This window comes from Neophocaena asiaeorientalis, unplaced genomic scaffold, assembly GCF_003031525.2.
Source record: "Neophocaena asiaeorientalis asiaeorientalis breed wild unplaced genomic scaffold, Neophocaena_asiaeorientalis_V1.1 scaffold960, whole genome shotgun sequence".
Lineage (NCBI taxonomy): Eukaryota > Metazoa > Chordata > Mammalia > Artiodactyla > Phocoenidae > Neophocaena > Neophocaena asiaeorientalis.
In genome coordinates this window covers 160-139,125 of record NW_020173498.1, presented here as the reverse complement: position 1 = coordinate 139,125, position 138,966 = coordinate 160, and the positions used below count along the sequence as shown (strand labels likewise).

The 138,966-nt window shown below is 40.6% G+C and overlaps 3 protein-coding genes and 1 long non-coding RNA gene across 6 annotated transcripts; 2 read left to right on the top strand and 2 right to left on the bottom strand.

The window, feature by feature from the left end:
- Positions 1-13,153: 13,153 nt before the first annotated feature.
- Positions 13,154-55,888, bottom strand: MAK (male germ cell associated kinase). Of its 3 annotated transcripts, XM_024747554.1 has the most exons (14): positions 55,302-55,888; positions 49,672-49,726; positions 48,525-48,646; positions 46,227-46,306; positions 43,500-43,632; positions 38,615-38,786; positions 37,456-37,623; positions 33,263-33,574; positions 29,390-29,562; positions 27,270-27,418; positions 22,209-22,340; positions 20,467-20,541; positions 17,743-17,862; positions 13,154-13,559 (listed from the first exon to the last, which is right to left on the bottom strand). In XM_024747554.1, the coding sequence occupies exons 1-14, from the start codon at positions 55,400-55,402 to the stop codon at positions 13,405-13,407; spliced, it is 1,947 nt and encodes a 648-aa protein (XP_024603322.1). In that variant the 5' UTR covers positions 55,403-55,888; the 3' UTR covers positions 13,154-13,404. The 3 variants fall into 3 exon arrangements, with proteins under 3 accessions (XP_024603322.1, XP_024603323.1, XP_024603324.1); XM_024747555.1 differs by lacking the exon at positions 20,467-20,541; XM_024747556.1 differs by lacking the exons at positions 17,743-17,862; positions 20,467-20,541.
- Positions 55,889-74,528: 18,640 nt separating this feature from the next.
- Positions 74,529-130,298, top strand: SYCP2L (synaptonemal complex protein 2 like). Its single transcript, XM_024747562.1, has 21 exons — positions 74,529-74,548; positions 74,592-74,753; positions 76,734-76,836; positions 93,992-94,129; positions 94,218-94,337; positions 97,203-97,307; positions 97,715-97,739; positions 102,172-102,257; positions 102,368-102,456; positions 104,189-104,223; positions 105,350-105,492; positions 109,410-109,462; positions 110,220-110,265; positions 112,347-112,439; positions 112,539-112,599; positions 120,030-120,172; positions 121,748-121,841; positions 122,320-122,417; positions 123,280-123,337; positions 123,434-123,515; positions 130,133-130,298. Exons 1-21 carry the CDS (start codon positions 74,529-74,531, stop codon positions 130,296-130,298), a joined length of 1,920 nt encoding a protein of 639 aa, XP_024603330.1.
- Positions 76,833-86,929, bottom strand: GCM2 (GCM transcription factor 2). The gene is made up of 4 exons (XM_024747553.1): positions 86,840-86,929; positions 82,528-83,025; positions 81,767-81,892; positions 76,833-80,762 (listed from the first exon to the last, which is right to left on the bottom strand). Exons 1-4 carry the CDS (start codon positions 86,927-86,929, stop codon positions 79,821-79,823), a joined length of 1,656 nt encoding a protein of 551 aa, XP_024603321.1. The 3' UTR covers positions 76,833-79,820.
- A 654-nt stretch (positions 130,299-130,952) lies between the features above and the next one.
- Positions 130,953-134,721, top strand: LOC112401356 (uncharacterized). The gene is made up of 4 exons (XR_003003570.1): positions 130,953-131,080; positions 133,120-133,249; positions 134,336-134,409; positions 134,563-134,721. It is a non-coding gene; the product is annotated as an uncharacterized LOC112401356 (long non-coding RNA).
- The last annotated feature ends 4,245 nt before the right edge of the window (positions 134,722-138,966 follow it).

Here is a 138,966-nt window from a genome sequence, read left to right as displayed (position 1 = left end):
GCAACCACAAGTCTGTTATCTGTGTCTGTGAGTCTGTTTCATAGATAAGTTCATTTGTGTCATATTTTAGATTCCACATAAAAGTGGTATCATATTTGTCTTTCTCTTTCTGACTTACTTCATTTAGTATGACAGTCTAGGTCCATCCATGTTGCTGCAAATGGCCGCCTTTCATTCTTTTTTATGGCTGAGTAGTATTCCATTGTAAATATGTACCACATGTTCTTTATCCATTTATCTGTTAATGGACATTTAGATTGTTTCTATGTCTTGGCTATTGTAAATAGTGCTGCAGTGAACATTGGGGTGCATGTATTTTTTGAATTGCAGTTTTTTCCAGATATATGCCCAGGAGTGGGATTGTAGGATCCTATGGCAACTCTACTTTTAGTTTTTTGAGGAACCTCCATACTGTTTTTCACAGTGACTGCACCAATTTACATTCCCGCAACAGTGTAGCAGAGTTCCCTTTTCTCCACACCCTCTCCAGCATTTGTTGTTTGTAGACTTTTTAATGATGGCCATTCTGACCTGTGTGAGGTGATACCTCATTATAGTTTCGACTTGTAGTTCTGTAATAATTAGCGATGGTGAGCATCCTTTTCATGTGCCTATTGGCATCTGTATGTCTTCTTTGGAGAAATGTCTATTTAGGTCTTCTGCACATTTTTCGATTGGGTTTGTTTTTTTATTATTGAGTTGTATGAGCTGTTTGTATATTTTGGAAATGAACAGGGCCCCTTCTTAAAGCGTAATGCCCATAGCTCTACACAGATGGGGTGTGACCAGGATACTGGATTCTAGACCGCACATTTCTGTTAGTACAACCAGAATCAAAATAAGATTTTTGGACAGCCCCATCACAGCAGTGACTCATTAAGCTTTTGGTCCACTGACACCCCAGTTCTTTTTCTCACATGCTGCTGTTAATAATAACTACTCATAGATAAGAAAGGGTTGATGCTTGATGTCACATACTTGCAGGTATTTTTTTTTTTTTTTTTTTTTTTTTGCGGTATGCGGGCCTCTCACTGTTGTGGTCTCTCCCGTTGCGGAGCACAGGCTCCGGACGCTCAGGCTCAGCGGCCATGGCTCACGGGCCCAGCCACTCCGTGGCACATGGGATCTTCCCGGACCGGGGCACGGACCCATGTCCCCTGCATCGGCAAGCAGACTCTTAACCACTGCGCCACCAGGGAAGCCCGAGGCCCTGGATTTTCTTCTGTAATGAAGTGTTTCCTAAGGACACCAGTTTGGGCCACCTTCAGTTCTAGTGTTGGGGTGCTAGCCTTAGACTCTGAATGACAACGATTCCCTGGAGGCGGGACTCAGTTCAGGTCCAAGGTAGACCCCTGTGTGACTGATCCTGTGGTTACCTCTGAGACTTCTAAGGCTGCCTACAGTTCCAAGGGGCGGGGATGGGATGGGGTGTCTTCATTGCCCAGCAGCCTTGACAGTGTCCTTGCTAAGAACCCCTTCCTCTCCCCGGCCAAGTTTCCCAAGTACTTACTGTCCTAAGATTGTGCTGGGTCCCAGAAGGAAAAGAAAAACAAACCATGGCTTGCCATCATGGAGTCTAGTGGAGAACACTGACATCTAGACAAACAAAGGCAACATAGAAATACATGGCTAATGGAGGTAGGTAGACATTACCCCAGGGGCACAAAAAAGTGGTCAGTTCTCTTCAGGGAGTCTAGGAGGGCTTCACAGAGGAGATGGTGGTTGAGCTGAGCCTTGAAGGATGAGGAATTCATAAACAAGGACAGACAAATGTTGCAGGTAGAGGGAAGGTATGTGCAGTGCCTCTGAGGCATGACACTGCCTGGCACAGTTGGGTACCTACAAGTTGGTGCGAATAGCATAGAGCAGGTGAGGTTGGCAACAACAGGAGATGAGACTGAGAGGCAAGGTCGAATCTAGATGACCTTGACATCCCCAGCTAAAGGTTTGAATGTAATCCATTTTCCCCCTCATTTTTGTTGTATTTTTTTCATCATTTTCGTTGGTTTTTGTTTCATAAAGATTTGTGGAAGCTCTCTGTATATAATGGGCACAGGTCCTTTATTACATATTACATTTTCTCCCAACCTATTGTGTCTTTTAACTTTGTTTATAGTTTCTGTACGTCTTTACATAGATCTATTACTTCATTGCTTTACAAAGTTCTTTCTTATTCCAAATTATAAAAATACTCACCTTGGGCTTCCCTGTGGCGCAGTGGTTGAGAGTCTGCCTGCCAATGCAGGGGACACAGGTTTGTGCCCTGGTCCGGGAAGATCCCACATGCCGCGGAGCGGCTGGGCCCATGAGCCATGGCCGCTGAGCCTGTACGTCCGGAGCTTGTGCTCCGCAGCGGGGGAGACCACAGCAGTGAGAGGCCCGCGTACCGCAAAAAAAAAAAAAACAAAACGACAACAAAAACAAAAAAATACCTAGTTCACAAGGTCGTTTAAAATTGAGATAAAATATGCTTGTGATAAAGAATGCATGTAAGACAGAAGGGTATACAGCAAAATTGTTTCCTTCTGACCCCAGACCCTTAGTCTCTCAACTTAAGAGGTAGCTATTATTTATTTATTGTCCCAGAAGCTTTCTGTGAGTATAAAACATAGAAATGTATCCTTTTTTGGTTACTGTTAAGACAAGTGAGGGCACAGAATTAACACTGAGTTACACTTTGCTACACTGTATCACACTTAACACCTTTTCTTTATCTGGACGTGGAGACTACCTCATTCTTTTTAGTGGCATTTTAATTATATGATGTGGCTGTCTAGTTTACCATTCCCCTACTGACAGAAAGATACCTTGTTTCAAGCTTTTCGCTATTAAAAAAATGCTGTACCAAGGAACATCACTAAGTCCCGGTGCACATGTGCAAATGAATCTTTAGGTTACATCCGTAAAAGCTGAGTCAAAGCAGATGAGGATTTAAAATTTTAATTGTCCGCAAAAAGAGTTGTACGGATTTACACTCCCACCGATAGCGGTTGAGAGATTTTGTTTCCTCATCTTTACTTAACATTGCGTATTATCAGACTTTTTATCTTTGACACATTAAGCTAGGGATCTGTAAACTTTTTCTGTAAATGGCCAGATAGTAAACATTTTAGGCTTTGTGGGCCATACTGTCTCTCTCCAGCTATTCAGTTTTGCCTTGTAATGCAAAAGCCACCATAAACAGTACATAAACAGGTGAGCATGGCTACCTTCCAACAAAGGTGTATTTATGGACCCTGAAATTTGAATTTCATATCGTTTTCACATAGTACAAAATAATAATCTTATTTTGATATTCTTTTCGACCATGTTTATTTTGATTTTATTTTTTTATAAAAAATTCTTAGCTTGCCAGCTGCACAAAAACAGACAGTGAACTGAATTTGGTTCACTGACCATGGTTCCAACCCCTGATCGAAGCCATTGTTTTATATCCTTAGTTTGACTTATTAAGCATCTTTTCATGTATTTATTGACCAGTGATGTATATTTTTTCTGTAAACTGCCCTTTTTTGTTTTTCTAATTGGTCTGTGACTCTATAATCAGTGTAGATTGTACTATGTTTTGATATTTGGGTAAGGCAAGTCTGTCATTGTTACTTTTCTGATTTTTCTTTACATACTTTTCCAGATAAATCTAGACTTAGCCTTTCAGCTTTAAATTTTACTAGGGGTTTTGATTATGATTGCATTGAATTATAGATAAATTTAGGAAGATTTGGGAGCTTTAAAACATTTACTCTTTAAAAAGTGTTTTTGAAATGTTGATTTACAATGTTGTATTAGTTTCAGGTGTACAACAGAGTGATTCAGTTATACATGTATATATATATATATATATTCTCTTTTAGATTTTTACAGGTTATTACAAGATATTGAGTATATAGTTCCCTGTGCTATGCAGTAGGTCCTTGTTGGTTATCTGTTTTATATATAATAGTGTTTATATTTTAATCCCAAACTCCTGATTTATCCCTCCACCCCCCTTTCCCCTTTGGTAACTGTAAGTTTGTTTTCTGTGTCTGTGACTCTGTTTCTATTTTCTAAATAAGTTCATCTGTATAATTTTTTTTAGATTCCACATATAAGCAATATCGTATGATATTTGTCTTCGACTCACTTCACTTGGTATAATCTCTAGGTCCATTCCTGTTGCTGCAAATGGTATTATTTCATTCTTTTTTATGGCTGAGTAGTATTCCATCGTGTATATATACCATATCTTTATCCATTGATCTGTCAATGGACACTTAGGTTGCTTCCATGTCTTGACTATTATAAATAGTGCTGCTGTGAACATTGGGATGCATGTATCTTTTCGAATTACAGTTTTCTCCAGATATATGTCCGAGAGAGGGAGCATTGGATGATATGGTAGTTCTATTTTTAGTTTTTTAAGGAAACTCCATACTGTTCTCCATAGTGGCTGCACCAATGTACATTCCCACCAACAGTGTAGGAGAGTTCCCTTTTCTCCACGCCCTCTCCAGCATTTAATTTTTGTAGACTTTTAAATGATGGCCATTCTGAGTGGTGTGTGGTGATACCTCATTGTAGTTTTGATTTGCATTTCTGTAATAATTAACGAGGATGAGCATTTTTTCATGTACCTTTTGGCCATCTGCATGTCTGTGGAGAAATGTCTATTTAGATCTTGTGCGCAATTTTTGATTGGGTTGTTTGTTTTTTTTTATTTTGAGCTATCTCATCTTTACTTAACATTGCGTATTATCAGACTTTTTATCTTTGACACATTAAGCTAGGGATCTGTAAACTTTTTCTGTAAATGGCCAGATAGTAAACATTTTAGGCTTTGTGGGCCATACTGTCTCTCTCCAGCTATTCAGTTTTGCCTTGTAATGCAAAAGCCACCATAAACAGTACATAAACAGGTGAGCATGGCTACCTTCCAACAAAGGTGTATTTATGGACCCTGAAATTTGAATTTCATATCGTTTTCACATAGTACAAAATAATAATCTTATTTTGATATTCTTTTCGACCATGTTTATTTTGATTTTATTTTTTTATAAAAAATTCTTAGCTTGCCAGCTGCACAAAAACAGACAGTGAACTGAATTTGGTTCACTGACCATGGTTCCAACCCCTGATCGAAGCCATTGTTTTATATCCTTAGTTTGACTTATTAAGCATCTTTTCATGTATTTATTGACCAGTGATGTATATTTTTTCTGTAAACTGCCCTTTTTTGTTTTTCTAATTGGTCTGTGACTCTATAATCAGTGTAGATTGTACTATGTTTTGATATTTGGGTAAGGCAAGTCTGTCATTGTTACTTTTCTGATTTTTCTTTACATACTTTTCCAGATAAATCTAGACTTAGCCTTTCAGCTTTAAATTTTACTAGGGGTTTTGATTATGATTGCATTGAATTATAGATAAATTTAGGAAGATTTGGGAGCTTTAAAACATTTACTCTTTAAAAAGTGTTTTTGAAATGTTGATTTACAATGTTGTATTAGTTTCAGGTGTACAACAGAGTGATTCAGTTATACATGTATATATATATATATATATTCTCTTTTAGATTTTTACAGGTTATTACAAGATATTGAGTATATAGTTCCCTGTGCTATGCAGTAGGTCCTTGTTGGTTATCTGTTTTATATATAATAGTGTTTATATTTTAATCCCAAACTCCTGATTTATCCCTCCACCCCCCTTTCCCCTTTGGTAACTGTAAGTTTGTTTTCTGTGTCTGTGACTCTGTTTCTATTTTCTAAATAAGTTCATCTGTATAATTTTTTTTAGATTCCACATATAAGCAATATCGTATGATATTTGTCTTCGACTCACTTCACTTGGTATAATCTCTAGGTCCATTCCTGTTGCTGCAAATGGTATTATTTCATTCTTTTTTATGGCTGAGTAGTATTCCATCGTGTATATATACCATATCTTTATCCATTGATCTGTCAATGGACACTTAGGTTGCTTCCATGTCTTGACTATTATAAATAGTGCTGCTGTGAACATTGGGATGCATGTATCTTTTCGAATTACAGTTTTCTCCAGATATATGTCCGAGAGAGGGAGCATTGGATGATATGGTAGTTCTATTTTTAGTTTTTTAAGGAAACTCCATACTGTTCTCCATAGTGGCTGCACCAATGTACATTCCCACCAACAGTGTAGGAGAGTTCCCTTTTCTCCACGCCCTCTCCAGCATTTAATTTTTGTAGACTTTTAAATGATGGCCATTCTGAGTGGTGTGTGGTGATACCTCATTGTAGTTTTGATTTGCATTTCTGTAATAATTAACGAGGATGAGCATTTTTTCATGTACCTTTTGGCCATCTGCATGTCTGTGGAGAAATGTCTATTTAGATCTTGTGCGCAATTTTTGATTGGGTTGTTTGTTTTTTTTTATTTTGAGCTATATGAGCCGTTTGTATATAAAATATTTACTCTTCAGTCCAGGACATTGTATGTCCCTTCATTTAATTCAGTTTTTCTTTTTTTAATGTCTTAAAACATTTTAGAATTTTATTCACTTAGTTCTTTGCATTTCTATTAAGATTATTGCATGATATTTTATGGTTTTGTTATTATTATGCATGGAACTTCTTCATATATATTTTCTAATTAGGTATTAATCTGAGCAATGAATTTCTGATATTAATGTATATGTTTCAGTCGACTCAAGCACATTGCTTGCCTTAGATTTTTGTCAACTACCCTTTATCTAGTGCTATGGCTTTATGTTGATATTTGCTATCACTGATGATTCCTAGAGACACTAGACAAAGTAATAAAATAAGAGAAATAAATGAGGTATAAAGTAATAGTGGAAAAGGAAAGAAATCAAAGATTTTAAATAGCTAATATAATTGTCTATCTAGAAAAGCCAAGACAAGCAACTAAAATCCTATTATAACTAATGAGGAAGTTCTATAAAGCTGCAAGAAACAAGATCAGCACCAAAACCCAATAGCTATCAGCAGCCATCATCAGTTCTCTTCCATACTATTGCTAATACCCAAGTCCAAGCCTCACTGTCTTTTAATCTTCTAACAGGACTCCCTGTTTTCATGCTCTGGCCCAACAATTAATTCTTTACCCAGCAGGCAGAGGCATATATCAAGTATAATTAGACTCCTAGTCTTAAAATTAAGTCATCTCTCACTACATTTATATCCCTTCTTTAGTCTCTATAACATCCTGGGTTTTTTTTTCTTTTTTCTTAATAGCACTTATAATAATTGGCAAATATACAGGGTTTTGTGTGTGTGTGTTTATTTAATGTCTGCGGAATGTATGTTCTATGAGATTGGAGGAAATGACGTTTTCTTTTCTACCATATATACTACACTTAGTACATAGTGGTTACTTAGTAAATATTTGCTGAATGGATAGATTGATCAAATCTATTTCTTAAAAATAGACTTTATTTTGTGGAACAGTTTTAAGAGACAGTACAGAGAGTTCCCACACACCTTACACCCAGTTTCCCCTATTAGTAACATCTTACATTAATTAACATGATACATTTGTTACAACTAATGAATCAATACTGATACATTATCACTAACTAAAGTCCATACTTCATACAGTTTTTCTTATTTTTTAACTAATATCCTTTTTCTATTTCAGGATTTTATCCAGGATACCATATTACATTTAGTTGTCATGTCTTCTTAGGCTCCTCTTGGCTGTGACTCTTTATTAGACTTTTTTTGTTTTTGGTGACTGAGTTTTGAGGAGTACTGATCAGGTATTTTGTAGAATGCACTTCCATTGGAATTTGTCTAGTGTTTTCCTCATGGTTAGACTGGGATTATCGGTTTTTAGGAGGAAGACCACAGGGGTGAAGTGTCATTTTCATCACGTCATATTAAAGTTACATATACGAACATGATATTACTGTTGATGTTGACCTTGATCATCTGGCTGAGGTAGTGTTCCTCAGGCTTCTCCATTGTGAAGCTATTCCTTTTTTCCCCCTTCCCCATACTGTACTCTTTAAAAGGAAGTCACTGTGCATATCCCACACTTAAGAAATGGGGAGTTGTGCTCTGCCTCCTTGAGGGCAGAGTATCTACATAAATTATTTGGAATTCTGCTGCATGGAAGATGCCTCTTCTTCCCTGTCTATCCATCCAACCATCCACTCCTTCACTATGGAATCATGTATATATATTTCCTGGTTTGGGTTATAATCCAATACTTCTCCATTAATTTTCTTGCTCAAATTGTTGCAGTTTTGACCATGGGGGACTCTTTCAGTTGGCCCATGGGTTCTTCGACATAGCCAATCAGTGTAGGCTTTTTTTTTTTCCCTTGTTTTTTGTTTTTATAGAACTTCCCTACTTTCTGGCACTGTAAGAGGCTCCAGGCTCATCTTGTATATTTCATGCTCCAATACTAGAATCAGCCATTTCTCCAAGTAGCCCTGGTTTCTTTTATTGGACAGTGATACTAGAAACCGAGACCTGGTGCTGGATAATGTTTGTTGCTACTAGGACATTATTTTATACTTTTCATTCCTTTTCACTTTTTAAAGTTGTTATTCCTTTTTCTAGTTTCTTAAGCTAAATGCTCAAATTCACCATGTCTTCAGTGTTTTTGTTTTTCTCATAAATGGAACAAGTGTATAATTTTTTTTCTTTGAGATCTGTTTTGACTGAGTTTTATAGGTTTTAATACAGAGGTCTGTCACTGTCCATTCCTAAAGGATGTTTATTTCATTTTAGATTTTCCCTTTTGACTTTGTAGTGGTTAGAACAATGTTATTGAATTTTATTTTATTTTAATTAATTTATTTATTTTTGTGGTACACGGGCCTCTCACTGTTGTGGCCTCTCCCGTTGAGGAGCACAGGCTCCGGACACGCAGGCTCAGCGGCCATGGCCCACGGGCCCAGCCGCTCCGCAGCATGTGGGATCTTCCCAGACCAGGGCATGAACCTGTGTCCCCTACATCGGCAGGCGGACTCTCAACCACTGCAGGGAAGCCCTGTTTTTGAATTTTTAAGTGGATGATTTTGGAGGCATACTTTTTTATTCTACTTTTATTAAACTGTGGAAAGAAGTTGTAGCTTACATATTTCAACATTTGAGAATTTGAGATTTTCTTTTTGGCCTAACATAAGGTCAATTTTTTGTGCATGTTGCATGTATAGTATTTTGCCTTATTGGTCAAAGTTCTATATAATATGTATGGTGGGTAAATTTTGTTTACTGTGTTACTCATGTACTTATTTTAAGGCCTCTAGATCTGTTTTCTAAGAAAAACCTCCCACTCTGTGGTTATGTCAATTTCTTCTTGTATTTGTGGTTAATCTTTGCTTCACATATTTATGTTGTTTTAACATTTGATTTTGAAAAATTTTAAATTTAGAGAAAAGTTTGTCTTTCTCTCTCTCTCTCTCCCTCTCTCTCCCTCTCTCTCCCTCTCTCTCTCTCTCTCTATATATATATACACACACACATGAACATAGATGCAGAAATCCTCAACAAGATACTAGCAAATCCAATCCAACAATGTATACAGAGAATTACATAATATGATCAAGTGGGATTTATTCTAGGTATACAAAGCTGGTTCAGCATTTGAAAATCAATCACTATAGTCCATCACATCAACAAGCTAAAGAAAAAAAATTGTATGATCAGTGATTATCAGTAGATGCACAAAAAGTGTTTGACAGAATCTAACACCATTCATAATAAAAACTCTCAGCAAAATAGGGAGGAATGTCTTCAACTTGATAAAGAAAATCTATTAAAAAAACCCAAAAACCCTACAGCTAACATCTTTCTTAATGGGGAGAAACTAGATGTTTTCCTGCTAAGATCAGGAACAAGGCAAGGATGTTCACTCCCACCACTTCTGTTCAGGATTGTACTGGAAGTCCTGGCTAGTTCAATAAGAAAGAAAAGGAGATAAAAAGCGCGCTGATTGGGAATGAAGAATAAAACTGGTTTTGTTTGCGGATGACATGATTGTCTATGTAGAAAATTTCAAAGAATCAACAAAGAAACTCCTGGATTTAATAAGCGATTATAACAGGAATTAGGATACAACTTTAATATAGAAAAGTCATTTGCTTTCTTATTTACAATCAATGAACAATTCAAATTTGAAATTAAAAATTGCATTAGCACTAAAATAAACAGGTATAAATCCAACAAATATGTGTAAGATCTATATGAGGAAAATGACAAGACACTGATGAAAGAAGTCCAAGAAGATGTAAAAAGATAGAGCGATAGTCCTTGTACATGGGTGGGAAGACCCAGGAGTGTCAAGATGTCAGTTCTTCCCAACTTGATCTGTATTTTTGCTTGTTCACTGCAATCCGAGTCAAAAATCCCAGTTATTTTGTGGATATTGACAAACTGATTCTAGAGTTTATATGGAGCAGTAAAAGACCCAGAATAGCCAACACAATATTGAAGGAGAGAAACAAAGTTGAGGGACTGACTTAGGTGACTTCTATAAAGCTATAGTAATCAAGACAGTGTGGTATTGGTGAGAGAATAGACACAGAGATCAGTGGAACAGAATAGGGAGCCCAGAAATAGATGCACACAAATACAGTCAACTGATCTTTGACAAATTAGCAAAGGCAGTTCAGTGGAGAAAAGTCTTTTCAACAAACGACGCTGGACAATAGACATCAACATGAAGAAGAATCTGTAACAGATGATATACCTTTCAGAAAAATGGACTCAAAATGGATCATAGATCTAAATGTAAAATGCAAAACTGTAATAACCCTAGAATATAGGAGAAAATCATAGGTGACCTTGGGTTTGGTGATGGCTTTTTAGATACAACCCTAGAAGCATGATCCACGAAATAAAAAATTGGTAAGCTGGACTTCATTTAAATTAAAAACTTTTCCTCTGCAGAAGACCTTAAGAGAATGAAAAGACAAGTCACGGACTGGAGGTAAGATTTGCAAAAGACAACCTGATAAAGGTCTGTTATTCAAAATATACAAGGAACTGTTTAAATTCAACAATAAGAAAACAAACTAATTTAAAAATGGGCAAAAGATCCGAATAGACAGCAAGGAGATATACAGATGGCAGATAAGCATGTGAATAGATGCTTCACATCCTATGTCATTAGGGAATTGCAAATTAAGACAACAAGATACTACTACACACTAGAACAGCCAAAATCCAAAACACTGACAACACCAAATGCTGGTGAGAATGTGGAGCAACAGGAACTCTCATCACTGCTGGTGGGAATGAGAAATGGCGCAGGCACTTTGGAAGGCAGTGTGGTGCTTTCTTACAAAACATACTCCTACCATACGATCCAGCAGTTAATCAAGTGAAGTGAAAACCGACGTCCACACAAAAACATGTACATGAATGTTTATAGCAGCTTTATTCATAATTGCCCATACTTGGAAACAACCAAAATGTCCTTCAGTTGGTGAATGGATAATTAAACTAGGATAAATATAGGCAATGGAATACTCTTCAGTGATAAACAGAAATGAGCTATCAAGCCAAGAAAAGACAGGGAGGAATTTTAAATGCACATTACTAAGTGAAAGAAGCCAAACTGAAAAGGCTGTATACTTCGTAATTCCAACTACATGACATTGTGGAAAAGGAAAAACTATGGAGATAATAAAAAAAAAAAGATCAATGGTTGCCAGAGGTTTGCAGGGAGGGAGGGAGGGATGAATGGGTAGAGCACAGAGGATCTTTAGGGCAGTGAAACTATTTTGTATGATACTGTATTGGTGGATACACGTCTTTATACATGTTGTCAAAACCCACAGAATGTACAACACAGAGCGTGAACCCTAATGTAATCTATGGCCTTTAATTAATAACGATGAATCAATACTGGTTCATCAGTTGTGACAAATGTACCACACTAATGCAAGATATTTATCATAGGGAAAATTGAGGAGCGGGGAGATTATGGAGTATGTGGAAACTCTGTACTTTCCAATCAGATTTTCCGTAAACTTAAAACTGCTAAGAAAAAAAAAAAAGTTGACTAATTAACAAAAAAAGGCCTCAGAGTATAAGTATAAAGTTTAACAATGTAAGGAAAACACACTAGTTAACCATATTAATTTTAATATCTATTTGGAGTTTAAAAGTTTCCCAGCAACACAAAAGAATATTTTTGCTTTGAGACATTAATTAAAACTGTACAAATATATATATAACCATTATCACTAACATAAATTACTCTTTAGATTTTAACATTTTTCAAGAAGGTGAGCTGAATCTTCTGTACAAAAATACCATGTTCTTACTATGCCTTTGTATAATGTCCACAAGATGATACCAATTACATTAGCGTTTGTTACAAAGTCATAAAATACATAAAAAATAAGCAGTTTGATAACATTATTCTTTAAAAAGAATATCTAGTTCATAAAATGACAGGCTTGAATAGAGTAGTCCTAAGTTCAAAATGTCTATTTTAACTACCAATTTAGAAATAAAACTAAGAAAACATGTAGTAAGTGAAATCACTGCGATAGCAACTGAATGCATTTGCTCTTCAGAGCAAGTGTGAAGGTCAGAGCTGAGTCTGATCTGTCTGCAGCAGCAGCAAGTTTGCTTTGGGGAACGAGCTGGCCTGCTTCATCTCTGTGCCTCGTGGGAATGTGGAAACAAATGTACTTTGAAAGTTGATGAACACACTTGATGTGAAGATGACAGAACCTTGACTTGGTTAATTTGGAAGGCATCAAGCCATTGGGTTTGGTAGTCACCACGAATTCATAGCAGTTGTATAGATCAAAACCGAGCAATCGACTCTTTCTTCACTAAAATCAGGTGATGTGATTTTGACATCTCTATGTTAAAGAAATACTTATTTCTAAGAAAGATGTCCTGCTTTAGATTAGAATTATCATTTTTTCCATAATTCCAAAGTAGAAAAATGATAAATTACCATCTTTCTGCCATTGCCAAAATGGTAGAGTAGAACCTTGGCCAAATAAGAACCGTAACTGACAGTCCACAGACATCTATGTAATTGCTATAAAAGCCAAAACAAAACAAACCTCTGAGGCTAAACAATGAAATATTAAATAGTTTGGGCAAATATAAAACACTCTAAACACTTATTTCTGGAGGCATTTTTTTTAAAAAAGCTTCTTATTGTACTTAGTATCTATTTGTATATCAAATACTTGACACTTTGGCAAATAGTTTATTCAATACTTAGCAAAGTCCTACCCATATATCAGCACTGTGGGCAATGATGCTCAGAAAATGCATTTCATTTCTAGGAAAGAAAGAAAATAGGAGATGAGTTTTGCTCTTCAGAGTACCCACTATTACATATTTCTTCCAGAACTCAGTAGAAGTAGACATCTGTAGACATTTCCCGGGGTCAGGGGACTTGCACAGACTCTGGAGCGATGCTGTGGGACTTCACACCAGACTCCTATCGGTGGCCTCCGTACTTGGCCACCCAGTCTGTCCTCCCGTGCACGGAGGAGACTGGCTGTGCGCGGTTCACAATATTTAGATTCTTGGCTGTAGGATTATAAGTAGGTCCTGAAAACTGCCCCTGACCAGTTTTTGTGTTCCAGGGATATTCTGAAAGAAAGCAGAATCAGAAATTAGAATTTTATTCAGATGATTATTAAATTCAAAATAAAGCAGTTCATTTTATGGGGGAAAATCTGAATTTATCTTTTTAAAAAAAAATTATTTTTGGCTGTGTTGGGTCTTCATTGCTGCATGCGGGCTTTCTCTCTAGTTGCGGCGAGCAGGGGCTGCTCTTCGTTGCAGTGCCCGGGCTTCTCACTGCGGTGGCTTCTCTTGTGCGGAGCATGGGCTCTAGGCGTGCGGGCTTCAGTAGTGGCGGCGCATGGGCTCAGTAGCTGTGGCTCACGGGCTCTAGAGCGCAGGCTCAGTAGTTGTGGCGCACGGGCTTAGTCGCTCCACGGCATGTGGGATCTTCCCAGACCAGGGCTCGAACCCATGTCCCCTGCGTTGGCAGGAGGATTCTTAACCACTGCGCCACCAGGGAAGTCCTAAAATCTGAATTTGTCTTTAAAAGATTAATTCGGTGCTCTCTAAGTTTTTTTTAAATTATATATATAAGCCAAAAATTCTATTGTAGTATTATGCTGACACCAGTTAGCGTTTTCAGCAGCTTAAGCGCCATAATTTCTGGTTTATAGTTCTGACACTGCTACTGTTTCTTATTTGGGCTCACTGAAGTGCCCATCATATTTTGATAGGCAATGCCAACTTGGATGACCAAGAACAACTCCTTGGTTTAAGTTCAATGGGCAGTACCCACAGTGTCAGTGACTGTTTAAAATCACACTGTGGTTATATCTAAATAATATCTGAACACAGTATCACTACAGAAAATGTATTCAGAATTGTGAATCCTGTAAAGCTCTGGCTTCATGGAGCCACACAGGTGGGGTCACATAGCAGGTTTCTCTTTAAACATGAAAATGTGGTTTTTGGAGTCAAGAAACTTCATGTTTTATTGGGAAATCGATGGATGATAACAGAATCCCTTTGAAAAGTGAGCCATTCTTAGGATCCCAAACCTTTCATCGCAAGGTTTGTTTTATTCATACATATATTGGCTGATGAAAATTTTGTGAAAATTTTAATGTGTTAGACATTTGTTACCTGAACAATTTATAAGCTCAGATTGCTTGAACGTGTCAAATGACAAAGCAGTAAATCATTTCAGAGAAAACTTTAATATCCTCAGTCCCTCCTTCACCCCTTCCTCACTTCAAGCTGGGAGCTAGGTGTCAGAGCTATTCTCTCTGATGTTCTGTCTTTCTGTTTGGGATTTAAATATCTTTTCACACTATGTGGTAGCTGTCATTCTTGGATTATACTCTGTAGGCGTCAACTTTGAAATGACTCTCTAACCATTCTGTGCACCTAACACTAGCTATACTATATTTATTGGCATGGTTTTCCCAGTTTTTTCTTCTATTTTTACTGTAGAATTGGAAGTATAGGAGGAACTTATGGGAACACGTGGGTCCTGATGTGTTGCTAATCTCAGCTTAAAGGGGACAAAGCCTTACATGAGGAGCTGCCCTGGTGCCAGTCACCCCAACTGCTTTGTGGTTCAGTTGGGACAAGGAGGCCAAGAGTTCTTCCTTGGTTTGACGGGTCATTTCATCCCACTCTTACTGGGTTTAAAGTTCTCAAAGCCAATAAAAAAGCTCCTTAAGAAAGACAGGGACAGTGTCTAGAAGGGCCAGTTAAGTGCACCATATTTTCTAGGAATAGCCCTTTAGTCATAACCCACTGGAATATAGACCAGCATCAGTCTGATAAATTAGTGGACTCACATCACAATGGTACCATGGGCAGAGGAGAGCACATGGGAGGGGAGGGCAGGAGGGAGGAGACAGTAAGTCCCCGTGACTGAGACAAAGGAGAAGGGAAAACCCATCCTTAAGCTAACAGTGGGTGAGAAGTGAGGCGTCTGGGGAGTAACATCCAGAGAAGCTTTTTTTCCAGATGATGACACAGTCTAAGTAAGTCCTAAATGCATTTGAAGGAAACTGTCCAGGCCAACATTTGTAAAACCTTCTTTGAAAAGGGAATCATTTTGCCAGTAAGGCGGTAGTGTTGACATTTAGGGTTCCTTTCTGAGAAATAACAGAGTTTTAGGACTCCAGCACCCTTGGTGAAGAACTTAGTAGCTGACAAAGGAGCCCAGGTCTCATGTGGGGCAAAGAAACGCTTTGTTCAGCAGCTGGCTGTGCCCACACCTCACCACTCCCCAGAACGGAGCTGGCAGCCCTCTAACATTTGCTGTGCATTTATTTTAAAACCTGCATGTGTCCTACCAAGGGCATTTAACTTCTTGTAGGAAATGTTGCTGCAGGAAAGGGTGTTTGCCTCTAGTTAAGAATGTAATCTGTGTCACTGCTATATAACTTATAGCAAGATAGAAAACTTCTGTAAAATGGAGATAATGATGGTACCTCTGTCTTAGAGAGTTCGGTGAGTTAATGCATGTAAAGCACGTAGAACAGGGCCCCGTGCTTCTAGAGGGCGGCTGTGTCTGAAGGAAGTCACTCCTCTAGCAGGGGACAAGGAGGTATGAGGGGGTTTGGGTTGATAGATGACATGGGGAGGGAGGAAGAAATTAATGTGATTTTTCTTCTCCAGACTTGAGGATGAGGAAGAAGAGTAGAGAGGGAGGCTGAGAGAAGGGGAAATAGTCGAGTAAATACGGTAATGACCTGGTTGTATTCTCTTGTGGGAAACTGTCACACCAGTGGGAGGGCTGGAAGACACTTCTCTTACAGAACAGTGTTTTCCTAAGGATTTGCACTGACCACTTGAGAATGATTAATATTCTTTTTTTTTTTTAACCTTTCCTCCTATCACGATCTGTGGGAAAATCTGATAAGCAGAGTAAAATGAAGAGATGAAAAGTTATGAGAAAGCATTTTACTTAAAAAAATGAAAACAGGAATATGCATGCTAAACTGACAGAATAATTAATATATAAAGGCCTCCAATCCCTTATAAAAATATGTTCAGAAATACCCACTTGCACTTTCTAAGAGCAGGTACTCAAAGTAATTTGAGACGTTATGATTTTCTGCCTTCATATTAAAAATTGCTACCAAGCTGTGGCTAATGACTCATGATAAGGCTGCCCTAAAGTATTTAAGGCTTTATAAAAATTACTGCTCTATATAAAATGTTTATTTATATATTTTGTTTCAGCAGAGAGATAATGAAGCAGTTCTTTTCGCAGATAAGGTAACTGAGTACTGCTTAAGCAGTTCTGCCATGGTAAGAAATAAAAAATTACGGAAGTCCAGTGCTTTTTACAATTCTAGCTCCAAGAGCATGAACTTTAAAGACTGGTAACTCTAATCAGGAGTTCTATAATATAAGATCCTGGCCGGGACAGACTGGGAGAAGACTTTTGAAGTCAACTTTTAAATTAAACTGTAACTAGATACCTTATCAAACTTGTAATTATCTGCCTCAATGTTTATTTTAGGTGCTTTAAGAAGGGTATCTGTTTTAGACTGAAATAACTTAGAGAACATTCATAGTCTGATCTGGTCAACTCAAGTACAGAATCCTCACATCAGTTTCAAGAGCGTCCCCCTGAATGTGGCCGTCACACGCCACGCCACTGCAGAGCAGGTGACCTAATTAGTCATAGCGTCGGAGGGTGGGGAATAAAACTTCACCACCTAATATATTACAGAGCAAAAGCCAGTCAAAGTTCTGCCGCAGTTTATTTCTAAGCCCTAAGATGGAGCTGCAGAAGGACTACCCGTTAACTGATAGATAACAGAGTCTCAGCATCTGCTGTGCTCTCCGCTCCATGCCAGGTACCAGGCGGGAAGCTCTGAAAAGTGCATCCTCGCACATCTCGTCGTGTAGCATAGCACACTCTTCGGAATTAGACAATTTCTATCCCAGCTCCACTGTTTACAGGCTGTGTGACCCTAGGTAAATTACTCAATGTCAGTTTCCTCATCTGTAAAAGATCTACCTTATCAGGTCATTGGGAGGATTCGGTGGCACAATCTGTGTGTCTGACCGAGAAAAACCACTGAATCAGAGGTAGCTCCTCTTATTAGACTCGCAAACCACATCTTTGGGAGAAAAATGGGACATTTTGCCAAAAACAGAACTTTAGTTAATAGCTGAGACTAATTTAAAAGTCCTCACTCAGGAAAGATGACTATAAACTTTAAAAAGCTCCTTTCTGATCAGAATTCTCAAAAACTGTATCTGAACTTGTTCTTACCTGAAGCTGTCGCACCGAGTGGTGCTAGGTGTATCCTCTGGCCAGCTGACCCCACTTCTTTTTTGAGAAAGGAAGGAATATATCCTGACTGATTGTAAGTAGCATAACTTCCAAGATTTCCTAGTGACGTATCATAAAGTTTCAGAGTCAGAAGGTTAATATTTTAAAGCACTGGAGAGTAACTTTGATTACAACCGCTACTAATTCTAAATTCTGTTTTGGGGGGCATCATCTGTATTTCATGCGCGGCACTACGGTTTTACAGATGTTCCCATTCAGTCCATATAACAACCCTCTTAGATGCATGTTACTATCCACACCTGACTTGGCTAACTTCTCGCAGTTAGTAAGTGACCAAATTAGAATGTGAACCCAAGGTATCCCCCTGAATGTACCCAGGTTTTTATGGCTCCACTTCTTAACCCGAAAGTATATTTCCTGCCAGGAAGCCCCCATCCCTGCGGTGCTCTCTGAGCACTTCTTCATCTTGTAAAATCACCCTGATAAGTGCACCTATCCTCATAGGGGTTGTTGTAGGGATTGAATGAGATGAATGCAAAGCACTTAGCGTAGGCTCTGCTGTCCAACACGTGTCAGCTGTCACCATCCTCATCACTATTAGTGAATGATCAATCTGGGGGAAAATGTAAAGGCAGGAGACCAGTCAGGAGGGCACTGCTGTAGCTGAAGTGAGAGAGGAAGTAAGAGAGTCTGAACTTAGATGGTCATGGAGGGATGGAGGAGGGAACCAGCAGGTGTATGGGGTGGGAAGGGTGGGAAAGAGAGTAACATAAACCCCCAAGTCTGTAGCGTAGGTGACTGAGAACAGGATACAGGGGAAGAGTCAGGTGTGGGGTAAAGACCTGGTGCCCGTGGGAGATTCAAGTCACAGAGGTCCAGCAGGCCTGGAGATCTGGAATGATCGGGGCATGGCGGTGATGGCGCCGTGGGCTTGGAGGAGTCAGCTCAGAGGGACTGTGGGATGTGCAAAGACCCAGAATAGAACAGAACCCAGGGAACAGAGCACTAAGGGGGAGAAAAGAAAAGGACCCTGCTGGGGAGAGAGTGGAGAGGTAGACGGTAGGAATAGGGTCTGGAAGCTCCAGAGAAGACAGCGTGTGACGAGGAAGGAGTAGCAAATAAAGCAGAGGTCTGGTGGGGTTGGCACCGCCCTGGGATTTGGCCGCTAGCAGGACAGGCCGCGGCAGGAGGTGTTTCAGCGGCCCGAGGCAAGCTGAGGACAGACTGCAGTGAACTGAGGGGTAAAGTGGAAATCAGAGGAAAAATGAATGTAACTTCTCTTTTAAGGAGCCTGGCTACACCAGAAAAGGGACAGGTTTGTCAGTGAGAAGGTGAATCAGGGCTCTGACCACCTTGGTGGTTTCAAAGAACCGTTCATCTGGCAGCTACGACTGAAGCTTATTTTCACATGGTGTCATTTGACCACAAGGCTGGACTCTGCCTTCCTGTGTCCCTGACGTCTGTCACGGTGCTGTGCATAGCAGGCGCTCAACAAGTGTTTGCTCCTGGACCAACAAATGTCAAACGGCAATATTATTTATCAGACCCTAAAGGATGTTACACAGTAAACACGTTATCAGTTCATACGATTTTTAACACTGCTGAATTTTGCATAGGCATTGCTGCCTCATTTGTCCTTTCTTTTCGCCTTGAGGTACTCGTTCTAATTCACGAATCAGCCCTTTACTTCAAAAGACTTTTTGAAAGGGAAGTTCAAGGCAGTAATCCCATTCAGTAGCAGCCTGAGAACATATCTCCCGAGACATCCATGGCGGTCCAGTGGTTAAGACTCTGCACTTCCAATGCAGGGGGCGCGGGTTTGATCCCTGGTCAGGGAACGAAGATCCCACGTGCCACGTGGCATGGCCAAAATAAAAAAGATCTCTCCCACCCTCATCCCCATGATCAGAGCAAACACTTATTAAATGCTTATTGTGTGACAAAAATCCTAGGGGTGGTCGTATAATAATGCCTCGGTCAGTATTATTTCCTCTGTCTTACAGGCGGGGAAACTGACTTAGAGGACCCAAGTAACTTGTCCAAGATCATAAGGCTAGTGAGTGTCTGAACAGGGACACGTCAGGCTCTAAAACCCGTGCACTGATCGTTTACAGGATGCTTCTTCCTATTGGAGGAAGAAGTTGCTAAGGGAAAATGCATAGAAAATTAAGTCTTCTTAAATTATTTTGGCTTTTCATTTGAAGTGTCCTGTGAGCTGCAAATTTTTAGGTTGGAGCCAATAGTTAGCACTATTTAAACCACTGACAGCAAAATTCTAGGAAATCCATCATCTCTGTGAACTTGGTTAACTTTTTCTTTTAAATAATGGTTCATGCTCGGAAATCAGTCTCAGAACTTAAAAAAAAAAATTTCCAGGAATATTGATTATAAAATTAGAAAATATTCTTTTAATTATTTTTAGTAGATTTGCTTGATTTCTGTAACTTGTCATAATTAATTTAAGAAGACAAGCATAGAGCCTTTTGAGAGCTAATTACTCTTAGAATTCCAACTACCGAAGAAAGAGGTTCTTGGTGGTGTGGACACTTCTGTCTGCCCGAGTCCTGATCTGACCCCTAAAAGCAGGTGACCTTGGCCTTCGTAGTAGCCTTTTATGACAAGATTTGGGGTCGACGTTGAGAAGATAATTGGACAGGAGATTCAAAGAACAAATTGTACTCATCTACAAGGCCCAGAAATTACCTTGTGAGTCCTGTAATTTTTCAGGAAAACTTTCATTGCATGATAGTTTTTCAATTGGTTTAATTATGCTTTCTTCTAAAGAGAAGGCAGATGGAAGGAAAGAATGAACAATAAGGAGGATGTTATAGGAAAAGCAGAGAAAAAATGGATTCCATGATTAATGAAAAGATGCAGAAAGAAACCTTAAAATGTTTCTCCGAGAAAATGTTCTCAGTGCTGTCTCAGCTTTGATTTGATGTCAGTCGTATATTTCCCCGAGACTCAAAGCTGTGCAGCTGTCATTTCACCTGATTGTATTTAACCACTTGGTTCAGTGAATATTACTTTTAAATAAGAAAAAATTAGCAAATTGCAGTGCCACAGCACTGTTAAATGGATACAATACCCGGAGCGTTTGATGTCACATCAGAACACCTCAGGAGACTCCTCAGTTGCTACACAGTGACCCTCAAACTCTTCTGATCCAATACCACCTACATCTTTTTTAAGAAAGAACTCTCTACCTCTTCAGACACTTTAAACTGATACCTAAAATGTTTCCTCGTAAGTTTTACAGTTCCAGAGGATTTAACTTCTGGCATACTGTAATTAGAGACATTTAAAAATAAAACTATTACATCTCTCTTTTAAATATAATCAGTGGAATCTAAATACCATAGTGATTTTATGCTCACCAGTACTGACTTAAGAAATACATGACCACATGGGACTTCCCTGGTGGTCCAGTGGTTAAGACTCTGCCCTCCTACTGCAGGGGGCACCGTTTGATCCCCGGTTCGGGAACTAAGATTGCACATGCCACGTGGTAAGGCAAAAAAAAAAAAAAAACAGAAATACATGACCACAGTCCTTTTTAACAGGTAGAAATTTCACATGAATCCCTTTTCTCTCTAAAATTTTATTTTCATTCATATGTCAGCTCCCAAATTTTATCTGAATATAATTTTAAAGTCTTTAAATTAACCAGTCAAAAAATGTGTATAGATTGAAACCTTTAAAAAAATTTGTAACCAACCATAAGTATATTAAAATACTTTTCTCTGGATTAAGTTAATTATAGTTAGAATGATTTGTTGTATATAATTTATCAAAAGAGATGAATATTATAGAATTTGATTATTAAAAGTGAAAAGTCAGATTTTTTTTTGAAATTCATCTCTTAATGAGAAAGATGGGACCTTTTTCAAGTGGTTCATGTATCCATCAATAAATATTACTTATTGCTAAAATCAGACAGGATTCAGCTTCATTTTCTTTTTTTTTTAAAGATGGGAAGCAAGGAGAAATCTTGTAAATGCATAGTAGGGAATGAAAGGTGTTTTGTTACAGCTCTGTTACTATAGTCTTTGAACACTACTCAGAGTTATAGATCAAATATCACGTAGTGATCTCATAAAAAATGATTTTCAAAAAAATTTTCATTTTATATTGGAGTACAGTTGATTTACAATGTTGTGTTATTTTCATAAACGATTTTTAATTATCTATTAGCTATAACTCAGGTTCTCCTTCAGTTTTTTAAAAGCTAAGAACTGGAAACCACTTGACTTAAAAAGGATTTATTTGTTCCCCAATCATCAGAGTTACTCACTTTCTCAACACTGACACCAATATACCAAACTAGTCCTTTGACTGGCACCCCACCTATTTTTACACTTTGGGGAAAAAGGAAACATTTAAAAGTAAAAATCCGCAGAAGGGAAACAGTGTAAGTTCATACTTTAAATGTAGTCTTGCCTTACCTGCATTACTCCCTTTGAAAGCAAGTTCTGCCCCCGTGGGTCCCAACGACTTAGGAAATAACTGGTTATTCCAGGTATATGGGTTCGTATCCTTTCCACTGGCTATCAAGGACACGTTCTTGGGGTTTACACCTTAGAAGAACAAAACAGTCATTTCAAAGGTTAGAGTGCGACCATACACTTGAAGGAAAATATACGTTCAAACTAGACTAGAAAGAACGCGAGGGAATGGAAATAAATTTTGGCTACAGTGTAGCAAATACTTGCTTTTTGATGGACCCTCACATGATCCTCAGCCCTAAATACAATAACCTGGAATCCTCACGGTGTCTTTTAGAAACGTTAAGTTATTTTCTGTAATACAAGTAATGATAAACATTGGACATTTCTTGCTAAATGTCTCTTAAAATTTGAGGTGGCACAAAATTTTTCTTCTAAAAGATATTTCCATGTCATACACTTATTTTGAGTGTTTGTTCTGTGCCAGACCCTTGAGGAACACTTGGGCTGGGGAAAACAGACATGTGGCCAAGAGCCCAGGGGAACTGAGAAGTTCGGAAGTACATGTAAAGATCCATCTGTGAAGCGTATTTGCATATCGGATATAGTAAAATATAAACAGCTAGTTGTTTATGATTTTCTGAAATCTGTGAAATGTGGACTCGGCCTTGGTCTTTGGTCCCAGTGGTCAAAGGGTGTTGTTTTAACCTAGTTTTAAGAGATTTGAGAACTTCCTGAACTTGCTTTCTTTTGACTGATAATTAAATTGGGTTCAGCTTAGCAGATGCCAGAGACATCACACTGTCTAAGCCTCTGGGTCATACATGTAGAGTTCTCTTTAGTGTAGAAAACATCCTTACCGAGGACTGCTATTAATGTAGAGAGAAGGTCAGTCCGTGTTTCAAGGGAGCTTTGACTTTTCCCAAAGTGAACTCCTTGGCAAGGTTTCACATTTATGAGACATATAATAATATTCCTTGTTGTTGTTTTTTTTTTGCAAGTTAGAAATCTTAAAATCACTTTTTATTTTCACATTTTCTTTCTGTATTTTTTTAACATCTTTATTGGAGTATAATTGCTTTACAATGGTGTGTTAGTTTCTGCTTCATAACAAAGTGTATCAGTTATACATATACATATATTCCCATATCTCTTCCCTCTTGCGTCTCCCTCCCTCCCACCCTCCCTATCCCACCCCTCCAGGCGGTCACAAAGCACCAAGCTGATCTCCCGGTGCTATGCGGCTGCTTCCCACTAGCTATCTACCTTACGTTTGGTAGTGTATATATGTCCATGCCTGGTTGTTCCGAACCAAGCCGCAAGGTTACCTGTCATCAGTTCTCTAAGGAAACACTCCATCAGGTAGATCATTTCCCTTTATTATAGGATATTGCTCATTATGGATTTTGGTTTCTAATAAAATACCTACAAATAAAACTATAATAGGCAATTCCCTGACAATAAAGAAGATGCACTAGGTTTGTGGCCAAGAGCCCAGGGGAACTGAGAAGTTCGGAAGTACATGTAAAGATCCATCTGTGAAGCGTATTTGCATATCGGATATAGTAAAATATAAACAGCTAGTTGTTTATGATTTTCTGAAATCTGTGAAATGTGGACTCGGCCTTGGTCTTTGGTCCCAGTGGTCAAAGGGTGTTGTTTTAACCTAGTTTTAAGAGATTTGAGAACTTCCTGAACTTGCTTTCTTTTGACTGATAATTAAATTGGGTTCAGCTTAGCAGATGCCAGAGACATCACACTGTCTAAGCCTCTGGGTCATACATGTAGAGTTCTCTTTAGTGTAGAAAACATCCTTACCGAGGACTGCTATTAATGTAGAGAGAAGGTCAGTCCGTGTTTCAAGGGAGCTTTGACTTTTCCCAAAGTGAACTCCTTGGCAAGGTTTCACATTTATGAGACATATAATAATATTCCTTGTTGTTGTTTTTTTTTTGCAAGTTAGAAATCTTAAAATCACTTTTTATTTTCACATTTTCTTTCTGTATTTTTTTAACATCTTTATTGGAGTATAATTGCTTTACAATGGTGTGTTAGTTTCTGCTTCATAACAAAGTGTATCAGTTATACATATACATATATTCCCATATCTCTTCCCTCTTGCGTCTCCCTCCCTCCCACCCTCCCTATCCCACCCCTCCAGGCGGTCACAAAGCACCAAGCTGATCTCCCGGTGCTATGCGGCTGCTTCCCACTAGCTATCTACCTTACGTTTGGTAGTGTATATATGTCCATGCCTGGTTGTTCCGAACCAAGCCGCAAGGTTACCTGTCATCAGTTCTCTAAGGAAACACTCCATCAGGTAGATCATTTCCCTTTATTATAGGATATTGCTCATTATGGATTTTGGTTTCTAATAAAATACCTACAAATAAAACTATAATAGGCAATTCCCTGACAATAAAGAAGATGCACTAGGTAGCAATTACTCAGGTTAAAAACATCTTCACACACACACACACACACACACACACAAAAGATATTTACCCCCAAAGAAGGTGCAAGGTCAGGGGAGAAGACTACAAATCTCTTTAGGTGAATACTTTTTATAAATACAGTTCAACAAAGAATGGGCCCTGAATGCTTAAATTTTTTTAATACGATTAGCCTTGCGATATCCCTAGTCTTTTTGTTTTTCAGTAAATACATACTACACTATTGAAAATAATTGCTTAGCTCTTTGTCTGTTAAAAGATTTCAATTTTCTTGAAAATAGACAATATCTGGAATTTTAAAACATGTATTAGTTTACAAGCTTTTCTGGGGTACCTTCTATAACCAAACACCATTAAAGAGAAGCAAAAATTAATATACTATCATCCCGTCCCCTCAAAGGATATTAAAAAGTCAGTCAGCAAATATTTACTGAGCACCTACCACATGCCAGGCAGTGTGTGTGGCACTGGAGAAAACGTGGTGAACAAAGTAGACCAGTTTCTGCCCTTGTGGCTCTTATAATCTACTCTAGTGAGAAGGGAGACATGAACAGTTATAGATAATTAGGTGAGTAATTAGCAGTGTGCAAATTATGCAGAAGAATCTGGTGCTGAGGCTGCAAAAAACAGAAGCCACAAAGCCAGGCTTCTAAAAAGGTAATTTTAAGCTGAAACGTGAGTCATGATAAGGACTTGGTAGGAGTTGGGGACGTGTGTTCCTGGGGGAGGCGTCAGTGTGGGCAGTGGACCTGGGAAGGAGAAGAACTCGGAGTCCTCGGCAAGGATGGAGCAGGGACAGGGCGTGGCCCAGAGTGAGGCTGGAGAGGGGAGCAGGCAGCGGATCACAGGGGAGTTCGTGGGTCTCGCTAAGAAACTTAAAACGCAGTAGGAGAGGCACATATACAAATGACACAGGACGTTGGATACATTGGGTGGAAGGAAGGACCGTAAGTGATAATGGGACTCGAGAAGGATCCTCAGAACAGGGTTTCAAAAGTGCTGGGGCCGGGAGTGAGAGCAGAGGGCACCGCCGAGATCGTTAGTGCCTCCGCTGTATACTCCATTTGCAACAACTACCTTGTGATAATTAAGTACCCAAGGCTTACGGGGTGAGCTGATGCATGACTGCAGTCCTATCGTTAAGTAACAGAAAACAATCTCAGAGTCGTGCTCCAGTACACAGCCGGTCAGTAGCAGGTCAATAACTATGACTCTTGCGTCCCTCTCCCTGAAGGTCAGTGTCACAGATCTGCCAATCCTTGTAGTGTAATGTCAGGCTGCCCTGAAATTACATGGTACATTTCTAGAGCTCCCATGATCCTAAAAGTTGATGCTTAATAAGACCGTAATACTTGGCTTTATGGTAAAAAAAAAAAAAAGGAAGTCCCCCAAAGATAATACTCTTTGTTATTCCTGAGGATATTCAGTGAATTAACTACAGACCATAAATAAATGTCAAGGATCACTTCTTCTTTGCATTTCTGTCCTCTGCACTTGCTGGATCACGACAGGTGCTCAGTAAATGTTTGTTCAAGTGACTGAACTGAGCTCAGTTCTCGTTTCAGATCTCACCCAGCTCTAGAGGGGCCACATCTTTGAGACCAAACATGCCAAAATAGTACAGTCAGACTCAGGTTTAGATTTCAAACAGTTCGTTCTAATTTTGAGTCTATTTCTTAGGCTTCAGTTACAGCCATGCTTCTGACCAAGAGTGATTAGTAGAATTTGTTAGATCTTTCTGGTGAAAAAGGAAATGATCAGATGGGTCTCAGGTACCCTGAAATACGTTCCTGAAAACTGCATGAAGGGAGCAAACAGAGCTGGGAAAACAGGTGTCTGCTAAAAATTTTACAATACCCTCTCCCACCACCAGAGGGCGCACTTCTACAGCGAAGATGAAGCACTGATTTTATTTCAGTGAAATGGATTCAATGTTCTTCCTTTTTCAAACAGGGAAAAGTGTTCCCCATGAATCTGTGTTCTGGAAACTTTATTTATACCCCTGCTTTTGCAGTCAGATCAGAACTTCCTCATGGTTTCAGTACCGAAACTTACCAACTGGTGTCTTTGCACCTTTCAAAAGTGCACCCTCTCTTACGGTCTTAATTCCCACTCCTCTCACCGTCCTAGGGAACAAGTCATCACCCTCTCTATCCAGACGTGTGCAGTGGCCTCTTGACCAGTCTCCTTGGGCCCCTCGACCAGTCCCCTACCCTTTTTGAGGCCCTAGCGTGGTCTTCCTAGCAGCCAGAATGATCTTTTAAAAACACAAATCAGATCATTTAGGAAACAGTATAAAATTCTACCTCTTATAAGAACTGGTAATGGGAGTGCAGAATTGTTTGCATACAGTTTACAGAAGGCATAGCTTTGGTGGGGGAGGGTGGTATTTTCTGAAGCATCCTCGCCATCTTGATTGGTGGCTGCCAGGCATTTCCTGAGCAGACTTCACAGAGGCAGGAGGTCCAGAAAAGTCCCCGGCGACAGGCTGAGCCCGCAAAGAGCGCTATGATTGTATTTCACTGGTGCCCTTTCTCCAGAGATTCAAAGACCCTGGAGCGTGACCTATTAACTATTCTAGTTACCAGGAAACATTTTCTCTGCTTACCTGGAAGGTATCTTGATTGTTTCAAATAGTACTGTTTAGCTGTTGAAGCAGTTGACAATTCCGAATCAGATTTTAGGGAAATAGCAGGGGGTAAGTTCTTGTTTTCCTCTGTTGAGTGGTTGGGGCCTGCAGGTACGGACTCTGGAAGCCTTGAAAGTCAACATAAAGTAGCATCACCGGGTGAAGAACGGGAAGATGACGGCTGCTATGCTCTCGCCCACCCTCTGCCCATCTTTCCAAGCCAGTCAGTGGTTTCCATCAGAGACCTTCTGCTGATAGGAGCATTAAATGACAGCCCCTCTCCCCGAGCAGATATCGGGCAGTGCATAGAATCCTTCCTAATACTGGACAGTATGAGGCAGAAAGCTTTGTAACTAAGCAGCAAGTTGTCTGTGTGCAGTATGTTTCCATTTTTCCTGCGACTGCCGCAGCTGTGGATTTGTGATGTGGGAAGATGGCATGTTGGAAGGGAAGAGAATCACAGCCATCTCCAGCTGGCTACTCCAGCAGTGTGTAACCACTAAGGTTGTTAGAACACGGTTTAGGCTGGGCTAAGAGAACTGAAGTGGGGAAGTGTTAGGAAAGTCCCCAAACAGAATTTCCAAAGAGCCTAATGACATACAGAGACATCATGCATTGGTTGAGATGTGCCTGTTCCCCAGAAGGCAGAATCGACTTGGGCGGTGGCGAGCGCCTGGCTGGGTGCCTCTGTCCCCCAGTGCCCGGCCTCCTACGGCCCCAGTTCTGTGTAGGAACGGAGGCCTTCCGGCATCCAGGCTTAGCTCTGTCTAGTTCCCGAGGCCATCTGTCCGAGCGGCAGCCTTCACTGCCAGAGGATGGGGCTGCGGTTGGTTTTGCTGTCTGTCGCTCTGTGTGCAGCCCTGCACCACGACCTTCTCTCCCACCTGTGACCGGGCCTCTTCCTGTGCTGAGGCCTGGCCCCCCGACCAGCTCTCGTCACCTGTCTGACCCCAGGCCTCCGCGGTTCCCCCCGGGAAAGTCCTGCTTACCACTTCGACCCCCTCAGGGATGGACACTGCTGTGATTGGCCCTTTGGACTGCTGGCCGCCACTTTGGGGTGGCCCTGGACACAGGGAGCCCCCTTCATTAGAAACAGCCCTACTCATTTCCGGCCACTGTGTTTACACCCTGCTTTCCAACACTGGCTAAAATACCCTATTTCTAAATGCCGGGTTTTCCCCTTAAAGAGAAATACATATAGAACCAGGAAGGGTGAAGAGCCAGTCTTCTGATCTGTCCCTTTGGTTAGCACCTCAACGCTTGTTACACCCTCGTGCCCGGCAAGATTGGAAGTGGCTGAGAGGTGTAACTTTCTGACTTAAAAGTGGAAGGGGGATTAAGCAGGTTTATTCTGTTTCTTCTCAAAGATTGGGGATTTTAGGGAGGAGTAGCTGTGGCACTTGGGGATCTGGAAATTGACTGACTGAGAATTATCTCCCCACGGAAAGTCTTCATCTACCTTCAGAGGTATGTGTACTCCAAAGTGAAGGCTTCTGCGCCGTGCTGTGCCAAACAGCTACGAGAGAAATTTCCCTGACTCCTGCGTCATCTTTTCTCCCTGTTCCTCTTCTGTTCCAAGGCGGGGCAGGGACGAGGAAAATATTTTCCCAAAATATTCACCCATCTTCACCTCAAAGTTGAATAATGCACTCATGATGATGCCAACTGAAAAGGGATTGCTAGAGATACCAAGCTTCCAGGAAAAGTTCAGAAAATGATCAAAAATGTTGAGGACAGCGAGCAAGTAAATGATTAACTCTGAACGCCACCACCAGAGGGAGCCATTACCTTTGTAGACTGTGCTTTGCTGTCTGAGAAGAGGCATGTGGATTTCAAATGGGAATTATGGGGATCATAATTGAACAGGGGACACGAAAAACTGAACTAGAACTCCCGCTACACACGCTCAGCCTCTGGTGCTGGGCATTGTCACTGTGAGGGACTCGGAGTCTTACTTTTTCAGAGGTGAGCACAGAGGTCTGGATTTGACAGGAAAAACAACATAAGCTGCTTCTTTTAACATGTACACTCATTTATACGTAATGAGTAAAGTTGATGCCTGATGGAAACATATTTTCCCGAGAAATGTGAAATCTTACCAAGATGGAGAATCTGTTTTCCTCGTTTCTTTGAAAACGCGCATGCTTGGCTTCTTGGAATGGGAGACCCCGAAGTCACATTCCTCAAACTCTTCCCAACCGTCTTCAGCCTTGAACACAGCCTGACCCCAACGCCTCCTGGCACCTTTATGGCCCAGAGTGCCATTTGGCTTCTGTGGTGGGAAACCGGTGTCGTCATCTTTAATCGGGTGCTGAATGCCTTTTATGTGCAAGCTATTTTATTTGAGGCTAAGAGTCCCCATCCTCAAGGAGCTTTCCATACAGCGAAGGAGATAACATATGTACATATTTAAAAGCATTAAGGAAAATAGGTAGCGCATGCTAAAAATATGATAGGAAATTGAGAGAGGACAGATCTCTGTGAACTTGGGTTGGGGGAGACTTGAATACGTAGGCTCAGAATTGACTCTTCGTTGATGTGTAATCTGGAAACCTGCCGCGTGTGGCTGTGTCTCTGGGCAAATGACGTAACTTTTCAAAGCCTTAGTTTCCTTCTCCTCAAATGGCGACATACAGTATTTATGTAATTTAGTGTTTTCGGATTTGATGGTAAAATACATCGAAAGTTTTTAGGATAGGGCCTGGCACATAAGCGTTACTGTAGGGTAGGTGTTATTGCTGTGGTTGTTATTCTAGAGTTTGGAAGAGGAGATGCGTAGAGTACGGCTTTTTAATAGGAAAGAGCCAGAGCGTGTTCCACGGGGAAAGGGCGGAGCGGACTGCGTTTACTGAAGCAGATGGTTCGTGCTGGGTGGAGGATAGGGTTGTAAAGACAGGCCGATGCTATATGATGAGGGGCCTTCATTGTACGCCTGGGACATCGCAGCTGTCCTACGGGCCGTGGAGAACACTGGATGTTTTTGAGATTAAAAAGTGATGTGATAAAGGCAGCATTCGAGAAAGGTGAGGCTCCTCAGATAGGAGGCCTTTGCAGTTAACAGTGGCACGTGGTAACGAGCCACGGATTCATGGTGGTTGGAATGCTCAGGAAAGAATACATTTGCTGTTACCAAGAAAGAAAAGGTCTGGACTTCTTTTCTGTCTCTCCGAACAGAGGTCAAGGAGAGTGTAGCAGACACTGCTTCCTCACTAAGATTTTGTTCAGGGCAGCAATATGCCCACGTAAAAGACCTGAAATGCCAGCCTCCCTTGCAGCTCTGTGTAGCCATGGGACACGACCTAGCCGGTGAGTTGTAAGTGCAAGTCTGTTGGGAGGGGCTTCCATGAGAAACAGTTTAGGCTCTGCTGGCCTGCGCCAGTGTCTTCCACTCTTCCCCCCTCCTGGAAGGCAGATGCAACCCCAAAGGAGCAGCAGCCAGCTGTGGCCACAGGACCGAGAGCCACCTGCTGAGGAGGGCGGTAGATCAGGAAGACAGAGCAGTCTGGTTCCTTTCATGAGCTGCACCAGCCCTGGCTTACCCACCACCCACCTTCTCGCTATGAGAGGAAAACAACCCCTCGTGGTTTAAGCCACAGTGGTCAGGTTCTGTCATAAGTCACTGAATGTAATCCTGTTGGACACAGAGAAGGAAAGGCAGGGATGGCTTTAAAAATGTGAGCCTGACTGTCTCAGAATGGTAGCTCTGTTAACAAAAATAAGGAATGAGGAAGAAGACCTGGTCTGGGGCAGACCATGGGGTGGTTTGGGGGCATATAAACTGAAAAATCCAAAAGGCAATGGGAAATTGGGGAATTTGGAAGCAAGGTCATCAAATACAGCTGTGTTTGAAGTAAGACGATGCTTAAAGAATGGATATGCCATTGCTTGAAGCTGATGATGCCACAGTGATGGATGATGAACAAAAAGTGGTATTTGCCAACTTATACTCTTATTGCTTGGTCAGAGGGAATGAGCTCCAGACTAAGGAGAATAAGAAGATCTAAAGCCCCAGGTGAGTAGAGTTAATGAAAAGTCATACTTGGCTGAGTCCGAGACTCTTATTATTTCATTTGAACTGTATGTTAGGGTCCTGCTGAACAATGCCAGTAACATCAAGTTGTCTCATGTCTAAGAAGGTTGGAAAGGGATAAATATTAATAATTTTTATAAAGTAGAAGGTGGATTTTTGCAAACTCCACATTAATAAGTTTGGTACCAGATGAGGGCAAAGATTCTAACATCAGTTATTAAAGAGAAAGTTTTTGAGCCCTAAGGAAAAAAGGTGGTAGATCACACAGGCCACCATTTTTCATAAAAAGCAGACAGTGAATGCATAGTCTGTATGGCCTTCAGCAAAGGAGGTGACAGGGTCTTCTTTCATGCTATCAAAGAGATGAAGTAATGAAAGGACAACAAAGGAGCATTAGTACTGTCATGGGCTGAATGTTTATGTCCCACCAAAATTTATACCCCAACTCCAATGGGTTGGTATTTGGAGATGGGGCTTTGGGAGGTAACTGGGGATGAGACGAGGTCATGAGGGTGGGACCCTCATGGTGGGATTAGTGCCCTTAGAAGAAGAGAATCCAGGGAGCTGCTTTCTCTCTCTGCCTTGAGGACAAAGCAAGAAAAGGTGCTGTCTGCAAATCAGGAGGAGGGCCCCACCAGGAATCAAGTTGGCTGGCACCTTGATCTTGGACTTCCCAACCTCCAGAAGTGTGAGAAAGTAAATTTTCGTTATTTAAGCCACCCAGTCTGCGGTATTCTCTTATGGCAGCCTGAGCAGACTGAGACAAGTACATAGTTCAATAATCTGACCAAGAGTACTTATTAATGAATCAGTATCCATCTAGAAGAAGGTTCTAGTGGCTTGCTATCCCAAGGGCATATTGCTATCCTGTTCATCGTGAAGGTACAGGAGGAAAATAATGAACAACCATTCCATAGCTGGTGACAAGCTGGGCAGAATGGTTAAACTGAGAAGACAAAATAAGGGTTCAAAAATACTTATTAGAAATGTGAGAGGTAAAAATAAGGTCTTCCAGTTTTTGAATCCTAGAGATCAAATACACAATGAGAGGTATAGAATATGTGATTGAACAGAAACACTTGTACAAAACAGACTTGGGAATTTTAGTTAACAGAACGCTCAATCCCAGCTCCGCAGCTCATTAGCCATCTAAAAATTGCGGGCTAGTTTATTGGGTACTTTAACTTAGTGAATGCATACGAGAGGGCAGGAGGGTGTTGCATAGTGCATGGCACTTAGTAGCTATTTAGTAATGTTAACTTCCTTTCCTTCCCTCCCAGTGTGAGTCAACATTTTATGGGCCTTCCAAGAAAAAAAAAATAGTAGTCCTTGATGGCACGAGTGAACACAGGTTCTGGAATGTTGGCGGTGATTCACCCTGTTTCATGTTTCCTACCTACTGTCTGCCTCTGGTTCTGGCAGGGGAAGCAGGAGGGTGAGGGGACTCAAAGGCTCCTTCAGACACAGGAACCGAGGGTCACTCAGTCATCGGTGAATGACATCCCTGTGGAGTACGTGAAGGAACTGAGGGTGTTTCTCTTAGAGAAAGGGGCAGATAATGTAAGGGCGATTTTCAAATATCTGAAAGGCTGCCTTTCTGGAAGAGTGATTAACTTTTTATTAAAAGCTACAGAAACCAGATTTGAGCTCAGTATGAGGAAGAACTTTTTAGTAGTCAGAATTGCCCCAAAGATAATGCGGACTCCTCAAGACCCTGGAGGCGGTTCAAAAGCAGTGTGGACAATTATTCATTCATTCATTCAACAGATATTTGTTGATAATTTTACCACGTGCCAGACACTGTTTTGGGTTCTGGGTCTGTATTGAGAAACGAAACAGACGGACATCTTTTATATCTTCCCCAACGTGTTTAGAATGCCTAGAAACAAAATCCTAATGGAACCAAACCGTCGCATCTAAAGTGTCATTATGGGCTACTTACGGTTGGCATGTTTTTGACGATACTTGGAAATAGTGTTGGTGGCTGTTTCTGTTGATTCTGCTGCTTGGGCGGTTGCTGGACACCCGTGTTCTGTGGCGGCTGGATGGACTGCAGTGGCTGGTGGCTGTTTTTAGGCTGGGGCTGTCCGGCAGTCTGGTCACTTACGTCTGGCAGAGGCGTAGGTTCTAGATCAACTACAGGTGGCTTTGACTCTAGTGGTTGCACATGCTTATTTAAAGTCTGTTTCGGTTCCAGATGATGTGAGGAAGGGCCTAATACTTGACCGACTTGAAAATATGGGTGTTTCAATGCCTAAAGAAGCATGGAAATAACAAATGGAAAACGGTTTCACCTAAATTTATTGCATATAAACTCTTGTCCAGCGCTGGACTAGGCATATATCCCTAGTCTAGGTAAGCTTCAGAGATTTAGAAAGCATCCAGTTTTCCCCTTATGTGATGACTTTAAAAAGATACCCAGACCAAAAAAATGATTTGAGAAGAAAATTTCATTAAAAAAAATGAAAAAGTACATATTAGTAGAAAGAATGTATAACTCACTTGTAATTTTAACATCCAGTCAAGGCAACTGTTCTTTGAAAGACTCTGTGTAGAACACAAAGTCTAGCTTATAAGCAGTGGCTGAATTTGATGGATTAACTCAAACTAAAACACTATATACTGATAATGTTTTAGACTCCATAAAGGCATTAAGAAATGAGTTAAGAAAGCCTTCTACGTAGTTTATTTTAAATGATTAACTCTAACATCATATAAAATTCAGGGTTATTTTTAGCCTAACTACTAGCAATAAAAAAAAATTCTGAGAAATTGAAATAAGCTTTAACAATATAACAGCAAAGAGAAAGTACTTATGGGAATAAACTGTACAAGTGCTAGGAAAAATGGTCACTGAGTTTTCACTAGATCAGTCATCAAATCACTGTTACTGCATGGAAGTGGGGGGTAGGGGACAGAGCTGGTGACCATCTGGGTGACACAGGCTAGAGCAGTGGTTCTCAACTGGGGGTATTTTGCCCCTTCGGAGACGTTTTTCTTATTGTCACAACTCGGGGGCTGGGAGGCGCTCCGGGCATCTAGGCACGCTGTCAGGGATGCTGCTTAATATCCTACAACGAACAGGACAGCCTCCCCACAGCAAAGAATTAGCGGGTCAAAAATGTCAGAAGTACCGAGGTTGGTGAAAACTGGTCTGCAGAGTGTCTGAAGTTCTCTGTGCAGCTCAGCTGTGGATACAGGTCCCCTTCTCAGTACTGCATGTCTGGGTGGGGAGGGAAGTTCCCAGTTCTGCTGTTTTGTGTGTGTGTATCGGGGAAGGGGCTGCCCCTTAAGATAACGAAGCCCTGTTCCCCTGCACCTCCTGCCCTAAGCCAGTACCCGCCTACGTGGAGGCATAGCCCTGACCCACAGTTAACTTCTCAGGCGTGCAGGGGCAGATTTTAGATGGACAGAGGTAACTCCTGTAACTTAACCTCTCCCTGTCTCCCTGCTTCCACTAAAAAGCAGGGCAATGAAATAGTAAATAAGGAAGAGGTGAAGGGCAGGGAGGTGTATATTTTGGCAGAGGTAGAAAAAGTGTTTCTTCTAAGTTTCCCCTTAGAAGCTTTGTTGTGTCCCCTACCACACCTGGTGTGTGTGTTAACTACACGGACATTGCTAAGTGGAGCTCAACAACTGTAGGCGATTTAAATACATCAGTACCTGACACATAGAAGGCACTCAGGCTCTGGATTAAGTAGCCCCATTGATTAGTATGTCACTATTCCTAAGTCAATAATGTACATTTTGGAGCCAGAAGCCTTATGAATGTTTTGTAATTTCAGGGCTTCATCTGTAACATTTCCTCTTTAGGATACCAGCTACCATCCTTAAAGAAACAGAGGATCTTTAAAAAATAATAACTTCTTTTTTCCTGTTTGTTAAGGGAATATTGATTGAATAGAATTAGGAATGTATAGAAAGTTCTCAAGAAGAAATTAAAATCATCTCGAAAGCCGACACCAGGAGAAAACTACTGCTCACATTTTGATGTTTCTCTTTTCAGAACTTCTTTCTAGTCTTTCAGATACATACACATATATATAGAGAGATTTTACCTTACACAGACTTGCTGCTTCTGCAACTGTAAGTACCTCATGCCGGTACCCCACTGTTGTAATTACTATCACTTCACAGATTATTTTAACGTTTGATAGGGCAAGCTGTCTAACCCTACCACTGTGCTCTGATTACTTATTACTGTTCAAACCTGTCTTGGCTATTCTTTCCTATTTGTTCTTCCAGTTGACCTTTAGAAAATATCGTCTCAAATTAAATTTTTTAAAAGCCAAATAATTATTTGGTTTATTTCAATCCTCAATTTACATTTAAATAACAATAAGAATACCATAAAGCCTGTTACGACTTTTTTTTGTTTTGTTTTTTGTTTTTTTGTTTTTTTGCGGTACGCGGGCCTGTCACTGTTGTGGCCTCTCCCGTTGCGGAGCACAGGCTCCGGACGCGCAGGCTCAGCGGCCATGGCTCACGGGCCCAGCCGCTCCGCGGCATGTGGGATCTTCCCGGACCGGGGCACAAACCCGTGTCCCCTGCATGGGCAGGCAGACTCTCAACCACTGCGCCACCAGGGAAGCCCCTGTTATGACTTTTTAAGTTAAGCCCTTTGCAGATAAAACCATGGCATTTTTAAGACCGTGAGACAGGATTCATCTGTAGGTGTTGAGGGTATGGTCACAAAGGAGCCAAGCACGGGTATCACACACTGCCCTCTTGTGGGAGCCGGAGAGGGAGCACGACTGCAGTCCTGAGGAGGGCTGCTGCTGCTGTGTCGAGGGAACCCGAGTCCTCTACGCGGTAGGAGGGCGTCGGAAAGTCTACTAGGTGGTCTAACTGAAGAGATGCTCTTTTATTACCTGGGACAGGTTTCTTCCTACTTAGCTTGTCACGTGCCTGAATTTTTTTTTTTGACTTTTACTTTCTTCTTTATTCTTTTAAACTATGAAATGAACACAAGCTCATCATAAACATTTGGAGTCATCCAGAAAATACAAACCATCCCGTGCAAATCAGGTCAACATTTTTCTAAATCTGAGTTTTTGTTATTTCGCAGTTGTCTTTCTAGCCCATTTCCCACCATTCCCCCATTCGCATTCATCCTCCAGTTCTGCCACTGCCTCAACGTTTAGAGCTCTATCACTTTGCCAGAGAAAGAAGGGAAAGGAAGATGCTGGATGGAAAAAAAGTGTGAGCAAATTCCAACATATTTAATGCCTAGTGTAAATGTCATTTCCTTTGCAAATTCTTCCTTAAATTTTACCACCATCCTTCCTCTGGGTGGAAGGATCATCCCTATACATCTCTCTGTTAACTGTCTCTCAATTATCAAAGCCCTCTGTCCCCCAAAAAAGTGTGGTAGAAAATTGAGTACTTGCAGAATGTTCCACCAGGCCAGGAAAGGGGTCGTATATTCATATCTGAAATTCCAACCACCTAACATACTACCAGGCACTTAGTTTCTTAGTTTGTGCTCAGTAAATATTGAAAGAATAGTGATTTCAAAACTTCCTTGAAAGGTTATTGAAGTGGACATTCATTCTCTGTCCAGAATCCATTGTGCCTTCATAGCCAACCACTTATTTCCTTTGGTGGTGGTGGAGGGATCGTTTTTCTCCTAGTGTACGTCATCTAAGTGGAATAGTAAATCCAAATGCCTCTACCCCCACCTCAAAAGCCAGAGAAATACAGCTTTATTCCCCCAGACAGTTATCCTCACCGTTCAGTTTTCTAAGGCTCTTGTGGCTTAAACAACAGAAATGTATTTTGTCACCATCCTGGAGGCTAGAAGTCAGAGATCAAAGTGTCGACATGCCTGAATTTTTACCATTAGAGATTAATTCCTTTCAACCTCAGCCTCCACAGAGTTCCTCATTTGAACCACAAAACAGAAAATCATTGGAGTGGCTATTTTTGCAATTCTCCCAAGAATCTTACATGCCTAGAAGTTAAATCATAACATACACTGGATGCCTTAAGCTTTAGGGCTTAATTCTCTTGGTAAAACTCTGGTTGAAAATAGACTTGCCTTTGTAAAGAAAAATATCCCCGATATTGTAAAACCTCAAATTAAAAAAACAAACAAACCCCCACACACAACTATACCAGGGAGATCTGTCTTACCTGGCTTGCTGTTGGTCGTTTCTTTGGATTCCAACTCAACATTTCAGTCATAAGCTGAATAGCTTCACTACTGGCATTGGGAATAAGAGTTTTTAAGTTTATAGGAACACACTGGGGAAAGCGGAAATTCATAGAGGATGCAAGCTGGTACCCTTCCGGCCAGTCACTCTGTTTAAGGAATATGTAAGTGGGGGAGGGGAGGCAATAAGTAATTTGTTTTTAATGATCAATTTAAAACAGAGTAATAATATAAAAATCACTTGTGTATGAAAATTTTAATGTTGACTCATATAAATAAATGTGAAAATGAAATACCAGACCACATACACAATTCAGTGCTATAAACAGTATTGAAAGAACAGTGAGTTGAGAATTAGGGAAAAAATGAGAAAGCACTTTCATAAATTTCAAAATGTTAAACTCTGGTCTTTTGGATCTCGATGGTGATGATGGTACCCAGGTGGCTCTGAACAAGTAAGGACAAGCGATGTACAAAGACACTGATTATTACAGAGATCCTCATTATATGTTATACATTGCATCCAATGTCAAAAACTGCACATAGCTGGGAAATGAGTTACGTTAAAGCTTTAATAGCTGCGTTAACTTGAGTAATTTAACTATGAGGCACACGCTCATTTACTTCAGGTGTAATTATACAAACTTACACTTATTAAATAAGTGCATCTCAGAAAGTGAAGTCTAGCTGAGTGCAATAGTTAATTGAAAAGTACTCAGTTCAAGAAATTAAATATCCATGGCAGAGGTATATAAATGTAAACAAGAAAAGGTTAAGAGAAAATAAAATCCAGGACACCTGGCATTAATGCGTTGATCCCAATGGACATTCACAGAACACGTAGGAAAGAGGCTAAGCATGTAGTCATCGGCTGGTCATCAGACCAAAGTTAAATACATAGAATTCTAAATATAGAGAATTTTCCCTTAAGTTCTTAAAGGAAGGTAAGCCCCTTTTCTCTACAGTCTGGTGGGATTCTGGCTTCTTGCAGCCCTCATCCCATCCCAATACAAAAAAAGACTGATGATAAGAAAATTAACCCTTAAAGCGTAAGCCTTTTTGAAAATGAAAATATCAGCTAGCTGCCCCAAAGTTACAAATAATCAAAAGTTATAACAACTTAAGGACAAAAGTACTTACTTTTTTGGGAGTCCCTAAAACTTGGCAAATCTTAAAGATTTCATCGACCTCACTTGTCCCTGGGAAAAGTGGTCTTAACGTGTATAGTTCAGCCATTATACTCCCAACAGCCCACATGTCAATGGGAGAGCTGTAAACTGAAGATCTTAATAAAACTTCAGGAGCACGATACCTATGAAAACGGAAAACAAAACAAAACAGGCCATTGTGCTTGTAGTTTCAGAGGTGGAATGGCAGTAGGATTTTGTTTGGTCAGGCATTTCAGTCGAGAACCAGGTATTAACTGCCTTCTGTGTATCAGGCATCTGTCTGCACAATGTGTTGGGATTATATTGACTAGCACGCATTTTTCCTGACCACAAGCAAGTAGTGGCGCTCAAGACAACTATAAACGAAATGTCCAAGTGGCCTAAGACAGGGACTCCAACAAATAAATGTGGAAACGCTATATAATACATTAAGAAAAGGCGGAGAAGCTCTGAATGGAAGCAGATACGTTCTGAATGGGAGCAGTCGTATAATTTTACAACACATTAAATCCTGATATATTCACGTGAAGGATCGAAAACAGAAGATTAACGAAGATTATCCCTGTGTAGTGAGCTTTTTCCCATTTTTTTAAAAAAAAATTATTTTATTGAAGTATAGTTGATTTCCAATGTTGTGTTAATTTCTGCCGTACAGCAAAGTGATTCAGTTATCCATACATATGCATTCTTTTTTGTAGACTTTTCCATTATGGTTTATCACAGGATATTGCATATAGTTCCCTGTGCTTGTTTATCCATCTTTCTTTGGGCTTATCTGTTTGAAAGCGCTGATTCCTCAATTGACTCAATTCCTTAATTGATAATATTTTTAATTAGAAAAATACTGTTTATAAGGCAAAGGTAGCTGGTGGAGGATATTCTCAATTTTTTTTCCATGTTGAAATGCATAAACGTTTCAGCCTAAATGCTTTGCAGTGTTGTCCTTTGGCTTCCATTCAGAGTAGCTTTCTTGGACAGCTTTGAGATATAATTCACATAACATACAATACATCCATTTAAAAGCATACAGTTCAGTGGCTTTAAGTATATTCACAAGAGTTGTGCATCCATCATCACAATCAACTTTAGAACGTTTTCATCACCCCCAAAAGAAACCCCACACCTCTCCAATAGCCCTGCGCTCCCATTTCTCTAATCTGCTCTCTATCTATGGATTTGCCTGTTCTGTCACTTCACATCAATGGAACCATACACTGTCTGGTCCTTTGTGACTGGCTTCTTTCACTGAACATGTTTCCAAGGTTTATCCATGTTGTAGCATATATCAGTACTTCTTTTATTTATTGCTGAATAATATTCCACGGTATGGCTAGACCACATTTTGTTTATCCATTCATCAGTTGATGGGCATTTGGGTTTTTCCCACTTTTTGGTTATTATGAGTAATGTTGCTGTGAACATTCGTATACAAGTTTTTGTGTGGACGTATGTTTTCATTTCTCTTGGGTATATACCTAGGTGTGGGGTTTTGCTGGATCACATGGTAACTATATGTTTAACTACTGAGGAGCTGCCAGGCTGTTTTGTACCATTTTCCACTCCCACCAGCAAATGAGGGTTCCAGTTCCTCCACATCCTTGCCAACACTTTTTATTATGTTTTGATATTTTTAGGAGACAAAATTGTTTTGAATGTTTTGCCAAATTTAGATACTGAAAACAAGTATTCTCAATTTCATTCCATTTCAGTATAGAATCTAAATTTACCCAGTTGAAAATAGAAGCTCCTTAAAAAGATTCTTCCCTGCAAGAGGAGATTTTCCAATTCTAATTATACATTTAAAAAAGATAAAACTAGGGCTTCCCTGGTGGCGCAGTGGTTGAGAGTCCGCCTGCCGATGCAGGGGACACGGGTTCGTGCCCTGGTCCGGGAGGATCCCACATGCCGCGGAGCGGCTGGGCCCGTGAGCCATGGCCGCTGAGCCTGCGCGTCCGGAGCCTGTGCTCCGCAACGGGAGAGGCCACAGCAGTGAGAGGCCCGCGTACCGCAGGAAACAAACAAACAAAGATAAAACTAGTACACTTTGAGCTCTTATTTAATTTGTTCAGTTCCTCCTTTGCTTTTGTAGGGATAAATGTCATTATCTTCCTGTTTGCAAACTTCATTTTCAATAATTGCAGTTTCCCATAAACTTCAAAAGCTTTTGGCGTCCATTTATCAAAAATTCTGAATGAAGATTTCCAAGTGATTTGAAACAAAATGTAACCAAAATATGAAGGGATTATTTACAAAAAAAGCTAGATACCACTGTAAATCATTTAAACTGACTTACAATTCTAAAATTCGAATGACAGACGGCAGAGGGAGGAAGCACACACAGCCGTGCTGCAGCCGTTGTTGTAGTCAACATCAATAGCATCACGAAGATTCTGCAGTGCGGCTACCCTCTGCGTGTATGTGTAATGTGTAAATTCTGACAACTGCAGCTTATTTTGATCGGTAGAATGCAAATTTAGCAGCTTATTTGGATGCAGTTACAAAATAGATATGCATCTTAACCAATCCAAATAAATTTCTGCTTTCTGGGTTTCTTAATTTAGTAAGAATACTGTTTTTTGTGATGCTAGACTTCACTAAAACTTGTATTACCATGGCAAAAATAAGTTTATTTTCAAAGGTTTTAAGTGAAGTTAAATAGCATTCATAGTAATGTCAGACATTTCACTTTTCAAGGAATGACCTTCCAAAAGCTTCACTTTGATTCTCCGAATTGTGATGAAAAAAATCAAATGATTATTAGAAATAAGGTAACTGATTTTTCTCTTCGAAGCCAGTTGGAAGGCACTCATTTAAAACTGGCATTGTTAATTAGCCATGTGTTGAAGTGTGAACTTGGTTTATGTCACCAGATCGGACCAGGGAGGAATCGGGAAGCATACAGCGGAGGTCGATCAGACGTGTCCCAGCTTGTTTTGTTTTTTTTTTTTTTTGCGGTATGCGGGCCCAGCCACTCCACGGCATGTGGGATCTTCCTGGACCGGGGCACGAACCCGTGTCCCCTGCATCACCAGGCAGACTCTCAACCACTGCGCCACCAGAGGGAAGCCCCCAGCTTGTTTTAACGAAACTATTGATAACCAAGACTGTCCGCAGCAAACCGGGACATATTGTCACTCTTTCCAGGCTCTGTCCTCAGACTTCTTTTCTTCTCTAACCACACTCAGTCCCTTAGTGACCTCACCCAACCCTGTAATTTTTTAACACTGAGGTGTCCCAAGTTTACATCTCCAGCCCAGCCCTGCTCCCTGAACCCCAGGTTATAGGTCCCACCGCCTACCGTGACATCTCCCCGTGGTTGTCTCAGAGGCACCCCTCAACCCGAAACACAACTGCGCCTCCCCCCACGAGCTCCACAGCAGCCCCGTCTCCATCAGGGCTGACTCCAGCCCTCTGGCTGCTCATGGAAAAGACCCTGAAGTCTCTGACTCCTTCATCTTATTCCCCACATCTGCTTCACCAGGAAATCACATCTGCTCTATTTTAAAACACACCCAGCATCTTACACCTGTCACCACCTCCATGGCCACCAGATCCAAGTCACTGTCATTTTCTGCCCAAGATAGTGTAACAGCCTCCTCCTTGGTCTCCCTGCTTCTGCCTCTGCTCCTCTAGACCCTTTTCAGGACGGCAGCTCAGAGCCCTCCAGGGGCCCCCTGGTTCTCTCCGATGAGCATGACACCCCAGTCCTTACATCCGGCCACCCCACAAAGGCTCTGACCTCATTTCCTGCTCCCACCCTCCTTATTCACTCTGCTCTTTGCAGAGTCCACGGTGGCACTCCTGTCTGTAGGCCTTTACGCTCAGCATTTTCTCTGCCTGAAAGCCTCTTGCCTCCCAGCATCTCCGCAGCCAGGCATCAGTGAGACCGCCTGTTGAAAACAGCAACATACCCCCTCCCTCCCCTGTCTCTTCCAATCCCCTGTCCCTTTCCAGACTTAATTTTTCTGTATAATAACATGTAGAGATGTATATGTATCACTATCTGATACTCAAATATTCTTAATTGTTTTTATTGGAATACAATATACGTCCAGAAAAATGCACATGTCCTAAGAGTACAGCTTGCCTAATTTCCACAGTTAGAACATAGCCATGGGCCCAGCACCCAGACCAAGGAACTGCGTGTTATCAGCTCCGCAGAGGGACCCTCCTCTGCGCTCTTCCAGTCACTACTGCCCCTACCCCGACCACGTAACTGCTATCCTGACTTTTAACAGGTTCGTTCTAGTTTTGTACTTTATATAAATGGAAGCACATAATATGTGCCCTTTTTCTGTTTGGCCTCTTGCTCACGACATTGTATCTGTGAGATTCATCATATTGTTTACGTAGTTGTAGGCCTTTCATTCTCTTTGCTGTGAAGTAGTCCACTGGGTGAATATATATGCCTCTGGTGATGGACATTTGGGTAGTGTGCAAGATGGGACTGTTACGTGGCTTGTGATGAACGTGTGTATGTCTCTCTGTTGGTAACTCAGGACATTATTTGTTTATGTATTGGCTGTCATGTAAGGAGCATGAGGCAGAGATTCTTTTCTGTTTAGTTCACGTCTGTGTTCCCAGTGCCTAAAATAGTATCCAGCACATAACAGGGGTTTAGTAAATGTTTGTTGAATGAATGAATGGATGCGTGAAATCCTTTTTCCTTCCCTTTTCATTTATCACAAGAGTCATGAGGCAATCCTTCTGTCTCTCCAAAGAATATTAAAAAAATTCAGTTCTACATTTTGCTTTAAATACTTGATATGGAACCTCCAGAAAGATGTGTAACGATCTACTGTAGGAAAGCGTCAACAGAGACATATGCCTCTGGACCGTTGCTAAAAACTACTCACCATCTGGTGGATACATAATCAGTATACGGTGGCTGTGACCTTAATTCTCTTGCAAGTCCAAAGTCGGCAATTTTCACAAGTTCTGGGCCCATACAAAGCAAGTTTTCTGGTTTCATATCCCTATGAAAAAAGCCTTGGTAATACAGAGAGGAAAAACAATAATAAATCATCGTATCTAGACATATTTGATTTACTAACAAGATAGCTGAGCCTCTCTGTTCTAATTAGGAAGGTGAGCTTAGGAAAAAAATAAACCATATTTATTGTCTACACAGTGATGGGAGGTGGGGACCCTGCTTTCAAAATAATTTGGCGAGGAAGTTCATACAGTATGTATGGCCATTAAAAATAAATATCCACATGTATTTCTATTTGTGGATCCGGTGAGTTCAGGCACTGGGTTAGATACTGCCACATTATGACTATCTCCGCTAATTTGAACAACACCCTTAAGGAGGTATTATGATCACCAGTGGGTAGCAGATGAGGAGGTTGAAGCTTGGAGAGAAGCAGTCCAGTGAAAGCTCAAGGAGCACTGCATATCAGGCTTCAGTCAGTGAAGCTGGTCTTATCACTGCTCTACCACATTGTAGTTTAACCTGCGATTCCTTGAGTATAATCACTTTGAGAAGTCCATTAAACACAAATAGAACGCCACACATTTGAATCAACTCCTTCCTTTAAAATTATTTAACAGCTCAGTTCTCCCCTGGTAGCTGCCTTGTTGAAACAACCCCAATAATTATAATGCTTATTTACCAATTTAATATATAAAATAAATGGCTAGTTACCAAAGCTACATGGCAGCCCAATGAAAATGAGGGCAAATGTCTTGCAAATGTCTAAGGGGTAGGTAAAGCACACTGATTGTACACAAATGACTTGTATCCTAATGACTATGCAGGGTGGAGAGTTAAGAACGGGCCTGGTCATCAATTGTAGGTGACCATCATCATCATCAGAGGGTTTTCATGCAGATTCGAGCTAGGAAGACTTTTCTAAACCTAAACTTTTTTAACTCCTTCAAAGCCAGCGTGGGCTCTCCGTGACATCTACAACAGTTTTGTACTCTGCTTACCTGGTACTCCTTACTCAAAATAGCTACTGAGATCCATCCATTTCGCTAACTTCGAAGAGAAACACATCGTAATTTCATAATATGAAGACAGGAATGGGAGCACGTGTGATGGTGAAATGACATTAATCCATAAAACCTTAATTAAACCACAGTTGAGGTTTTCCCCATCCTCACTAATATAAATATATTGGTAACTTGGTCCTAACTTTAACTAAAATATTAGTCCATTTCTTTTGACAGCTACTGTTTTTAAAATATCTATTTTCTCAAAGGATTACATCTGAGATGTTTACGAACTATGGCAAGAATAATTTAGCTTTTGTAAAAATGTCTATTGTTCTTGGAGTCTGGTTTCCCAGATCACTATGTAGGCACTTATAAAGCCAACTCTAGATTACTCATATGTTACTTACTTTCATCAACAATTTTAAAATTCCAAGCTGGTTTCCTCCTTCAGTCCCTTATGCTCTGAAGTTGCTGATAGTTGATAAATATCCAAGGAATCTAAGCCAGTTTTATTACTAGCCTAAAAAATATCAGCAAAACACAAAACTCTTTCCAAAAATCAGAGAATTCCTGAAGCTTTTGGTTTTCCACATCACACTTGCTTCCATTAGCATAAATTAACACAGGCAAATATCGAGAGTTAACCATGCTGACCAGAGTTTAAAAATGAGTTGAAGATCAGGAATCCAATATGAACAAGTAAAATAGCATATATCCTTTACATTCCATGTAATTAATAAATGACTGACTTTTATCAATGGATTGTAATATATTTTCATGGGTTTTAGGCTTTTAAAGACCTTAATAGTTTACATAAGACAAAAAAACCCTGGGGATTCAGGAATGTTCTTACAATGTTTATATGGAATTCTGCATAGCATTTCTAGAAAATAAATTATTTCCTGTAGCAGTTAAAAGAGAAAGGAGAAAAGAAAATATAAAATATCGGATGAAACATGAGAGGAGACTAATAATGGTGATTTTTGAATGCCTATGTGCAGAATACAGCAATGGTATGATATAAACTATCCTAATTTAATATCTAAACATCTAGTGATGCTAAACTAGAATCATTAAAAATTAATGATCATTAAATCACTAAAATTTTTCGTAATAATATTAACTTTATTTTGGTTTGATAGATAACGCAAAAAACTGTAAATTAAGATTACATAAATAAGAAATGCATAAAAATAATTTCTCCACATATAGAAACAACTAAGTGTAAATACTAAGGAAAACTTGAAAATACCATAGCACAGGTGCTTTAAACTATTTAAGTGTTAATAATTGATCATGATAGATCAAAGCATTCCAATCTTTTCCAAAAGAGGGACCTTTTTTTTTTTTATTTCCATGGTAAAATTAGGTGGAATGAGGTAGCAGGATGGGGTTATGATGACTGAGACTAAAGGCTGATGATCAAACTGTAAAAAAATTCTGCTATAGAGGGAAGATAGTTACAGATTTTAGAAATTCTATTTTATATAGAATTATAGAAATTCTGAATTTTTAAAATAAAACTATCAGTTAGTAGGCACATAGTCCAAACTTGTAGTTATCCAATATTATTTAACAGTTTATATACAATTCCTATGCACGACCGTGACAGTAATCTAAAGGGGCAGGGCAATGAAACCTACCATGTTTATGGATAAATGCCAGCCCTTGCAATATTTGATACATAATATTTCTGATGACCGACTCAGGGAACAACTTGTTTCTGTGAAGAAATGAACAAATAAACAGTGATGAATTCAATTTGTAAAAATAATGCTGTACACTAAAGGTACAGTTACAGTATCAGAGCAGAGGTTTTGTATATTGGTCTTCAGTTGACATGGAAAAGAAGTTTACTTGAATAAAAAAGGCTTGTAAACTAATCCTCAAAAACAATATTTCAGGAAGTTAAGCTACGAAAAACAAAGTGTGAAAATACCACTAACCTCAAATAGCCCTTTACTATGTACAATTGTTAATGGTTTAATTTATACTTTTGACATTGAATAGTATTCTAAACAATATCACTTTAATTTCCTTTTAATTTAGAAATCCAGAATTGAATCATGAAATTCCAAAGTTGAGTCTTTTTAATGTTCATTTGCAATTGCATTCACCACTTCCACTTATATATATATTTAAAATCATATGAAAGTATAATATTTCATGTATTTACATGTACTTAGTTTTTTCTTCAAAATTATATCTCAGTATACCATGGATATGTTTATCATTTCATATATTTTGAAGAGCATAAATTATTATTAGAAGCCCAGAAGATTACCCATAATCCCACCACCTGACAAGGAAACTCTTTTGATTTTTCAGCATTCTAATCCAGCCCTAATCCATCTGTGTGTATAACTTTTGTATTAGGTGTCAATGTTACATAAATACAACTTTGGTTTCTGTTTTTTATTCACTTATAAGCACTCTTACGATCTTCATAATTATCACTTTTAATGGCTACAAAATAATGACATCAGTATTATACACTGTAATTACCAACCTGTTCTCCCATTGATAGTTATTTATTTTAAATAGTTCAGAGGTAAGTGAAGCTTGGTATAGTCATTTGACAGAACACACTAGCTATGTTAACTATGAAGATTATGTATCAGCATTAAAAAATGCCTATAGGGCTTCCCTGGTGGTGCAGTGGTTGAGAATCTGCCTGCTAATGCAGGGGATGCGGGTTCGAGCCCTGGTCTGGGAAGATCCCACATGCCATGGAGCAACTAGGCCCGTGATCCACAGCTGCTGAGCCTGCGCGCCTGGAGCCTGTGCTCCGCAACAGGAGAGGCCGCAATAGTGAGAGGCCCACACATCGCAATGAAGAGTGGCTCCCACTTGCCACAGCTAGAGAAAGCCCTGGCACAGAAACGAAGACCCAACACAGCCAAAAAATAAATAAATAAATACATTAATTAATATAAAAAAGTGCCTATAAGTGAATAAATCAAACAGAAAAATGTATCACCACTAAAATTACAACTACATAGAAAGTATGCATGTCTGTATACAGGAGATAGAAAGAAATCTAGAAAAATAAACACTGATTTGAGAGGTAGAATATCCTTTACATTTATTTTAACTGCTATTAATGTCATAATGATATCAGCCTGAAACATAACAGGCATTCAATACAGTATTTTTTGAAAGAGGGAAAAATATGATTAAAGAAAAATTCACTGACTATTCTTAGACCTTGAGAGAGAGAGAGAGAGAGAGAGAGAGAGAGAGTGTGTGTGTGTGTGTGTGTGTGTGTGTGTAAGAAATAGAGAGAAATCAACCTCATTCTACTGGGAAATTCATTTCATATTTTAGGCTCTTTTGCTGAACAACTCTGGCTTTAAAAACAGACAAAATGGACATTAAACTCCCAGATGTGACCAGCAGCTACCACCAAAATGTTATCCTCTCCAAGTTCATGGCAGATGACTGAAACTCTCCTTCTTTAGAGATTCTGTTCGTATGTTTAAAAATTAAAATGAGAATTTCCTTGGGATTGGTAACACACTTTTATGATTCACTTAAGCATTCTAATAAACAAGTGTATTAGATCCTTTCTTAAAAGCAACTTCATTCTTTCCTCCATTCCTTCATTAACCGTTTGCAAGATGCTTGGGAGAGTAAGAAAAAATTTTCTCGATTTTGCCCAAGGCCAGCTTTATTATTGGGTATTAAACTATAGATAGATTTTTGTTTCAAAAAGTATAGATAGATAGTGTGCTTATATGAAATATTTACCTTGACTTTTAAGTTATTACCACGGAAAAATGATGGTCCTTCAACGTTAGATATTATCCTTTGATGAAGATAACTAATTTAATGCTACCTCATGGACTGACAGATCTGTACATTGCCAAGTGTGACATAATGAAGGGATCCAAGGGACTCATGGAGGAGACAATAAGGAAAAGGTTTTCGTAAAGACATACCTGTCTTTCATTAATTGATAGAGGTTTTCTTTCATATATTCAAATATAAAATAAAGATGGTCATTTTCTCTGATAACTTCTTTCAGTTTAATCACATTGGCATGATTAAGTTTCTTCAGAGACTGCAATAGAGCAAATGAGCATTAAAATTCTTAAAGCAAAGTTATAGAAGTTGGCACAATCTCATCAATGCTAGGATGATAAGTACCTTAAGTAGTTTTCCATTTCTTCTAAATTCATTAATGAATTTTTAATATCTATAAAAATTTCCATGTCTAGAAACATCTAGAACATCTATTTAAGTAAGCAGTGGGCTTCCCTGGTGGCGCAGTGGTTAAGAACCTACCTGCCAATGCAGGGGACATGGGTTCAAGCCCTGGTCTGGGAAGATCCCACATGCTGCAGAGCAGCTAAGCCCGTGAGCCACAACTACTGAGGCTGTGCTCTAGAGCCTGTGAGCTACAACTACTGAAGCCCACGTGCCTAGAGCCCATGCTATGCAACAAGAGAAGCCACCGCAATGAGAGAAGCCCTCGCACCGCAACGAAGAGTAGCCCCCGCTCACTGCAACTAGAGAAAGCCCACCTGCAGCAACGAAGACCCAATACAGCCAAAAATAAATAAATAATTATATATATTTTTAAATTAAATAATATAAAGTAAGCAGTAATTGTCTAAGTAACGAATATAAGTGCAAAAATAAACCAGGTCAACAATAGCTACAAAACATTTGTCACTTTTTTTTTCTTGGTCATTAAATAGGTTTAATTTTTTCTGCCTTAACTATGTGGAAAGCCATGCAAAAGTCTCCAAAAATTTATCCAAGTTATACAACATAAAATATAAAGAAATGGTATGTGGTAATTAAAAAAATTATCTTTCCTTTGATAATATGGATTAAAATGCTCATTTAAAAGTGAGAGTATACTTTTAAATATGAGGGTATAGTTAACTTTCTGTTCTCCACTGACATTCTGATGAGAAATGAGAAATTAGGAACATAAAGAAAAACATAAGAAATATATTTATCTTTGGTCTGCTTCCCGCAGAGAACAGAACCATCTTCTTAGCTACCATCCTCAGAAATGAGACACATGTGAGGTAGAGCTAAGGCCTTCTGGGGTTCTTTTCACCTCTGGGATTTTACCTTAACTTCTCTCAAGTTCATACATTCATCCCAAGAATAGAACTTTCTCTTCATTCTGCAATAAAAAAAGAAAAGTTTAGTGTGTGGGGACCGGGGATTTGAAGACACAATTTACACCATTGGCTTTCTTACTCTATAATTAGTTCACTTTGGGCAAAAAGCTGTGATATCTCTTTTCCTTCCTCCTTAAAAGGAGATCATCTCCCTTCTGTGTATCTCAAGGCCATTTGGTGCAGGTTCATGACTGTGTCACTTCTTGGGCAAATTGCCTAATGACTTCTCTGTGCTGCAGACTGCTTAGCTATAAAGTAGGAACTACTGCATAAGAAAATCCTATCGTGAACTGCTTAGTTCGGCACCCAGTAAATGCTATTGTAGATGTCCTTATTTTTACTGGTATCTGTGGTCAGCTACAATAAGGTATGAAGGGCATCACTACTATTATCTCTAAAATATCCTTAGTGAATCAGAATTTCAGTTATACTCATTCAGGCGCTAGAAATTTATGAAGGAGCTTGAAGAAATTAAGGGCTTACCAACTTACCAAAAGATACGTTTCAGTACTATAGATTTATAAATGTCTTGCTAAAATGGTAAAAGCAAATCTAGCACAGTGCTTAATTTGAAATAAAATAGAAGTCATTCAAATATAGTATAATAGTATTTTAGTAAATTGATCAAATCCATGCAAAACTATACATATAATCTCTATGATTCTTAAAAAGTAATTATAGAAGTTTTAATCCAGTGTTTTAGAGGCTAGTTAATATATCCAAGTTCCTTTTCAAAATTTAGTACAAATTGAAACTTTTATTCTTCTTAAAAATCTGTACTAGCTGCATCCACATATACTAACTACCCTAAGGTAATGCATGTATCTATATGCAGCAAATACAGAAGTTTCCTTGCAAAACAATTAGCCTGATTTCTAAAGGAATTAATTATAAGAAATTAAACCAATTTGTTAGAATTCCTTTTAGATTCCCTGCCATCTTCTCTTTCATTTATTGATTCATCCAACACCGACATGCCAGGGTGATGAAATCAGAGATGGTTACCCTGATGCTTCCCATCTCACAGGAAATAGACTTTAGTTAACACAAAACAGACATACAAATGAGCTTTCAGGATCATGAGATGAATTGGCCAGGCCCCAGACCTTTTTGATGAGGCAGTATTTCAGATGAGACCTGAAAGAGAGAAGGTGCCAGCATGTGAAGGCTGAAAAAAAGAAGATTCAGCCAGACAGAAACAGCTAGAAAGAGCTGGGCTGGTTAGAGGAAATGAGAGACCACCTCAGGTCGATCCTTGTTCCTTTAATGCCGGGGAGCTGATTTTCATGGCTGTGAGGTCACCGTTCCTGCTCTGCTTTTTCTCCCGTAGCACTTTACCCACCTTCTTGCATACCATATGGTTTACTTTTATGTTTAGTCCTTCTCCCCTCTCCTCACACGCAAGCTCCTTGAGGACACCTCCACATTTCTGCTCAGTTTCTGGCACATAGTAAGTGCTCAATCAATGTTTACTAAATGGATGGATGGATTTCGAGACCCACAGCTGGGGTCCTGAGGAGCTGTCCCACAAACAGGAGATCCTCAGGAATGGAATAGCCTCTCAGGTCCTTAAAGGGCAGAGAGCTTAGTAACATTTGTTAATTAAATGAGGTGCGGGGATCTTACCAACACCCCCTAGAATGAATTCTGTTACAGATTTTTTTTGGAGATGGCAGCAGATACCACAAGGTTTCTTACCAGTGACCTAAATTAAATTTCTCAAGGGAAAAACTCTCTTGCTTCTAGGCCTTCATACATATTATTCTTACAACTTGGAATATTCTTCCCCTCCTCTTGAGAATTTTTTGTCATTCTCGAGATCTCATTTTATGGGGGAAGCCTTCCAAGATACCTCTCCAGCACTGCTTCTCTGTGCTCCCATAGGCCCGGTATCCCCCCATCATAGGACTTATCATCTTTTGTGTTGTCACTTTTCTAATTTGTTGGTCTATTTATAACTCATCTATCCCATCCCCATTTGTCCCGAGCACCAAGTGTAATCGTAGCTTAACAATTACGTGTTGAATGAATTTTTAAACTTTTTGCAAGCCTTCCAAATGACTCATCCTCTTCTCATTCATTTTTACTCTGTCTTTAATTAGGGTAGGAACACTGTCTGGCACATAGTAGATACTGAATGTGGCAGACACTATGACTTGTCTTTCCAAGAGCCACTTTTCTTCTCTTCTTTATTAACATAGATCAGCTTTAACCCAGGGATACAAAATGGCCACCTAAGTACTCAGTTTCCCAGCTTCTCTTATTGCTACGTGTGCCACGTGACACACTCCTGGCCACTGAGGAGAAACCAGAAGTCTTCTGGAGAGGGGTGGGGGAAAGCTTTTGCTTTCCTAATGAGAAGAAAGTACAGCAACTGACTGACAGTAACTGTTTCAGCTCTTCCTTATTTCTTCTTACTCGGAATTCACACTCAAGGCCTAGACTGCTACAGCTATGTTTTTAAATTTATTTTATTCAAGTACGGTTGATTTACAATGTTGTGTTAATTTCTGCTGTACAGCCAGGTGATTCAGTTACATGTCTATATATATTCTTTTCCATATTCTTTTCCGTTATGGTTTATTACAGGATATTGAATATAGTTCCTTGTGCTGTATAGTAGGACCTTGTTTATCCATTCTATATATGAGTTTTCATCTATCTGCTAATCTCAAACTCCAAGTTCATCCCTCTCCCGACCCCCTCCCCCTTGGCAACCACAAGTCTGGTCTCTATGTCTGTGAGTCTGTTTCTGTTTCACAGATAAGTTCATTGGTGTCATATTTTAGGTTCCACATATAAGCGATATCATACGGTATTTGTCTTTTCTTTCTGACTTATTTCACTTAGGATGATAATCTCTAGGTCCATCCATGTTGCTGCAAATGGCATTATTTCGTTCCTTTTTATGGCTGAGTAGTATTCCATTGTATATATGTGCCACATCTTCTTTATCTATTCATCTGTCGATGGACATTTAGGTTGCTTCCATGTCTTGGCTATTGCAAATAGTGCTGCTATGAATGCAGGGGTGCATGTATCCTTTTGAATTATAGGTTTGTCTGGGTATATGCCCAGGAGTGGGATTGCTGGATCATACGGTAACTCTATTTTTAGTTTTTTGAGGAACCTCCATACTGTTCTCCATAGTGGCTGCACCAATTTACATTCCCACCAACAATGTAGGCGGGTTCCCTGTTCTCCACACCCTCTCCTACTGCAGCTATGTTTTGAAGACAAAAGAACCTAGGTCTGTGATAACAGCATTGAGACAAGGTATGAGCCCTGGGCTGCCTACCTCAAAACATTTTACAATGTGAAACAAATAAATCCCTATTTAATTTACTTTTGGTTAGTTTTTTTAATTTCATACACCGAAAGCTTTCCTAAATTATACACGTATGACTTCTTCTCAGCATTCAATCTATTTGACTGCTTAAAGGATGTGACCTCTCACTTCTCTCAAGGTCTTACCCAGCTCTATGCAGGTGAGGCCCAATTCCCCATTTTATGAAATTGAAGACTGAAACAAACACATGATCTTGCCACACAGAAGGAATAATGAACATTTTGTTATAGAAAACAAACCAACGGTAATAACCTTAAATGATACCACGAGACCCAACCCTCATTCTCATTTTCTTACCCCCTCTCCCCGGAAGCCACAGCTTTCACGAAGTTTATGTAAATCTTTACAGTCCTTTTAAAGATATTTTTACGTATAACTTTATTTATGTGTAATGAAGTATTTATCTGTGTGAATTTACATAATTGCTTAACCCACAAATAAGGATGATTTCATCTCATTTTGTCTGATACTTACACCTCATTTATTATTTTTTTCTCTTGTTGCCTTAGTTAGGGTCTCGAGTTCAATCTTGATCAGTAGGGGATATAGCAGGCACTCTGGTCTTAAAACCAACTTTACAAGAAGTACCTGTAATATTTCACCTTTCAAGTCAGGGAAGTTTCTTCTTATTCCTATTTTTCATTTTGGTTATTCTATATTGTACATTTACTTATTTGATAATAATGGCTATTTAACAATATTTTATAAAAGTATTTTCTCACATATGTAAAGTTTTAGATCATGAGAGTGTAAAGTTTTTAACATTTGATAAACATTTGTTAAAGCGTTTAAATTTTAGATCATCATCATTTAGTTGATGTTGTAATCAGTTTCCAAGACTCGTTCTGGGGAAACCAATTGCCACGTCATGAGGACACTCAAGTGACTGTCTGTAGAGCCCCATATAGAGAGAAACTGAGGCCTCTTTTTGTCCTTATGAAAAAAGGAAATTTGGACACAGAGATAGGCATCGAGGGAAGCTGATGTGGGAGGGATACAGAGAGAAAATGCCATGAATAAGCCAAGGAGAAAGGCCTACAATAGATCCTGTCCTCCCGGCCCCCAGAAGAAACCAACGCTGCCGACACCTTGATTTTAGACTTCTAGGCTCCAAAACTGTCTCAATAAATCTCTGCTGTTTAAGCCACCCAGTCTGTGGCTTAACCTTTGCCACAGAAGCCAAGTATGAGCCAAATGATGCTCTAAATTCCTTTGTTGAAGTCCTGACCTCCCAGTACCTCAGAGTGTATTTGGAGGTAGACCTTAAAGAGGTGATTCCGGTTAAGTGAGGTCTTTAGGGTAGGTCCTAATCCGATATGACTGATGTCCTTATAAGAAGAGATGAGGACACGACATGCACAGAGGGACGATCATGTGAAGACATGGGGAGAAGAGAGCCATCTACAAGCCAAGGAGAGAGGTCTTACATGAACCAACCATGTTAGCTGACACCTTGATCTCTGACTTCTAGCCTCCAGAACTGTGAGGAAATAAATGCATTGTTTAAATCACCCAGTCTGTGGTACTTCGTTGTAGCACCCCCAGCAGACTGATACAGTGAACCACCTTGGGCATGGGTGCTCCAGCCCTGGTTCAGCCTGCAGATGACCGTGACCTTGGCCCACCTCTTACTGTCACCTCACGAGAGACCTGTAGCCCGAACCACGGCTGAGCTACTCCTAAATTCCTGACTCACAGAAACTGTGAATTAATCAATGTTTGTTCTTGTCTTAAATCATTAAGCTTTGGGGTAATTTTTTTTTTACATATGATAGATAACAAATACAGTGGATTAAAGAAATAAGATAATAATAATTAACTCTATTTAATTGGTAAGGTCGGGAAAATTCCATATGCCACTCAGAGCTCAGTTTGATACTATGAATACCATCTGATTTTGAGACGTATTGTTTCAAAGAAACAATAAGCTCTACTCTGTACTCAGCTCTAAGTTCCACAGTTACCTTCAGTTTCAGTTCAAATGTATCATGCATGAAAAGCAGAGCCCTTATATTTTTTGATTTGTCCATGTAGCTGGACAAATCAGAAAATTAACATATGTGGGGGTCAGCTGAACTCCTTTTTGGCAGTGTTTTCTCCAGAATGGCGTTCCATATTAGCCTAACGAGCATGGGGTCTAAACCAGACTTCTCTCTGTACTTGTATACAGTCTCAAGCAAGCAAAGGAAAAGAAAGATCGGCAAACTTGGCAGTGTTGCCCATGGTACCTTTTGATGGCCACCAGCTCCCCTGATTCGATACTCTTGCCCATCAGCACACTCCCATAAGTGCCGTCCCCCAGCTGTCTCATGGTTGTGTATCGGTTCATCTTGGAAAAATAATGCAGCACAGTTGTTGACTGAAATGACTTCCTTGTTGAATATAAATGCTTCTTTATTTTTGTTCGTTTTTGCCCTTAGACTGTTGTTGCTACACTGGTGACAGGCTTGTCATCATTAAGCACAGGCTCTTCCCCAAGATTATGTAGGTTCATAAGATACAGCAATAAGGAATCTGGCAAGGAAACAGTGCTTCCATTCTTATGAACACCCTGTAAAAAAAGCAAAACAAGAATAAAAGGGATTTTCATTAAAGAACCTCTTCCAAAAATTTACTGGTAACCTAGGAAAATTATAAATACCAACGTGTTAAGCATGTGTCATTAAATCAATTGTGCGATGCGAATGGTGTTCACCTATAAAAGACTGATGGTACTCACTGGTGAATGCTTCATTTACACAGTGCCATGCTACTTATCCCATGAACGGTCAATAAATACTGGCTTAATGATTTGCATGATTGCTTTTTTACTGACTATATAATGTAATCTGTATTAGTCCAAATCAGATTTTGGGAAGTCAGACGCTCTACTAAATCCATTCCTTGAATCAATGTTTGCATCATATTTAATTTGAACCATAATCCCTTATTTGAAACTCCTGGACCAGACGTGTTTGGAATCCAGGAATTTGCGTATTTTAGAAAAGTAATATGGTGCGTAACACCTCCCAAGCAGCATCTTAATGTACCTGTAGAAAAATGTTTGAAAAGTACACTACGTAAAATAAATGAAGACCGTAAATGACCTCACGTCATTCGGGTCATGTTCTGTTGCAGATGAATTTGCACAGATTAATTTTTTATTTTTTATAAATTTATTTGTTTGTTTTTATTTTTGGCTGCATTGGGTCTTCGTTGCCGTGCTGGGCTTCCTCTGGTTGTGGTGAGTGGGGGCTACTCTTTGTTGCGGTGCGCAGGCTTCTCATTGCAGTGGTTTCTCTTGTTGCAGAGCATGGGCTCTAGGTGCGCGGGCTTCAGTAGTTGTGGCACGTGGGCTCAGTAGTTGTGGCAAGCAGGCTCTAGAGCGCAGGCTCAGTAGTTGTGGCGCACAGGCTTAGTTACGCGGCATGTGGGATCTTCCCGGGCCAGGGAGTGAACCCATGTCCCCTGCATTGGCAGGCGGATTCTTAACCACCGTGCCACCAGGGAAGCCCCAGATTAATTTTTAAAAATTCATCTTTCAGAGCTTTGAGGGTTTCAAAACTACAGAAAAGGGATTGTGGATCTGTATATATTTGAAGGGTACAAGTTTCTCTAGGTTCTGATTTTGTAGCTATGATTAAAGAAAACACACAAAGCACATAAAGCCTTAGTGTCTACCTCATTAAAAGAGCGTTCAGTAATTTCCTCCCATTGTTCTGTCTTAGTTCTGCATTCAAGGAACAATTTCGCATTTCATACCTGTTTATCATTCTTATGTTGCTTTGAAAAATCTCTGTCATTCTGTTACAAGGCTGTATGCTTAGTTACAAAGTGTAACAACATGTTTGGCACTATCAAATAGTTTGTTTTAAAATGCCTTTTACAGGGACTTACCTGGTGGCTCAGTGGTTAAGAATCCACCTGCCAATGCAGGGGACACAGGTTTGAGCCCTGGTCCGGGAAGATCCCTCATGCCGCAGAGCAACTAAGCCCGTGTGCCACAACTACTGAGCTTGCGCTCTAGAGCCCGTGAGCCATAACTACTGAGCCTGTGTGCCACAACTACTGAGGCTGTGAGCCACAACTACTGAAGCCCGTGCGCCTAGAGCCTGTGCTCTACAACAAGAGAAGCCACCGCAATGAGAAGCCTGTGCACCGCAACGAAGAGTAGCCCCTGCTCGCTGCAACTTGAGAAAGCCCGTGCGCAGCAACGAAAACCCAATGCAGCCAAAAATAAATAATAAATTTGAAAAAAAAATAAATAAAATACCTTTTACAGGGAATTCCCTGGTGATCCAGTGGTTAGGACTACATGCTTTCACTGCCGAGGGCCCTAGTTTGATCCCCGGTTGGGCACTAAGATCCCACAAGCCGTGCGGTGTGGCCAAAAAATAATATGCCTTTTATAATCTGGTGCTTCACTCAAAGATTTTTTTTTTGCGGTACGCAGGCCTCTCACTATTGTGGCCTCTCCCGTTGTGGAGCACAGGCTCTGGACGCGCAGGCTCAGCGGCCATGGCTCACGGGCCCAGCCGCTCCGCGGCATGTGGGATCTTCCCGGACAGGACACGAACCCGTGTCCCCTGCATCGGCAGGCGGACTCTCAACCACTGCGCCACCAGGGAAGCCCAAAGATTATTATTTTTTTCACTGTAGCATGATCTCCACGACATAAAGTCATAAAAATTGCTTCTCTATTAGATGCAGAAATTTAGGAGCGACAAGAATATGTTTTAGTTGTCAAAGTACCTAAGGCTTCCAAAAATAGGCTTTCTGAGGAAACATGGCAGAGAAGTGCGCTAACACTATGTTGTTTCCTTTATACAGGAACACATTTGTCCACAGGAAACTTTGGAAGAAGCTGTGGGGCTTTTAAATAACAGGGAGTATGTGTTAATTTGTCATTTATTTTACTTCATATAGATAATAACCACTTCAAAGGCACATGAGAGGTAGTTTAGGCCATGCTAACTCTGTGGCCAGGATCTTGAAAAAGAGATCACAATAATAAATTCCAGTTCTATTTAGTGGTTCCTTCATTTTTCTCAGTTTAAATCTGAGCAAATGGTCTTAACACATGCCAGCAAATGGTTCCCCATTTGCCTGAAAACGAAGTTCTTTTGTAAGTGGCCATTACATTATACACAGACACAGATTCTAAATATTAAGGCATTAATATAGAGAAAGGTAACACCCCCGCCTCCTCACATATTTCCTGACCAAAACGTGTATTTGCTTTTCTTCATTTTTCCTTTATCTGGATAAGGAAATATAATTTTGAAAGCTCTTTGGGGGTTTGTTTTGTACCCCGTGCTATGATTAAACAAAACATGGACTCTGAAGTGTATTTCTTCTGATCACTTAGACTCTTATTAAATCAGTATTTTGCATTTTATTATCAGCATGTTAAATTGTTTTTCTTTCTTTCTTTCTTTTCTTTTTTTTTTTTTTGCTGCACCGGGCAGCTTGTGGGACCTTAGTTCATCAGTCAGGGATTGAATTCACCGCAGTGAAAGCGTCGAGTCCTAACCACTGAACCGCCAGGGAATCCCCAAATTGCTTGACATTCTTTTCTAGCTTTTCTGTTTAAGGTGACATACACTTATCTCTTTTAAGGAAATGTGCTTTCTAGAGGTTTACTGATTCTTTCTGGTTAAGTAACAATACAGAGAATACATTTGTCCAAAAGGCCATGGTGTTTATCATATCAGTAAAATTATACAGTAAAAACACTGAGGGATTAAATGACCTATGAGCAGTCAGAGAATCAGTGATGGAGTCAGTGGAATACTTGCATTAGCCTGAAGCTGTTTGGGTTTTTAGTGCAGTCCCAGCTGCTAAACAACCCATTCTTGCCAGCTTTTACAATCACTGGTGCAGCTAAAGGAACCACCCCTCTCCGCTGCCAAACCATGTAGAATCTACCCCGCAATGAAAGCTGCCCACCCCCTCCACCCCCTAAAGATTCCTAACTCCTCACCCTAAAACGCCAAGATGCTATAAACAACCGGGAAAGTGCACAGGGTGCGCCCCACCCTGGCTACACCCTGGGGCTACATCTGTCTCGTCCTGATACCTGGAAGGACTTAGTGAAAAATTATAGGCCAGAAACAGTGAAGGGAAAGAGTGTGAGTGGGGGAGAAGGGAGTCTTCCTGGAGTTCCTTAAGAAAATTATTAGTTTTACCCAACCCCCCCAAATTATTTAATTAAGAATTTTAATGGGATAAATAGCATCTTCTTTTCTTTGCAAATCTGCTGCATAGGCAACAGGTTATTTTCTTGTTAACACCTCACTGAGGACAGGCGTTGAGGGTCCGAGAGGCAGGCAGTTATGTAGGCACTTCTGGAAAAGGACAAATGGCTTGAGAAGGGAGTGAAAGAGGGAGCGGCACAGATGGGGAGAGAAGTTCAGAGGTAAGAGGTGCCAGAAACATTGAAACTTTCCCTTGCAGCGGCTCAACAACCTGCAAAAGTGGGATTAACTGCCTCTTTCCGGTCCACTGTTAAGACCATCAGCCCACCATCATCAGTACTGTTAGCACAACAGACCATTCAGTCATTGACTCCTTTCTGCATTGTCCTGGAAGCCCAACCGGTTTTGGAGTGGCTATTGTAGAAACTGCACTCCGGGCCTAACCACTCATCTTCCAAGTAAACACTGGAAATGCAAAGTTTGTTTCCAGTGCTATAGCATAGGATACTTATATTCAGGGAAAAATAAGTAAGGGACACAGCCATTTCCCAGTTTCTTTCGTTTGAGGGGTAAAGATTATGGATATGACATAGATTTTAAAAAGCTCTGATTTGTGGCTCTCAGAGAATTGGGCCAGTTTACTAACCTTTAAGTAACACAAGTTTACATACTATGCTCCCAAACAAAACTTTAAAAAGGCCTCTTTTGAGTCATGTTCAATACAAAATAAACAGCTCTCCAAGGTGAGAAGCTGACCATTTCAACTGTCCCCTTATCCCCCTAAAAGTATAAGGATAATGGCCTAATGGCATAGATATATAAAGGTAAAGGATTTTTTAAAAAAATCATTACTCCCATGTACCTACTCACTGATAGCATATAAACAACTATTTTTATCAGTGTAGAATAGGAAGGTCCTAAACAGATTACCAGTCAAAAGCAGTACATGTAACTTAAAAGACAGACTGCCTATGGGTCCCCAGTTCACACCCAATAATATTTCTCTGCAAGTTACATATATTCTTCTCTGTGGGCCTTTGGAAAGATAACTCTGCAAAACAGGGATGTATTGACATGATTTCTTATGCACATATTTCCATATATATGCAACAAAGCAAAACAAGTAAATGTAACTATGATCCTCAATTAATTTAATAGAACTGTTAGGAACTTGGAATTTTCTGCAGTCCAGCTCCAGTACTTACTGACTTCCTTATGAGTTATACAAACCTTATATTCTGGTTTAAGGAAAAAGACATTTATTTAGAGGCTCAATTATAGGCCTACGTTAGATAAATGCCCTTATCATTTCTCTCCCATTCTAGTTGTCTTACTTTTATCGAAGTGCGCAATTACTGTAAACTTGAGCTTTGTTCTCAACAGCTTCTGCCAGCTAATAAGGGATTTAGATAGGATTAAAGGAGATTAACAGAGAGGGCAAATGGAGGGTAAAATTTGTGTCTGCCCAATCACTGAGCAGATAACGTTTCCATGTCTTCAACTTGTCTTTTTAGAATCTGCTGTAACGTTATTACTCTAAGGCTGGCATTAACGTTTGTTAAAAAAAAAAAAAAGTAACGCCATAAAAACCATTAAGTCGTTTCAAAAGCAAAAGAGAAAAAAGATTTCAAACTAACCAAATCATACGTTTACAGAAATTAAAAGGGGAGCTTTTACAATGGGAAAACAGGATTCTGTGTTAAAAAATAAATAAAAGCATGGTGCTCTGTGCTAATATTCACAAACTTTTAAAACGAAGCAAAACCAAACCAAAGTAACCCACCCCAACGAAGAGATGGTACAGCCAGCTTTGCGTAGGCAGAAGGTGGCCGCCCTGCGGGGGAGGGGAGGGTTTGTCCCTTCCCGGTCACTCGGCGGTGAACAGGGCGTGGGGCCGATAAAGGAAAGCCAAAAGGCTGGAAAGTAACGTTTGCCTCCGCCACTATTTCGACTGAACGGGTCGTTTTTCTGATTAAAATCACTCCGATAACTTTGACTCTCTTTATGAGAATTCCGTTACAATTAGAACAAATGCCTGATCATTTAAAAAGATTATCTGAACACAATCACATACATTTCTTTCCTTTTAGAATTGAGATTACAAACCACCAAAAAGCCAGTTTTATTGCCTCCCCTCCCCCGACTCCAGCCCTGTCCTGAAACTGACCATGTCTCAGTCTTATTTGTAGTTAAGAAGCAGTTTTCGTTCCCAGACGCTCTGATCTTTTCTCGCAAACCGGGACTTTTAAAAGACTCCCGTCTGCGGGCAGGGCTCGTCCCCGAGGCCCTGCGTGTCCGGCCGCAGCGGGCAGGTGATCCCCTGACCCCCCCGCGGTTGGCTCGGCGTGAGGACTGGGGGCGCCCGCTGGTCCGCCCTGTGCCGGGATTCCGCTTTTACCTGGGAGTCATTTGGGAATGCACGAATGAGGACTGAATTTGGACCCCGTTTCTCTTTTTTCTTTCTCCTTTTCAATTTTGTAACAGTTTTGAACTCAGTTCCATTGCCTTCTCCAGACCTGATCCCGCCCCTCACTCCTAAAAGTAGCGTCCCCTCCAGCCTAAGCACTAAAGGGAGCGGGGGAGAGCAGGGGTTGCGTTGGGAGACGCTGGGGTAGAGGTTCGGGGGTGCGGGTCCCTCAGACTGATGGATTCCCGCCGTCATCCTCCAACCCAGGACTGACCGCGCCGTCTAGGAGCGCAGGAAAGTGGTCGAGGGGGTCTCGGAGCGAACCGACAGCTGTAGGAGCAGGTTGACCGCCTCCTGCCCGCCCCGCCCCTCCCCGAATTCTCCTCCCTCCAGTCTCTCCCACTACCAGTGTCCAGGCCCCTTCTCTCGGCGGAGGTTGGCGCTGGTAGGACAGGGAGCCGAGGGGACATGCCGGGCCGCTTCGCAGGATAGGCTCGGGCTGGGTCGGACGGAGGGTGGCGGCCCAGCTGCCCGCTCGGGATTACCTGCCAGCGCCGGCCGCTTACCTTGTTCACTCCCTTGTCACGCTCTGGCGTGCTGTGTGTTTCATCTCCTAGGAAACCGCGGGGATGCTCCAGCTCAGCCCGCCCGCTTACGCCCCGCCCACGGGGCGTGATCGAGCCGGAAGGCCCCGCCCAATACACACACGCCCCGCCTCCCGAGGGGCGTGGCTTCTGGGGACACCTGGGTGTCAATGGAGTTAGCGCTCTGTGCCGTTTAATTTGGGGCTTGGGAGAGTCCTGATTACATTTGTAGTTATTTATTGGAAGTTGGTTTGTTTGCTCTTTATTTTGTTTGCTCCGATTCATTCTACAAAGTCTTGATTCATTGACTCTTGTTCCCAGACTTGTGAAGAGCAAGTGGAAGGCTACGTTTGCCTCCTGGTCCTTGTATTTGTCTATACATGAACTGCCTGGGGAAAAACTGCACTGGGTTGCAAGTCCAGTTGCAATCCAGAGCAGCCAACTCCTCAGGTATGTGTCATCTCCATTTTCACTTATTCGTTCAGAGTACTTACTCGTAGCAGACACAGTGTTAGATCGTAGTGATCCCAAGGTAAATGAGTGAATGTGTGAATAAATGGTTGTGAAAGAAGGGCACACTTGTGTTATTACCAAAAAACAAACAACAACAAAACTCAATTGGCTAGCAAAAAAAAAGCCCATAAATCAAAAGCATGAGACGTGGGGTAGTGATGTACCTATTAGTAATTATCCATTAGGTGTCAGGCTCTGGACCTGGCACTGAGAATAATGCCAGGGTAGCAGGACAGACATGTTCATGGTCCTCTCACAGCTTAAAGCGAAAAAGACAGGGGAAGTAAGAAGCATAAGTTAGGTCATGGAGGTCTTATATCCCCAGTTATGAAGCCTAAGCCTTATCAGGCAGTAACTGGGGAACCAGTGAAGAATTTTCTACGGAGGAGTGATATGTTCACGTTTGCATTTCAGAAAGATCACAAAAGCAGCAGTGGGTAAGGTGGATTTCAACAGTGATTGTAAAGGCAACAGAATAAAAAGGAGGCTATGGCAATCGATCAGGAAGAAACGATGAGGATCCAACTATAGCAGCGAGGCTGGGAATAGGACAGAGAGGGAGAGAATCCAAGGGATATTTAGGACTTAAAAGTGACAGGACCATGTGGCTTAGATGAGTGGTGTCATTCCAGTGCTAGGATCCTCTGCACCTGCCTCAGGGTGATCCCAGAAGTTTCAGGCAGAAGCCAGGGAGGGCTCATACCTAGGAGATCAAAAGACATTGAACCCAAAACACTCAATTGGAACTTCAGCCACAAAACATCCCTATGGATAACTTTGACCATCTTGAAGGGCCGCAGGACAGGGTTGGGAACCTGAGATCTGGCCTGTCTGTCAAGAAGCAGGTACTTCACTGCGTTATGTTTAAACAGATTATTCAGTTCACTTCGTTCCTTTTGCAAATAAGTCTAGAGTCTGTCTTGCTTCAGAGGAAGTCATAAATTATATCCTCTCAAGTGTGTTTGCTTCTGTCAAATGAATTTGAGGAGCTGATCTTTATCAATATGTTTCTAAGTCCAGCAACTTTGTTTATATGTTTTATTCACTGACTTAGAAGATTCTACTGTAATATGATATATCATCAAATTCCTGCCCAAAATGAAGTTTGAAAGCTCTGAAATAAAAATTTTTAAATACTAGAGGGACATCATAAAGACAAGTGACTATTGAAATTAAAATTTTCATTCCCAGCTTTTTTCATTTCTTAAAATGCATACTTTTTGATTTGGGTTATGATGGGACATTTAGGGGAGGTTAAGTTTAAAAACTCAGGAAATCAATGCAGCTTTTTAAAGTACAGGAGGTAAATGTAAGCTTCACATTTTTAAAACACCACACAAGTCTTTGATTGATAAGTATATTTTTAATTGGCTTCATACGGAAGGAGACTTTAGAGGTATTTATTTAGATATGTTTGTATTTTATTTATTTATTTGTTTGTTTGTTTGTTTATTTATTTATTTATTGGCTGCATCTCCCGTGGCTGGCAGGATCTTAGTTCCCCGACCAGGGATTGAACCTGGGCCCCTGGCAATGGAAGTGTGGAGTCCTAACCACTGGAGTGCCAGGCAATTCCAGATATGTTTTAATTTAAATGTCAAGGTTTATGGGGGTTTTTTTTTAACAGAAAAGGGTTTGTTCTCTTAAGTTTACCAGTTATTAATTAAAAATTAGTCCAATTCACTAGATATTTCAGTTCATGCTCATTTTTTGTTTACTTGTGAACAGTCTCACAAAGCCTAAGTCTTGGGTGAATTAGGACAAGTAAAGTACTTTTTCCTGAGGATAAATGTAAAAACATAACTGCAAAGACTAAGTGGCAAAGGAGAAGGAAGCTGATTCACACTCCAAACTCAGAGGAAGTTCAGCAGTTGAATGTTTTCGCGGGACTCCGGAGAGTGGCTGAGGTGGAGCTGAAGAAAAGAGGCTTGGCTGAAAGTCTGTGAAAGAGGCAGACCCCAGGTCTTATCCTCGAGCCCGTCCAAACGGGCGATGCCCCTCGCTAGCACAGCAGAAGGCTGGATGAGGCAGCTGCTGAAAATAGGCAGGTTAAGAAAGAGAGTACATTTTGAATGGTGAGACCCTGGACCACTTTCTCGGCTTGGCTTCCAGAAAGATGGCAGCTGGCTCATGCTGTAGGTCATAGATTAGAACAGTACTTTCTGGGCAAGTGGATTCGAATAAGAAAAAATCCTGCAGGTACTGAGAGTTGAGTCCCCCGGATTGACAAGCCCCATCCAAATAAGGACTGTGACCACTACTTAGGGCACCGGTTCTCAAATTGGGCTGCACGTTGGAATCAACTGGTAAGATTTACAAGAAATACTCATGGCCTGTGTCCCACTCCCAAGGTAATCTGATGTCATTGGTCTGGGTTGCAGCATGGGCTTTGGAAGGTTTTAACAACACCCCAGATGATTCTAATGTATGGCCAAGTTTTAGAACCATTAGTTTAGGGAAGATATTAAACCTGTTTTTCACCTTGCCCAAATTCTGGTTAAATAGCTTTGTATAACCTACTAGTAAAATACGCCGCAGTGTTCATGGCAGCATTATTCGCAAGAGCCAAAAGATGGAAACAACCCAATACCCGCTGATGGATGTGACTGGATAAACGAAATGTGGTCTATACATATTATACAATGGAATATTATTCAACTTAAAAAGGAATGAAATTCTGATAGATGCTACAATATGCATGGACCCTGAAAGCATCATGTTGAGTGAAATAAGCTGGATATTTCATGATTCCACTTATATGAAATTCCTAGAATAGTCAGATTCGCAGAGATGGAAAGGGGAATAGAGCTTACCAGAGACTGAGAGAAGGATGCATGGGGAGTTACTGATTAATGGGTATAGAGTTTCAGTTTGGAGATGAAAAATTCCTGGAAATGGATAGTGGTGATGGTTGTGAATGTTCTTAATGCCGCTGAATTGTACACTTAAAAATGGCTAAAATGGTAAATTTTATGTTATGTATATTTTAGAACAATAAAAATATTTAAACAAACGAACTAGGCCAAATAAGGACTGTGAGACTCTTAAGGAGGTTCTGTGACTCAGAGGAAACAGGAACAATACAGGGAACATCTTAAAAGGCAATACAAACCAAAACTATAATTCATATTCTCCAAGCCATAAAGAGAAAATACTGTGTCTGTGGATGTAACAGGAAAAGGATCCTATAATAGGAATTGATATTCAGGGAATAATAAAGAGCTCTTAGAAAATAAAACTAGGGTAGCAGAGATCTAGAATAAATTAATAAAATAGTTGAAGATAAATTTAAGGAAAACTCCCAGAAATTAGGACAAAACAGCATATAGTTTTTTAAAACAAAACGAGAGAAAAGATTAGAAAATAAGAGGATCAAGTATTTCCTCTAACTAATGAATGTGCAGAAGAAAAGAAAGAGGAAGTGGAATCAAAAAATCAAAAAACTAACACAAGAATAGCACAGAATTGAAGGACACTTGTTTCCAGATTCAAAGAGCCCACCAAACACCCAGTAAAACAATAGGGGGAAAACCCACACAAAGACACATCACTGTGAAATTTCAAAAAATTAGTGATAAATAGAAGATTCTATAAGCTTCCAAAAAGAAAAAAACAGGTCACACACATGTGATTAGGGATCACAGTGGTAAATGATGCTGAAAACTGGGAATATATCCAAGCAAACAAAAAACTCTTAGCAATGAAGAGACCATAAATTCAATAGCTGCCCATTTCCACACCTCAACAAACACAATTCCAGATTTCTAACTTCGGAGCAACCTGAATTATATTGACAGTTTCCTCAATTTTCACATTCACTTTGAACCAAATGATATATGCTGGAGGAGTGTTATCATTGGATTTGATCAGTGGGTATCACTCTTGCTGGGTCATTTTAGGAGAAAGCTGTAACATCAAAATGTGCAGGATCGCTACATATTTCTCTGCTCTTTGCATTAAGAAGGGGTGGGACATTAAGTGATCCACAATGTTGACCTTAGTTCATACTCCTTCCATCAACCTAAAGAAGTTTTTTTTTCTTTAAGTGCCTTGACATAATCCCAAAATGGATATCCATCTTCAAGAATATAGCAGTTTCTCACCAAACACTTTTCAGTAGGATTAAAGGATTTCTTTTTAGACTATTTGCCTCTCTCCAAAGTTATTTCATTTCTAGAGAACTGTTCATACAGAGGCTACTATTTTATTCTAGGAAATGCAAAGAATTTACTTTCTAAAAATTTGAGGCAAACTTTACGTACATTGAAATGCCAGACCTTAAGTGTACAATTAATTGGGTGTTTATAAATGTGCACACCTGTGTTATTACCGCCTGGATCAAGATATGGAACATTCCCATCATCCCAGAAAGCTCTCTTGTGTCCCTCAACAGCCAATCCCTACTCCTTTTCTCCACAAACTTCAACTGATTTCTATTATCATGTATTCGTTTTACCTGTTCTTGGACTTCATGTAATTGGAATCATAGAGGATTTAGTCTTTTGTGCCCTGATGCTTTTGCTCAACATGGTGTTTTGAAACTCATCTGTGTTGTTGTGTTTATCTGTAGTTCATTTTTGAAATTACGGAATAGGAGTCCATCATATGAATTTACCATCATTTATTTGTTCATCTTCCTGTCAATTGACATTAATTAATATAAATAAAGCTGCTATGATAATTTCTGTTCAAATCTTTTAAATGAAAATGTGTTGTCATTTCTTTTGAGTAAACATGCAGGAGTGAAATGGCTGGATCATAAAGGAGGTGTATGGTGTATGTTAAACTTTAAACGAACTACCAAGTGGTTTTCCAAAGTAATTGTACCATTCAACAATTTTACCAGCAACGTAGGAGAATTCAACTTTGCCCCACATCCTTGCTAACATTTGGCACTGTACATTAAAAAAAAATTAGCCATTCCACTGATCGCAAAATTTCTCATTTAGGTTTCATTCACATTTCCCTGATGACTAATAATTTTGAGACTCTTTTCATGTATATATTAGCCATTCATACGTTTTCTTTTGTAAAGTGACTATTCAAGATTTTTGGCCATTTTTTATTGGGTTGTTTGTCTTCTTCTTACTGATTAGCTTGAGTTCTTTATATATTCTGCATACAAGTTCTTTATCAGATATATGTTTTGCAAATATTTTCTCTTTGTGGCTTGCCTTCTCATATTCTTAACTATGTCATTTGATGAGCAGAGGTTTTAGATTCTGATAATGTCCTATTTATAAGTTTTTTCTTTAACAGCTAGTGCTTTTCATGCTCTAAGAAATCTTTGCTTACCACAAGGTCACAAAGATATTCTCCTATGTTTTCTTCTTGAAGCATATTTATACTTTTAGCTTTTACATGTAGGTCTATTAACCAACACAGATTAATTTTTTTCTGTATATGTGGGAGTTGCAGTTTATTTTCCCCCCAGGTGGATATGTAATTAATTACATTAATTTAAAAAATATATTAATATTTATTAGCACAATTATAATGATCAATATTAATATTTAATGTTCATTATTCACATATGCTAATATGTTAATATAACAGATTATATACAACAAATATTTAACGTATTACATTCTAGCCACTCATCTAGGTAAGTGGATCATATTTTTATGAGTTTGAAAGGTTATTTTCTTTTTTTAAATTATTTTTTAAATTGAAGTATAGTTGATTTACAAAATTCTGTTAGTTTTAGGTGTACAGCAAAGTGATTCAGTTATATCTATTTTATATATGTGTGTATCTGTTAATCCCAAACTCCTAATTTATCTCTTCCCTGCCTTTCCCCTTTGGTAACCATAAGTTTGTTTTCTATGTCTGTGGGTCTATTTCTGTTTTGTAAATAAGTTCATTTGTATCATTTTTCTTAGATTCCACATATAAATGATATGATATTTGTCTTTCTCTGTCTTATTTCACTTAGCATGATAAACTCTAGGTCCATCCAGGATTACATTAATTTTTTAAATGTTAAGTCAAAGTTATAAACCCCACTTGAAAATGATGTATTATCCTTTTTATATGTTGCTGGGTTCAGTTTAATAATATTTCCATAAGAATTTTTCAATTATGTTCATGAGGTATATTGATCTGAGTTTTTTTTCTTGTAGTGTTTTGTCAAATTTTCATATTACGGCTGTGCTAAACTTGGGAAAGCAGTTAGGAAGTGTTCCTTCCTCTTATTTCCTGAGAGAATTTGGGTAGACTGATATTAGTTTTTCTTTAAATGTCTGATAGCCTTCAACGGTTTAATTATCTAGGCCTAGAGTTTTCTTTGTAGGAAGGTTTTTAATTACAAATGCATCTTCTAAAATAATTATAGGGTTATTCATAATTTTTATTTCATTTTGCATCAGTTTTGGTAAGTTTCTTTCAAGGAATTTTCCTCATTTCATCGCACTTGTCTAACGTGTTGCCTTCCAGTTGTCATAATCTTTCCTTATATCCTCTGGATGCCTATAGGATGTGTCTTTATCCTGCCTTCACTTTTTTTTTTTTTAAATTTTATTTATTTATTTATTTTTGACTGTGTTGGGTCTTCTTTTCTGTGCGAGGGCTTTCTCCAGTTGTGGTGAGCGGGGGCCACTCTTCATCGTGGTGCGCAGGCCTCTCACTGTCGCGGCCTCTCTTGTTGCGGAGCACAAGCTCCAGACGCGCAGGCTCAGTAGTTGTGGCTCACGGGCCCAGTTGTTCCGCGGCATGTGGGATCTTCCCGGACCGGGACACGAACGCGTGTCCCCTGCATCGGCAGGCGGACTCTCAGCCACTATGCCACCAGGGAAGCCCCTGCCTTCACTTTTGAAACACATTTCTGCTGGATATAGAATTCTGGGCTGACGTGTTTTGTTTTGTTTTTCTTTTGGATATTTGAAGATGTGATTCTGTCCTCCATTATTTCTGATAAGTCAGAAGTTATGCTTATTATTTTTCCCTCATTTTGTCTGAATATTTTAAGATTTTCTCGTTATTTTTGACCTATCAACTGTTTGCTCATGATGAGCCCAGGTGTGATTTTCTTTGTGTTTATCATTTTTGAGATGCACTGATCTTTTCAAATCTGTCGTTTTTCCACCAGTTTTGGGACATTTAATAGAGTGATGATTTTTGTTTTAAGTAGTCAATTATGTTACTGACTCATTTGTGGATGCTTGGTATTGCAATTTTTTTTTTTTTTGGCTGCTCGGCTTGTGGGATCTTAGTTTCCTGACCAGGATTGAACCCAGGCCCCTGCAGTAAAAGCACCGAGTCCTAACCACTGAACCGCCAGGGAGTTCCCTGGTATTGCACTTTTTAAGATGGATTTGTTTTAGTTTTGCCATTAGTTTTAGGGTACATTCTTTGGACCTAGGATATAAACTTTACTCCCTACGGCCCTTCTAGGGTTTCGATGCAAAGCCCATGGTGTTTGCCAGGCCCAACTTGGAGAGACTTAACTCCTCACTCTGCCTTCCTTGCAGCCGGCAGATGAGACGGTTGCTGTGTTTCTGCAGCTTTTTCAGCTGTTGCTTTAACAGTCTCCTTGGAATCTCGTCTATGCAAGCACAGGTCAGGGGTCAATTTAAAGTGAGTTTGTACCTAGATTTAGGGGGCTTCCTCCCTGTGGCTTCTCTTTTCCAAGGTTCCTCCCTCAATTTCCAGCTGCTCTGGCAGCCCCAGACTCCATCCTCTGACAAGCCAGAAACACTGGGTTCTGCTCCGGTTCTAGCTGCCCCGTGTTGTGTGGACTGGGATGTCTCCTGAGGTGAGAAGCTGTGTAGACATGGACCACAGCCATCGTGGTTCCCTTCCCTCCAAATTTCCTCCAATTTCTACTTGACTTTGGCGATTTTTCTAAGGCCTTCACGTAGTTATGCTTTATATTTGTCCAGAGTTTATAACTGTTACCTGAAGGAGAGTTAGTTCAATACAAGCCACTCCACCATTTCCAGAACTAGAAATTCAACAATTTACTTTTGAGTGTTGATACTTCAAATATTCCAGAGCAATATTGTATTCTGTGACCTTAATATTCCTATTTGTATTTTGAAGGACTGATGTGTAGATGTGTAACAGCAAAATGGCAAAATATATATTCTGAGTCTCAGCATAACATCAGGATTGGCGGTGGCTTAATGTAATCATTATTTGGGGGAGTCCCTCCTATACATCCTCATCCTTGTGCTTTCCATAAATTGTTTCGTCCTCAAATAATAAATTTTTCAGTGGTTAAACCTTAATTGAGGACTTCCCTGGTGGCGCAGTGGTTAAGAATCCACCTGCCAATGCAGGGGACACAGGTTCAAGCCCTGGTCTGGGAAGATCCCACATGCCGCGGAGCAACTAAGCCCGTGCGCCACAACTACTGAGCCTGCACCCTAGAGCCCGTGAGTCACAACTACTGAGCTCACGTGCCACAACTACTGAAACCTGCGTGCCTAGAGCCTGTGCTCCACAGCAAGAGAAGCTACCGCAATGACAAGCCCGCACACTGCAACGAAAGAGTAGCCCCCGCTCGCCACAACTAGAGAAAGCCCGCGTGCAGCAATGAAGACCCAACGCAGCCAAAAAATAAAAAATAAATAAAATCCTTTAAAAAAAAAACGCTTAATTGATGTTTCTTCCAATTCTCCTTACAGGATGGAGTGTCGAAAAGAAGTGTGTATATTTTTAAACTACCAGCATATTCCTTATCAAAGATTGGCAGCATATCCTTCAGTACTTGATTCCTATCAAGACAAGGGCTGACCTAGCAGCTTCACGGTTCTTTAAGACTGCATTTCACATTTGAGCTTTTCCTTTCCTAGGAAGATAAGCATTCTTGAAGATGTCATTACATAGCCTTCTCAGAACTTCCAACTGATAATATTTTGTAAGCCTAAAATCAATAGAGAATCTCTGAACTTCTTAGTACTTAAGATCAGCAATAAAATACTTGAAAGACAGAACAAGAAAAACTTAACACTTGTATATATCCTATTTTCCCAAAAAAAGAGTTCTATTAAAAATATCTTTCAAGGGCTCCCTGGTGGCGCAGTGGTTGAGAGTCCGCCTGCCGATGCGAGGGACACGGGTTCGTGCCCCGGTCCGGGAAGATCCCACATGTCGCGGAGCGGCTGGGCCCGTGAGCCATGGCCGCTGAGCCTGCGCGTCCAGAGCCTGTGCTCTGCAACGGGAGAGGCCACAACAATGAGAGGCCCGCGTAACGCAAAAAAAAAAAAAAAAACAAAAAAAAACCCAATTGACGTATAGTTCATTTACAATGTTCTGTTAGTTTCTGTTATACAGCAAAGTGATTCAGATATATATATTCTTTTTCAGATTCTTTTCCATTAGTTTATTATAAGATATTGAATACAGTTCCCTGTGCTATACAGTAGGACCTTGTTGCTTATCTATTTTATATATGGCAGTGTGTGTCTGCTAATCCCAAACTCCTAATTTATCCCTCCCCCCCTTTCCTTTTTGGTAACCTTAAGTTTGTTTTCTGTGTCTGTGAGTCTGTTTCTATTTTGTAAATAAGTCCATTTTTATCATTTTTTTTAGATTCCGCATATAAGTGATATCATACGATATTTGTCTTTCTCTGTTGGACTTACTTCTCTAGGTCCATCCATGTTGCTGCAAATGGCATTATTTCATTCTTCAAAAAGTATCTTTGATGTTTCAAACAGAAGGGTTAGTGGGTCAATGATTGCTACTGTGTTATATTCATGAGTAATTACTAGGTAATGATACTTTACATGTGAATAGCATTTTACAACCAACCAATTACAAGTTTGATTGTATGCTGATGATTCCCAAACTTGTATCTCCAAATCTGTGCCTCCATCCTGTACTTTAGACTCAGATGCCAACAGCCTACTCAACACTTCACTTAGAAATCTAAGAGTTTGAACTTAACATGTTCAAACTCAGCTCCTTGCCCCACTCCCTCCTTGCCCCACTTCCCCAAAGTACTCCCCCTTCAGCTGTCCCCAACTCAGTTGATAGAGATATATCACCACTGCAAATGTCCAATTAAAAAAAGAAGAATTCATCCCTTACTCCATTTCTGCTTTTTCTAGAGGGAGGTGTGTGTGCCACGTGGCTTGTGGGATCTTAGTTCCCCAGCCAGAGATCAAACCCGTGCTCCCTGAGGTGGAAGCATGGAGTCCTAACCATCAGACCGCCAGGGAATTCCCCATTTCTACATTTTAGAATTGATTTCTTACTTAGTTTAGAATTTCGCTTGGAGAACACTTGAAGAGTAAGAGGTAATTGTGGGAGTTCAGATTATATTTATCCATTCTTTTCTGGATTATTTAAAGTAGGTATATTTATATTTTTGAGAACAACTTTTACATTTACAGTCCAAGGAATACTCTAGAAACTCAAGGTTTTGGAATGCCTGATGTTACTAGCCAGCAGCCATTTTTGATTTACAATCTATTACAAATACCTGAGAAATCACCTTGAAATTATTTTCCTGGCATTCGCACAACTGATACAGGTCGCTGATAACACTTGTTATTCTGTCACCACTTGCACCGCCCTTCAAGTTCAGCAAATGCTTGGTATAACATTTCCCAGACTCAAGGCAACTTGTCCTCATTAAAGAAATGAATCTCCAGGGTCTCATGACAATCACGCGTATCTCTTCAATATTTTCCACCAGCAGTGCAGAGTGTAGAAGAATATCATTTGCTACCGAATAGTAGCAAAGTAAGAGCTACAGATGACTATGGTGAGGTTACCATGCTAATCAGTAGACAGTCTTACATATATTAACTTTGCGTATTCTTAGTTCTCTTTTCTTCTCCACATAAAATATACTTTAGTTTTTTAATGCATAATCTGGTCTAATCTTAAATTATGCTAATTAAATTTTGTCCAAACAAACCAAGCCTTTAAAGTCTAAGTATTCTAAGCTGTGTTTTACGTTTAGGCAGTTTGTAAGTCTGGCCTGAACTTTTGTCCAGAGGGAATCATGGAAGAATACAAAACAGGAGATGTGTGATGGAATCGATATTTGAAATGTTGGAGTCTTACCATGTATCTTCCTTCTAAGGATGTCCTGAGTCGCAGTCTCAGGGATTCATGGATTCCAGGATCCATGGAAAAGATTCTATGATAACAAACCGCTTTTGCTTAATCGGATGCGTTTTTCTCCAGTCTTTTCCTGCGTGTCTTAGGTGGGTTGCTTCTAAGCAAGCTTCTAGACCACATCCTTTTTTCTGGCCCACAGTCACTCTTTATTTTAGGTTGTAAAGTACGTTTCCCATATTTCTGTACAAATCCTCCAAATAATTTAGAACCTCTGCCCCTGAATAAGAAGGAGAGCTTTCAGTTTCCCTGAGAGGATGGAACTACAGCCCTCAATTCTTCCCAGAAAGGAACTGCCTTCCCCATGTTCACTGAGGTGCATGGAAGGGCTGGGTCCAAATCCCAGCTCCCTCTAAAAAGCTGTGGGAGCCCTGGCAGAATCCTGTCTCGACTCACTATTTTCAGTTATGTCTGAAGCCCGTGACCCTAAATACCACACTATACTACAGTCCCATCTCTGCTGGAGGTGACTGCAAATATTTCTAGATTTTATCATGTCCCATCTGAGTCTTTTCTTCTAAGCTAAATATCCCTGGTCCCTTTAATCCATCTTTATCAAGTGGGATGGTTAATTTTATGAGGTTACTGGCTAGGCTAAGTTGTTTGGTCAAACATTGTTCCAGATGTTTCTGTGAAGGTGTTCACAGATGTGATTCACAATTAAATTGGTCGACTTCGAATAAAAGCAGATTGCCCTCCATCATGTGCCTGGACCTCATCCAGTCGGTTGAAGGTCTTAAGAGGAAAGACAGAGTTTGCCTGAAGAAGAAGCAATTTTGCCTCAAGACTGGAACTAGGAACCCTGCCTGAGTTTCCAGCCTGCTGCCCTGCAGAATTTGAACTCAAAACCTGTAACATCACCTCTTGCCGGAATTGCCAGCCTGTGGGCCTGCCTTACAGATTTCTGACTCGTCAGACCCCACAATTGTAAGCCAATTTCTTAAAATCTCTCTCTCTCTCTCTCTCTCTCTTTCTCTCTCTCTCTCTCTCTCTCTCTATATATATATATATACTCATCTAGAGATATATCCTATTGGTTCTTGCTAAATTTGGTCCAAGCACCACCAGTCTGATCAAAATCCTATACAGGAAAAAAATGCCTTTAAATAGGACACAAGCAGGACATAAGGTTTTTGATACATAGATAAGGACATTTTTGTCCTAGTGAAAGGCTCTGCTCTGTCATTCCTTTGTGCCTGGGATTTTGCTGTCAAAGGTGGGACCCAGGAGGAGGAATATTTATTTTTTACTTTTTTCTTTTTAATTTATTTTTTGGGTGCGTCAGGTCTTAGTTGCAGCACACGAGATCTTCGTTGGGCACGTGGGCTTCTCTCCAGTTGTGGCGCGGGTTCCAGGGCACGTGGGCTCTGTAGTTTGCGGCTCGGGGGTCTCTCTTTGAGGTGCACGAGCTCAGTAGTTGTTGTGTGTGGGCTTAGTTGCCCCGCGGTATGCGGGATCTTAGTTCCCCTGTCAGGGATCAAACCCACGTCCCCTGCATTGGAAGGTGGATTCTTTACCACTGGACCACCAGCGAAGTCCCTATTTTTTACTTTAAATAGACCTTATTTTTTAGAAGGGTTTTACATTTACAAAATAATGGAGAAAATGGTACAGAGTTCACATATGCCCTGCACCCAGTTTCCCCTATTATTAACATCTAACATTAGTGTTGTATATTTACTATAATTAATTGATACTTTTTTTTTTTTTTTTTGCCACACCGCGAGGCATGCGGGATCCTAGTTCCCACACCAGGGATCGAACCCGTGTCCTCTGCATTGGCAGGAGGATCCTTAACCACTGTGCCACCGTGGAAGTCCCTGAGGTGCATCCTTGACACTAGGATTGTTAAGGCTCCCCAGGTGATTCTAATGTGTAGAGGGATGTTGTGAACCATAGAAAGAGGCAGTGAGAGACCATTTATCACTTTCTTTTGTTGTTTGTAAATTCTATTTCCAGTGGTTTTCTTAGCATAACGTCTCACAGAATATTAGTTAAAATCATTCCATAAGATCCGAAAATTTTGGGGCTTCCCTGGTGGTGCAGTGGTTGAGAGTCCCCCTGCCGATGCAGGGGACACAGGTTCGAGCCCTGGTCTGGGAAGATCCCACATGCCGCGGAGCAACTGGGCCTGTGAACCATGGCTGCTGAGCCTGCGCATCCGTAGCCTGTGCTCCTTAACAAGAGAGGCCGCGACAGTGAGAGGCCCACGCACCGCAATGAAGAGTGGCCCCCACTTGCCACAACTAGAGAAAGCCCTTGCACAGAAACGAAGACCCAACACAACCCAAAAAAATAAAATAAAATAAAAAGATCCTAAAATTTGAAAAGAATTCTGTTAGCTTCTCCAACAGATGTTCCATAGAAACAGTTTGTCAGAGGTTAGGTTCAATACTTTGAAGTTCTTCCAGGTAAGTATATCAAGTCTACTCCAAGACTATGCACTATTCATGGAGAGGAAAGAATGGTTAGCAAGTGAATAACTTGTGTTTCTGTTCAGTGCCCCGTGGCAGGTTGAGTCTAACGGGGGACAGTTGAACACAGGGGTCACCTCTCAGCCTGGCCTCACCTCCTTTGCATATCCTCTGCTCTCAATAGCTGATATAGTCAGGTGTCTGATTGAAGGCTTGGGCTCAGCCCAGTCATGAGCTGGTCAGAACAAAGCATGTCAGAAGCTTTGGCTGCTCTAATTTACACCGGCCGCATTTGAAGGCTGTAAATTAGGAATCAAATAGTTATTACTCATAACTCATAATGAATATTTCATATTAGTAATATAACATTTAGGCCCTTGTAAGTTCCCTACTTCCTCTCATTCTCCACAAAACTCTTTTGCCCCCTAATAAGATCAGCTTTTTAGAGCAATAGGTATGACCCAGAGTCTAAATCTTCCTGCGCCTTCTTCAGGTGGCTCAGTTTGCAAGAACTCATCTGTGCTACCCAGACACTCTGCCCTGGAACCTGGCTCCTTGGAGGATGGCGTGGCTGGGGCCCCCAGCCAACACTTGAGGTATGTTCTGTCTTCACCCCCTCCCCTGGGATCAAGTCCCACAGCCTGGCTGCTGAGTGTTGCCCACTGTCTGGACTCCTCAACACTGGGGTTACACTTGCAGATGTCCAGCGTCACACCTGGGCTTGTTTGCCCCATAGGCTCCAGCTTTATACAATCTTGTTGTCATCACCATTTCCCGTTTTCAGCTGAGTCAGTTATTTTCAGCCCCCTGACCCCTTGCTCTAGGAAACTATTGTTACTGAGTCCAAGCTCAGACTGCTCGCGGAGTGACAGGCCAATAAATCAAGGTGTTAGGGCAAGGAATAGCGACTTTATTCGGAAAGCCAGCAGACAGAGAAGGTGGCAGGCTAGTGTCCTAAAGAATCTTACCCAAGTTAGAATGCAGGCTTCTTTTATACTAAAAGAGGAGGGAGTATAGCTGATAGCTGCAAACTTCTTGGGGTCGGCCAGACCCCAGAAAGGATGTGATAGTCCTTTGTTCTAGCGGTTGTCCAGGTAGGTCCAACAATAAACCTCCAACATGACAAATGTTATTCTCTGTTCTGCAACTTTTTATCTTTGTGTGAATGAAAAATGTCATACCTTTAAAGGTGAAGCCTGGGAGACAGAGCCTTGAGAATGGGCTACCCCATATATTTCAGGCTCTAGGCAACCTTCTTTTACAAAGGTGCAGAGCTAGCATGACTAGGCACAGGAAGCAGAGCACAAGCTCTCAACCATTTGGATGATTTTTATTTTGCATTTGCATTTTGCATAACATCTGCGCTATTATTTGCTTAGTACTTTTCCTTACGTTACCTTGCCTTAAAACAAAAACAAACATTGTTTTGCTTTGTCTAGGCAAAAGTATCCTGAAATCATAGGTTTGATGTGCTATTTATATCTTTCCCTATTACACATTAACATAAATCCATAACTATTAACATAAAACATTTGCGGACTGTCTAGAATCATCCTGTAACCCAGAGCATACTTGTACCACACTTTGGGAAATGCTTACCTCAGGGCTTTGCCTAGAGTCTGCTTACTCCCATCCCTGCCCTTTCTGCCCACACTGCGTGGATCCTTTGCATCCAGTGTTAGGACATAAATACTTAGAAGTAATAAAACTCTCTACTTCATGCCAAGTACGAAGTACGAATGGGATTGCGAAGTACGAATTGCGAAGTACGAATGGGATTTCATGGATAAATAACTAATCAAAGCTAACGTAATGTGGTGCTTAAAAGCAGGGTCTCTGGAGATGAAGTCAAATTCCAGCTCTGCCACTTACTGTGAAAACCATTTGGCCTCTCTCAGGTAGCTCAGAGGACTGTTATGAAGATTAAATGAATTAATACATGTTCAGGGCTTAGAACGGTGTCTGGCCCACGTAAGTGCTATATAAATGTTAGGTATGATTAGAAGCTGCAAGTTTTGGCAATGGGAGTCTAAAGAACAAAGTAGTCCACGAGTGTACTAGGCGTCCTTTCCTTTGAGAAAAAGTTGGCTAGGGAATAGGCGTGTGATGATATTTATTTAATCTTGTGGCCAGTACTGCATGTGTTTATTACATCAGTGTATGAGGGCTTTCTGAATCAGGTGAGCGGTATGTAAGGCTCGAAGATTTAAAATGGCATCTGATTTACTGCCATTTAGTTGTGCAAATTGGGTATTCTATGCAAATTTGAGGATACTCCTTCCCCCACTCTCACACTCCCCCCGTTCTCAAAAATTTATTTACGTAGTTTTTTTATTTGAAAACTGAATATTTTCACTAAGCACTGGGAGCTGTGCAAAAGTGTGTGTGTGTGTGTGTGTGTGTGTGTGCACGTATGCGTACTGTTTCAGAGAGGCTTTCCATTATCAGCACAGCAAATCGTTTTTTCTAAAAGTCCAAAACTTAAATAAACTAATATGTTTAATCTATTGTAACAACTGTTTCCCAGGTTATAATATGAACACTTTTTTCCTATTTTTGTTTTGAAATAACTCAAGCATCAGCTACATTATTTTTAAATGTCTTCATCGTGTTTAATTGAATAACATCATCAATTACATTTATGAGGAGTAACAAAGGAACAGTAAAGCTAAATTTGAATAAAACATCTCTATTCTAATTTTGAAACCTAACTGGAAAAAATGTACAATAAAAATGAATCAGATACATATCATCAGTGTTAGGCTGTCTCTGTTAGGAAAACATTCATCAATGTTAAGAAAAGGTATTCAGCTGATACTGGAAAACAAAATTCTCTTAAAAACAACTGCACTTTATCATTGCAACACGGTAGATTTCTTAAAAAGCTATAGATATATACTTCGCAGGTAAAATGAGCAAAATTACTTCCTGAAGTTATTTTAACAGGTTGTAAATGCTAAGTAGAATCTTAGGAAGTGACTCAGGAGATAAGATTGTAAAGGTTTCTTCCGGAGGCTATTTTGACAACCCTTAAGGGCGTAAGAGAGATTTGTGAAATTCCTTAATATGATCCAGTGGGGAAAGGCTTGGGGTGAGAGCCCGGATTCTTGACTTCTACTCCAGCTAACAAACTAAATGGACTTACTTAGCTCATTAACTTTCATGCTTATTTGTTCATTTGGAACAGTCTCATTGCAGACCTAATTCTATATGCTGTAGTGGGTTTGAAAATGCCGTGCAGGGACTCCCCTGGCGGTCCAGTGGTTAGGACTCTGCGCGTCCACTGCAGGGGACCCGGGTTCGATCCCTGGTCTGGGAACTAAGGTCCCACAAGCCGAGGGGTGTGGCAAAAAAAAAAAAAAGTAAGTAAAATGCTGTGCAAGATTTCCCTAGATTATCTAAACATTTCCAACCTACAATTTACTCCGCTGATAATTGGTTTTACTGTTATCTATATACATATATAATATATATATTTCTTTGCATGCTAAATGAATCTCCCAACTTAAGAGAGAGTTGCCATGTCATGTTCTACTGCCTGCATGGAGACCAATATTATGCTGTGCCCCAGGACTGTTGTTCAAAAGTCCTCATGGTCATAGCTAAAGAACGGACTGATTCTCTCTGAATAACCAATTGTAGACCCCGGTCCAGATGGACACACATCCCATGTCTCTGCTCCGTCTGTCCAGGAGGGTGCTGAGTCTTGAGGAAAAGGCAAAGTGTGTCTGATGGTCCGGCAATCTCCAGGAATTTTCAAAGGCAGTGATGCTGTTGGAGAGGCTGCCGTGGCGACTGTAGCTGGAAGGTCCAAGTCTTCCAGGTAGATGGACATTTGGGTGTTTTCAGAATCATAGTTACAGCCAGAAAGGCTCGTAACTTCCCGCACATTGTCACAGCATTTCAGAGCAGGGGGCTGGTAGGCCTGGTAGGACACTTTGGTGGTGGTGGTGATTACTGTCTGCAGGGCTGGAGCAGATGGCGGGGCCGTCGTGAGGTACCTGCAGGGAAGCTCTGGGTTGTAATAAGGGCGAGCGGCCACGGCCTGGAACTGTCCATGGTCAGTGCTCTCCCCAAGGTCAGCTTTTCCAAGAGCTGGTTTCCAGCCAGGCTGTTTACTGGTGAAATCAAAGCTTCTCTCAAAGCCGCCGTAGGAGTTGATATTGTACTGCAGTGCATTCAGATGAACCCAGTCCGTGTCATCAGGAATACTGCTGGCATCTTTATAAAGGGTGGGATAATACGGGCCTGAATTTGTGTAACCAGGGCCTGCCAATTCATAGCTGCAGGGTGGCCTAGGCAAAAAGATTCTTGGGTTTGGATATTTCTGAAAGGGTGGTACTATATCTCCTTGAAAGGCAGCTAGGTCACAGGTAGCTTTGTAAGCATCCGAGTTTGGAAAGGAAAAGCAAGGCTGCCCTGGAACAGGGAAGCCAGTGTCAGGAATTATATCAAACTCCTCTGGGTTCTCCAGGGAAGGTATGTTGCTGAAATGGCCACCGTTATCTTGAGTCTCTCCTGCCTAAAAAAATGACACAAATTTTTATTTTGTGTGGACACCCTCACCTGTAACAGTCGTCAACCAACCAAATAACAAGCTTTCGGTTGGTGGGCTGTGTGTTAGGAGCTCAGAAACATGATCTGAGCTCATGGTCCGGGAATTTCACAGCTTGAGCTCACGCTTGGATTCCACGCTGCTGAATTAGGAGGGACCGTGGTAGCCAGGCAGGGTGGGTCTGAGTGGCAGATGGTCTGTTCTCCCTATACTACGTGCATAACAGCAGAGGCTCAGGAGCCTGACGCAGACCTGGGTTCAAATCCTGACTGTCCCTCATGCACTGAACAAGTTACTTAACCTCTCTGAGCCTCAGATTCCTCACTTAAAAATGGGGCTTAAAGAGGGAGGAGATATGGGGCTATATGTATACTAACACACCATTGTAAAGCAATTATACACGCCCATAAAGGTGTTAAAAAATGGGGCTTAATAACAGTAATTTGTTCTTAAGGCTTTTGTGACCAATTCACGTGTAAGACTTAAACCCTATGTGCGAGGCACATAGAAAGTGCTCAAACAAGGCCAGTGTCTCTTATCCTCCAACTAATATTCTGCCTCCTTGGCATACTTTGGTTGAACAGCCAAACTGGATCAAGTTGCCCAAAGAAACTTTTTCTGTTCTATGTAAGTGATGAAAAGGACCCTCTCGAAGATGCACCGTTCAGGCATGGGTATGCCCCTATTTCTTTCCGTATGACCATTCGATAACTGCCCTTGTATTAGGATGTCAGCTCACATGCTCACTCTATCATTAACTGTAGAGATATTCTGCTTTTTTATCAACAAGAAGAAGGAATTAGAAACCCTATTCAAAATGTTGATTCAATGACATTGTTAGAGGTATATAATTTTCACATAAAATGAAACCTTTTAAATTAAGGTTTGGCATTCGTATTTTACATAATTCACAGTGCATTTCGTGATGACGGTGAACACAGACCACAAGTGTAATGTCAGCTCCCTATTACCTCGGGTTCTCGAATTCTCTTTTTCTGGGTTTGGTAAAAAGAAGCCATTTGTCTCTTGATAGCACTTCTTCGAGCTTCTGTCTCTGATTTACTCTCTGGTCTTGGGTGGTCATGAACTCCCTTGGCCTGCATTAATAAGGAGATGAATCACATTATTCCTTTGAGGGGAGCTGGCAACACTGGTCAAAAATTGAGTGTGCCTTTCCCAGTGCCCCAAGTTGTTTGTTTTTTCCAAGAGACAGGGAAAAAGATTCTTTTTTTTTTTTTTGCGGTACGCGGGCCTCTCACTGCTGTGGCCTCTCCTGTTGCGGAGCACAGGCTCCGGACGCACAGGCTCAGCGGCCATGGCTCACGGGCCCAGCCGCTCCGCGGCATGTGGGATCTTCCCGGACCGGGGCACGAACCCGCATCCCCTGCATCGGCAGGCGGACTCTCAACCACTGCGCCACCAGGGAAGCACGGAAAAAAATTCTTGAACAAATAAAACTGCACCAATAATAGACGTCTTAAAAGATGACCGAACAGTCCTTTTGCCGTATGAAAACAACTATAAGTAGGTTCACCCTCTCCCCCTTAGAGAGCACACAGTAGCTGAACTAATTCCTAGGAGGCTGGTAAGGCCCTGGGAGCCCCAGCACCTATTTCTGGCCACCAGAGCTGTATCTGGTTTGGTCCAGGGTTCCTGAGATACATGGCAGGTGGTTTGGTCCCTGTGACATGATGAGAATGTCCATCACAAACTGTGGTGTCCCCCCACCTACCTGAAAAAATATTGCGTTGCCATCAAGCCGCCAAAAGTTGGTTACAGGGTACCCGCTGTGCCCTCGACAGGGGATCAATTCCAAAGCAGCATGACAGTTGGGGCATGCCTTCTCTGCAAAGCCAGAGGCGAGAAATATTAATAACAACCTGACCCCAGACCCTCTGGAAGGAAGGAAGGGGAAATTCGCTGGGAATAGGGAACTCACGACCGCAAGGCCACCCCGTTCCCAGTCCCATAGCTCACTCTGCTGCTTTAGCCTGGCTTTGTCGCAGATGGCAGGCCGCAGCTGCAGACGGGAGCCGTCGGGCAGGGCGCAGTCCCGCGCACACACCACCACGCCCAGGCACGACTTCTTGAGGATGTGACCGTTGTGGTTGTTGGTGTTCCGCATGGCCCAGCCGCTCAGATGGCGTTGCGCCTTCTTCTCGCCACTGCGGTAGATGAAGCGCACGTAGCCATCCGGCCACTCGCAGAAGCGGTCAAAGTGGTCTGGCTCCTGGGAAGGCGCCCAGAAGGACGGGTAGTCAAGTTCATCAAGCCCAAACCAGAGACAGCACGGCTTTAATCTTCCCCAAGCACATTAGGATAAAACTGGGTCTTTTTAATTCCAGAAACTGTGCTCTTACAAAACGTCACTCATCCTGTGTATGCCCTTCTGACAACTGGCTATCAATCGATGCTTACCTAGTGCTTATATTCTAAAAGCTGTACATGTATTCGTTCATCTAGCCTTCATACTGCATACAAACAATAGGTACTATTATTATCCCCATTTAATAGAATAGTAAATGGAGACCAGAGAGCTTCATTGACTTGCCCAAGGTCACACAGCTAGTAAGACTTGGCTCTAGGATTTGAGCCCTCACAGTTTGACTCCAGAGCCTATTCTCCTTACCACTATGTTATACCACTTCTCGGTGTATTTAAATGTTACAGATATTTTCTAGTTAATCAGTAAAGCACCAGGGCAAAAAGTGATTGGAAAGTTCTATCGCTGACATACAGTTGAGCCTGTAAATATCTTTACTTCCATCCAGTGCTTTTTCTTCAAAAGCTCTTGGCTTGATACCCAGCACAACATCAGAGAGACGTGAACAGTTTCCCAAATTAGCCCTCCAGGTTTACAAGGGTGTTATGATGACAGCCTAACCATAAGGTAAACCCGAGCATTTGGTGGAGCCTGCTAAGCTAACCTCTTCCCAGAGCGATATGGATTGTCACTCTACTACACAAAGAACTGCATGGCTAAAATAATGTTATATGTAAAATACTGAGCACTGCTTTACTATTCACATTTGGTGGTCCTTTGTCTGTATTATGCATTATTTATACTGCAATATGGTTCTTGTACAAACTAGGGACCATGGGCCGAATCCAGCCTGCCACTTGTTTTAGTACAGCCCACAAACTAAGAATGATTTTTATATTTTTTAATGGTTGGGGGGAAAATCAAAAGAACTACATTTTGTGACACACGAAAATCGTATGAAATTCAAACTTCGGTATCCATAAATAAAGTTGTAATGGGACATGGCCGTGTCCATTCGTCTATGTAGGGTCTGTGGCTGTTTTCTTACTACAGTGCAGAGCTGAGTATTTGGGACAGAGACAGTATGGCCCATAAAGCCACATTATGCAGTATCTACAATGCTCACAACAACTTTGCCTCATAGGCATCCTTCCTCTTATTTAATAGATAAGGAAGTGGAAGTTAGGTGGATAACCTTCTGCAGTGGCATAGCTGGGCTTTAAAAAGAAGATCTGTGGCAGCCGGGCCCCACTGACCTTCCTGGTATGATAGAGACTCAGAAAACTATTATTACAGTAACAAGCCATGTACACCTTCTCTCCCTTCCCCCAGCCCAGGATAATTAGATCCAACATCTGCAAAGCAAAAGTATTCTTAGTTGGACAGTTCAGACTTGTGTACCACGTTAGTATTGTACATTCTAACAGTAATAGGTAAATGTTTTGTTTCCAAAACCGCAGAGATATTGTTGAAATCATTATTATTACTAATAGGCATTATTTATCTTTTCTCAGAAATATAATTGACATAAGTCAATACATTAACTTAAGGTACATCACAAATGAAATATATAATGATGTGCTAGCAACTCTAAGTTTACGCTAAATGCTATATCTTTGTTTTTAAAGTGAATCTTTCAATTTAAGGACCTTAGTAACAAATAGACAGTTTTCCAGAAGAGAATATTTTGTTCGCACTCCCCCCCTGCAAGGGTTCAGACTAGACCCCCCACTACCAAAGTAATGCCACTGAAAATGAAGACACGGAGACTGCATTTTAAAATCAAAACAAGAATGGAGGAGTCCTAGATTGGGTTTCATTTGCTCTAACGTCTTGGTGCAGGGGAGCACATGTGGTCACATACAGACAAGCGTGCACACACCGAACATGACAGTAGATCTGGACGACAATTTAAGATTGTTATCTAATTCCACGGCTTGATGACAGGTGGGCAACCTGAGACTAAGGCAAATTCAGGAACTGTCTCGAGGTCATACAGCTAGTTTAGCTCCTCCTCCTCTGGTTTGTCAGAGCAGGGCTAGGATCCTTTCTCCAGTTCTCCTTCCATAGCCCAGTGCACCTGTCTCTTGAGATGTCACGCGTACACACCACACACCCACACACACACCCACACACTTTGTCTCTGTTTAAGGACCAATCTCCCAGAGGAAAAAGTATTCACATTTACGTGGGAAGTGCAGGATAATATGCACGAGAGGAACCATCCTTCCCTTATTTGGATGTGGCTCATTTCTAAAATGCAAGATTAGATATTTTTTTCCTATGAAGACGCATGCGGACAGAAGTCGGTGAGGATGAGATGCCCTTGCTGTACTGTGGTCCCCTTTCACAAAACTGGCACAGCGTGGCTCTAAAGTAGGCAGACTTGAAAATAAACAAACTTACTGCAAATACGTACATCCCCAAAAGTACTGATCGCTTTGAGAGGCTGGACAACCTTGCTAATGAATTGTTATACGCGGCACATAGTAGATGCTGAATAAAGGCCAAGTCTCTTACCCCTATACCACAGCGTTGCCAGGGATCCGCCTTTGCGAATGCTTCCCAGGTCGCTCCTAACTCTCCCTCCACCTACACCCAGGACTTTAAAGTCACTTTTCAGTTTTTGCCCCAAACCAGTATGACCAATTATAACTGCCCAACTCATTCCCTGTACTAGGCTCCAAACCTCCTTGTTCCATTAAAACAAAACAAAACAAAGTCACCCTAAACGGATGATGGTGATTTCCTTGTCATTAGAGAAGCAATCTCAGAAGTTGCGTCCAAAAGCCGGATTCCAGGGGCTCTCCGGGCGCCTGTGCCCTGGTTGGCATGACTAGAGAGGCCCCCCCAGGAGCCGTGCTTCATCCAGGCAGCTGGGGCAGGCGTCTAATGGCCCAACTCCTGCTGTTTAATAAGAGTCGGGTCACCGAGATTTACGGGCCTATCTCACAGTTTTGCTGCGTGAGAAGCACTGATGTCTACATTAGCCAAGATTCTCCCCTACCTTTCTCGTGGATGGCAAAGAATGGATAAGGAGAGGCTCAGCGGATTATGGAGAACAGTATGGAGGTTCCTTAAAAAACTACAAATAGAACTACCGTATGACCCAGCAATCCCACTACTGGGCATATACCCTGAGAAAACCAAAATTCAAAAAGAGTCATGTACCAAAATGTTCATTGCAGCTCTATTTACAATAGCCCGGAGATGGAAACAACCTAAGTGCCCATCATTGGATGAATGGATAAAGAAGATGTGGCACATATATACAGTGGAATATTACTCAGCCATAAAAAGAAACGAAATTGAGCTATTTGTAATGAGGTGGATAGACCTAGAGTCTGCCATACAGAGTGAAGTAAGTCAGAAAGAGAAAGACAAATACCGTATGCTAATACACACACATATATTAGCTGATTCACTTCGTTATAAAGCAGAAACTAACACACCATTGTAAAGCAATTATACCCCAATAAAGATGTTAAAAAAAAAAAGAAAAAGTGAAGGACGGGGTGTCCGGTTCCCGCCAGAATGACCTGGAGCTTGGAGCCTGATTGACAGTTTCTGTTGCTTTCGGCGTGTTTTCTAACAAGCGCGAGGTAAGAGATGGGAGAAGACACATCTCTGAACCCAGCTCTGCCATTTGTGGAGTCCCTGTACACTGGAGGACTCTCAGGGGTGTGTGTTTGGGGGTGGAGGTGAGGTCTGTCCACAGTCTCTGCAAGGACATCCCTCCTCTTTGGATGGACAGCGCCGCGCGCGCGGGGGTTTCACGCACCCGAGGCATCTGCGGGTCGTTGATGTCCCAGCTGAGCTTCATCCCGTGGGAACACGCACCGTCCGCCTGCTGCCCCGCCTCCGCCGGCATCTGGCCCTCCTCGCTGGCGCTCTCCGCCCAGGATCCTGAAAGACAGAAGAAAAACAAACCAACCCAGAGGTGCCCAAGGTGATTCTCCCCCTGTCTTAGGGGAAAGTGGAGAGAGACAGAGACAGAGAGACTGATTTCGAAATCCAGAAGCGGCGGACAAGGGTTAAGGACTCGGGCGGAGCCATGTCCTTGGCCGCGGTGCTGAAAGGTCTCCCGTCGGAGCGCAGCGCGGGCACCAGGCAGCTGCCCACACGTTTATACGGATACACCCCGTCCCTCCCCGTCCCGCCCCGCTCCGCCTTTCCTCGTTCACCCGCCAGCTCCCACGCTCCGGGCACTAGCAGGGCCTGTCATCCCCGCCCAGGCAGAACTGGGGCTGGAGGGGGAGGTTGACCTGAGCCATTGGGGTGACGGGAGACTGAAGCCAAGGCGGGCCAGGGCGGGGTGGGAGGTTGGAGTGTCTCATGTAAGTTGAAAATCAGTTTTGTTTCCCTAACCGCGCCCCGCCTCTGGGGTTTCGGATTGGATCTAGAGGGAGGCTTTCCAGACAGAGCCTTTCCAGCAAAGTCCCGAGAGACAATACTCCATTGCCTGGCAGCCCGGGCACCGCCTGTAAGAGCCTCGGCTGCAGCGCGCCCTAGCCTCAGTAGATGTGCGCAAGCCAGCTGGCTTTGGGCCGACACTTTTCGGAGATTTTGTTGTAGCTGGTGCGCGTGGTCTGGAATCTGTGCTCATCCTCGGGGGGAGGTGGGGGGAGGAGGGACGTCCGAGGGAGTGCCGAAGGTCCCCGTGTGGTCGTCGGCCCAGGAGGCCGTCTGCTCCCAGGGGCTGCGGAGAGACCTGGCCCTGTGGGAAGAGAGTCCTGGAAAGCGAACCCGGAGAAGGTTGGGGAGATGAGCTAGGGGGAGGCGGAGGGGGAGGTAGGGGCTGAGTTCTGCCCCCAAACCCGTAGTTCTCTCTGCCGCCTCGGCTACTTCTGAGCCTGTTTCCTTATCTGTTTGAAAGAGGATTTGGGGCTCAGTGAGTTCTCAATCGCCATCCACCTGAAACGACCCTTAAAAAATAGTCTTCATCGGTATTGTGAAAATACCACGACAAAATTCTATTTACACCCTTTCCGTCTGCGGAGGCTTTCTGGAGACTGGAGGAACCAGGTGAGAGCGTAGAGCGCCGTGGGCTCACCAGGGCTGAGCCCAGGCCTTCTTCACCTGTGCCTCCGTTTCATTAGGGTGATTGGAAGCGCCCAATACAAGAAACCGATTGAAGTGACTTAAGTCGCTCTTTAGCCGCTCCGGGCAGCAAGGGAAGGTGGGTTTCCGGAGTTTATTCCTTGCGCCCTTGTTCTGCGGGCTACACGCTCCAGTTCCCGGCCGTAGCCAGGGAGAAGCCGACCTCTAAAGGCGGATCATTGTTAGAGGAGGATGCTCGCAACCTACATCCCGGCAAATCCCGAGACCTGCGGGCCCTAGACTCCGCACCGCCGAGTGCGCACCAGGGGCGCGGACTGATGCTTCTTGGGAGCCGGCGCGGAGGGCGCCCAGGCCAGCGCCCGTCGCAGGATTACAGCCTTTTCTTCTGGCGAAAGGCGGGAAAAGCAGATGCGCCCTTACAAGCCCGGGAAGCGAACCTCGTCCACGCTCCGGTCCTCTTAACCTGCCTGGTCGGGGGCACAGTCAGGCTTGTTAGAAAAGTCAACCCGATAGTGAATGAAGTTCGACTCCGAGCCGCCGACCGGCAGAGAACTCCCGAGACGGGAAAGGCCAGATTTGGGTAATTACACGAATTTTCTTCTTTCTCTGGTTTCAAGCTGGGATTTCTCCCCACCCTTCCCCCACCCCCAAGCAGAGGCGCAACGTTCTCAAAGAAGAAAGTGACTAGTTCATCCCCCAGCCTCTTCCCACCCCCTCGTCCCCAAAGTTCTCTTTGGTAGTGTCGGTCAGCGTTTCTGGTTAAAATCACTCTCACAGAGTTGCCGCGGAGGTCTGGGAGGAAAGGAGGAAACGCGTTTACTCTTTACCTACTAGTTGCGTCCACAAACTTTCATCATATTAACCGCCTACCGGCCCGGCAGCCCCTGTTATTCAGTTGCTTTTTTGCGTTGTTTTGTTTTTCAAAGGTTAAAATTACTGACACTTCTCTATTTATTTATTTACAAATTGACATTTCTTTGTGAAGTTTAAGATAATGTACTCTTTAAAATGTTCTTTACATAACTTCAAAAACTAACTTAAAATTCTGAGAATTCATAGAAACTAATTTCTGGTCTTATTGTAACCATTGTTAAGACTATTTCTTGTCTCTGTAACTTTGGAATATTTCTAGAGAGTCCTTACCCTTCAAAAATATTAATAAGTACAATTTTTTAAAGCTAAATCAATTAAACAAATACCTTATTTTTCCTAATTAGATTCCGGTGGCCAAAGAAATGTCATTGTCTCCACCATATTTAGTTTGAGCAGAATTAGAATACATATTCCAAGTTGCCCTAAAATTATGTCTGGGTAAAACATGTTAGTAAAAGAAGCTAATCAAAGTGAAAATATAACAAAATATAATAAATAAATGGTGTTGTCTGTGGTGTTATCTTTAATTTCTCCTGAATTTTTGACTGTGTTAACAACCATATAGTTTGAAAGGATGTGTTTTCCCCAAAGTCTGAAAATAATTGATTAAAACTTTTAAACTAATATTAAGAAAACTTTAATTTAATTTTATATTATATTCTTATTGTATTACCTGTTTTAGTCTCTAAAATAGTGTGCTTTTAAACTGTATTTTGATTATTATTTGTTATTATCCTTCAATTTTTCCTGCACTAATATTTGCATTGATTCAGAACACTATATTTACAGCTGGCTCTTCCTTGGCTAGTATTTTGAAATAGTAAAAGTCCATTAATATTAAGGCAAAGGAAAAGGGCTTTGAATTTACTTGGTTTAGATTAAAACAGGTAAATTAATGTAAGTATATTTACATCATATTTGCCAGGAAATGGATATGATGAGTTTTGAAATAAGTATGTATTGTTTTGAATGGACTGGAGGTACAATGCAGAGATTCTGGTTATATTATGTTTTGGTTTGATGTAAACAAATATCTTCTGTAAACGTCATGACACGAAATAGCCATAGCATCTACTTATAACACAAGTTGATTTTTTACAAGGAATGTTTGGATTTGAGGGGTCTTGTCTGCTTGCTTGCTTTTTAAAAGAAAACTCCAGTCCAACTTATTTTTGCCACGCTGTTCACATAACAGACAACCTATCAGATGAAAATATTTGTTTTTATTTTATTTTGACTGAGCACACCGGGGTATGTATTAAAACAAAACAACAAAACACTTCTTTTGTGATATTAGGAGTAAACTCACAATTTCGGGGACTAATCTGGTGCCTATGGGGAAAGTTCGATTTCAGTCTATAGCAGTATCAATGGATCACAACCAGCTCTACCAGCCGTTAAAGGTGGAGAGAAAACAGCCGGCTTCCGCACAGGGGACGCCTATCAGTGTAGAATTTCTCCGACATGTTTGCATCCTTTAAGTAATCGCTTTTCCTAAGGTGCTTGTGCGTGCGCCCAGGTGGCCTGACCTTGATTGCCAGTTAACTCGAGAGCTTTTCTCGCTTCTCAAACACGGGACTCTGGTAGATTTTCAGGGGCGGGTTTATTAATTAGAGTTCCGGGGAAGCTTGGCGTCCGGGAGCCGTGGGCTCTTCCTCGGACGGCGGAAGCGCGGGGGCTGAGAGCGGCGCAGCGGCGGGGCGCGTCCTGGTCCGGGTGTGCGCCCCGGGGCGGGTGCGCGGCGGCCTGTCGGGAGCCTCGGGATGCAGGAGGTGAGTGACCTCGAGCGGAGCCGGGCACCCGTCGAGCCCCGGTCTCCTCTCCGCCGTTCTAGGCGGGCGCCAGGGAGCGCGTCCGTCGGCCTGTGGGCTCGGAGCCTCGCTTGCTCGCCCAGAGACCCGGCGCCGGCTACAATCCCCGGCCGCCGCCGTGGGAAGAGCTCTTCGGGGGCCCTGGGGGCGCTTCACGTCCTCAGGTTTGCTTGGAGTTCATTGGCAGCTTTCTGTGGGTGCATGAAGCAGGGTAGAAACGTGTGGTCCCTCGCTAGTAAAGCGTTCGGAGAAGGGGGATCTGGAATATTGATGTTTGAAGGCAATGAGATGATTCTTTTTTAAGTTGCTCGGGATGTTTTCCAAGCCCCTTTTCTCCCTCGCTGAGTAGAAAGTGCGATGACGTCAACCCACTCGGGGCCCCAGATCTACCCCAAGTGCTGGGACCCGCCGCCCAGGGATTGGGGTCGCGGGCTGGGAGGTGGATTGGTACCGTTAGTTCTACTTTTCAGCATTCACTTTACTGAATACACTACTGGTGGGAAAACAAACAAGTATGGATTTTGGTCTTTGAATTCATCCTGTTTTTCATATTTATAATAATATTGTAAAATATGCTGACATTTAAGGATTGTGGTCAAGTACATATAGGACCGTTAGCCCAAGCTAGATTTTTTTTTAAACCTCTTTGGAAGAGGTTAATAAAATTTTTAAAAATTATTCTTTGATTTTTGGGATGAAGTGAGCAGATGAGATGCTGTTATTTAGCATGTTTGTGAAAACGAGGTTGGTAGATCCAGGGATTACTTCTTGAAGAAAACGAGTAACAACCCATTACTCAATGTTTTGTAAATTTTCTTGTTGTTGCTGTTCAATCCTTGAAGTTTCAGTTTTAAGTCCTAGAGTCACCTTTTTTTTTTTTTGCGGTACGCGGGTCTCTCACTGCTGTGGCCTCTCCCGCTGCGGAGCACAGGCTCCGGGCGCGCAGGCTCAGCGGCCATAGCTCACGGGCCCAGCCGCTCCGCGGCATGTGGGATCTTCCCAGACCGGGGCACGAACCCATGTCCCCTGCATCGGCAGGCGGACTCTCAACCACTGCGCCACCAGGGAAGCCCAAGAGTCACTTTTAAAATTCATATAAGTCAGGAACATAAAGCTTAAACTCATGACTGGGCTTGAAACGCACTCTGAAAAACTTTATTTTCCAAGCTCTCATTCTAAAAACCGCTCATCAATTCAAAGTCTTTTTTATAGTTGCTATTATAGAGTTTAAATTTATTTTTTTGTGATCATTTATTACAGTGATGTTTGCTTCCTGTAATAGTTTGTATTTGTCAGAGGCAGTGTTAAGGAAGGTTGGATAAAGCTTTTGGTTTTTTTTTTTATTATTTTTTTTGTTTTGGTGTTTTTTTTAAGGTAGTGTCTTAGATCTATAATCACTGGCATGAATGAACAAAAAGCTTTGTTCAGGAAAACAATATGAACCTTTATTTTAAAACTTAATGCATTTCTTTGAAATAAAAAATTTTTTTAAATCTCTTTTTGTACACAGGAGAAGGAAGTTCCTTTGCAGTCTGTTCAGGAGAAGGATGGGAGCGGCATGGCACAGGGTGCTTTCTATGTAAAGATCGAGTTTGTATTCTTTGTGTGCTCTCTCTAGTTCTGTGTTTCCTGTGCTGTCAGCATACTTTTTCCTCCAGTTGCTCAACAAGAGGCAGAAGAATCCTCTTCTCCTACTTCCCTAATCTCTCACATCTAGTTTATCACCACGTCTTGTCAATTTTGCCTTTGATTACCCTACTAATATCCTAATCTATTTTGTACCTAGCACTGTTCTAGGTGGAGGTAGACAGTATTGAACAAAACAGACACAATTCTTGCTTTCATAGAGCTTTCAGCCTGGCAGAGAGTCAGAGACAGATTAGGAACAAAAGTAAGGTAGTAGGAAGAAAAGGAACGGGGTGTTGTGATGGAGAATAATTGCTGGGGGAGGGAGGCACTTGACTAACTTTAGGTCCTGGAAGACCTACCTACTTGAAAAGATGATACTGAAGCTGAGATCTGAGGGGTGACAAGGAGCCAGAATGGTAAGTGGTGGGGAGAAGCAGTCGAGGCATAGAACAGCCAGTGCAAAGGCCCTGAGGCGAGGAAGAGCTTGACTTATTCTAGGACTCAGCAGGGCAGTCAGGCAGGAGAAGCTGACAGAGATCAAATCGTGCAGAGCCTTGCAGACCGAGGCAAAGGGTTTGGATTTGTTCTGAGTATAGAGAAGCCAGGCAGAGTTTTAAGTAGGAAGAAGCCTGAACTGCTGAGTCAGAGAATCTGAGTGTGAATCTCAGCTGTGTGACCTCATACAGCCTTGCTATTATTATCCCCAGATAAAGAGTCTAACGGCTAGATTGGTGGTGGGGATTAACATCTGCAGAACACTTAACCCACTTGGCTCAAAAAAGCTTACTGTATGGTAACTTAAAAAATCTGTTTAAATGTTTAATTTCAAATGCTGTCTCATTATTTAAATCAATACTAAGAAAAAGTGGAACTTCAGGCTGTATGTAGTAAAATGACTCCTTATTAAAAGAATATTGTAATTTAGCCTGTAGAACTGGACTGCATTTTAAAAATACCTTTTGTAGCACAGATATTTAAGAATGTATCTTATTCAAATATATATATACACATACACACTTAGAAATAGGTCTTAACAAGCTTTCAGGCAGAAAAGTTCAATTTCATTCATCATGGCAATTTGCATATTAATTGCTTTTAACTGTAATTATTACTGTTGAATCCATTTTCTTCTATTATGATCATTTATGTAACTTAATAAGTGATAATAGGCTTGAATTTTATAGTGTTTAGAATTTCTAGCATTACTGAGGTTAAAGTCTTTACCCACAGATACCTGTAATTCAGGTGTAGTTTTCCTTAAGTCAGCGGTTCTCGAAGTTTAGCATGATGAAAATCACCTGACGGGCCCTGCTCCCAGAGTTTGACTCCTAACAAGTCCCCAGGTGACGCCCGTGCTGCTGGCGGTCCAGGAGACACATTTTGCCAACTACTGTCTTAAGACAACAAAATCATTGTCTACGTGATTACTGTTCAAGATATAACTCTCTATATTTCCCTTCTATTTCTGCACTGAATTATTATTGATAATGATAGAAATATTACTGTGAAATAAATGTTCTTGGGGAAAAATAGTAATTTGCGTACTATCAACTTTCCAGCTTCAGTCACTTATTACTAATGCATTGCATGATGAAGGATTTCAGAAAATAAAAGAATATTTTCGACAGAGAGAGCGCCACGTTCCTCAAAAATATAATAATCTTTTGTTACACCATCTTGACAGATCAATAAATAAGGCAAGTGAGTTGTTTTTTTGCTCTGTAACCAGAATGCCAATGTGTAACTATATGTAAGGTTTTTAACTTAGTGTGGTCTAATCCCAAGGAGCTGGATAAAAATGAATTTCTGTGTGCTTCACTGTTGCTGAAATGTGTTCAGCGATTCTTCATTGATGGCCTCAAAGAAGATGAGCCTTTGCTTATTCAGCAGGGACTGATCCCAAAGATAAGTGTCATCTTTTCGTTTTGTATGGATTTGGGTAACTTAAAGAACTAGAGAGGATTCAGTTGCCTAGTTTGGTATTTTATGTTCCTTTGAAATCAAATTTGAAAAGGGATCGGCACCAGTGCTTGTTGCCTACATCCAATCAAAAATTAAGTTCCACATATGTTTCCTGATGTATGGGGTGGGCAGGGCACTTTGGGGAGTGTACAGGAATAAGTCGGACACGGCCCTCTCCTCCCTTCGACAAGCCAGTGCAGTAATAGTATGTTTTTTATTAGTGAATTTAACTTGGAGATATAGGATGGAGAGAGTGGACTGTTACACACTCCCCTATAACTATGTTAATAAACGTTATCAACAACATTGGACCTGGATAAATTATCAAATACTTCCCCTAGCCACAGCCCACTTTCCAACTTTCTAAAATCCTAGTTGAGTCTGAAAAAAATGCCAAAATACTTTTTGCTTATTCTAAGTCACCCCAGTTACGCAATTCTGACCTGTTCTTAATTAATCAGGAGGTAACAACATGCGTGCCTTAATAATGGCATCTGGAAGCAAAGCAGAGTTTGCAAAGTCTCTTGCTGCATTTCTCTTTTTTCATGATAAGATTTGCAGCCCTGTGATTGATTATTGGTGAGAACATGAGGGCAGAAGGGTGAGCTGGCTGCCATTAAATATCTGATTTACCCCCTGGACTTTAGTACCTGAAGTTTATCAAGATCAGGTTGGGCAAAGGAAATGTCTCTGTCCTTTTTCACTTTAAAATGCCTCTAATTATGGGACTGCCCCTCCACGGGGGAGAGAGAGTAAATTCCAGGCTTTCCTAACTTCTCTCAGGAACTTTAAAATTGTTTGCGGCTAGGGTAGGGTGTGGGTGGGAGTGTAAATCTCAGGACTGTATTTATGCAAGCCGTGTATATTTCATTTTGAATTATATATTTCATTTAGCCCCATCTAACTCCCTGATACACTTAGGCAGATAACAGGAAGCAGGGAAAAAGAGCAATAACTCCAAAGGAAATGGGGCAGGGATGTCCCAGGGGTACTTTGGAGCCTTAAGCTGATTTGGGGGGATGAATTGGGATCTGCTCCAAACCGAAATTCCTTTTGAGGCTTAAGAATGCCATCCCAAGGTTGAAAGTGTCAGATCAAGTCTCCACTGGAATTTTGAAACCAAACAGGAATTTCTACATCCCACTGGAATTCTAGCTGGTGATGGAAATGCCATAGCCATAATTTAAACACATTCTAAAGCATGTACTATTAATTCCTGTAGGTTTTGGTCAAGGAGAGTAGATTGATATTATCAAAGTGGATGGGATACTAGATTCTACACTTCTAAAGCCCACTGTGTTTGCAGGCTCAACATGAAGTGTGCTGGGAAGTTATTCTCCATAGAATAAGAATTTCCTACAGAAAGGAACATATTTGGCCCTGTACTTGAAGATCCAGAAGGATTAACTTGTCCTTTACCATACGCTTAATGAGTAACAGCTATTGCATCTGTCAGTAACCATCTGGCTTCTGGCAATGACGCAGCTGTGAGGGCAGCTGGTATATGGGTTACCATGTATGATCACGGCACATAAATGGCTTCAGAGTGACCTCCTAGTACAAGTCTTGATCAAGTAATGTGGCATTTTCCCCAGTTCTCTGAATCTATACTCAGCCAGTGTACTTTGGTGGGCTAGGAGGGGGACAGGATTTGGGGGCATAAATAGAATAGTGACAGAAATGTATTTAAAAGCATAGAATTTTGAGTATGAACATGGGGAGGGAGAAAATGTCACCTTAGCGGTGGGTTTTGCTGTGTAGAGGGACATTTCTTCCCTTGGGCTGTTGGAGAAAGGTTTGCTTCAGGAGGTGGATGATTCAATCAAATGCAAATATTTGTCTGATTTGAGATAAAAGAAACATTGCCTAGTGACTTCCAAACCTTGCTGTACCTTAGAATCACCTGGAGATACGCTGCGTGGGTCCCATCACCAGAGATTCTGATTTTCTGGATCCACGACGGGTCCCACGCATCAGGGCATTTCAGAGCTCCCCACGTTTTCCTAACGTGCAGCCAAGATGGAGAGCCGATGGGTTTGTCCATGGTCTTCAGCTGGTACCTTGGGTTCCTGGCTATAAAGTGGACAAAGTTTCCAAGGCCCCACTCCTATAGGAGTTGCTCATCACAAACTCATGTCACTAACTTCTTGGTCAACTGATGACTTCTAACTAGGATTTTTTCTTTCTTTCTTTTTTTTTTTTTTGTTAAGAGTGACTAGCCTCAAAAAAGACGGTCCAAAGATGGCCTTCGCTTTATTGAATAAGTATGTTCTAGGAAGGTTTATGTAAGTTAATTTTAAATCACACCAGTTCTAGCAATGTAATATGAACTTGGATATATGTTCCTATGGGGAAAAAATCTCCAATTAGCTGGAAGCTTTTGACGAAAGGAAGGTGGCCAGGCCTGAGGCCTGTGTACCGTACTAGCATACTTCTGGAGCACTTTCTAAAATCTGCATGTCCTTTGATATGTGATGACTTGTTTTCTACAGCCTCCCAGGCAACAGGAATTTCTCCTGTGTAGACAAGGCTCATTTATCTCTTAACCACTCACTGCCCCCTTTACAAGCCTTTCTAGTGTTGATGATCCTGGCAAAGTCTCCAGTTCTTGCTGGTATGTGAGAACTTGTTGCAACTCTGTAGCAGTCTGATTCCATTCTGGAGTGTTCTAGATGGGGGCCTCAGAACCAGGCCTAAGTGAAATGGAAAAGGGTCTTTAAAATGATAGAACTCTGTTGTGAAATTTTATCGAACGAGCAGTAGCTATTCGGTCATAGAGGTTGCATCAGTGTTTCTTCTCTTGTGTACATGGTTTCCTGGTTTGAAAGAACAACAGGATTTCTGACCATGACAGACCTAGCCTCGGACACATATCTGATTAATGTGACAGAAGACTTTTTTGACACAGCCTTGGTAAGGATGAGGTTGGATGCTTTACTGAGCAGATACCATTGGTAATTTGTAGGAATCTTCAAGTTGTTCATAAAACTTGTGTTTTTCTAAGATGTGGGTTTTACTAAAAGACTCTCATATTTTATTATTAGAAATATTATATGAAATAGTAACAAATGTATATAACCAATGTTATAGAAAAATGAGGTGATTTATTTTCAAATATATTATTCACCTGATTGGAGGTGATAGGCTGATTTTAATAAAGTAATTGAAAGTCAAATAGGATTTCTCTAAATTTCTTTTCTACTGTAGTTAAAGTCAACTCCTGCCTGTTAGAGAATTATCAGCATTAGCACGTTGATGTTACAGATTATAATGCTTTTTAAAAATAATACGAGCTTCACTTTTTTCTTTCTTTTTATTAGATTATTTCCAGAACTAGTAGTAAAGGTAAGTGTATTATGTACTACTAATTGGCTGTTATTAATAGAATATTAATACCTTTCATTAATAGAATATTCCTGTTTAGAGAAAATAATATTTATCTAAATGATATATAAAAGTGAAGTGGGTTTAACTATTATATTTGCATTAATTGGCCATCTTATGGTATTCAGATTGTGATGCTGAAATGAATTTTGTTGGAAAGTGTGTCTCATTTGCCTGCAGTGAGTCTTTATTTAGCTGCTCCTGCCACCGTTTGGCCATTTAGCTCCAATCAGGGATGGAGAGCCACTTCCGTCATTCCAAAACAGCAAAAGTTAGCTATTACTGATTTAACTTGGAGCCGATTATCATGCCTTTCTCTGTCTTTCAAGAGCTCAAAACGTAGACAGTTTGGAGGTTAGGGCGATGATGTTGTTCAGTGTGGCTCATGTTAAAGGTAACCCAACAAACACTTTGAATTATGAAACTGTGGATTCAAAGATGCACAGAAATCGGGGCCATCTTAAAATGCATATGTCTGCTCCCTATCGTCCACCTTTTTATTTTTCTTTTGAAAAGCTGTTATTAAATTGACACTACATTCTACAGTGGATGGTATCTTGTAAATTGAGGACATTTAGTACTAGAAGCTTAAGTGTGATGGTGCTTGGTTGATTTTTAAAAAGAGGTCTCCATAATCTAAGTCAGCAGATCCAAATACTTGCAAGTCAGTTTTTTCTGGACTTCATAAGTGATCGTTCCTGTCTCTAAAGTTGGTTGATAAAATACCCAGTGGTAAAAACTACTTTGAATTTTAAAAAATAAGCTTTGATCGATTTACAACAGTGTGTGTGCACTGCATATTGGAAAAAAAATACATATGAGAGAGATCTGTTGAGCCTATAGCTGTTGCTTGGACCACTTAATAGGTTCATATAGTCCCTGCAATCACTTCATTGTCCCAAATGGAGGAAACACTGCTCTAGGTGACTGTATTAGTCAGCTCATGCTGCCATAACAAAATACTACGGGCTGAGTGGCTTAAACAACAGAAACTTATTTTCTCACCGTTCCTGGCTTGCAGAAAGCCACCTTCTTGCTGTGTCTTCACGTGGGTAGAGAGTAAGCTGCTCTCTGGCATCCTGTAAAGGCACTAATCTCATTATGAGGGCCCCACTCTCATGACCTCACCTTACTGTATGTGTTTCATTTTTATGATTCCTTTGTTTTGTGCTTTGCTATATGGATTATATTTTCTTTCACTGTTTGCTCCTCTCTAGTGATTTGAATGGCTTATGTCCTAGTTTTATTCTTCTGGTTGTTACTCTTAATTTAATTATCAACATCAACATGAGAGTGCCAAAATGATAGCACCTATTTCTTCTTTATGTATGGCAAGGAATTCAACATGTCTTTATTCCTCCTCCATTTTCTAGCCAGATTTATTTAATTCAATCCAGGGTTTTAGTCCTGTATTTTATATATATATATATATATATATATATATATATGTCTTTGTAAATAGTATTTGCTCTTTGCCTTGTATTGCAACCTTATTTACAGTAGTTATTTAGGGCTCACTACCAGCTTGTTTATGGCCTGATGTTCTCATTCTTGAGTTCTTTATTCTGCTTTGTCTCCATCTGCTGTAATACATTTTGAAGAGGTTATTAGGGTTTGTGGGTGGAACATGGTCAGTGCTTTTTATCATTTGAGAGTGTTCCTGTGGCTTTTATCCAATATAACTCTTGCTTTGCAGAGTCCAGAGTTTCCCCTCAAAACTGTTTCACTGTCTTATGTTGAGTGTTGTAAGCACATGCACACGTGTTGTTTTATGTTCTTCATGAGTTGTTTTGAAATCAGATCTTACTTTAGCTTGGGAAATTTTATTCTTTGATAATTTTATCAGTTAGAGCAGGGCTTCTCAACTTTGGCAATATTGGCACTTTGGTCGGGTTGGATGACTCTTTGTTTGGGGGGGCTGTCCTATACATTATAGAATGTTTAGCAGCATCCCTGGCCTTTACCCACTAGACGTCGATAGCAGTCCCTGCTACTCCCCCAGTTGTGACAGCATCTCCAAATATTGCAAGAGTGCCGTAGGGGAGCAAAAATCCCCTCTAGTTGCAAACTGCTGAGTTAAAGTGCTTTCAGTATGTGTAACAGGATATCTAGTTCAAACAGTCTTAAGTGCTAAAGATGACTTAATTTGCTGAAGGAACTAAAAAGTCAGAGACAGGAAGTTTCAGGAGCAGTTTGGCTGTAGCTAGGCTCTGTTTCCTGCAGTTCTTTCTATTTTGCCTCCTCCGAGTCTTGTCTTTGAGCTCAAGTTGGTCTCCCTTGGTGGTTGCAAGATGGCAGCCAGCAACCAGAGCCGTTCTTCCTGGTTCACGTCTGGGGGAGAAACGTTCACTTTCCTCAAGCGGCAGAAGAAAGCCCTAGCTTGGCTCTGCTTGTGTCCCCCCACCTCCACCCCCTTAATGAACCGATCACTGTGAAAAGATGAATGGGATGCCCCTGCATCGTTTAAGCCAATGAGGATCCAGCCCTGGAGCTAGTTAGTCCCACCCAAGAGCATAATTGTTCCATCAGAGAGGAGGTGGGAAAGGACGATTACAGTTACTCTTTCTATTCTCTTCTAAGATTATCTATTATTCATCCATTGCATCTTTTTTTTTGTCTTCACATCTTTTTCCCACTCGTTTTTTCCTGTGTACTCTGAGAACAATTGCTACTTTTTTTTCTTGGAAACCGATGCTTTAACTAATTCTGCTCTCATTGCTTCCACTATGGACTTCAGTTCTGCTCTCTCATCTTTGCTTCCTTGAAACCCGTGGGTGGTGGTGATCTACCTCTGCTCTCAGATTCATTCCTCTCTGCCTTCCTCTCTCTCTACTTTGCATAGAACAGTTTCCTAGGCTTTTTAACCAACTGGTTGCCGCCAGGTTTAGCGAATGACAGGAAATTGGAGGTAGGAAGGCCATTTCTCCCGCTCCCTTCTGCTGAGGTGCTATCTCTGGGAGTGACTGCATAGTTCCTGTGACTCTTGCTTATTTATGGCTACAGCATTTGCTAGGTGACCTTCATTCCTGGGATCTGGTAATACCACTTCCTCCCCGTGGCTTTCCAGGGATGTATAGGGGGTGGTAGTGGCTACCTATGTTTTTGTAACTAATTCCCTGTATTAAATTCTCTCAGATTGAAATATCTAGAATGGCTTAGATTTTCATATTACTTATTTCTTTCTCACTTCTGTGTTCATCTTATACTGTTGCCTTCTCTTACAAATCTAATTTTTTATTTCATAGAATTCACATTCTTTTGAGTTTTGAGATGATAAACCAGATGCTTTTGATTTGGCTTCCCGGCTTTTCTATCATCTTTTATTTCCTGAAGCAAGCATTTTTCAAAGTCACTTTTTTGCTACCTCTTAACTTATTATGCTCCTTCCTTTTGCATAGGGCTATGTTTGTTAGTTTCTCTTTACTACTCTTTAAGTGAAAAGGTCGAATGACATCTGATACTTGCTGGTTAACAGAGTGCATAAATGTCTCTAGGGTCCCCTGCTGTCCACCTGGGTCACCTGGGCTCTGTTACAATCTCTCTCTCAAGTTCTAAGCCGGCAGGCAAGTTTTGGGCTCAGCCCCTGGCCATGTTTCTTGTTTCCAGAAATCATTCAGCAGTATCAATGTGGCTTTTTTGGACTGAAGAGGGATCTTTTTAAAATTTCTACTCCCTGATTTGGATTCCCACAATTTCATGAGTTATATGGGGATTAAAAAGTATGCAGTGTGGTTAAAAGAAAAAAAATTCACATATCCAAATTGCACCTCTGAACCTATCAAAGTGACGTTAGGACTTTACCATGAGTTTTTGCAGTATACACTACCACTGTCATATCTAAACACAATGCATAAATGAAATAATAAAGGTTTTTTGTTTAATGAGCATAAAGCATTACCACATACCTTGTTTTGTTACTACGTTCTGACGTAAGTAGCCATTGAAGTTTCTATGATTAAGCTATTTAACAAAGACCAACGCTTTACTTGAAAATTCTTGCTTCTGTTAGCATAAGGCCATTATAAAATTTTTCTTTCTATAAAATACACAAATGTAAGAAATGCACAGAAACAGTGGGAAAGTGTGTGCAGGAGCTGCCCTTGCACATCGTTCATTCTGGACAAAAAAGTAGCTTTGCCTGAGATGCAGTGAACACAAACAGTCACACTTTGCACGTACTGCTGCTGTTTACCTCAGTGGGCGTCTATGCCGTGCAAATCGATTGTGGCCTGGGGGTGTCTCTAGATCTTGAAGCAGGCTGTGATTTGTCCCTTGCTCAGACTACATCATTTCTGAAATGTTTACCACCCATGGCTGTTCTTCCTGCTATGTAGGAGTCCTTTCCTTATTCTTTTGTAGCATCAGTTTGATTCTTTGAAAATTCTGCTTTCAGGGAAAAGTCAGATGTTGGGTTCCTTCATATTTACCTTAGGATTTCTGGTGACAGAAGAGAGTGTAAATCGTTTGATCCAGCAGGAGGTGAGTTGCAAATAGTGCTGGTAGCAGTTGCCCTGGACCCCGTGGAGAAGCTCGTGCCCGGGTCTCCGTTTTGTTTCTTCCTTGTGAAAACCTTCCCCAACTCCCAACAGGCACTGAGGACCTTGAACAGCCTTCTGCAAGCTGTACCTCGGGAGGAGAGAAAACAACTTGTCTCGTCGGAAGGCTCGTGTCGTCTTATGTACGTGACCTTGGCCTGATTAGGTGGTGATGTAAAGGCAAAATCTTTCTGGGTTGTGGCACCTCAGTCTTCGTTCTCCTTGGGTGTTTGGGGTTGTTGGGTTGTTTTTTTTCCCCCCATCGAATTTGTGCGGTGAAATGCTTTCTCAGGCTATAGATTATTTTTCATTGTGAATGTGAACCGGATTAGTGACTCATGGGAGAATGTTAAGAGTACAGGCTGTGGTGCCAGACCTCAGGCTTCAAATCCTAGTTTGGCCACTTAGGCTGGTTGCTCCTCTAGAGCACAGTCTTAGCTCACTACACCTCAGTCCACTCATCTGTAAAATGGAGTCAACGTTAATGCTGGTCAATAGTTACCGCACAGGTCGAATCAGGCAATCCATTGGAAGCCATTAGCACATTACCTGGTAGAGAGCAAACGCTCAAAGGTTACCAGCTCTTACCTATATCACTAGGGCATGTATTGCTTTTCAGGGGATGGATTTGGGGGCTTTTGGTGACCCACTCACAAGTATGTAGTTCCTGGGACATAGAAATTTGGAGAGAAGGTTGTAGTGTGTGACCATGGGAAGCACAACACCAGCACCCTGTTTTGAAATCTGAACCTAAACCCGTGACTGTGTGCTGACCACCAACCAGCATCGGTGACATCCCTGTGGCACACCATCATTCGAGGGACATGCAGCCATGACTAGCAAGAGGCAGGGTGACCCAGTTTATCATGGTGTAGACCTGAAAGACGTGATTGGTGAGCATGGAGCTCATCATGTTTGTCCATTTAATTTGTCTTTGCAGGATGCAGTGTTTTCTCTTAATGTTTCCTACAAAGTATTCATTGAATAGATTAGTTAATCATTACCCTTAGTGGTGTACTTAGATCTGGAGAGAAGGCGACCTGATGTTTGCTCCTAAGTCTTCAAACTAATGCAGTGGTCCTGCCTTACTGTTTGAGTGTTCTAGTCTAGTTCTTGAGTGTTCTGTACTTCAAGTCAAATGTAAAATCTGCAAACGTAAAAGTAAGCAGAACTCTCAGTGGTGCTGTTCTAAGGCTTCTATTTAATTGTGACAAATCAATCCATTCATTATGAGAAACTGAACTACTACAAGATTTCTTAAATCCATTCTTTAGCATGAGAGTTATTTCAGATATTAAAAAATCAACATCAACACTTGTTAGCATTTAACTGAAATTCTTAAGTGAATATGCAACATGGGAGTCTGTGTTAATTACAATAATGTGATAACTTAATCCCATTACATCTCTAACTTAAATTTATCAGTTTTTAAAGTAAGTTCCAAAAGCTTATAGGAAAGACCTACAGCACCTACTGTATCATTTCTTCCAGGTGTCAAACTATGTGTTAAAAAAAAAGAAAAAGAAAAAGAGGGTATGCATCCTCACAGGCTGGTGAGGTGACTGTAAAATTCCAGGATCTTAGCATTTGATGAAGCCTCAGAGATCATCAAATTATAATTCACTTTACAGAGGGAGAAATAGAACCTCAGAATGTATAGTAGCTCTAGCTTCTTTGTAAAAAGTATATGTAAGTCATTAATATATAAACTTGACAATTTTTCCAAAAAAATGTATTTGTGACATTGAGGAAATTTTGACAATGAATTTGAAATACTTTCAAACATGTACATCTTGGATTAAAATTTTAATGCCAATATAGTAGAGTTTTACTTATGTTCATCTCAGTAAAATGAAATTTATCTAAATGTTTCAGGAAAGACCTTGCAAGGACAATCTTGACTGTGGGTGGTAAGAAGTATTAAGAATTTTAAATGTTAGAATGTTAAATATTGGACATTGGGGGTTTTATGGGCATCTTGGAACTATGGGGAATAAGTTACGGTCAAATTAAAAATAGAAGTTAGGATTTTTATATTTAATTTATGATGAAAGAGTTAAGCATGCTAAATCCATAAAGAATAATTAATGAATATTCCTTTACTCACCAATGAGCGTAGTCAAATTTGATCCTTTTTCCACATTTGCTTCAAATCCTTTTTTAAATAAATCAGAGTTACAGGTAAAGCCCCTGTGTCCAGATCCCCATCCAATTCCCCTCGCCATTCGTAGAGGTGATCCTTTGACTTGGATTTGTTTTTCATTTCCAAGAACATTTTTGTAGTTTTATGCTGTGTATTCACAAGCAACATATGTTATTGTTTTTGCAAATTTAAGTTTGCGTATCCAGCTGCAACCTGCTTTTTACCTTTAAAATTGTTTGAAATCTAAACATGTCGATACGTGTAGTTTTGTTTATCTGCTGTGAAATACTACAGTTTCTTAGGATTTTATTTTCATAGATGTATTTAAGGCTGGATAAAGCTGCTTTTTAAACAATTGAGGTATAGTTGATGTATAATATTATATAAGTTACAGGTGTACGATATAGTGATTCACAACTTTTAAAGGTTATACTCAAGTTACAGTTATTATAAAATGTTTGCTGTATTCCCCATGTTGTACAATATATCCTTGTAGCTTATTTTATACCTACTACTTTGTGCCTCTTACTCCCCTACTTCTATCTTGCCCCTCCCCCCCAGGGGTATCCACTAGTTTGTTCTATCTGTGAGTCTTGGACAAAGTTGCTTTTGATGAATCTCTTAATATATCTAAACTATAAATTGCAGAAATATCATTTTTTAAAAATTTGTTGTACACTGACCTATCATTTGGATTTCCCCCTAGTATTTCTTACAGATGAATTTAAATGATTATAATTGCTCCAGGATATGTCTTTCTGCTTATACCTATAAGACACAATGCTAGTCTTCTAAGATGGACCTTCTTAGAGCAAATGCTGATCTGTGGAACTCATTTTTTCTTTTGCTTTGTGCCCAGAATTATCCATGTCTGCCGTATGTTTAATCTCTAGATTATGACCGGCAGGTGGCTCTTTGTGAAGCATTGTGTAGACTGACCATGAAAAAATCAAGGGAAGACTTTGTCCATCAGTGGTTTGAAGATGATACCATTGCTGAGGCTTTCAAAGAAATTAAAGATCGAGAATTTGAGACGGTGAGATTCTTGGTCATGAAAATTCCATTTAATCAATATTTATGAAGCATCCTTTCAGCGTATGTTGGGCTCAGGGGAGGATTTTTTTCTTAAATGTGATTAGGTCTCCGTTCTTAAACTTCCTGTTTCCCACTTATGTGAAATAACTTGAGGGTAATAGAAACAGAATATTTGTGGACCAGATACCAGCATACAATTAGGACATCTTTTCAGGAAACTTAGCCTGGAGCCAGAGCTGTGGGAGTTTGATGGATCCAGTCAGAGACAGTGGTCATGGAGCAGGGAGTGGTCTTCAACAAACCTTGAAGGGTAGGGAGAGTTGGAGAAGAAAAGAATGTGCATTTGGGCCTTGCAGAGAGTAGCTGGCATGATGACAGGAGGCTGAAGCTGGCATGGGCGCTCTGGTAGCAGAGGAGTGTTATGGGGAGCTTGTGTTGTGAGCCCTCCAGCCTTCACAGTTTGGAAGAACAATAATTTTCGGTGTCTTCCATGCAACCCGGCCTCACTGTGATTGTGTCCTCAAGTAGCACAGACGTAGTTGATGGCTTTGCGATATACTCACCTTTATCCTAAAATAGCTAAAATGTTTTCCCTCTCCTTTAAAAAAGTTCTTAAGATGAGGGTGATTCTGTAGGAAAAGCCAAAATTATTAGTAACACTGCTCGTGTTGAACAAAGCCTTTCTGGTCAAAACCGCTGAGCACTTGAGATTTTATTAAATCCGAACCTTCAAATATATTATGAAATACGTTAAATTTGACTTTAAGCCCGTTGCCAGATCTGCAGTAGTTGTTTAGCCAGGATGCAGTTTGATCTAAGTGGGAATACCATGAGTTGGGTCTGGGTCCCACCTCCCCGACTGATGTGATGTATACATTTTGGCAAAGTAGTTGACTTTTTTTAAAAAAAAATTTAATTGAAGTATAGTTGATGTACAATGTTATATGTTACAGGTGTACAATATAGTGATTCACAATTTTTAGAGGTTATATGCCATTTATAGTTATTATAAAATACTGGTTATGTGTTCCCTGTGTTGCGCAATATGTCCTTGGAGCTGATAGTTGACTCATGAAGCCTGAGTGTTCTTATCTGTAAAACGGGAATAAAACCAACTTCAGAATTGTGGGAATTAAATGAGAGAAACTAAAAGTGCCTGAGATGTTGCAGACACTCCAGTATTAGTTTCCTTTCCCCTCTGTGTGATTCTCTCATCTGCAGGGAAATTAGGGGAACATAAGACAAAAGTAATTATCCTCTTTCTCCAGTCACTTTCCCCCTAGAACCATCAGCTTCTCAGTGGAACTGCTTTTAGATGAAAGTTCACATTAATGTCCATTTAGTGCTGAATCTAGACACGGAGTGTGAGGACTGTTTGACTACAACAGACAGTCCTTGCTAACAAAAGGGATAAAAGTCTGGATCAGTATCTCTTTGGTTTTAGAAACTTGGGGGTAACAGCTTGCCTCCCTGGTCGCTGTTTGTTGGGAGAACTATAAACGTATTCTTATTCTTAGAACCTTATTGCAGAAATATCATTTTTTAAAAATTTGTTGTACACTGACCTATCATTTGGATTTCCCCCTAGTATTTCTTACAGATGAATTTAAATGATTATAATTGCTCCAGGATATGTCTTTCTGCTTATACCTATAAGACACAATGCTAGTCTTCTAAGATGGACCTTCTTAGAGCAAATGCTGATCTGTGGAACTCATTTTTTCTTTTGCTTTGTGCCCAGAATTATCCATGTCTGCCGTATGTTTAATCTCTAGATTATGACCGGCAGGTGGCTCTTTGTGAAGCATTGTGTAGACTGACCATGAAAAAATCAAGGGAAGACTTTGTCCATCAGTGGTTTGAAGATGATACCATTGCTGAGGCTTTCAAAGAAATTAAAGATCGAGAATTTGAGACGGTGAGATTCTTGGTCATGAAAATTCCATTTAATCAATATTTATGAAGCATCCTTTCAGCGTATGTTGGGCTCAGGGGAGGATTTTTTTCTTAAATGTGATTAGGTCTCCGTTCTTAAACTTCCTGTTTCCCACTTATGTGAAATAACTTGAGGGTAATAGAAACAGAATATTTGTGGACCAGATACCAGCATACAATTAGGACATCTTTTCAGGAAACTTAGCCTGGAGCCAGAGCTGTGGGAGTTTGATGGATCCAGTCAGAGACAGTGGTCATGGAGCAGGGAGTGGTCTTCAACAAACCTTGAAGGGTAGGGAGAGTTGGAGAAGAAAAGAATGTGCATTTGGGCCTTGCAGAGAGTAGCTGGCATGATGACAGGAGGCTGAAGCTGGCATGGGCGCTCTGGTAGCAGAGGAGTGTTATGGGGAGCTTGTGTTGTGAGCCCTCCAGCCTTCACAGTTTGGAAGAACAATAATTTTCGGTGTCTTCCATGCAACCCGGCCTCACTGTGATTGTGTCCTCAAGTAGCACAGACGTAGTTGATGGCTTTGCGATATACTCACCTTTATCCTAAAATAGCTAAAATGTTTTCCCTCTCCTTTAAAAAAGTTCTTAAGATGAGGGTGATTCTGTAGGAAAAGCCAAAATTATTAGTAACACTGCTCGTGTTGAACAAAGCCTTTCTGGTCAAAACCGCTGAGCACTTGAGATTTTATTAAATCCGAACCTTCAAATATATTATGAAATACGTTAAATTTGACTTTAAGCCCGTTGCCAGATCTGCAGTAGTTGTTTAGCCAGGATGCAGTTTGATCTAAGTGGGAATACCATGAGTTGGGTCTGGGTCCCACCTCCCCGACTGATGTGATGTATACATTTTGGCAAAGTAGTTGACTTTTTTTAAAAAAAAATTTAATTGAAGTATAGTTGATGTACAATGTTATATGTTACAGGTGTACAATATAGTGATTCACAATTTTTAGAGGTTATATTCCATTTATAGTTATTATAAAATACTGGTTATATGTTCCCTGTGTTGTGCAATATGTCCTTGGAGCTGATAGTTGACTCATGAAGCCTGAGTGTTCTTATCTGTAAAACGGGAATAAAACCAACTTCAGAATTGTGGGAATTAAATGAGAGAAACTAAAAGTGCCTGAGATGTTGCAGACACTCCAGTATTAGTTTCCTTTCCCCTCTGTGTGATTCTCTCATCTGCAGGGAAATTAGGGGAACATAAGACAAAAGTAATTATCCTCTTTCTCCAGTCACTTTCCCCCTAGAACCATCAGCTTCTCAGTGGAACTGCTTTTAGATGAAAGTTCACATTAATGTCCATTTAGTGCTGAATCTAGACACGGAGTGTGAGGACTGTTTGACTACAACAGACAGTCCTTGCTAACAAAAGGGATAAAAGTCTGGATCAGTATCTCTTTGGTTTTAGAAACTTGGGGGTAACAGCTTGCCTCCCTGGTCGCTGTTTGTTGGGAGAACTATAAACGTATTCTTATTCTTAGAACCTTTAGCGGGAGAGAGATTCCAGGAAGGAGCAGGTTAGAGAACTCCTGATAAGGAAAATCTACAGTGGTTAAGTACACCAGGATAAACCCCAAATTGATAAGTTTCATGGGTTTGTGGTTGGCTTGTGCTGGGGAGATGGATGCCCTGTGGGTTAGTCAGATATTACAATCCAGGTCATCAGTAAGAGGTATTTCTCTTGCTTGTTCCGCACATAAAACTGTTGGAGACCTAAGCATTCCTCAGCTGTAACTCTCATGGCTGGGGCTTCAGAACATGAGTCTGGAGCCTCCTCTTTGTGATACAAAGTATTATTTTAGTTATCATGATTAATAATGAATCCTTGTGAATCCTTGTGATGTCACTGGATCCTGGAAATGCAGTAGCAGACACTGGCCTCTACATGCTGCAAAGGGTAGTATTTAAATTAAATATCTTGATTTTTTTTTTTTAACAAAAAAGTTTGCATTATTTACTTTGAAGGATTGTAGACGGTTTCTCAATCACCTAAATGACAGACTTGGTGACCAAAGAAGGTAAGACGTTTCTCTGAGCTTTACTTTATTGACTAATTCTATTCTGAAAATGTCTAATATTAAAAAAAAATCTAGAGGGCTTCCCTGGTGGCGCAGTGGTTGGGAGTCTGCCTGCCGATGCAGGGGACGCGGGTTCGTGCCCCGGTCCGGGAAGATCCCACATGCAGCGGAGCCGCTGGGCCCGTGAGCCATGGCCGCTAAGCCTGCGCGTCTGTAGCCTGTGCTCCGCAGCGGGAGGGGCCACAGCGGTGAGAGGCCAGCATACCGCAAAAAAAAAAAAAAAAAAAAAAAATCTAGGATCTGTTTTAGGAGAGAATGTAGGATACAGAATTTACTGAGCATTACTAAGTTATCCATTGTGATTTGGAACAGTTGTAACTTTATATCCTCCAGGGAGATTTTATGAAGAATGATTTCCTATAGATCTGAGGTTACTAGGGAAAGCCGTATTATGGACAGTTAAGTCCTTGATGAGAAAATATTGGCTAAATTCACTCCTTTCATTAGGACTCTTGCCAAGCAGCTGGGTTGAGGTATATATAGTACCGGAAAACCTGGCTTGTAGACTGCCAGATGGAGATTTGAATTCTGCCCATGGTAGATCTCCATTTGTAGGTTTGAGAGCCCCTTTCATACTTTGTACCAAGGGACATAATGGCGTACCTAGTGATACATGATTGTTTATAGAACATCCATAGGTCGTGTGTGCGGTCCATCCATATTTTATTTTACTTTTTAATTGTGAGGTGTTTTGCAGGGTCTATTCATTTCCATGCATTGCTGCTTTTGCTGATGATTTTGAGGTATGTTTGTCTCTATTTCAGGGGCTGTGAGGGTGGGGGGTGTATAGCGAACCCCATAGGTAGGTTTACATCAGGCCAAACGGCTCTTGCTACACAGAAGGGCTTTTTTTAAAAAGGAAACTTGCTTCTCCTCTTAGGCCTCAACTCTGAAGCTTATTATTGAAGAGCCCTAGTGTTACTTCTGCGTAAAGGAATTTTAGGTTTATACTGCATTCATGAGGTCAGTTACAGGAGCCTTGCCTTATTTTATCCTCTTGACGAGCGGCAGCATTCACGCCTGGATTGGAGGGAAGGGCGAGTCCATTGCTTCTTTCCACCCAGTAGACGCTTCCCACTCTATCCCCAGCAATTAGGGTCAGTCTCCTTTCTCTAGATCATTCTGCCTTGTACTTTATAGTCCAAAATGGAACAGTCTCTTTTCACCCCCTTCTTTGGTTTCTAGAGGCACAAGGTCCTTCCTGTAAAAGTGCCCCAACCTGCAACATCTCAATTTCTGGGTAAACTTTTCATAGGTCTCTGAACCTGGACTGTGCTGAGATGTCATGGATCATGTCTCTAGAATGTTCTAGTTAACCATTTCATTGTTTTGGATTGAGGGCCCCCTTCTTGGCCTCTGTGAGCTGAGCCGTTAGCTCACGACTACATTGTACATTCTTTCTCTCTAGAACTGATTTTGGAAGCCTGATTCCTATATTTCAAGTCTGTTTTTCTTTCTGGTTGTCTGAGGATTCCAATCTCTGCTTGGAATTTAAATTTCCATCAGCTTCAGTAGGGGTCCTTACACTGGCTTTCCGTGATATAATCTTGTGTTAAAACCTTTGTTCTATAGACGCCAAGGGGAGAAGGGGGTGGGTGGTGGTGGTGTGATGAATAGGGCGATTGGGATTGACATGTATACACTAATATGTATAAAACAGATAACTGATAAGAACCTACTGTATAAAAAATATAATAAAAATTTTAAAATACGCTTTGTTCAACTCTATAGCTGTTAAAGAGTAGACACGTATGCTGGAACAATGGCCAAGAAATGCTATTTACTGTAAAACAAGTGGAAGAATAGTTAAGTCTAGTGTTTGTTCCATTGTTGAGGAATAAAAACTTTGTATATACTTCCTGAGTATGTCTAGAACACATCTGGGAGGAAGCAAAGGCATTGTCAATGGTTCCCATGGAAAGGTACCTATGGGAATTTGAGGGACAGAGAAGGAGATATTTATTCTTTCTATTAGCATCATACTGTTTGAATCTGTCTTTCCTTTTTTTCTTTCCGTCTTTCTTTCTTTCTTTAAGAGAATATGTTTATTTTATAATGCAGTCATTTCTTGGTACCCATGGGGGACTGGTTCCAGGATGCCTCGTGGATACCAAAATCTGCGTATATTCAAGTCCCATATATAAAACGGCTTAGTATTTGCATATAATGTACACACATCCTCCCGTGTACTTTAAATCGTCTCTAGGTTACATCTGATACCTAACACGGTGTAAATGCTGTGCAAATAGTTGTCAGTACATGGCAAAATCGAGGTTTGCTTTTTAGAACTTTCTGGAATTCTTTTTCCTAAATATTTTCAATCCACATTTGGTTGAATCTTTGGATTTGGAATCCGTGGATACAGGGGGCTGACTAATCAATTAAAATAAAGATAATTTGAAATCTTCAGGTCTTAGCCTTATTCTAACACACGGTAAGTTAGATGGCAAGTCACCATTTATGTTTGATCACAGTACCTCCTTTGCTAGAAGTTTCTATCCGTAGGCAGTGTGGTTTGTTACTGCTTTAACATAGAAGAGTTTTCTCTGTGATTGGCACCAGAAAAAATAAGTTTGTGTGGTTAGAGTTATCTGACACATTTAAACATCTGTTAAATTGCTAAGTATAGTAGGGTTTTTCCAGAAATAGATTGGTCACATAAAATTGAAACGTTCCTCCTATTTTGCAGAAATGAGTAAGGCAATAAACGGTGACCCTATAATCTTAAAGTAGGGCTGTTCTCAGAAAAGCAGTTCTGTTTTTAATGGAGTAATTTTCATTTGACCCTTTCATATGATATTAATACTGAAATTATATCTTACAGATGAGAAAACCTGCAGATGAAAAATTAGAGAAATTTTGGATTGATTTCAACCTAGGAACTCAGAGTGTAACTTTTTATATAAACAATCCTGAGGTAATCATGTTCGATTCCTGTTTAGACCTAAGTGCGTAGAGAGTGTTCATAATCCAAGTATGTGTTATGTGCTCATGAATTTCACTTATTTTTTCCAAGAGCGCTTTATGGGACTCAGTAAGACTTTTGAAGGAAGCAGTGATTAATTTCAGCATAATAGGTAAGATGTTAATTCTAAACTACCTCGCATTTAGTCCTGAGTATTGTTTCTGTTTATGCTTGCAGTATATGTTTAGTTAATTCCCGAGCAGACTTTGCTTGCACTTGACGTGGAGGGGAGGTGGTGAGCGCTGTGGACAGAAGGCTGTGCTCAGGGCAAAAGATTAGTGAGTCCTCCACTCTGTAACTTTGGGATTCCATGACTTGCCTGGTTTTCTCGTTGTAAAAATGATTATGGTTCCTCAACAAACTGAAAATAGCATCACCGTATGATCCAGCAGTTTCACTTCTGGATATACATCCAGAAGAATCGAAAGCAGGACTCGAAGAGATTTGTATACGAACGTTCACTGCAGCCTATTCACAAGAGTCAAGAGGTAGAAGCAGGGACTTGCCTGGTGGCACAGTGGTTAAGACTCCATACTCCCAGTGGAGGGGGTCTGGGTTCCATCTCTGGTCAGGGAACTAGATCCCACATGCATGCCGCAACTAAGAGTTCGCATGCCGCAACCAAGGAGCCCGCGAGCCACAACTAAGGAGCCTGACTGCTGCAACTAAGACCCGGTGCAACCAAAAAAAAAAAAAAAAAAAGTAGAAGCACCCCAAGTGTCCATCGATGGTTGAATGGATAAAGCAAACGTGATCTGTACCTACAATGGACTGTTATTTAGCTTTAAAAAGGAAGGGCATTCTGACTTCATCTATGTTGCTACAATATAGATGAGCTTTGAGGACATCATGCTAAGTGGAAAAAGCTAATCACAAAAAGACAAATACTGTATGATTCCACTTACATGAGGTATCTAAAGTAGTCAAATTGATAGAGACCGAAAGTAGAATGGTGGTTAGTTAGCAGGGGCTGCAGGGAAGGGGGAATGGGGAGTTGTTTAATGGGTACAGAGTTTCAGATTTGCAAGATGAAAAGGTTCTGGAGATCCTCTTGTACAGCAATGTGAATATACTTAGCACTACTGAACTGCCCACTTAACATTTACCTTGTTAACCATTTTTATGTTTTGTACCACAATTTTTTATTTTTTTTGTAATTTTATTTAAAACAAATTTATTTATTTATTTTTGGCTGCATTGGGTCTTTGTTGCTGTGTGCAGTCTTTCACTAGTTGTGGCGAGCAGGGACTGCTCTTCGTTGCGGTGAGCGGGCTTCTCATTGTGGTGGCTTCTCTTGTTGCGGAGCATGGGCTCTAGGCGCGCGGGCTTCAGTAGCTGTGGCCTGGACCGGGGCTCAAACCCATGTCCCCTGCATTGGCAGGAGGATTCTTTTTTTTTTTTTTGCCATACACGTCTCACTGTTGTGGCCTCTCACTGTTGTGGCCTCTCCTGTTACGGAGCACAGGCTCCGGACGCGCAGGCTCAGCGGCCACGGCTCACGGGCCCAGCCGCTCCGCGGCATGTGGATCTTCCCACACCGGGGCACGAACCTGTGTCCCCTGCATCGGCAGGCGGACTCTCAACCACTGCGCCACCAGGGAAGCCCTGGCAGGAGGATTCTTAACCACTGTGCCACCAGGGAAGTCCTGTACCACCATTTAAAAAAATGGTTATAGTACCTGCCCTCCCTTTCCCACATATTTATACTAATAATTGGGTATGTACAAACTATTTAAATATCAGCCCTGACTCCCCCTTCTTTTTTTTTTAATTAATTAATTTTTATTTTTGGCTGCATTGGGTCTTCGTTGCTGCACGCAGGCTTCTCGTGGTGGTTTCTCGTTGCAGAGCATGGGCTCTAGGCGTGCGGACTTCAGTAGTTGTGGCTCACTGGCTTCAGTAGTTGTAGCTCGTGGGCTCTAGAGCGCAGGCTCAGTAGTTTTGGCGCATGGGCTTAGTTGCTCCGTGGCATGTGGGATCTTCCTGGACAAGGGATCAAATCCGTGTCGCCTGCATTGGCAGGCGGATTCTTAACCACTGCGCCACCAGGGAAGCCCTGACTCCCCCTTCTTAAATCTCCGTCGTTCACCTTTCTTCTCCTCTTAGTAGGTAGAGTTGAGGGGCATGGAGTCAGGAGTGATCCTTTTCTGGGTGTGTAGAAGTAAGGTATTGGTCCAGTTCAGTATTTCAGATATAGTCACACTTGACCAGGATTCCTGAATTGGGTCTCTTAAAAAATGGATGTTTTGAAAGTAACTCAATACACATAATCATTTTTTAATTGGCTTTACTAAAGAGTTAAAACTAAATACTGTGCGATTATGTGGATTTTATACTTCTTTTCACAAAGGATTTAGGGCAGCTTGCATATTTATAACAAAATAATAGAAATAGAAAATTGGAACCACAAACAAGAATAAAAATGTGTCAAGAAGGTTGATCTGGCCACCATGGAGATTCATATTTGGTGCTTAGCGCTTCCCTCCGCAACTAGAGAAAGCCCGTGTGTAGCAATGAAGGCCCATGCAGCCAAGAAGAAAATAAATAAATAAAATAAAATAAAATAAAATTGTACAATTAAAAAAAAAAACAAATTTGGTGCTTAGCTTCCTGAAAGCCAGGGTGAAAAGTATAATGGATAACATGATTCTCATCATACAAGTCCTGGAAAGAACAAATCCATCCTTCCTGGCCTTGAACTCTTAACTGAAGGTTCTCCCATGGGACTACTTAGGATAAGGTAATCCTTCCTCAGCCCTGAGTGTTCCTTGCTGGAATTTCTTGTGTACATAAGTTAACTTCAGTGTTTTGTTAAAGGGTAATTTTTGAAGAGGTAAAATCATGACCCGCATACAAATATAAAATAAATGTGGGTAAAAGATTTCATTAATTAATGAGCAAATTAATAAGATGTAATAACCAGGAGAATACAAAGAATCACAGATATAAGCAGTGCTGAAATTAATTTACAAACAGATGTGCGACTAGACTGTTGCATTTCACAGACACAATTAATTTGAATTTATATGAACAAGAATCACTTGCGTTATTATCTTTAATTTCTCCTGTTACATACTACAAAAAGGGACGTTTGGGCTAGATTAGGCAGTAAAGGAAGTGGCAGAAGAGGAGAGCCTTTCACCGTGAAACTCTGGGAGATTGAAGGGACAGTGAAGACTGCCCACACTTCAGATGCTAATTGCAAGTCTCAGGTTGACACCTGTACTTCTGATCAACCTGCTACCAATCAGAGGTTCCCACAAGCTCCTCCTCGGGTTAGAAACTTGGTATAATGCTTCACAGAACTCTGGGAAGCACGCATTTACATTTACCATTTTATTATAAAGAATATAATAAAGGATACAGATGAACAGCCAGATGAAGAGAATACCCAGGGCAAGATCCAGAAGGATCCCAAGTGCAAGGGCTTTTGTTTCTGAGGAGTTGGGGTGCATCACCCTCCTGGAACGTTTGTGTTCACCAACCCAGAAGCTCTCTGAACCCTGTAGCTTCGGGGTTTTTATGGAAGCTTTATCATGTAGGCATTATGGAATATTAACTCAATCGCTGGCCCTTCTGCCCTCCCTGAAGGTTGGGGAGCTGGAAGTTCCAACCCTCTAACCATACCTTGGTCTTTCTGGTGACCAGTCCCCATCCTTTTTTTTTTCTTTTCTAGAAATATCATTGATATGTAAGCAAAACTGGTTTTTTTAAAAAAATTTATTTTTTATACAGTAGGTTCTTATCAGTAATCAGTTCTATGCACATCAGTGTGTACATGTCAATCCCAAACGTCCAATTCATCCCACCCCCACCCCCCCACCACTTCCCCCCTTGGTGTCCATATGTTTGTTCTCTACCTCTGTGTCTTGATTTCTGCCCTACAAACTGGTTCATCTGTACCATCTTTCTAGGTTCCACATATATGCATTAATTTACGATTTTGTTTTGTTAATATGGTTTATCACATTGATTGATGTGCATATATTGAAGAATCCTTGCATCCCTGGGATAAATCCCACTTGATTATGGTGTATGATTCTTTTAACGTGTTGTTAGATTCTATGTGCTAGTATTTTGTTGAGGTTTTTTGCATCTATATTTGTCAGTGATATTGGTCTGTAATTTTCTTTTTTTGTAGTATCTTTGTCTGGTTTTGGTATCAGGGATGGTGGCCTCGTAGAATGAGCTTGGGAGTGTTCCTTCCTCTGCAACTTTTTGGAAGCATTTGAGAAGGATGGGTGTTAGCTCTTCTCTAAATGCTCAATAGAATTCACCTGTGAAGCCATCTGGTCCTGGGCTCTTGTTTGTTGGAAGATTTTAAATCACAGTTTCAACTTCATTACTTGTGATTGGTCTGTTCATATTTTCTATTTCTTCCTGGTTCAATCTTGGAAGGTTATACCTTTCTAAGAATTTGTCCATTTCTTCCAGGTGGTCCATTTTATTGGCATAGAGTTGCTTGTAGTAGTCTCTTAGGATGCTTTGTATCTCTGCAGTGTCAGTTGTTACTTCTCCTTCTCCTTTTTTATTTCTAATTTTATTGATTTGAGTCCTCTCCCTCTTGCTGAGTCTGGCTAAAGGTTTCTCAATTTGTTTTTCTTCTCAAAGAACCAGCTTTTAATTTTATTGATGTTTGTGATTGTTTCTTTGTTTCTATTTCATTTATTTCTGCTCTGATCTTTATGATTTCTTTCCTTCTGCTAACTTTGGGGTTTTTTTGTTCTTCTTTCTCTAGTCCCTTTTTTTTCCCTTGCTGCTTTCAATAATTTTTCTTTGTCTTTAATTTTTGCCAATTTGATTACTATGTGTCTCGGAGTGTTTCTCCTTGGGTTTATCCTGTATGGGACTCGCTGCGCTTGCTGGACTTGCGTGGCTATTTCCTTTCCCATGTTAGGGAAGTTTTTGGCTATAATCTCTTCAAATATTTTCTCGGGTCCTTTCTCTCTTGTCTCCTTCTGGGACCCCTATAATGGGAATGTTGTTGCATTTAATGTTGTCACAGTGGTCTCTTAGGCTGACTTCATTTCATTCTTTTTTCTTTATTCTGTTCCACAGCAGTGAATTCCACCATTCTGTCTTCAAGGTCACTTACCCGTTCTTCTGCCTCAGTTATTCTGCTATTGATTCCTTCTAGTGTATTTTTCATTTCAGTTATTGTATTGTTCATCTCTGTTTGTTCTTTAATTCTTCTAGGTCTTTGTTAAACATTTCTTGCATCGTCTCGATCTTTGCCTCCATTCTTTTTCCGAGGTCCTGGATCATCTTCACTATCATTATTGTGAATTCTTTTTCTGGAAGGTTGCCCTTCTCCACTTCATTTAGTTGTTTTTCTGTTTTATCTCGTTCCTTCATCTGGTACATAACCCTCTGCCTTTTCATCTTGTCTATCTTTCTGTGAATGTGGTTATTGTTCCACAGGCTGCAGGATTGTAGTTCTTCTTGCTTTTGCTGTCTGCCCTCTGGTGGCTGAGGCTATCTAAGAGGCTTGTGCAAGTTTTTGACCAGTCCCAATCCTTAAGTCCTCCAACCCCCAGTCACCTCATTAACTTATAAAACACTCATCACCCCGGGCATTCCAAGGGCCTTAGAAGCTCTGGTGTCAGGAACCAGGGTCAAATACCAAATATTAGAACAAAAGGTGCTCCCAGCACCCCATCACTTAAAATGTGTTTCAGAAGCTCTGTGTCAGGAACCAAGGCCAAGATCAAATATATATTTCTTATGGTGTCACAGATGGGAAGAAGCACAAACGAGCAGTTATACAGTCACAAAATTGGGAAGATAGCATACGTTGAGTTGGAGGTGTCTCCTATCTGTAGTAAAGGAAAGGAGTTCATAAACATCTCACTAGAAATGTAAATTAAATATAATCATAAGTTAAGAGTAACTTAATTTATATAGTCATTACCTGTTACTATTCACTTAAGATATGCAAAATATCATTGGTGTTTATTCTGAAGTCAGTATTTTATAAAGACTTCCATGGATTTTCTGACTGGTACCCCTAACATTACATATTTTAAGTTTCTGAACCTGAACTTTGCTGTTGAGGTGATTTTCAGCAACCGACTTGCCAAACTTAATATTCTACACTTCATAAATATATCACATTTTGGGGAGGCTTTAAAATTCATAAAGTGCCTCACAGTAGCTGGAGGAAGTAGGTGTGATGTTTTAGTTTTATAGCAGAGGCAACTGAGGCTTGTGTAGCAAACACTACAAGCAAGACTTGCCTTTTGTGTGCCGAGCCCTTCCTGCTAAGGGGTTGACAGTGTTTTAGGAGCCTGTTGAGGGCAGCCCTCAGGCTATTTCTTCTTTTCCTTGTACGTTTGCATCGAGCCCCGCAGCCCAACTAGCTATTTACATTTTCAGACCTTGTTTAGAATTACTTTTGCTGCAGGGATTTAGAGACTTTCTCTGCAGTGACTGAACGTCCAGTAAGATCGGCATTTGGGGGATTGTTGAACTTTACTAGAGGCCAACACTGTTGTATAGAAATAGGATCTGAACCATGTATTTAATTAAAAATTTTCTAGTAGCCTCATTAAAAAGTTTTTTTTCAAGTGGACTAATTTTAATAATATATATTTATTTCACTCAGTATGTCCAAAATATTAACAGTTTAACATGTAATCAATATGAACAATTAATGAGATATTTTACCTTCTCTTTTTTGGTACTATGTCTTCACAAACTAGTGTGTATTTTATGCTTATAATGCAATTCATGTTGTACTAGCCACATTTCGAGTACCACTGGCCACAGATCTAGACCCAGGTGTGTCTCTTTTTTCCTCTTCATTCTCATCAGTTTGTGACCCTGAGCTTTGCCTGCCCTTTCTTGGGTTTTACTCTTTTCACCCCTGCTGCTTCCAACACAGCTTGTACTTAACTGTGGCTTATTCTTGGGCTCGCTATGAATTGTGGTCTAAACTATTTTCTCTTCTAAAACCAATTACTATTTGTCAGTAAAGGGCTGTTGTCCTGGTAGGAGGCCCTCAAGGAGACTGTTGTCTGAGAATTAGGCCTCTCTGGAGAATGTTGCCATTTCTCTTCTTTAAGTGAATCTGTTGAGATGAGTGTGGATTATTCCAGTTTGTATATCGAGAACAGTGGATTTTATTTTGAATTTTAGAAACGAGTGGGATCTGAGAGAGACAGAAAGAACGAGAATGAGTGTTGCGCTTAATATATTGAGAAGTAAAATACCTGTTACAGATGGTAGCTTTGTATTCACAAATGTTCTTTAAAAAATGGATTGAATTTTAGAAGACAAAATACCTCATTTGCTATGCTGCTAAGTTACTTCTATCTCTGCTAGATTAACTGCTTAAACATATTTGTGTGTGTGTGTGTAAAAACACACATGTGCATCTAATAAAAATGAGTAACTTTATTCAAATAATTTCTTTTCAACTTCTCATTGTGGAAGAATCTGGACAGTGAACAAATATCCCAGTGCAGTTATTTAAAATTATAAAATTTAAAAATACAACCTTTCAGTATGTTGATCTACATTGGTATACTTTATTTTTGCTAGAAACTGAGATGAAGATGCTCAAAATTTACCTGAAGAAGCCTATTAATATCAGAAACAAAGAAGTGATGAAAATAGAAATTCATTTTGAATTGCAATTCAACATAGCACAAGCTTCCATTAAAGCTTTAGGAGATGACAAACAGGTGGCATGTTTAATTCTTCTTGATTATTTATCAGTAAATATGTTTTAGTATGTTTTCATGTCTCTTACATTTCCATGTTGGGGTTTTAAAAATTGAGATATAATTGACCTGAAACATATTAGTTGCAGGTGTAAATCGTAATGATTCCATTTTTGTATATATTGTGAAAAAATCGCCACAATGAGACTAGTTGACAACTATCACCATTGTTAGAAGTTTTTCTTTTGTGAACAAAAAAAATTTAGAGAATTTAGTCTCTCAGCAACTTTCAAATATGCAATATAGTATTAACTATAGTCACCATGTTGTACCTTACATCCCCATGACATATTCATTTTATAACATGAAGTTTGTACCTTTTGACCCCCTTCACCCATTTCACCTACTCTCAACCCCCTCCTCTGGAACCACCAATCTGCTCTCTGTATCTATGAGCTTGCTTTTGTTGTTGTTTTTAAGATTCCACATATAAGTGAGATCATACGGTATTTGTCTGTCTCTGTCTGACTTATTTCACTTTTCATAATGCCCCCAAGGTCCACCCATGTTGTTGGAAATGGCAGGATTTGCTTCTTTTTTTATGGCTGAATAATAGGCTGTTTTAAATATAGATAGATAGATACACACACATATATATGTGAATCCAGCTAGATGTTTGTCAATTTTGTTTATATTTTCAAAGAACCAGCTCTTAGTTTCATTGATCTTTTCTATTGTTTTTTTAGTGTCTTTTGTTTATTTCCGTTCTGTTCTTCATTTGCTTCCTTCTACTAACTTGGGGTTCATTTAGTTTTCTTTCTAGTTCCTTGAGGTATAAAGATATGTTATTTATTTGAGTTCTTTCTTTTCTTTATTATTATTATTGTTTTGGTCACTCTGCATAGTATGTGGGATCTTAGTTCCCCAACCAGGGATCAAACTCGTGCCCCCTGTATTGGAAGCACAGAGTCTTAACCACTGGACCACTAGGGAAGTCCTTCTTTTCTTTTCTGATGTGGGCATTTATCACTATGAACTTCCCTCTTAGAACTGCTTCTGCTGCACCTCATAAGTTTTGGTGTGTTGCATTTCCATTTTCATTGGCCAAAAGTTTTTTTTAATCTCTTTTTTGATTTCTTCATTGACCCATTGGTTTTTCAGAAGCGTGTTATTTAATCTCCATGTATTCATGAGTTTTCCAGTTTTCTTCTTGTAATTGATTTCTAGTTTCATACCACTGTAGTTGGTAAAGATGCTTGATATGATTTCAGTCTTCTTAAATTTATTAAGACTTGTTTCGTGACCTAATATATGATCTATCCTGGATTCCATATGTGCTTGAGAAGAATGTGTAATCTGTTGCTTTCGGGTAGAATGTTATGTATATGTCAAGTCCACTGGATCTAACGTGTCATTTAAGGCTGATGTTTCCATATTGATTTTCCATCTGAGTGATGTATCCATTGATGTAAGTGGGGTATTAAAGTCCCTTCCTATTATTGTATTGCTATCTATGTCTCTTTAGGTCTGTTAATAATAAATTTTTAAAAGGATTACTGCTTTTAAAAATCGTGTGATTTTTGGTTTTCATTTCAGGTGAGGCCTGACCAGACAAAAATCTCCTCAGACCTTTCTGGTGAGTTTGAGAAAGAAGACACTGAGATTCCTAGCAGCCACGAAAGAGAGACAGGTATATTGGGAAATAACAAAATTTCTTACCTGGATTCCATAGAGAAGCAATGATAAAATATTACTTGAAAGAGGTCACTGAAAACCTGTGGTCATATAGGAGTAATTAATGTGTTATTATACCTTTGGAGAAAGAAAAGTTGCTGATTAAACCTTGAACTATTTTCTCCGCCTGATACAGTTTGTCTTGGGGTCAATTGGAAATGACAAAAGAGAAATTATGATGGGGTGGCAGGAGGCAAGTGTGTAGGGCCCTGTCTACCCCTGAAGCTGGCCTTGCACAGGTTACATATCTCTTATGAGTTAGACCCAAAAGCAGTTTTCCAAGGTGCCCATAGCAGGTCCTAATTACCAGCTCTTACCAAAATACGGTGATGTACTTGCAGTATGAATCTCATAAAGAGCATTTGGAGGGTGTATGCAGCATTGTGCATGGTTATTGTTACCATTCTTTGTTGCTCTTTTCTTAATGTGTATAGACCAAGCAAAGGAATCTACCGAGCTGGCAGAGTTAACCAGTGCTGAAGATAACAATTGCCTAACAACTCTCCCCTTAAATAACCAGTCTGAGCCTACTGTGAGTACAGGGAACTGGGGACAAGATTCTGAGCTGTATCCACCAGGACGCTGGCAGGTGGAAGCTGACTCTCCTGCTTGTTGTCCATTTTCTCCTGGTCAACCATCTCTCTCTTTTTTTCACTATCCCCTCCTTTAAATTACTTTTGCCTGCCGTGTTTATTTTTTCTCGACTTTCACTCATCTTGGCTCTCCCGCGGAATGTGTCACTTGGCTGGCTTTGCCTCGTTCCCTCATTTGGGATCTGGAGACTGAGTTTGGGAAAAGCAGCCTAATGTTTGGAATCAGACCTGGTTTTCACTTACTGATTGTGGGAACTTGGGAAAATTACTTAACATCATTGAGCCTGAGGCTTCTCATCTGTAAAGCAAAGGTAATAGCTGGTTTACAGTGTGGCCGTCTTAGGATTAAAAGCATAAATACATAAAGCACCTAACACACTGCTTGGCATGTATTGGTGTTCAGTCCATTTTCCTATGTTTGATTACATGGACACATTATACAGAAATGTGATAGTGTTATGATTTTTTTTTAAAAACAAATACACCAAAGATTATTCCTCCAGATAGATTGTCTCTTCGGGAACTTGTACATATCTCGACAATTATGATGCTGTTGAAGACATTTGTAAGTCTTCCTTTGATGTTTCCCTTAGTAACTCTGAGACACTCTGTGATTGTCTTTGATGGTGGCGAATCTTCTGAGGGTAGATATTGATGTTGCTGGAACAACCAACAGTCATTTGGAGCTAAATCTAATGAACCAAGAGCCTGATCTCCTACTATTTAAATGCTTTTCTTTGGAATTGTAAAAAATTTCAAAGACAACATAGTTAAACTTAGGTATATATGTTTTTCCTGCAGCAAACAAATACAGCTGACAATTCACCTGAAAAATCGAAACTGGATGATACACAAAAAGGTCAGATTCTTTTTCTGTCATAAGACTTGAATGGTATATTTAAATGTTTACCTGAGATGCTTAATAATTTTTGTTTTTCATTTTCATGCTTGGAAGTTACTTCAAAACTTGAAAATTCTTTAGATTTACAAGCACCATCAGCAAAAATGCAGGTTCCTGAATTAAATGATACATCTAGGTACGTGATTTTCAAAACTCATAAGCCATGTAGATTACTGTTAATTACAATTCGACTGTCTAGGTTTTCCCCCTTTTTTGCATGTGGCTGTGCTCCACCCAAGGAGAGAGCATTGTGTGCAGTTTTCTGCAGAATGATTTGAGCAGGGCTGGAAAGTTCTCTTGACCTATGCGTCTCTACCATTATAGTCCCAGTGTTATCTTTGGTGATGTAGTTTTCTGTAGCAGAACACTGAATATCCCTCGCCAGAAAACGTGTATTTCTTGGCATTATTTTATTGCCACTTTCCATGTAGGCCTCTGAAGAATGGGTCATACCTGTGATTTTTTTTTTTTACAGCTTTATTGAGGTATAACTGAAATAAAATAAATTGTACGTATTTAAAGTGTACAATTGGATGTATACTTTGACATCAAATTTTTGACACAGTTTTTTTTTAACATCTTTATTGGAGTATAATTGCTTTACAATGGTGTGTAGGTTCTGCTTTATAACACAGTGAATCGGCTATACATACACATATATCCCCATATCCCCTCCCTCTTGCGTCTCCCTCCCACCCTCCCTATCCCACCCCTCTAGGTGGTCACAAAGCACCGAGCTGGTCTCTCTGTGCTGTGTGGCTGCTTCCCACTGGCTATCTATTTTACATTCTTAGAGGAAATGCTTTCAGTTTTTCACCACTGAGAACAATGTTGGCTGTGGGTTTTTCATATATGGCCTTTATTATCTTAAGGTAAGTTCCCACTATGCTTACTAAATGGGTGTTGGATTTTTGTCAAAAGCTTTTTCTGCATCTATTGAGGTGATCATATGGTTTCTCTCCTTCAATTTGTTAATATGGTGTATCACATTGATTGATTTGTGTATATTGGAGAGTCCTTGCATTCCTGGGATAAACCCCACTTGATCATGGTGTATGATCCTTTTAATGTGCTGTTGGATTCTGTTTACTAGTATTTTGTTGAAGATTTTTCCATCTATGACATACAGTTTTTGACATATGTCTACACCCAGGAACCATCACCACAATCAAGATAAGGACCGTATCCGTCATCTCCGAGAGTTTCTTCCTGCCCCTTTGAAACCCCTCCCTCCTGTCTTTCTGCATTCCCACCCCGACCCTTGGCAATCACTGGTCTGCTTTCTGTCACTATAGATGAGTTTGTAGTTTTAAAAATCTATTTAAATGGAACCAAACAATAAGTACTTTTTTTCTAGCTTCTTTCATTCAGTGTAATTATTTTGAGATTCATCATGTATCAACAGTTCATTCTTCTATATTATTGAGTAGTATGGAGAATAGTGGAGCCATTGTATGGATATACCACATTTTGTTTATCCATTCTCCTGCTGATGGACATTTGAGTTCCCAGGTTTTTGTTGTTACAAGTAAAGCCCTGAGGATTCATGTGTAAGTCTTTGTATGGAGATGTGTTTTCTTTTCTCTTGGGCAAATATATAGGAACGGGATAGCTGGATCATAATTGGTATTTGTTTAACTTTTTTAAAAAGTGCCAAAATGTTTTCCAAAGTCTTTGCAGGAATTTACCTTCCTACCAGCAGTCTTTGAGGGTTCTATTTGATTTATTTTTCTTTTTGGCTGTGCCATGCAGCATGTGGGATCTTAGTTCCCCAACGAGGGATCGAACCCACACCCCCCTGCCTTGGAAGTGCAGAGTCTTAACCACTGGACTGCAGCAAAGTCCCAATCTTTGAGGGTTCTAGTTGCTAGACATTTTTGTCAATAGGTTCAGTAATACAATTTCATTGATGGATGGACTGATGAATGAATGAACAGATCCAATACTGATGTGGGCTATTTCTTCATTCCTCTGCCAGAACCACACAATCCCCCAGAGGGTCCTCAGTGTGTTATAATTTCCTTTATTTACTTCATTAATTTTTATATGTTATTGTGGCTCCACCTCCCCAATACCATTCTTCTTCTGTGAGTTACTAGATATCTCTCCTATTGTTTTTCTGTGTCAGCCTATATTGGTTTTGGGCTTTAAGGGTTTACAATTTATATATGAACAGTGCTGTTTCTCCTTTTATGATGTTAGTTTAAAGCACTCTGTCATACTGTGAAATTTGTTCTTTCTTGACCTTAAAAAATGAGAGTTCTGGGGCTTCCCTGGTGGCGCAGTGGTTGAGGGTCTGCCTGCCGATGCGGGGGACGCGGGTTCGAGCCCTGGTCTGGGAGGATCCCACATGCTGCAGAGCGACTGGGCCCGTGAGCCACAACTACTGAGCCTGTGCTTCTGGAGCCTGTGTTCCGCAACAACAGAGGCTGCGATAGTGAGAGGCCCGCGTACCGCGATGTAGTTTTAAAAATCTATTTAAATGGAACCAAACAATAAGTACTTTTTTTCTAGCTTCTTTCATTCAGTGTAATTATTTTGAGATTCATCATGTATCAACAGTTCATTCTTCTATATTATTGAGTAGTATGGAGAATAGTGGAGCCATTGTATGGATATACCACATTTTGTTTATCCATTCTCCTGCTGATGGACATTTGAGTTCCCAGGTTTTTGTTGTTACAAGTAAAGCCCTGAGGATTCATGTGTAAGTCTTTGTATGGAGATGTGTTTTCTTTTCTCTTGGGCAAATATATAGGAACGGGATAGCTGGATCATAATTGGTATTTGTTTAACTTTTTTAAAAAGTGCCAAAATGTTTTCCAAAGTCTTTGCAGGAATTTACCTTCCTACCAGCAGTCTTTGAGGGTTCTATTTGATTTATTTTTCTTTTTGGCTGTGCCATGCAGCATGTGGGATCTTAGTTCCCCAACGAGGGATCGAACCCACACCCCCCTGCCTTGGAAGTGCAGAGTCTTAACCACTGGACTGCAGCAAAGTCCCAATCTTTGAGGGTTCTAGTTGCTAGACATTTTTGTCAATAGGTTCAGTAATACAATTTCATTGATGGATGGACTGATGAATGAATGAACAGATCCAATACTGATGTGGGCTATTTCTTCATTCCTCTGCCAGAACCACACAATCCCCCAGAGGGTCCTCAGTGTGTTATAATTTCCTTTATTTACTTCATTAATTTTTATATGTTATTGTGGCTCCACCTCCCCAATACCATTCTTCTTCTGTGAGTTACTAGATATCTCTCCTATTGTTTTTCTGTGTCAGCCTATATTGGTTTTGGGCTTTAAGGGTTTACAATTTATATATGAACAGTGCTGTTTCTCCTTTTATGATGTTAGTTTAAAGCACTCTGTCATACTGTGAAATTTGTTCTTTCTTGACCTTAAAAAATGAGAGTTCTGGGGCTTCCCTGGTGGCGCAGTGGTTGAGGGTCTGCCTGCCGATGCGGGGGACGCGGGTTCGAGCCCTGGTCTGGGAGGATCCCACATGCTGCAGAGCGACTGGGCCCGTGAGCCACAACTACTGAGCCTGTGCTTCTGGAGCCTGTGTTCCGCAACAACAGAGGCTGCGATAGTGAGAGGCCCGCGTACCGCGATGAAGAGTGGCCACTGCTTGCCGCAACTAGAGAAAGCCCTCGCACAGAAACAAAGACCCAACAGAGCCAGAAATAAATAAAAGCTGAGCTGATGTCCTTCTAAAAAAAAAAAAAAAGGAGAATTCTAAGCCAGGAATAGAGCCTACATTTCTGTCAGGCCATGAGCCAGGAAAGAAAAAGTAGTGTTTTTATACCATCGCTATAGCTAGCCATTCGTTGTTCAAGGATCTCTTTCAACTAGAAGAGGGTAGAAACCTGCCCTACCGCTACACTTCCTTCCCATCACACTTTCTTGTCCAGGCTTTTTTTTTTTTTTTTTTTGTTGCAGTACGCAGGCCTCTCGCTGTTGTGGCCTCTCCCGTTGCAGAGCACAGGCTGCGGACACACAGGCTCAGCGGCCGTGGCTCACGGGCCCAGCCGCTCCACGGCATGTGGGATCCTCCCAGACCGGGGCACAAACCCGTGTCCCCTGCATCGGCAGGCGGACTCTCAACCACTGCGCCACCAGGGAAGCCCCAGTGTCTCATTCTTTAAGATCCTTGGAGCAATCCAGGTTTCTTCCGACTTCACCTCTTCCTCTCACATCTGCCTCAGAAGGAGTGGGGCGCTGGCAGGGGCTTCCCGCATGGTTTGGAAGTGTGCTGCTGTAAGGCAACCCTGCCGGGGCTGTGCCTTCCCAGTAACCTGCTGCCACTCTCTGTGCCTGTCTGATCCTCTGTTCTGCAGTGAGAGAATTCTTCAGCCCCACTTGAATCTGAGAATCCTTTTTCTCATTCTGAGAGGCATGGAACATTGTTGTTCTTGCTCCTAGAGGTCCAGATTCGGCTTTGGGGAAGGGGCTGCATGCTTGGTCCTACGGAATATTTCCACATAGAGCAGAAGGGTAGGTCTTGGACTTATGGAGGGTACATAATTCCCCTAGAGCATCTAACAGTAACACCACAGACTCTGAGTTAAAGATTCCTGACTGGAGTAATCTGTTCATCTCCGGGTCTCAGTTTTTTTGTTCTGCAAATGAGTACTTCCATTAAAAGGGACGTTCAGGTGCCAGTATTGCAAAGAAATCTTGGGTACTGCTCAGAGCTTTTTAGCTCTTTCATGTTGGAATAAAACAGCACCTGTAGCTGCTTATAAATTCAGACTGAAACCGCAGAACGCATTTCGGGACTCAGTAGAGCATAGGTTCTTCTGTCTCAGCACAGAAAGAATTCAGCAAGAGGCAGAGTGACAGGTAAAGAAAGAGTTTATTAGTATAGGAGGCTTGTGAGGGGTACAAGAGGTGCGAGAGGGCTCTGCCCCTAGCACTTAATGGGTTACATTTTTATAAACAAAGGAAAAGTGGGGAGGGGGGAGAAATCCACTTTCTTCCTCATTCTTGAGTAGACATCAAGCTTCCCTCATCACCTCCTCCTCCATGTCTGACAGGGGAGTTTTCTTGTCCCTAGTGGTCAAACCAGGAAGGTCATGGCGCTATTCAAATCGGCAGAAGGATGATAATGTATGCTGAAATATGGTAAGTCATCTCAGGTTTCAGTGTAATGAGGGTCTTCTACTTTGGAATGTCACCTTTCCCTTATATTTTTGTTTTCAGCCTGAGCAGAGGAGCATGTCCTAGGGATCATTAACTTACCTCAACCAGCAGGATGCAGACATCATTGACTTGATGTATATTTTTGTTGTTAGTTTCGTTGTTAAGCAAGCCTGCTTTGTTTCATGATTTTCCGATTGCTTTCTTGAGTGATCATTAACTTACAATGGTCTCCTAAAGCTCCCTGAAGTTCCCTATCTATAATCCCTTAGTGGGATTTTTAACTAGCTATTTCATTTTCCTACTGTATCCCTATCAAGACTGTACACACACAAACTAACAGTGTAAGACTAACTTTTTTTAATAGGCATTTTATTTTATTTTTTTACATCTTTATTGGAGTATAATTGCTTTACAATGGTGTGTTAGTTTCTGCTTTATAACAAAGTGAATCAGTTATACATATGTTCCCATATCTCTTCCCTCTTGCGTCTCCCTCCCTCCCACCCTCCCTATCCCACCCCTCCAGGTGGTCACAAAGCACTGAGCTGATCTCCCTGAGCTATGCGGCTGCTTCCCACTAGCTGTCTACCTTACGTTTGGTAGTGTATATATGTCCATGCCTCTCTCTCGCTTTGTCACAGCTCACCCTTCCCCCTCCCCGTATCCTCAAGTCCATTCTCTAGTAGGTCTGTGTCTTTATTCCTGTCTTACCCCAAGGTTCTTCATGACATTTTTTCCCTTAAATTCCATATATACGTGTTAGCATAACTTTTTAAAAATTGTGATAAAATAGGCATAATGTAAAATTTACCATCTTAACCGTTTTCAACCATACCGTTCAGTGGCATTAAGTACCTTCACGTTGTTGTACAGCCATCACCACCAGCCGTCTCCTGAGCTTTTTCATCTTCATCTTTCTGAAACTTGGTCCCCATTAAACAACTCCCCTTTAACAAAACCGAAGGATATAAGATTAACGTAAAAAAATCAAGTTTCTTTCTATATGGTAGCAAATAGAAAGACTTGTCTTTTGGTTTTATGATAATAGCAAACTGTATTTGATAAGGGGTAAATATCTGAAGTGTAATATTTAAGAAACTCCTACAATTCAGTAGCAAAAAAACCCCAAAAAACACCTGATTAAAAAAAAATGAGGAAAGGACTTGAATAGACATTTCTCCAAAGAAGATATACAAATGGCCAATAAGTATATGAAAAGATGCTCAACATCACTAATCATCAAGAAAAGCTTGCCTTTTTGGCACCCAGCTGATTCTAAGGCAGAGCCAGGCGGGAAACACTGCTCTGTAGCATTGTCACACTCACTGCTTACTTGCTGATGTTACCCTGCCAGCCTCTTCTTTGGATGCCTGACAGAGAAGGGCTCAATAAAGTTTTGTTCTGTGTTAAATAGCCAGTTGTTGGCAGGCAGAAGATGTATGGAAATGGATTGCAAGGTAGAAAGTTTGTCTCAGAATGGAGTACTTCCCATGAGTTGGGCTCACAATCAAAGGACGTGTAAAGGGAAAGAAAAAGTGCTGTGAAGTTGGGAAAGGAGAAGATGTTGGTGAAACAGTACCATTAATTCAATGTATTTTGCTTTTAGGGAAGATTCTGCCTTTAAGGGTGACAGAAAGCAAGAAACAAGGATGTCGGTAATGGAATCACTTTCATTGTTTTGGGGCAGTCCTTCCCATGTTTTAGTTATTTGCATACCATCTTCAAACTTTACCATTACTCTGCTCTTTGTTTCTCAGTTAAATTTATCTTAAGCTTGTTTTATTTATTTATTTTTCTTTCCTCACTTCTATTTTTATTTTTTAATAGATCTTTATTTCCCAAAAAAAAAAAAAAAAAAAAGTAAGTTTGGTGTGTGTTTTCTTTCCAGTCACTTTTCAAATAAATTATCAGGTATTAAATTTTAAATACGTGATGGGAGCAGCGGGTGCCAAAGAGATGCGATCATGTGGTCCTCCTTCCCTGATAGACGGGAAAGGGAAAACGTACACATGTAAAACGGTGCCAAAGAGATGCGATCGTGTGGTCCTCCTTCCCTGATAGACGGGAAAGGGAAAACGTACATATGTAAAACGGCATGAAAGAATATGGAATTGACCAATAATTGTTAAATTTGAGCCGTGGATAAATGGAGTAAGGAGTTCAGATAACAGGAATCTGACGTAAGCTGAAACTATCAGGAAAAGCTTCAAGGAAGAGCTGGGTGGGACCTCAGCTAATCTTTGGGAGAAGAATAGGATTTGAAGAGGTGTGGAGAAGGGGAAGCATTCTGATTAGGTAAAACTAGAAAGACGTGAGAACAGCATTCAGAACAGGATCTGGAGCAGAGAATTCATGCTGGGTAGTGAGGAACAAAGGTGAGTAATTAGATCATAAGAGCTAGACATTTCAGCAAGCTGTGGGAAGTGGGAATTGCTTCTAGTGTGTATTGGGGTATTTCTTATAAGCAAACTTACCCACTGTACTCTTATTCCCTTCCATTCTAGGCTTGCCACTTTTCCCCCTCAGTAGTGGCAGTGACCTTGAGAAAGATGAAGTAAGTAAATTTTGTCTGGGCTGCCGTGTGCCCTCATGGTGTAAGCTTGAAACAAGCTGATCTCTTTCAACCACCTTTATTTCTCAAAAAACTCCTTTCTGAAATATGAGAAGAATAAACCAGTGGTTTACTAGTGTGTGAACCACTTTCAATAGAAACTTCAAGGACTTCTAAACATTTTATATGAATCTTGGGTAAAAATTTAGGATCTTTTTTCATCGGTTGCAAATTTGTTGCAAGATGTTTATTATGAACTAAGCTTGAAATCTGGGCTCTTCTGATTTCCTGCAAATGTATGCTTTTTTGAATTTATATTTTAAAATCAACTTCTTGGTTTAATTCTTCCGTTAGTTCTCAGTTTGTTGACATGTTACTCCCAAAGATTTTAATGATTTAAACATTTAAGTCTTTATTTTGCAAGCGGTTGACATGCCTTCAGCCGTTTCAAATATTGAATAAGCCCTGAAAGTTTCTTAATTCCTCTCAGTTGTCCTTGTTTTATATCAAAGTAGTTAAGAACATGGACACGAGTGTCCTCCGGGCCAATTCAGAGCTTAATTCATCATGCTTTTAGCTGACTTACTCTCTAAGCAGTTGAATTCCCTCTCTAAGCAGTTGGCTTTTGTTCTTTGTCAAATGAAATTAGATAGATAGTATATATAGTATAGTGTGTGTATATATATACTGTATATATGATATTTTATATAAAATATGTAACATATAATCATGTATATATGATATATATTATATATAATTGTGCATATACTTTATATGTACAAACTACATATACTTATATTTAAAATACATATATGTACATATTACACACACATAATACATATCTAATATATGTACACACATATAATACATATATGTACATATACTTTATATACGTGTATCACACACACACACACTGCAGGATATAGCGCGAAGTCTTTAAGAGTTTTCGAAGGGCAGCTGCTGGGATTCTCAGGGCGTGAGCAGCGCTCTGCTTGCCTGTACAGAAATAGAATGTTGTTAGTACCCTAATAGTAGCTCGTCATCTGCCCTCCCTGCCCGATCTGCCTTCTGCCATCAGCCTGGGGGCGCGGGGTGCTACCTTCTGTGAGGCTAAGGGACACTCATGTTCTGAGGTGACCAAGAGAGTTTACAGCTCAAACCTGTGAGCCAGAGCAACTACCTAAATATTTGTTGAATAGTTCAACCTGAGACAAGGAGTTATCAGTTAGAAATAGGCCAAAAGAACAGTTTTTAGCAATATACAGCTTTTTAGAAAAATAGGTACCAAAGAAGAAACAGGAAAGCTTTGAGAATCCATAAATTTAAGGTGTGCAACTGACAAGAAGTCTGTGCTGATTTTCAGTGAGGGCATTGCTGACTTTATACAGACATTGGTATCTAGAACTCACTTCTCTGTGCTGGAGTTTAAGAGAATAACTTAGAAGCAGGGCTTGGCAAATGTTTTCTGTGAAGGGCCAGATACTAAATATTTCAGTCTTTTCGGGCATATGGTTTCTGTGGCAGCCATTCAACTCTGCCATTGCAGCGTGAAGGCGGCCATAGACGATACTCAGATGAGTGGATGTGTTGTGTTCCAGTAAAACTTATATTTACAAGAACTTTCTTTGCAGTGAGCTGTAGTTTGCTGACTCCTGAATTAGAGCAGTGGTTCTCAGACTTTAGTGTTCAGAATGACCAGGAAGGCTTGCGGAAATGTAGATTGCTGGGTCCTGTCCCCAGAGTTTTTGATTGAGTACATTGTCACTGGGGCTTGAGAATTTGCTCTTCTGTCAAGCTCTCAGGTGTTGCCGAGCCTGTGGTTTGGGGGCACACTTTGAGAACTTTGACTTCGAGTCATCAGTTGATACCTGACCTAACGTGCTTCCAACCCTGCGATCTTATGGTCTTACTGGTTTTTTCAAATGGAGCATATCCAATACTTAATCATTTAAAAAGGATGTTGGAAGTGTCTTGGAATGTTTTGATAACATTCACAACCACTCAAAACAAGTTAACACTTTATAAAAAATACTATATTTCAGGTTAAAATTCTAACACCATTACGGAAAGATACCTCCAGGCAAAATAATGTCACACCTCCAAAAGTTTCTGGAACGAAATTTCAGAGTAGTTCTGCCTTTTTAACTCCTGAAGATTCTGCCCAGAAGATAGGTATGTGATTTTCTGTCAATCTACGTAGAAAAAATCATGTTTTGGGAAAGGTAGTTTGAAAAAGAAAAATGTATTTCTTTTAATATCTGTTGAAGGAAGTGTGAAAGTATGATTGATCTTCTCTTTTATGCCCTCATTAACAAAAGACAGAGGACGTTGTTTTAATTCTGTTTTAACATTTGAGATCAGCTTGTGCATAAGAATTGCTGGTATTCTTCCACTTTAAAAATAACAAGAAGCTCAAATGATGATTTATTGCAGGGGTTGGTAAACTTTTTCTGTAGAGGACCAGAGTAATTGCTTTTTGGCCCCTAGAGTTTCTGTTGCATCTATTCAGCTCTGCATTTGTAGCTCCAAATGAGCCACAGACAAGATGTAAACCAATGGGCATGGCTGTGTTTCCATAAAACTTTATTTATAAAACCAGGTGGCAGACTGGATTTGGCCTGAGGGGCCAGAGTGTGCCAACCCTTGACCTGTAAGGTTTATCTCAGCCCCCACTGTATTTTATGAAAACAACTCACATCTTTTTTAAGTTGGTAAGAGTAGGGATTTTGTTTTCTTCACCTCTATCATTTTAGAGCATCGCACGTTGGCAGGCACATGGTGGCATTAGCAAGCACGTGACTGCCAGCCTCTTAATTTGGCTGCCACTGGAAGAAAAGAAGTGGGGAAAGGAAAATAGGAGAGAGGGAAATATAGCAGGAGAGAGGGAAATATAACATGAGAGGAAGAGAAGTAAGGGAGTGCATCTGAGAGAGGAAAGAGAAGGACCACGTTGAGATGGTAGAATCCTTGCTGTGTGTTTGGGGCCAGATGGGCGGCTACTAAAGGTGCTGACCTAGTAGGTAACTGGCTATTCATTTTATCTACAGACCTGTAACCCCTAATACCCATGCATGCCCTGCAAGATACAAAGTGGTTTTTGCTTTGGGTTTGTTTGTTTGTTTTTTTTTTTAGAACTGTGTCCTTTTGCAGGAGGTAGGGCAGTGGATGTTGAAATTTAATTTATAGACTGAGAGTGAAATGTTATTGCCTCTCAGTGTGTTTATTCCCTTAAAACTATTCATTCTCTCTAATACTCAGAACTTCCAAGTCCCCCCTCACCGAGCGATCTCTCTTCCTCGGAGCACTCAGATATTGAAGAAAATGTGTCTGAGGTACTGTACTATTTCATTGTTGGTTATTCATCGGGTTTTCCAGAATTACTATTACATTTGCTTAATGTACTAGCTTATTCCTTCTTAAGGGATAATGTAGCACCATGTATTTCTTATTTCGACATGTATTTGTGGCCTTTTTTTTTTTTTAAGACTGTGACCCAAGAGTCATTGGTGAAAAGTACTGGCTTCAAACATAAACTGCAAAATTTGGAAGACAGAGGTGAGAGAATTCTAAACTTCTTTCTGCAGAATAAAGCAAAATTAATCTGATTTTGGCAGACTGGGCTGTTATTCACATTGAGGCAGATACAATCACTATACAGCGTGACAGTTGCCAGGCCTTGGAGAGGGCAGTGCCATCTGCTTACCAGCTCCAAATGTGCCTGAAGGTCAGGGGGAGGAGCAGAGGTTTTCACTCAGGAACAAGAACGTCTGTGTCAAGAAGCATATAGCCTGGGACACAAGTCCCATCAACCGGCATGCCTCCTCTCCCACCCCACAGAAGGCAGTCCCCTACTATTATAGTGTTGTCGCTTTCTCCCTTTAGATCTGTTAGCGTTTGCTTAAAACGTTTAGGTGCTGTGACATTGGGTGCATATATTTACAGTTGTTACGTTCTCTTGATGGAGTGACCCCTTTATCGTTATGTAATGAACTTCTTTGTCTCTTGTTAAATTTTTTGACTTTAAAGTCTGTTTTGACTGATATAAGCATAGCTATTCCTGCTTTCTTTTGATTTCCACTTGCATGGAATCTCTTTTTCCATTCTTTCACTCTGAGCCTGTGTGCGTCCTTAAAGCTGAGTTGAGTCTCCAGTAGGCAGCATATAGTTGGGTCATATTTTATCCATTCTGTGCCATTTGATTGGAGAATTTAATCCATTTACATTTCTTTTCTTTTTTTTAAATGAATTTTTATTGGAGTATGGTTGCTTTATAATGTTGTGTTAGCTTCCACTCTCCATTTACATTTAAAGTAATCATTGATTTGTAAGGACTTACTAATGCCTTTGTATTAATTGTTTTCTGGCTGTTTTGTTGTTTCTTTTAATTTCTTCCTCTCGCTGTTTTCTTTTGTGGTTGATGGTTTTCTATAGTGGTATGCCTTGATTCCCTTTTCTTTATTTTTTATGTATCTACTATAGATTTCTGCTTTGTGGTTACCATGAGGCTTACATAAAACATTTTTGAGATATAGTTTAAGCTGATAACTTCTATTGCATACAAAACTCTACCGTTTTTCTCTCCCCACCCACATTTTATGTTTTAGATGTTATAATTTATCTCTTTTTATATTGTATATCTATTAGAAATTATAGCTATAATTATTTTAAATATTTTCACCCTTTGACCTTTATTCTAGAGTTCATTAACACACCACTGTATTACAATATTACAGTATTCCAAATTTGAATATATACTTTACCAGTGTGTTTTATATTTTTTAATATATTTTCATGTTCCTAATTAGCGTTTTTTCATTTCTTTTGATAAACTGCTTTCCACACTATTTGTAAGGCAGATCTAGTGGTGATGAATCCCTAAGCTTTTATTTTTCTGGGAAAGTTTTAATCTTTTCTTCATTTATGAAGGACAACTTTTCTAGGTAAAGTATTGTTGGTTGGCAGTTTTTTCTTTCAGCACTTTACATGTATACGTCATCCCACTCTTTTTTGGCCTGTAAGGTTTCTGCAGAGAAATCTGCTAATAGCGTTATGGGTGTCCCCTTGTATGTGAGAAATTTTTTTTCTTTTGCTCCTTTTAAAATTCTCTCTGTGTGTTTGATTTTACACAGTTTCGTTATAATGTGTCTTGCAAAAGATCTTTGTGGGTGAATCTTTTGGGGGTTTGAGAGCTTCATGAACTTGGATGTCCAAATTTCTCCCCAGATTTTGGAAGTTTTCAGCCATTATTATTTTTAAAATTAATTAATTTTTGGCTGCGATGGGTCTTCATTGCTGTGCATGGGCTTTCTCTAGCTCCAGCGAGCGGGGGCTACTCTTCGTTGCCGTGCGCAGGCTTCTCATTGCGGTGGCTTCTCTTGTTGCGGAGCACGGGCTCTAGGCACAAGGGCTCAGTAGCTGTGGCTCACGGGCTCTAGAGCGCAGGCTCGGTAGTTGTGGCGCATGGGCTTAGTTGTGCTGCGGCATGTGGGATCTTCCCGGACCAGGGCTCGAACCCGTGTCCCCCTGCATTGGCAGGCGGTTTCTTAACCACTGCATCATGAGGGAAGTCCCTATTATTTTTTAAAAAATTTTTTTATTTTATATCGGGGTATAGCCGATTAACAGTGTTGTGATAATTTCAGGTGCAGAGCAAAGCAACTCAGCCATACGTATACATGCATCCATTCTCCCCCATCGGCCGTTATTTTTTAAAATAGATTTCTGCCCCCTTTCCCTCTTTTATCCTTCTGGGACTCCAATAACGTGTAGATTGTTTCCTTTTTTTAAAATTGGGATATCATTGACATGTAGCATATTAATTTCAGGTAGCATATTAATTTCAGGTGTATAACAATGATTTGATATTTGTACATATTGTAAAATGATTACAACAGTAAGTCGAGTTAACATCTATCCCCACAGGTAGTTACATTTTTTTTTTCTTGAGATGATAGCTTTTAAGGTCTACTCTCTCAGAAACTTTCAAATACACAATAAAGTATTAACTACAGTCGCTATCCTGTCTGTACATTACAGCCCTAGGACTTATTTTGTAATTGGAAGTTTGTACCTTTTCACCCCCTTCATCCATTTGCACCCCTTCACCCACCTCTGGCAACCACCAATCTGTTCTCTGTACCTATGAGTTTGGTTTTGTTTTTTGTTTTCCTTTTCGATTCCACATGTAAGTGAGGTCATACAGTATTTGTCTTTCTGTCTGACGTGTTTCACTTAGCATTTTGCCCTCAAGGTCCATCCGTGTTGACACAAATGGCAAGATTTTTTTCTTTTTTATGACTGAATAATATCCTGTTGTAGATATATACCACATTTTCTTTATTCATCCATCATTGGACACACATTGCTTCCATGTCTTGGCTACTATAAATAATACTGCAGTGAACATGGTGAGTACATATATATTTTCAAGTTAGTGTTTTCATTTTCTTCTGTTAAATACAAAGAAGTGGAATTGCTAGATTATATGGTAGTTTCATTTTAAATTTTTGGAAGAACCTCCATACTGTTTTCCATAGTAGCTGCACCAATTTACATTCCAACTAACAGTGCACAAGGGTTCTCTTTTCTCCACATTTTCATCAACACGTGTTATCTCTTGTCTTTTTGATAATAGGAATTCTAATAGGTGTGAGTTTATCTCATTGTGGTTTTGGTTTGCTCCAATCATCGGTGCACCTGTTGGCTGTCTGTATATCTTTGGAAAAATGTCTATTCGGATTCTCTGCTCTCATTTCAATCGATTATTTGGGTTTTTGGCTATCGAGTTATATGAGTTCTTTATATATTTTGGATATTAACCCCTTGTCAGATGTATGATTTGAAAATATTTTCTTCCCTTTTATAGTTTGATTTTTCATTTTGTTGATGGTTTTCTTTTCTATACAGAAGCTTTTTAGTTTGATGTAGTCCCATTTGTTAATTTTCGTTCTTGTTGCCTTTGCTTTTGGTGTCAGATCCAAAAAATGATCATCAAGATGGATGTCAAGGAGCTTACAGCCTGTATTTTCTTCTAGGAATTTTATGATTTCAAGTCTTACATATAAGTCTTTTTTTTTTTTAATGAATTAATTTATGGCTGTGTTGGGTCTTTGTTTCTGTGAGAGGGCTTTCTCTAGTTGTGGCAAGCAGGGGCCACTCTTCATCGTGGTGCGCGGGCCTCTCACTATCGCGGCCTCTGTTGTTGCGGAACACAGGCTCCAGACGCGCAGGCTCAGTAGCTGTGGCTCACAGGCCTAATTGCTCTGTGGCATGTGGGATCTTCCCAGACCAGGGCTCGAACCCGTGTCCCCTGCATTAGCAGGCAGATTCTCAACTACTGCGCCACCAGGGAAGCCCTTACATATAAGTCTTGAATCGATTTTGAGTTAACTTTTGTGTATGGTGTAAGATCGTGGTCCAGTTTCATTCTTTTACACGTGCCTGTCATGTTTTCCTAACACCATCTATTAAAGAGACTTTTCTTTTTCCATTGTATATCTTGGCTTCTTTGTTGTCAGTTAATTTGATTGTATATGCCTGGGTTTATTTCTTGGCTGTCTATTCTATTCCATTGATTTACGGGTCTCTTTTTTATGCCAGTACCCTACTGGTTTATTACATCTTTGTAATGTAGTTTGACATCAGGAAGCATGATGCCTCCAGCTCCGTTCTTTCTCAAGATTGCTTTGGCTATTCGGGGTCTTTTGTTGTTCCATACAAATTTTAGGATTGTTTGTTGTGTTTCTGTGAATTGTTTCTATTAATGGTATAGTTTGTTTGTATTAGTGCTATCACAGAGTTCATATAGGCTTTCTTACTCTCTTTTATTCTTTTTCCTTTGTTCTCCTCTGACTGGATAATTTGGATAAAGACACAGATTCTTCTGCTTC

Excerpts from the sequence above, each read along its gene's own strand:
- MAK (XM_024747554.1), bottom strand. The coding sequence starts at position 55,402 with ATGAACCGATACACAACCATGAGACAGCTGGGGGACGGCACTTATGGG. Across the intron at positions 20,542-22,208 it reads TTTCAAAGGGAGTAATGCAG|AAGAAAGCATAATTAAACCA; the intron begins GTAAGGCAAGAC and ends CCTTCTCTTTAG. Across the intron at positions 17,863-20,466 it reads AAAATTACAGGACTCACAAG|GAAATCTTGGAAGTTATGCT; the intron begins GTAATTTCTGGG and ends ATACGTCACTAG.
- SYCP2L (XM_024747562.1), top strand. The coding sequence starts at position 74,529 with ATGTGCCTGGACCTCATCCA. Across the intron at positions 74,754-76,733 it reads ACTCGTCAGACCCCACAATT|GTGGCTCAGTTTGCAAGAAC; the intron begins GTAAGCCAATTT and ends CGCCTTCTTCAG. Across the intron at positions 109,463-110,219 it reads AGACTTGGTGACCAAAGAAG|GGTCTATTCATTTCCATGCA; the intron begins GTAAGACGTTTC and ends GGTGTTTTGCAG.
- GCM2 (XM_024747553.1), bottom strand. The coding sequence starts at position 86,929 with ATGCCGGCGGAGGCGGGGCAGCAGGCGGACGGTGCGTGTTCCCACGGG. Across the intron at positions 83,026-86,839 it reads ACGACCCGCAGATGCCTCGG|GAGCCAGACCACTTTGACCG; the intron begins GTGCGTGAAACC and ends GCGCCTTCCCAG. Across the intron at positions 81,893-82,527 it reads GCAACGCAATATTTTTTCAG|GCCAAGGGAGTTCATGACCA; the intron begins GTAGGTGGGGGG and ends TTATTAATGCAG.